The 121,896-nt window shown below is 47.0% G+C and overlaps 1 protein-coding gene across 3 annotated transcripts; it reads left to right on the forward strand.

The window, feature by feature from the left end:
- The first annotated feature begins 21,239 nt into the window (after positions 1-21,239).
- Positions 21,240-117,783, forward strand: CCDC134 (coiled-coil domain containing 134). 3 transcript variants are annotated; one of them, XM_029590270.1, is made up of 9 exons: positions 21,240-21,478; positions 28,252-28,371; positions 50,276-50,397; positions 52,061-52,145; positions 84,719-84,900; positions 90,910-90,981; positions 115,449-115,627; positions 115,843-115,925; positions 117,289-117,783. In XM_029590270.1, the coding sequence occupies exons 2-7, from the start codon at positions 28,269-28,271 to the stop codon at positions 115,572-115,574; spliced, it is 690 nt and encodes a 229-aa protein (XP_029446130.1). In that variant the 5' UTR covers positions 21,240-21,478; positions 28,252-28,268; the 3' UTR covers positions 115,575-115,627; positions 115,843-115,925; positions 117,289-117,783. The 3 variants fall into 3 exon arrangements, with proteins under 3 accessions (XP_029446130.1, XP_029446128.1, XP_029446129.1); XM_029590268.1 differs by having other exon boundaries at positions 115,843-117,783; XM_029590269.1 differs by lacking the exon at positions 115,843-115,925.
- The last annotated feature ends 4,113 nt before the right edge of the window (positions 117,784-121,896 follow it).

The raw sequence follows: 121,896 nt of genomic DNA on the forward strand, positions 1-121,896 counted from the left end.
ACTCCCTCGGACGACGTCTTTCCCGGGTTGGAGTGGCCTGCAGGTGGACAGGTGTCCTGCTCTCTTGAGCCGTCATGTCCTGGATTTTTCCTGCGCTGTCCCGTTCTCCTCGTGGTCTGTGACCAGCCTGCAAGGGCTGTGTAGGGCGTGCAGTGGGACAGGGTGGTCCGCGACTCAGTCCCACAGGTGGCCTGAGTAGGGCACCCTGAGAGACAGTGCCAATGTCCGCCTTCCCTGCTTCTCGTCTCGTCTGGATTCCAAGTTCTTTGTTGTGTCTGCACTTCAGCGTCATGTTTCTGATGTCGTTGCATCGACCCTGGTCCGGATGCCGTCGCATCGACCACTGGTCCGTGATGTCTTTGCATCAGCCCTGGTGTCAAGTCTTTGTCTACGATGCCGTTGCATCGATCCTGGTGTCACGTCGTCATAGTCCTGGTGTCATGTCTTCAAACCAAGTCTTCGTGCCATGTGATGCAGTTGCATCAATCTTCATAGTCTTGTCTTCGTGTCAAGGTCCGTCTGCCCTCAACCTCAGGCCAGGCCTGCTGCTCCATGCTGCTCGCAGCAGGTCCGAAAGGGCTCGAATGGTCGGAGGACCATTCAACTTCCAACATCCTCTGATGTTGGCCTTGGGAGCTTGCCGGCCTGGCAGAGGGTCAGACCATCAGCCATGCAGAGCCACCGTCAACCCTTGGCTCAGCCCCGAAGGTCTGGGTCGGGCTGAGGCCCATGGGCACACGAAAATCACCCCCGTTCTCAACAGAATGCAAGGCCTTCAAGGCCCGTAACACAACACTACTGACTAACAGACTGTATCGAAATCTGTTATGAAAAAGCAAAAGTTCCTCTCCAAGGGCGAGTAAAAGCACACGTAGTAACGGCTATGTCTACATCAGTAGTACACTATCGTTCAGTGCCCATTATTAACATATGTAAAGCTGCAACATGGAGTTCCCTTCACACCTTTGCAGCTCATTATTGCTTGGGCAAAGAAGAACGACAAGATTCGGCCTTTAGACAATCTGTCTTACAGAACTTGTTTCCAATATATTTCCAACTCCTTCTACATCCAACCTGCTGTGATTTTGGCTTCCTCATTTTTACAAACAATACTGCAATGTTGATTCACTACAAAATGACTCAGCCTATAGCTTGCTAATCACCCATATGTGAGGACTACCATCCTGCTTGTCCTGGGATAAAGCAAAATTGCTTACCTTGTAATAGGTGTTATCCCAGGACAGCAGGATGTAGTCCTCACAGAACCCACCCGCCACCCCGCGGAGTTGGGTCCGATACGTTTTATTATTTTCTTTATATTTTCGCTTACACATAATGCTACAAACGAGACTGAAGGGAGACCCCTGTGGATGCAGGGATCATAGCATGCTGGGCATGCTCAGTGCACTCAGTGTGCCAGTGTCAGTCAAAGCTTTTTAGAAACTTTGACAGAAAGTTTTCCGTGATAGGGCTCTATTACCGATATCACCCATATGTGAGGACTACATCCTGCTGTCCTGGGATAACACCTATTACAAGGTAAGCAATTTTGCTTTCTCTAAAATTCTCTGTAGGCATAAGGTAGATTCTCTGCCCAAGAATGAGATTCTTCTGATTCTCACAGGACAAGCAGGATGGTAGACCTCACATATGGGTGACATCACAGGATGGAGCCCAATCATGGAACACTTTTGTCAAAGTTTCTAGAACTTTGACTGGTACCTACTGGGCATGCCCAGCAATGCACTAACCCTGCATCCAGCAAGGGTCCCCCTTCAGTCTCTTTTCTTCCGCACAGCAGTAGCCACGTGGGTTAAGGAGCTCTCTTGAGATTCCTGACAGGAATTTTCCTCACGGAACTTCTTTAAAAATTTTCAAAAACTTCTACCCCACAGGGGTCCCCCTATCGATATCCATACTCCGCGGTCGAAAGGTAAGGCTTTACCCTCATTTGCAGTCGATTCCCGTTGAGTTTTCCCTTCGGGACCTACTGGCCATCGACCGCACCATGGCGAAATATTTGTTGAAGCCATGGCGTCGGGTTTTTGTCCGTGCCCCGGTTGTCCTCGGACAATGTCCATCACAGACCCGCGTAGAGTTTGTGTATTGTGCTTGGGATCTGACCATGATACCCTAACTTGCACAATATGTGCCCAAATGACGCCGAAGGGCCGTAAAGCCCGATTAGAGAAGATGGAGTTTCTTTTTCATTCAGAACTCCTGAGTCCATCGACCGCTTCGACTTCGTCTGAGCTGGTGCCATTGATCTCTTGCTAGCAGCGAGACACCGGTGCTGCCCGACCGACGTCGACTATTCCAAAGGTGTCGACTTCTTCCTCATCGCCTCAGGAGAAGGACCGAGGAGAACATCGTGAAAAGCATCGACACCGGCATCAGAAGGCTCAGTCCGCCGATTCAGGCAAGACCTCGGCATCAGCGTCGACAGAGCCACCGACAAAGAAATCTCATCCAGAGAAGGCCCTATCCTCCTCTGCGACCTGGTCACTGAAGCGTTCCCCACCTTCATCGATGCAGGGAGCCGTGACTCCACTTTCACCGGTGGACCCTCCAGCTAAGTCAGTGCTGCCGCCTACTCCAGTGCTGGGGTTCTACACCCCAGGCTTCCGCAAGGAATTGGATCGGATGATCTAAGAGGCCATTGGTAAAGCACTGCAGGGCTTCCAGCCTCCATCGACACCGATGCCAGTGCCCGCGCTGGTCACCGATCCGATTCCCATGGCGCTCGCACCACTACTGGGTAGACTGGATATGTTGTTCAGTGCCCTTCCACCGCTGGAACCGAGGACACCGGTATGTCCTCTTTGATGCCGATACCTGTGTCATCAGAAGACGAAGAAACACCGATACCCATACCGCCATCTGGAATTCTGCCACCGACTCATTCATCAATTTTGCCGGTTCCATCGGTGCCTCCATCAATGCCGTCAGTGCCACCTCTGGTGCCATCGATGCCTAGGCCTGGCTCTTCGGGATTAACGCCATTTCTTCTCTCTGAAGATACTCAGGGAGCTGGTGATCAACCTTAATGTCCTTGGACTGATGATTCTTCCCAGGATACAGATGTTCTGCCTTCAGAGCCCTCTCCTGAAGAGAGAAGGCGTTCTCCTCCAGAGGATATGTCCTTTATTAACTTCATTAAAGAAATGTCTGAGACAATTCCATTTCAGCTTCAGACAGAAGAGGATTCAAGGCACAAGATGCTGGAAGTACTCCAGTTTCTTGATGCTCCTAAGGAAATCATGTCAATTCCTATTCATGAAATCCTAATTGATCTGCTAAAGAGAAATTGGGAGCATATAGGTTCAGTACCACCTGTCAACCGTAAGACAGATGCCGCCTATCTTGTACAGTCAGCTCCTGGGTTTCCAAGATCACAACTGGATCATCACTCTGTGGTTGTGGAAACAGCCCAGAAAAAGGCACGACATTCCAAACCTCATTCCTCCATACCTCCAGGAAAGGAACAGAAATTCCTAGATGCTTTTGGCAGACGGGTCTTTCATGGCTCAGTGCTTACACCTTGCATTGCTTCCTACCAGTTATACATGACCCAGTATAACTGAAACCTTTTTAAGAAGATACAGGATTTCTTTGAATCTTTACTTGGTCAATTCCAGGATGAGCTTAATGCTCTAGCTCACAAAGACCTGGATGTGGGCAAGCATGAGGTCCGCGCTGCATACGACATATTTGATACTGCCTCTAGGGTGTCTGCAGCGGGGATTAGTGCAAGAACGTGGGCCTGGTTGAAATCCTCCGACCTCAGACCAGAGGTACAGGACAGGTTGGCTGACCTGCCCTGTGCTGGTGATAATCTTTTTGGAGACAAAATCCAGGAGACTGTGGCGCAGCTAAAGGACCACCATGAAATGCTATGTCAACTTTCTTCAGTGCCTGCTGATTTCTCGTCCACCTCCAAGAGGACATTCAGGGAAGACTCTAAGCGGCCAGCCTACAAACCAAGAAGGTATTATCCTCCGGCTTCCCGAGGTCACCCTTCCAAGCCTTATCAAAAAGGTCAGTCCAGGCAGTCCCGATCTCAGAAGACCCAACCTGCTCCTCAGCCGGGACCGTCGTCAGGGTTTTGACTCCTCCCTGGAGAGCATATGCCAACCTCCTCTTCCATCTGTACTGGTCGGCGGTCGATTGTGCCACTTCACCAACATTTGGCACACAACCACCATCAATCAGTGGGTACTTGCAGTAGTCACTCAGGGTTACCACCTCAACTTCCTGACTGTACCGGCGGACTCCCCACCTTGGCTGATGTGGGGATTGTCCGACCACTCTCTCTTTCTGGAACAGGAGGTTTCAACCCTTCAGTGCCAGGAAAAATAGTGGAAAGTGTTCTAAACATCAAAATCACAGAACATATAGAAAGACATGGTTTAATGGAACAAAGTCAGGTTGGCTTTACCCAGGGCAAGTCTTGCCTCACAAATCTGCTTCACTTTTTTGAAGGAGTTAATAAACATGTGGATAAAGGTGAACCGGTAGATATGGTATACTTGGATTTTCAGAAGGCATTTGACAAAGTTCCTCATGAGAGGCTTCTAGGAAAAGTAAAAAGTCATGGGATAGGTGGCGATGTCCTTTCATGGATTGCAAACTGGCTAAAAGACAGGAAACAGAGAGTAGGATTAAATGGACAATTTTCTCAGTGGAAGGGAGTGGAGAGTGGAATGCCTCAGGGATCTGTATTGGGACCCTTACTTTTCAATATATTTATAAATGATCTGGAAAGAAATACGACGCGTGAGATAATCAAATTTGCAGATGACACAAAATTGTTCAGAGTAGTTAAATCACAAGCAGATTGTGATAAATTGCAGGAAGACCTTGTGAGACTGGAAAATTGGGCATCTAAATGGCAGATGAAATTTAATGTGGATAAGTGCAAGGTGATGCATATAGGGAAAAATAACCCATGCTATAATTACATAATGTTGGGTTCCATATTAGGTGCTACAACCCAAGAAAGAGATCTAGGTGTCATAGTGGATAACACATTGAAATCGTTGGTTCAGTGTGCTGCGGCAGTCAAAAAAAGCAAACAGAATGTTGGGAATTATTAGAAAGGGAATGGTGAATAAAACGGAAAATGTCATAATGCCTCTGTATCGCTCCATGGTGAGACCGCACCTTGAATACTGTATACAATTCTGGTCGCCGCATCTCAAAAAAGATATAATTGCGATGGAGAAGGTACAGAGAAGGGCTACCAAAATGATAAGGGGAATGGAACAACTCCCCTATGAGGAAAGACTAAAGAGGTTAGGACTTTTCAGCTTGGAGAAGAGACGACTGAGGTGGGATATAATAGAGGTGTTTAAAATCATGAGAGGTCTAGAACGGGTAGAAGTGAATCGGTTATTTACTCTTTCGGATAGTAGAAAGACTAGGGGGCACTCCATGAAGTTAGCATGGGGCACATTTAAAACTAATTGGAGAAAGTTCTTTTTTACTCAATGCACAATTAAACTCTGGAATTTGTTGCCAGAGGATGTGGTTAGTACAGTTAGTATAGCTGTGTTTAAAAAAGGATTGGATAAGTTCTTGGAGGAGAAGTCCATTACCTGCTATTAAGTTCACCTAGAGAATAGCCACTGCCATTAGCAATGGTAACATGGAATAGACTTAGTTTTTGGGTACTTGCCAGGTTCTTGTGGCCTGGATTGGCCATTGTTGGAAGCAGGATGCTGGGCTTGATGGACCCTTGGTCTGACCCAGTATGGCATTTTCTTATGTTCTCCAGTCCCAGGCAATAGAACCAGTGCCCCTCTCCCAACAGGGGCAGGGGTTCTATTCCCGGTATTTCCTCATCCCAAAAAGTCAGGTGGAGTTTGTCCAATTCTGGACCTTCGCGCCCTAAACAAGTATCTACAAAGAGAAAAGTTCAAGATGGTAACCTTATGTTCTCTACTTCCTCTTCTACAAAAAGGAGATTGCCTGTGCTCTCTAGATCTCCAGGACGCATACACACACATCTCAATTATTCCATCTCATCACAAATTCCTGCAATTCCTGATCAGCCCTCGTCACTTCCAGTACCGTGTACTACCATTCGGCCTAGCGTCCGCTCCACGAGTATACACCAAGTGCCTCGTAGTAGTAGCAGCTTCTCTCAGGAGTCAGGGTGTCCATGTCTACCCTTATCTCGACGATTGGTTGATAAGCGCTCCGACTCAACCAGCCGCATTGGTGTCCTTGTGTCTCACTCTCCATACCCTGATCTCCCTAGGGTTTCTAATCAACTACCCCAAATCCAAGATAGTTCCATCCCAAACCCTATCTTTTATAGGGGCCGACCTAAACACCATACAGGCAAAAGCCTTCCTCCCTCAGGATTGGGCTTTCACCCTGGCCTCTCTGGCACATCATTTACAGACTCGAGTATCCTCAACTGTTCATCACTTCCTCATACTGCTGGGTCACATGGCGTCCACGGTGCATGTCACTCCGATGGCCCGCCTAGCCATGAGAGTCATGCAGGGGACCCTAAAATCCCAGTGGGTTCAGGCTTGTCAGCCAATGTCCAGCATTGTTCACATTACCACACAGCTCCGACTATCGCTGGCCTGGTGGATGCAACACTGCAGTCTACTTCAAGGCTTTCCATTTCAGGCTATAGAACCTCAAATTACCTTGACAACAGACACCTCCAACCTAGGGTGGGGTGCTCATGTTGGCAACCTACAGACTCAGGGAACCTGGTCTCCAGAGGAAGCCAAACATCAGATAAATTTCCTAGAGCTTCAGGCGATCAGATATGCCTTCAAGGTTTTTCAGGATTGCCTTTCAAACAAGGCCATCCTGATTCAAACCGACAATCAGGTGGCGATGAGGTACATCAGCAAGCAAGGGGGGAACAGGCTCCTACCTCCTGTGTCAGGAAGCTGCACAGATATGGGCGTGGGCCCATTCCCACTCGATGTACGTCACAGCCACTTACTTGCCGGGCGTGGACAATGTGTTGGGGTACAAGTTGAGCTGCACGTTTCTTCCGCACGAGTGGTCTCTCAACCCCCACGGTAGTGGACACAATATTCCAACGTTGGGGTTATCCTCACATAGACCTCTTTGGTTCAGTCTACAACCGCAAAGTAGAAAACCTTTGCTCTCTAACTCACAGCCACCACTCACAACCGAGGGATGCTTTCGCCCTCTAGTGGGCCAGCAGTCTCCTCTATGCATACCCTCCACTTCCACTCATATCGAAGACTCTCGTGAAGTTACGGAGGGACAAGGGCGTAATGATTCTGATAGCTCCTCACTGGCCACGCCAGGTGTAGTTCCCAATTCTCCATGACTTATCAGTACGCCGGCACATTCCTCTGGGGAAGGATCCGCTTCTGATACCTCAGAACAACGGATACCTGCACCACCCCAACCTCCAGGCCCTATCTCTGACTGCCTGGATGTTGACAGGTTAATACTTCAACCTCTTAACCTTTCAGAGTCGGTGTCCCGAGTCCTGGTAGCTTCACGGAAGCCTTCCACAAGAAAGTCTTATTGTTCTAAATGGAAGAGGTTTACAGTCTGGTGCACTTCCATGTCCTTAGACCCCTTCACTTGTTCCACGGCGAAGTTTCTGGACTATCTCTGGCACATGTCGGAGTCAGGCCTGAAGAAAAACTGATACTTCACGCATATCCAGCATAGCCCTCTGCTTCAACGGCAGGGGAGAAGAAAAACTGATACTTCATGCATATCCAGCATAGCTCTCTGCTTCAACGGCAGGGGAGAAGAAAAACTGATACTTCACGCATATCCAGCATAGCTCTCTGCTTCAACGGCAGGGGAGAAGAAAAACTGATACTTCACGTATATCCAGCATAGCTCCCTGCTTCAACGGCAAGGGAGAAGAAAAACTGATACTTCACGCATATCCAGCATAGCTCTCTGCTTCAACGGCAGGGGAGAAGAAAAAAGGATTCGCACTCACAAAGCGGGGAGTAGCTGGCTTGTTATGGCGGTTACTACCCCAAACCAAATAAGCCTGATACTTCACTTTCAATTCATATCCAGCATAGCTCTCTGCTTCAACGGCAGGGGAGAATAAAAACTGATACTTCACGCATATCCAGCATAGCTCCCTGCTTCAACGGCAGGGGAGAAGAAAAAAGGATTTGCACTCACAAAGCGGGGAGTAGCTGGCTTGTTACGGCGGTTACTACCCCAAACCAAATAAGCCTGATACTTCACTTTCAATTCATATCCAGCATAGCTCTCTGCTTCAACGGCAGGGGAGAAGAAAAACTGATACTTCACGCATATCCAGCACAGCTCTCTGCTTCAACGGCAGGGGAGAAGAAAAACTGATACTTCACGCATATCCAGCATAGCTCTCTGCTTCAACGGCAGAGGAGAAGAAAAACAACCAATAAGGGCTGAATAACATAGTCTGGGTAAAACAAATAAGCATGGGTGTAGCTTGCTTATTGCGGCGGTTACTACCCCTACTGCCCCTAACTAATCAGGCTTGATATTTCACTTGGATGCAGCTCCATCACTGCTCTCTACATTAATGGTGGGGGTGGAAGGGAAATAGAACCAAACAGCTAAGAGAAACAGATAAGTATGAGAAAAAAATGTGTGAAGCTTGCTGGGCAGACTGGATGGGCCGTTTGGTCTTCTTCTGCCGTCATTTCTATGTTTCTATGTTTCTATCAGGGTGCATGCCAGCGCGGTAGCTGCGTTTCATAAGGGTGTGGGGGATGTTCCTATTTCAACACAATCCTTAGTAACACGCTTTATGAGAGGTTTGCTCCACTTAAAACCTCCACTGTGCCCTCTGGCCCCTGCTTGGGACCTTAACGTGGTTTTGGGGCGGCTCATGAAACCTCCGTTTGAGCCTCTCCACTCCTGTGATCTCCGTTATCTCACATGGAAAGTAGTTTTCCTTCTCGCTATCACGTCCGCTCGCAAAGTTAGTGAATTGCAGGCATTAGTTACCTACCCGCCTTACACTAAAATTCTGCATGACAGGTTAGTGCTCCGCACTCATCCTAAATTTTTACAAAGGTATTGGAATTTCATATTAATCAATCCATTATCCTACCTACCTTTTTTCCCAAGCCCCATTCAAACCTAGGAGAACAGGCTCTGCATTCCTTGGACTGCAAACGTGCCCAGCCTTCTATCTAGACCGCAGGTCGGCCCACAGGAAATCCACTCAATTGTTTGTTTCTTTCGACACCATCAAATTGGGAAATCCTGTGGGAAAGCAGACCCTCTCCTCCTGGTTAGCGGACTGCATTTCTATTTGCTACCAGCAAGCAGGCATTCCGCTGCAAGACCTGTAAAAGCACACTCTGTCAGGGCCATGGCGACATCAGTAGCGCACCTCCGTTCTGTGCTGCTTGCTGATATTTGTAAGGCTGCTACCTGGAGTTCTCTCCATACCTTCGCAGCTCATTATTGCTTAGATAAGGCTGGCAGACAAGATTTCATCTTCGGCCAATCTGTTCTACTCAACTTGTTTTCAGTTTAACTACCCAACATCCTTCCACCAACCCATTCAGGGTTTCAGGATGCCCTCTTTACCAAATTCCACCCCTGTTGTTGTGCCTGTTGCACGTCTTTTGGGTGCATTTGGTGCATTGCTCGGGCATCCTCAGCTCGGTACTCACCCTTATGTGAGGACTACCATCCTGCTTGTCCCATGAGAAAGCAGAGTTGCTTACCTGTAACAGGTGTACTCACAGGACAGCAGGATGGTAGTCCTCACGAAACCTGCCCGTCACCCCGCAGAGTTGGGTTCTCTTAAGTTTTCTTATTTTATTTTTCGCAAGTACTTTTTACTATAAGACGAGACTGAAGGGGGACCCCTGCTGGATGCAGGGTTAGTGCATTGCTGGGCATGCCCAGTAGGTGCCAGTCAAAGTTCTAGAAACTTTGACAAAAGTGTTCCATGATTGGGCTCCATCCTGTGATGTCACCCATATGAGATTTTTTTTCTGGCAGTTCACACATAAGACCCTGCTGCCACTCATTGGGTGCAGAATCTTATTGACTGCAGATATACACTCACTGGAGCCTGCCCTGAAATGATTTCCAAAAAAAGGAAAAAACCTGGGATGGGTTTCTCCTCACTGGGAAGCTTAGCAAGATTTCTGCTCAGAGTACCTCCCAGTTATTCTAAGCATTCACTCCCTGTCCTGCAGCCCCAGGAACTCCGATCTTGATTCTGGACTCCTTTAACAGAGAAAGCCCATAAACTTCTCAGGTTCATGGTTTTATTCAGTCTACCAAGCCCTCCAGGCATCCTCCATTGGGGAGTGTCTGAACAACTCTGTACCTCTTGTAACATCATTGCAGTGTTCCTTTGGAGACACATCTCTTTCTAATAAGGGACATTTAGATTCCCTTATATTTAAAAGTTATTGTCTCTTGGGAGTAAACTTAATTTGCCCTATCCCTGATCTAGCTAGCTGTCAGTGATGCTATGCTGATAGTCCACACCATTGTGATTGGCTGGTTTTGATCCCTCTTCCCCCATGCCCCACTCCCTTTTGTTATGCTCAGGCTTGTGAACCCTTGGGCCGATGGGAGGATGGAATACTTTAGGAGGAAGATCCGAAGGTTCTCCCGTCAGGTGGCGAGGCAGGAGCAGAAGATGTGACCAGCTGACCCTCGGCACTGAAGACAGAGGCGACTGTGGAAGCAGACGAGGAGTTGAGACGTTTGAAGAGAAGTGTGTCTTCGCCACTGGAAGCCCGCGGTCCCCCCAGGAGGAGCCCGTAGGAACCCGGGCCGCTGGGACTTAGGTGGGCCCTTGGAGACAACGGTCAAGAAGAGTCTGAGGTCACAGCTGAAGCTAGTTAAAGGGATCAGGTCCCTTTAAATCTGTCAAGGAGGCGCGGCCTCACGCCAAAAGATGGTGGTGGCCATCTTGGATTTCCTCCACGGAGGAAATCGCTGCTGGACGTCGCGAGGGGGGAGCAGGGACGGCTCCCCCTGCGGCGAGCAGCACAGGGACCCGTGCCGGAGTGACGGGCCTCGAGTCGGGGCCTTCCCCCGGGACTCCCGCGGCAGTTCGCCGTCACGGGCAAGGTAGGGGACCGCGGTCGTGGCCTACCACGGCTGCGGAACACAACACCTTTTGCATCCCCTGCGTTGGATTGTACAGCAGAGTTACTATCAGCCATTGATACACAAGGCATTGCTTACAGCATGGCTTCCCAAACTTTCAGCCAAAGTGACCTGATTTTAGCACTTGAAAATTCACATGATCCCCAGATGATGACCAAAACAAATTAGTCAGGGCAGTCCTGATCCCTCCACTCTGACCCTCCTTGTACTCCAGTTGATCCCCTCTCTCAATATCTACCCTCTCCAGCAATCCTTTGTCTCAACCTCCCGCCTGTCCAGAGGAACACCCTCTCTTAACCTCCTCCCTTACAGCTGATCCCCTCTTATGTCTCCCAGCTCCTCTCACCTCTCCAGCCCTTTTTGCATTGCTGAAGCTGATCTCTTCTCACCCCAAACCCTTCTTATAAACCCCCAACTAACACTCTGTCATCCCTTCTCTCTCATCTCTTCCCCTCTAACCCTTTTCTTACATCTCCCAATCTTCTGTTATTCCTTCCTCTCATTCTCCACAGCCAATCCTCTCACCACCCCCACACTCCTTCGAGCTATTCCCCCTTCTGAAGCCCCCTGCCAGTTGATCCAACCCTTAAATTTCCCCTATATCTGATCTCTCCCTTCAAACAGTCCCTCCAAACATCCCCCTGGCTTGAGTCAGCGGCAGCACTTTTCTTTGGATGTCTGGCTAGTGGTGGATGATAAGGGGTAGGCTGATGACAGGGGCAGTATTTTTTTCTTGGGTGGGTTCAGTGATGGGTGAGAAGAGAGGAGCAGTGGCAATTTCCACCGACCCATGCACACTCGGCCTTCCCCTCCCTTCTTGACTGGTTTCAAGACTGAAGGTGATCCATAATAATGAAAGTCAGTACAGAACCTTTGGACCAGTGGAAGCACAAAGGCCCTGCAGCAGCCCCTGCCTGTTACTATGGAAACTCATGCGAGGGCAGGGACTGTGAGTGCGTGCTGGCTTACAGGCCCCACTCTGACTTCCACTACTTGCCGTAATTGCTGATCCCTGAAGAGCTTTGCCATGTGAGGCACTTGCAACCTCAGCTACAGGTTTTGTGATCCCATTTGGGGTCATGACCCACAGTTTGGGAAGCCCTGGCCTACAAAGAACGTTTGCTAGGCAATGGGATATCAAGGGTCTCAGCCTCACAGCTGCCACAAAAAGAACTTAGTTACCATGCATTAAATGATAATGGACATTTTATAAATGTGATTTAAAGTAGCTAGAATTACAGCTATTTTTTTAAGGTAAAGTAGCTGTGTCAAATTCACATTTATAAAATCTCCATTATATTAAAAAAAGTCCCCAAATCTAGATACAAATTCTCTAAATTGTAAGCTCTGTGGAGGAGGACCTTGCCTCTCTGTCAGGCCGATGCAATAAGGAGCATTCAGCAGCATGCACAATTTAACTCTCAGTTGTGCATGCATTTGTTATGTGCAGTGACGGACTCACAATGCCTGACCGGCCCGGGTATTCGCCGCCCAGGCCGGCCCAGGACACGTCACGTGGTCTGCCGAGCGCGGCTCTGTCACGGCCGCTCACGGCAGACCACGTGACTGGAGCAATCGGCCCACCGGGGGAGGCCCGATCCCCCGATAGGCCAATCCGCACTTGGTTATGTGCAAACTTTACTGCCAATACATCAAGGAGCTTTGTGACAAAAATTGTTTAAACGACAATGTGCCTTTAAGTTAGTGAACTTATATGGAAATCCATGCTAATAATGGCATTAGCTATTATTTCCCAGTGCAGCTAGGTGTGCTGGCTTACCTCATTTTTTCTTAGTGCTGGAAACTTTAATTCTAGTCCAAGGTGGAGTAAAGTTTCCAGGGCTAATATTAGTCTATGGCGGGATCTGTACTTGGTATTTTATGTGCAGAAAACATGCTTTGTGCACAAAAAGCATGTTTACCATGCAGAAAATATGACTTACACACATAAAAAATGCTTTCTGTGCTAAAAACATTTTTTGTGTGCATAACTCAGTTTATGCGAAGAAAACATGGTTTATGTGCACAGGGATGGTAACTTTAAAATGAGCGTGCAGTGCCCATATACACTGGAATTATAAATCATGTGCACAGTTGCACATGCATGATTTAAAATACGCCTACTGCGCATTTGCATGCTCCTAATTTTCAGTGGTTACTCGAGCAAACATATTTTGCGTATCTATCTTGGATAAGCAGATTTTAAAATATGCTCTCATGAAGGACAATTTTAGTTTTACAATTAGTCCACCAGTTTGCCCAGTCCGTCTTGAGAGCCTGCACTCTCACCAGTTGACTGAGAAGCCTCACCCAGTCATTTTGAACCTAAACAGAGAGCAGAAGTAAACATGAGTGGCTAACAGCCCACCGCGCGCGGCGGATGCCTGATTTAAAATATAGATTTACATGTGTAAATTTTGGCCTTGCCCTGGAACACCCCTGACATGCCGCAACTCTGCTCCCCCTTCCCCTTTTTTTTCACTTATGCACGCATGTAATTTGCGGCTTTTAAAATGCACATTGCTCACATACAGCCCATATATGTTGAGGTCCCAGTCGCGGCAGCCGCGACTAGGCCCTTACCTCCTTGGTCCCGGCTCGTCTCCAAGGGTCTGCGGCCTGTTTCGCGGCATCCCCGCGGGGGGGGACGCCGCCGAGAAGCCCTGCCTGGACGCCTTCTCCCCAGGCAAGCCGCACTTATGAAGGCCGTTTCCCGCCACTGAAGGCTCTGCCCTATCCGTGACATCAGACACCGCGGCCTATGTAAGGCCACCGCAGAGCCCAGGACTTTGCCTTGCAACGGGGTTCCTTGCGGTTCTCTGTTGCGCCTTGCCCCGGAGTGTGCTATTGCGTTAGCAACTCCGTGCCCAAGTCTTGCTTGCAGTAACCTGTTCTGCTTCGGCTCCTGTCAGGTTCCAGTAGCCAGTCCTGCTTCAGCTCCTGTCAGGTTCCAGTAGCCAGTCCTGCTTCAGCTCCAGTCTGGTTCCAGTAGCCATTCCTCTTCAGCTCCTGTCTGGTTCCAGTAGCCAGTCCTGCTTCAGTTCCTGCCTGACTCCTGATCCCTGCCTGCCTGCTCCAGCTTCCGTGATCTCCTAAGTCCCAGCGGCCGGGCTCCAACAGGCTCCTCCCGGGGGAGTACCGGCTTCCAGGGTGAAGCTCACGCCCAGCTCCTGCCTGGTATCCGCCTCCTGACCTGTCACTCACTAGAGACTATAGTACACCTCTCCCCAGTCTCTCACAGGTCGGCCCAAGGGTCCACTAAACAGCTCATTCACAACAGATTGCAAGGCCATGGACTCGGCCGAGGTACCAGCACCCCAGGATCTTCCTGGGTTGGCTCTGCAGCTACAACAGCAACAACAATACCTGGATGTCCTGGCTGGATCTGTTGGGCAACTGGCTGCCCGAATGGATGCCCACGATACTCGTTCTTCACCTGCTGCCGGTTCGAGACCCGAGGATGCAGCCTCACCCGTGACTCAGCTGCCGTCGCCTGCTCGCTACGCTGGAGATGCTAGGATCTGCTGTGGGTTCCTGAATCAGTGTTTCATGCGCTTTTCGCTATTGCCCTGGCAGTTTCCCACAGATTCCGTCAAAGTAGCGTACATTCTCTCCCTGCTCAATGAAAAGGCCCTGGTGTGGGCCTCCCCCTTTTGGGAGCGTAACGACTTCTCCTTGGACGACTTGCAGCAGTTTGTCACCAACTTTCGCCAAGTCTTTGACGAACCAGCCCGCCAGGCCTCAGCCACGTCAGAATTGCTACAGCTTCGCCAAGGATCCCGTTCCCTGGCGGACTATGCAATGGACTTTAGAACTCTCGCTCAGGAAGTAGGATGGCAGGACGATAGCCTTAAAGCCATCTTCTTGGAAGGGTTGTCAGGGCGCATCAAGGACGAGATTGCCGCCCGTGATCTCCCGGAAGATCTTAATGCCCTCATTGACATGACTGCCCGCATCGATCGCTGCCTGCAACAGCGAGCACGAGAGTTACGCACGACAAAGCACAGTCCTGCCCGCAGTTCCTCAATACCGCTGCCTTCACCCAGACCTGCCCGTCCTGATGTTTCTGCCTCTGAACCCATGCAGTTGGGACGTGCCCCGCTCTCCCCTGAGGAGAGACAATGCCGACGCTTGAGAGGCTTGTGCCTTTACTGTGGTCAGAAAGGCCACTTCTTGGCACACTGCCAGGAGCGTGCGGAAAACTCTAGAACCTAGGAGGTTGGGAGGAACTCCTCCTAGGTTGTGCCACAGCTCCTCAGAGTATGATACCCATCACCTTGGAATGTCCCGGAGGGTCTTTGGAAACCCTCGCCTTCCTGGATTCTGGAGCTGGAGATAATTTTATCCAGCAAGACTTGGTCTCTCAACTGCAGATTCCTACGCAGAAACGAGAGGTTCCGCTTCGAATTACCTCCATTCAGGGAACGCTCCTTCCAGGTCGCATATTGACTGCCACGGCTCCCATCACAGTCCGCACCGGGGCGATCCACTTGGAGGAGATAGCCTTCCTGATTCTCAAAAAGGCTGTCCACCCCGTGGTGCTGGGGCTGCCGTGGTTCCAGAAGCACTTGCCTGTGATCCAGTGGGATACTCTGCAAATCACTAAGTGGAGTCCCTATTGCCTCTCTCACTGTATGAAGGTTCCCAAGCCTCCAGCACTCCTGCTTTTGCACTCCGCCCTTGGTCCTCCAGCTCCATACGAGGACTGTGTGAACACGGGACCCTTGGACCGGCCTGCAGGAGACTAGGAAAGGACTACTCTGTCTTGACTGAACGGGCCGGGAGGCAGACTTCTGGCAGGCGGGTACAAGCGGTTTCACCCTGGAAGCTGGTACTCCCCCGGGAGAAGCCCTTGGGAGTCCAGCCGCTGGGACTTAGGAGATTCACCCTGGAAGTCGGAGCCCCTCCGGGAGGAGCCCGTAGGGGCCCGACTGCTGGGACTTAGGCGAGGCGGTCGATGGAGAGGGAGCAAGCGAGTATCTGGCTTGGCTGAGACAGGTGTGAACCCGGCGTGAGCTGTAGGCAGGCTGGAACCCGGCGTGGGCTGTCGGTAGGCTGGAACCCGGCTTGGGCTGTAGGCAGGCTGGCAAGCAGGAACCAGCAGGCAGGAACGGAGTAGCCAAGACGGTGGCTGACTCCGGGGCTCGAGGCAACGGGGGAACGAAGGAACCCTGTTGCAAGGCACTCATCGGGTGTCCGCGGTGGCCCTAAGTAGGCCGTGGTGTCTGACGTCAGACTCAGGGCGGAGCCACCCTCTGGCGGGAAACTGTCCAGAAAAGTGCGAGAGACTTGCGCGTGCTCACCTAGGGACAGGCCCGCAATGGTGTCTCCCCCGCGGGGACGCCCAGATCTTGATTCTGCTTCGTTCTCAGCCGACAGGAACCCTTGAGGTAAGGACCGGGACGTAAGCTTCACGGACCGGACCACAACAAGGACTTTACTGATGTCTTCTTGAAGACTAAAGCAGAAATCCTTCCGCAGCACTGCCCATATGACTGTGCTATTGACTTGCTGCCCGGAACTATGCCACCTTGGGGTAGGGTGTACCCCTTGTCCCTGCCCGAGACACGGGCCATGTCCGAATACATCACTGAGAATTTGGCGAAAGGATTCATTCGTCCGTCAGAGTCGCCCGCCGGGGCAGGATTCTTTTTCGTCAGCAAGAAAGATGGCTCCCTGAGGCCCTGTATCGACTACCGAGGGCTCAACGCGATTACGAAACGGGACCGCTACCCTCTCCCGTTGATCCCAGAGCTACTTGATCGGCTCCAAGATGCAAGAGTCTTTACTAAGTTGGATCTACACGGGGCCTACAACTTAGTTAGAATCCGTCCCGGAGACAAATGGAAGACCGCGTTTAATACCCAGGATGGGCATTACAAATACCTCGTAATGCCCTTTGGCCTTTGTAACGCCCCAGCGGTCTTCCAGTACTTGATGAACGAGGTGCTACAGGATTTACTCAACAGCTGTGTGATCGTCTACCTTGACGACGTCCTGATCTACTCCCGTGACCTGCCTACGCACCGCCAGCATGTTCTCCAGGTGCTCCAAATACTCAGAGAGCACAGCTTATGTGCTAAGCTTGAGAAATGCAGCTTTGAAAAAACTTCCTTGCCATTCCTGGGGTATATTGTTTCGGCTGACGGCTTCCAGATGGATCTGGAGAAAGTCGCTGCAATTAGGAACTGGCCGCGGCCGAGGGGCCTCAAGGCGTTACAACGTTTCCTCGGCTTTGCTAACTTTTACCGGCATTTCATCCCCAACTATTCCCGCATAGTGGCTCCTGTGACTGCGCTCACCCGGAAGGGAGCCAATGCGGTGGACTGGCCTGCCCAAGCCTGCCAAGCCTTCGAAGATCTGAAAAGATCCTTCCTACAAGACACATGCCTCCGCCATCCTGATCCCACTCGGCCGTTTGTGGTTGAGGTTGATGCCTGGAATGTAGCTGTTGGAGCAGTGTTGAGCCAGCACTCCGACACTGGACAGCTTCTCCCGTGTTCCTATTACTCAAGGAGGTTCTCCCCGGCTGAGAGTAATTACGGGGTCGGCGACAAAGAACTGCTCGCCGTGAAACTCGCCCTGGAAGAATGGAGGCAGTGGTTGGAGGGAGCCAATCACCCCTTCACCATTTACACGGATCACAAGAATCTCTCTTTCCTACGCCAGGCCCAGCGCCTGAACCCGAGACAAGCCCGGTGGTCTTTGTTCTTTGACCGGTTTGACTTCACTCTGCGATATCACCCTGGCTCAAAAAATGTGCGAGCAGACGCCCTGTCACGGTCCACCGAGGTTGAAGAGACCCCTGAGACGCCTCAGTACATCTTAGATCCCAGGAAGGTGTGTCTCGCCGCCACCTCCGTGTCTTCCGTAGAAAAGACCGTAGTCTCATGCCGCTCTCGAAGGGCGGTGCTGGCATGAGCTCACGAATCCCTCACTGGGGGGCTTGCGGGCTGTACCCGGACGCTAGACTTCCTCAACCGGTACTATTGGTGGCCTATGGTAAGACAAGATGTTCGTCTCTTTGTTGACTCCTGCCCCACCTGCGCATTGCAGAAACCACTTGGCGGGAAACTTAGAGGATTGTTACACCCTTTGCCTATCCCAGTGGAGCTCTGGATGCACATCTCCACTGACTTTGTGGTGGATCTCCCAGCATCAGATGGGAATACGGTCATCTGGGTTGTAGTGGACCGGTTCTCCAAAATGGCACATTTTGTTCCTCTGTCGAAATTGCCTTCAGCGCCCGGCTTGGCTAATTTGTTTGTTCAACATTTGTTCTGACTTCATGGTCTTCCCCAGGACATCGTATCAGACCGAGGACCACAATTCACCACGCGCTACTGGAAGGCGTTATGTAAATGCTTCAAGGTCCAGTTGAGTCTCTCTTCAGCCTTCCACCCTCAGATTAACGGGCAGACCAAACGTATGAACCGGACTCTGAAGACCTTCCTGCATTCCTTTGTAAACGAAAGACAATACGATTGGGCCAAACTACTCCATGGGTGGAATTTTCATACAATAATCATACACACTCCGCTACAGGAAGTTCTCCCTTCCTAGCTGTCTATGGGAAGCAACTTCGGCCGCTCTTGCCCTCGCCTGAACCCAGCACACTGCCAGCAGTGCAACTCTCTGCCCGCTAGCTACTTGCCCTCTGGACGTCTATCCAAAAGAAAATGCAAAGAGCAGCCCGTGCTGCCAAAAAATGGGCAGACAGCCACCGTTAGCCAGCACCAGTCTACCTCCCAGGGGACCGTGTTTGACTGAGTACAAAGAATCTACAACTTCGGATTCCTTCCCGCAGGCTTGCCCCCAGATTCTGCGGACCATTCTGCGTTGCCGAGCGCGTAGGAGCTGTTTCCTATCGCTTGCACTTACCCTCCTCTATGCATGTGCACAATGTCTTCCATGTGTCGCTTTTGAAGCCTCTCATCCTCTCCAGGTACCATCCCCGAGCTCCCGAATCTGCAGATCCTTCCGTGCCAGGAGATACCACCTACCAAGTTTGAGAGGTTCTAGATGTCAGATTTCATCAACGCCACTGGGAATACCTCATCGCCTGGGAGGGTTGTGGATCTCAGGACAACACATGGGAGCCAGCCTGCAACATCCTTGATAAGGACTTACTGAAAGCTTTCCATCAGGACCACCCAGGTAAACCTGGGCCTGCTAAGAGGGGGCGTAAGAGGGGAGGTACTGTTGCGGTCCCAGTCGTGGCAGCCGCGACTAGGCCCTTACCTCCTTGGTCCCGGCTCGTCTCCGAGGGTCTGCGGCCTGTTTCGCGGCATCCCTGCGGGGGGGAAGCCACCGAGAAACCCTGCCTGGACGCCTTCTCCCTAGGCGCGCGCATGCAAGCCGCGCTTATGAAGGCCATTTCCCGCCACTGAAGGCTCCGCCCTATCCGTGACGTCAGACGCCGCAGCCTATGTAAGGCCGCCGCGGAGCCCAGGACTTTTCCTTGCCACGGGGTTCCTTGCAGTTCTCTGTTGCAGAGTGTGCTATTGCATTAGCAACTCCATTCCTGCCTGAGACTTGTTTCACTCCGTGCCCATCTTGCTTCTGTCTGGCTTGCTTGCAGTAACCTGTTCTGCTTCAGCTCCTGTCAGGGTCCAGTAGCCAGTCCTGCTTCAGTTCCTGTCTGGTTCCAGTAGCCAGTCCTGCTTCAGCTCCTGTCCTGTTCCAGTAGCCAGTCCTGCTTCAGTTCCTGCCTGACTCCTGATCCCTGCCTGCCTGCTCCAGCTTCCATGATCTCCTAAGTCCCAGCGGCCGGGCTCCTACGAGCTCCTCCCGGGGGAGTACCGGCTTCCAGGGTGAAGCTCCTGCCCAGCTCCTGCCTGGTATCCGCCTCCCAACCTGTCACTCACTAGAGACTATAGTACACCTCTCCCCAGTCTCTCACAGGTCGGCCCAAGGGTCCACTAAACAGCTCATTCACAACAATATATTCCTGTATGGGTCTTTTAATTAAAGAAACACTTTTAGAATTCACACCAAAATATGCTTTCTGTTTCCAAAACATTTTTTGTGCACAAGCCTATTTTACATGTAGAAAACATGATTTGTGCACCTAAGCCATGTTTTCTGCACATAAAATATGAGTTATTCACATAAATCATATTCTGTTGTGTGCTAAGCCTTTTTCTTTGCACATATTTTCAGGTTTGTGCCCATTTCTTAACTCCCAATGCATTAGTATACCATTAGCTTACTGAATCGGGAGTTCAAAAAATCAGCTTGTGCATTAGAAATCTGAAAAGTTTTAAAGCTCAGCATTTTGCATCAGCCCCTCAGTAGCTGCTCCTTCTCCGCCTCCTGCAACTGCTTGGCTTATTTCTACGGAACCAGTCATCTATAGAAGGCGAGAAAGAAGCAGCAGCAGCTTAGAGGTGCTGCAGACAACTTAGACAATTTAGCAGCTTAGAGGTGCTGCACAGCCTCTCCAGCCTCCTGCAACCCAGTGACCTGTGCCCCCTACTCCCCTCCCCATTTGAGGAAGATTGGATCCGCTGGCCTTTAAGTCTTTATGGGTGGTACAACCTAAAGACAGTCTTGAAATTAACAGTCCAGATTTGGGGCTGTCTGTGAAGAGGTGGTGAGGGAGACTGAAACAGCGTTACAGAAATGGAGAGAACTGAGATGAAAAACAGATGTCTTCCAAATGTTTAGAAATATAATGATAGGAGATCCAGGGGAAAGGGTTAGAAGAAGATAGACAAGAGAAAAGCAGAGAAGAGAAAAATCAGTACAATTGGGGGAAATCTGTTCATAAAACTAAAAAAATGGTATATTTCATTTAGGTGTTAGAATACATGACTATTTAAATTTTTTTAAATCGTACAAATGAAGTGAGGTACGGCTCTGTTCTTTAGTGGCATTTGCATGTAGCGTCTGCAACTTAAATACACCAAATGCTATTTTTGCAAGTTTTTTTTTTTTTGTAAATTTGTACCTTGGCCTCCCTTAAGTCAGCATCATAAACTTGGAGCCTTTAAGTATAGAACCTCGCTTTTGGTACAGTTTTAATCATGCACTCCCCTCTCCCTTGCTACGAGAACAATTGGCGTAAATGATTAAACAAGGGGGGAAAAGTAGTATTTCATTTATACAGAAATATCACTTTATTTCTGGAATAAACAACTAAACAGCCTCAGCCCTTAGCATCTGAACTACAAAACAGAGCATGCTGGGAGTCTCTGGGACGACGTGATGACGCAAGGGAAGGGCTGCTGGGTGATCTTTGCGGTGCACTGACTTACAGACATCTACCAGAAAGCGAGCAGCATGACAACCCTGGGAGCGTGGCGTGTGTTGCAGTGCTAGAGAGCTGATTTTCCTATCCTTCATTGAGTTCTACGTGCAGGTAAAAGAACAAAACTTGTACTGGTTACATGTATGTCTTAACGGTCCTATCGTTCTGAAATAGGTACCTGTCAGAGTGAAAGCAGTTGCGGGCTGGATTGCTGCTGTCTGGCCGGCGTATTAGTAGTAGTTTGCTTGTGAGTGAAATGCAAAGCTTGCAGCGGTGATGGTCAGCTTTTAAATAAGGATGAAATATTTTATTGCACAGTAAGAAAATCCAAACGCAGTTAGTTAGATGCACTGGCAGGCTCAGAGGCTGAAATGAGAAGAAAAGTGTACAGCCTTTGCAAAAGACTGCAACGTGGTAACTAAAGCGAGGACTCCCAATGAGAAGAATGAGTGAGACTTTGTAGAATGTATGAGGTCAGGTCATTGACTTAAACAATGAAGTGAGATTTAATTGATTTGTGTGTGAGGTCAGTATTGATTTTTTTTTTCTATTTTCGTTTTCTGTTTGCATATGTATTTTTATACTTTGGTTTTTGTTTTTTGCTAAATAAAAGTCCAGAAGTCCTCCTTTTCATGGGTCAAAATGACATTTTAATCTGGAAGCCAATACTGAAGCGTTTTTTCTGTAACTTGCTGATCTACCCTGTTGATACCCCTTGGGGAGAAGTTTCAAAACTGGCTTCTTGATAGGTCTAGCAGGGGCTTAAGAGTATTACCCCAGAAGGATCAAAAAATTCCTGATGTGCACTAACCTCTAAGTTTCCAAGGAGTGTAACTGTTGATTGTTTTATTGAGAACAGCCCCATCCGTGTAATTGTTCTCTCTTCCATCAGGTGGAAATAGAGCAAAACACATGGAAAAGGCTCCTTTCTCTTGGATGAATATATTCACTTCCTCTCTCAAGTTTTTGCTCTGACTCCAGTGGGGTAGTGGAGGAGTTGTCAATGGAAACAATCCACCCCTTAAAGTTAGCAGCCATATTGATAAAAATACAGCTGTAACAGCAGACTGGGCATTTTTTTTCTTTCCTTCCCCACCGAGCTGGTCCAGATATGGCCTGGCTTCCACAGCAACACAGCAGCGGTCTTAAAGGGAGGCACATCTTCAAAGAACCAGTACCAACCAAAGCCAGTGCCAGGAGTACCCATAGTTGTGGTCAGCTGAACCCCTTATAAGCACGCTGTGCTATGGTCCCTGAACAGCAGTAACAGCAGCAGTAGAGTGACTATCATGGTACCAGAAGACAGGAACAGCACCACAGCAGAGAGACCGTCGTAGTAGTGGCAGGCCCCTGCCCTAGAGAGCCAAAGCAGTTTGACTACCCTGGAAGTGGATTACACTTAGGAAAAGCAGCATTGGCTACCACCACAGTAGTGACTGGCGTCTGCTGCTGAAAAGAATAGTGAGGTCAAAACCACAGCCATAGCCGCAGGCTTCCACAGTCCGTATCATTCATAGTAGAGCATGCAAGTTGAATCAGTTCTTTGACTTTTAATGTGACACAAGTTGTTGAGAAAACTAGTAATGACTTAACGGGACAAATGTTGAAAAGATCTTTCTTTATTTGATATTCAGCAGTCTATTAAGACTAAATTTAAGAAAGCAGATTCTAAAGAGAGAAACCTGGCAATTTTTGAGGTAAAAAGTTTAAGGAAGATCTAGAACTAGAGAGGGAAAACTCGGAAGCATAAAAGGAAAACTAAGCATTTTCAAAAATCAGATTCTGGTTTAAAGATCCATCCTTTCCAAAGTATTACAATGAGATCAATGAGTTGTGATTTTCAGAATATGAGAAGGTAGAGTATGGGTTGTGGGAGGAGCCAGATATTCCCCACCCCCCCTGCACACCAGGTAGTTCAGGGATGAGCAGATTGAGCCCCTCCCCCCCCCCCCATCCCATGTTTTCTTTTGCCCAGCAGTGTCATCCTGTTCCTTTGGGATTCCAGCTCATTTGTTGCACTACAAGACCATGAGCCTTCATTCATAACTACCTGTGGATTTTTTTCTATTTCTTTAAGCCCTATCTAGCCCAGCCATTGAAGCAATAGTTCTTGGCCAGGAGCTACAGGCCGTGGCTTTCTAAATCCAGCCAGTAGGTGTCACCATTGAGCAATGGCTGAGATTTTTCTTCCCTTTTCCCCTCCCCTTCCCCCTCCCCCATTGAAGGGGCTGGGCGTGCTGCCAACAAGGGGAGGTAGGGCTCAGTATGAGGTAGGGAATTGCAGCACCAGTCCTCATTTGATTAGATTCCTGAGAACAGTGGGTAAGATTAGGTAATTCTGGAAAGATCCATCCTAAAGAGGGATCTTTGAATGCCCTGATAAAGTCTTTCTTTAAGCCCTTCCAAGACCTATCACTTAAGTTTTTGTCTTTTTAGGGTTTTTTAATTTACATTTTTATTTTTTTACATTTTGATAGTTGTTTTGTCAGCCAGAAGAGTATGTGGATTTCAGGCACTGTCCTGTAGGGTGCCCTACTCGATGTTTCATCAGGCTAAGGTAATTCTGAGAACACTTTGTTCCAAAAGAGGCATTGTCATTTCATATGAATCAGGAGAGAGTTCTACTCTCTGTCTGGACCTTTTGTCACATTTGCAAACCACATTGCACACTGTAGATATTAAGGAGCTTCTTCATGAAAAAGCGATAATGCACCTTGTTACTAGGCCTTATTGCGGTTAATGGGGGGCTTGTTGACTAACAATGTGGGTTAATGTGCTTTAATGCCATTTTAGTAAATATACCCCTTACAAAGCTCTGCAGTTTTGGCAGGTTAGAAGAAACCCATTTCAAAAATCAGAGTGGGCATCCAGTTTCCAAGTCGAAGCTGTCAAAGGAAACCAGTGAAGGAGGCCTGTCCAGCAGCAGGTCTCGCCGCTCCAGGCTCTCTAAGGACCCATTCTGTAAGGGAGGGCAGAGAGTCCACTTTTTCACTGTATGTATTATATATAAAAAGAGAGGGAAAAAGGATATCCAATTCTACCAATATTTCTTACACAGCAAGCGACAATATCATAGGCACCTGCTCCAATAGTTCTAATCATCTGTCTCTCGCCACGCAATGGGCCGCAGGCAGTTTTCAGCCTTTAGAGCAATTCTCGTATAATCATTTGTCGTCACTTGCTTCAAATCACTTTATAAACTACTATCTATTTTATGAAAGTGCTAAAAATCATTTTCTTTTACTTTAACGCATCTTTTGTTGCAAAATTTCCAACAAAAATTCTAACTATTAAAATAGGAATACTTAGCCCGAATGTAGATCGCTTAGGCAACCGAACTGGATTTTTCAATATTACTCCCAACATGACTCATGTTTCAACTGAAAAACAGTCTTCTTCAGGGGAATTCTCTTATTTAATGTAGGCAAAATATTCTTAAATCCTAAAAAAAAAAAAGATATTAATAAAATTCAGCACACAGCATACACTGAGGATTAATTTGCAAAATAATTTTCATCCATACAACTTTCTAAACACACCCCGTTTCCACTCACCTCTATCATAGCAATCTCCAAACCACCCACGGATCATTTGTCTACTAGCTCCAACCTTCATTCTACAATGAATTCAAAAACTCAAAGAACGCAGTCCAGCAAACTCACCCGGACGACATTCACCGTCTCTTAAAAAGATTTAAACATGGCGTCTCAGCTGTCAACCCATACTCATCAATCCAGGTTTAAATTCCGTTCACAAAATTACGTCACCGGAAATAACGGAATCACTCCTTCTCTATAAACTACATAATCCATCATCCAACGCGATTATAGAACTCACAATTATCATTAGTACTCCTTATTAAGTTGACCAAGGTTCTGATTAGAAAACTATAATCGCGTTGGATGATGGGTTATGTAGTTTATAGAGAAGGAGTGATTCCGTTATTTCCGGTGACATAATTTTGTGAACGGAATTTAAACCTGGATTGATGAGTATGGGTTGACAGCTGAGACGCCGAGGCGCCATGTTTAAATCTTTTTAAGAGACGGTGAATGTCGTCCGGGTGAGTTTGCTGGACTGCGTTCTTTGAGTTTTTGAATTCATTGTAGAATGAAGGTTGGAGCTAGTAGACAAATGATCCGTGGGTGGTTTGGAGATTGCTATGATAGAGGTGAGTGGAAACGGGGTGTGTTTAGAAAGTTGTATGGATGAAAATTATTTTGCAAATTAATCCTCACTGTGTGCTGAATTTTATTAATATCTTTTTTTTTTTTTTTTTAGGATTTGAGAATATTTTGCCTACATTAAATAAGAGAATTCCCCTGAAGAAGACTGTTTTTCAGTTGAAACATGAGTCATGTTGGGAGTAACTTTGAAAAATCCAGTTCGGTTGTCTAAGCGATCTACATTCGGGCTAAGTATTCCTATTTTAATAGTTAGTATTTTTGTTGGAAATTTTGCAACAAAAGATGCGTTAAAGTAAAAGAAAATGATTTTTAGCACTTTCATAAAATAGATAGTAGTTTATAAAGTGATTTGAAGCAAGTGACGACAAATGATTATACGAGAATTGCTCTAAAGGCTGAAAACTGCCTGCGGCCCATTGCGTGGCGAGAGACAGCAGATTAGAACTATTGGAGCAGGTGCCTATGATATTGTCGCTTGCTTGGTAAGAAATATTGGTAGAATTGGATTATATCCTTTTTCCCTCTCTTTTTGTGATTGCGAGGTGATTGATACGAGAGGTGTTTGCTTCTGTTTGTGTGATAACGTATTATATATAAAACAGCAACATGGGCTTCTATGCACACATTTACGAGGCATTGTCATTTCAGATGTTCAAGCTTTGTGAGAATCAGCCTTAGGCAGTAGGGTCTTCTCTGCAGTAGTAAATAGAGGTTTTCCTCTCTGATGATGATGCTTCCCGAGTTACTGCTGTGACAGCTTCCATGGTCTGGTTTGGTCTGTTCTCCGTGAAGTGAGGGAGAAAAGAAATTCTTACCTACAAATGAGGTTTCTTAGTCCATCAGAATAGCCCCAATGTGGAAGGGAGAGAGTGAAAAGTTTTGGCGAGTTGTAAAATGTCATATCTTGTTTTCAATGTACATAGGAAGATGCCATACTGGGTCAGACCAAGGGTCCATCAAGCCCAGCATCCTGTTTCCAACAGTGGCCAGCCAGGCCACAAGTACCTGGCAATTACCCAAACATTAGATAGATCACAAGCTACTATTGCTTATTAATTACCATCATAGCAGTAAATGGATTTATCCTCTAGGAACTTATCCAAACCTTTTTTAAACCCAGTTACACTAACTGCTGTAACCACATCCTCTGGCAATGAATTCCAGATCTTAACTATGTACTGAGTGAAAAAGAATTTTCTTTAATTTGTTTTAAATGAGCTTCTTGCTAACTTCATGGAGTGCCTCCCTGGTCCTTCTATAATCTGAGAGAGTAAATAACTGATTTACATTAACTTGTTTAATTATTGTGTAGCAAAGAGAGCTTACTAAAGTTTTTTAGTTTGGAATGTGTTGGAACGGAGGCAGAGGTAGTGAGCACATGCATTATACAGATAGGAGGCCTCTGCCCAAGATTTGCTCTGTCTCAGCCTGATAGAAGGGGAGATAGCCTGTGGACTGAGTAATTCTGCAAAAACTTACTAGCAGGTAAAAAATTCCTTCCTCCTGTGAGGGATCTGTAATGCTATATGTTTATTTATTTATAACTTTTATATACCGACATTCAAATGAATATCACATCGGTTCACATACAACTGGGGAGTCAAAAACTAAAAGAGAGAAAGGAAGAGTAAAAAAGTTACAATTGACAGGGAATCGTAAGGAACTGGATGAGAGAGCGGAATGGTCTAAGGGGCCAAGACAAAGTGTTAGCAGGAAGTATACAGGAACAAAAAAAATTAAGACTTTGTTGCGATAGCAACTATATTACATAATATATTTACACAACTGTACGACAGTCAGTTATGTTTCTTTATTCAAACTTAATCTAGTGCCTATATAAAGATCTAGGTGCTTTTACAATAAAAACATCCATATAGTTCTACTCAATGAAGAGTGAGCCTTTCAGTGTAGAGCAGTGAGAGGAGTGCCTTCTCCTTCCTTGGGTGCAACAGAAGGGCTAGTAAAGCTCTAATTGGCTTTCTAAGGGTGGAAACTGGACCATCTGGTCCATTGTGTTCAGTTGTCAGGCCTCTTTCAGTACCATCTCGGAGGGAGTATGGATGGAGATGCAGAGGAAGCTAAAAATACCAAATCCTTGTGCAAATTCCAGCCAAGCCTTTTGTACTCGGGGGAAATTTATATTTCTTCTTAAATCTTCGGCCTGAGGCTGGCGTCCTTGGTGAGTAGAGTGTATGGGATTAGTGGGGGGAGGGGAGGGAGGAGCTGGCCCACTGTTTCGCACTCTGTATTGGGCGTGCTGATCCTGATTTGTGGCTCTGGCTCTTCCTTTTTGGACAGGTGCTGGAAATGTTATGTAAGAAGCATCCACACTTCCTGAGGGCTGAGCGCCAAGTACTGCTTTTAAAGCTGCAAGTGCTGAGTGATTGAAGAGCATCATCCTGCTTGTTCAGTCACATGAGCTAACTGTGATCTTGTTTATGACCACAAGGGTGCAGTGAGGGAGGCGGGCATCCTGAAAACCCTGACCAGCTGTCCTTCAGCTGCTCCCACATTTATATCTGTCTAGTAGTGTGAAGTAGCGAATAAGAGGAAACCATAGAAAGAGAAATGTCCAGTTAGGATGAGATGAGCACTGATAAGCTGTGAGATTCAATGTTAATTATTTATTTATTTTTAGTAGACTGCAGTTTGGGAGAAGGAATTGCTCTTCAGTCTCTGTATCTCTTTACCCTATAGGCATTCTGCTTCAAGGTATGGAGGCTCTTCAAATCTGCATCTCTCTCCTTATGCTATTCTTCACCTTAGGCAGCCCGTCGGACACTAAGAAACAGAAGCGAGACACCAGCTTTGAAATTTGTATCCTTTTACCCTGTCTGTTGGGTGACCAGAACCCTAGGCTGGGAAGTCCCAAAGTGTGAAAAGTCCCAGGTTTACCATGTGAATTTAATCCTGTGGGATTAGCAGTATTTGCTTCAACTCCAGCCTCACTGGCATGGTAGGAAGTAGCTGAGCTGTCACACCGCTGGGGAATGCCTGTGTGTTCTGTACAGCAAAATGAGGAGTTGCCATTTGGGGGAGACGGGGATGTGATATTTGTGACTTATTGAGATTGTTGTAGGGATGTTTAGCAGTCACTGGAGGTTAGAAATTTAGGACAAGATTACTGTATAACCATAAACCACAGCTACATGTGCTCAGGCAAGTTGTCTTTGAGATACCCAATGGCCAAGCAACAGATTCTGAGGTTTTTGTCACTTTCTAAAGGGGATGCAGCAGCTGTTATACTATTGTTGTGCATTTCCTGATAGGTATTTGGAGCACAGATACCTGCTCTGTTAGTTATTACTAGTGCCCCTTCTTTGATGCTTCTGTTTCTCCCAAACCAAAATATATTTATATGAGCACCTTCTTATTTTTTGGGTGGGATGGGGAAGGGGAGGGGTATACTTGTGACATATGTGCCATGAAACAGCGAAGATTGTAAAAGGTTTGACTCTTCCTATAACAACAACTACAAAAAGGTAAGGATTTTGTTGAGAAGGGTTGAACACTTCTATAACAGATGTAGTAAAAAGTTTGTATCGAACCACCAATTGAACAATCCATACTTTAGCCATATTCTTAGCCAGAATCCCAAGTGTAGAAAGGAATAGCCCCATAAAATTGCAAACATAGATAACAGGCCTTTTCTTCCTGCTAGACCAGTCTGAACTAGTGGGATTTCCATTCCACGGCTGCCAGAGACAGAGGACACTTTTTTTTCCCCCCCCTATGACATCATTGCTGGCTATAAGGGAGGTGTGGTCTTAACCAGTTGCTAGTAGTCTCTGTCTTCGGCAGTTGCAGACACGAGAAGTCTTACTATGAACAAAGAGAGATCTCCCAAAGCCAAGGTTAGGCCTTGACCTGGTTGAGCACCCTGTGCTTCTGAGACAACAGCCCCAAGTGGCTGCTTTTTTTTCCCAGTAGAGCATGCCTCCCATGGGGATCCTTATTGTAGGCATCCTCTGAGTTGATCTCAGTCGCCTAGGGGCCTAGCTGATAACCCTTAGAGGAAGGGTCCCAGGGGTTTGCACCCAGGGAACCAAATGTGTTACTGGCCTGGGAGGAGGGGGGGACCTCAAGTCTCCCTCTCTGTCTTCTTTATCTCTCTCACCCCCCACTCTATTCCCAGCTCCATAAAGTTTGTTTAAAAAAAAAAAGAGGAAGGAGAGCTAGGAGAGAAGTACTGCCAGATGTACAACATAGAAGTACTGCCAGACAGCAGGAATGAAGGCTGAAACAGAGGGCCTCCCTGTTGTCTCTGGTGGTGGTGAGTTATCTGTGGGTTCATCACAGGGGAGGAAAGAGCAAACTGCTGTGCTGTCACAGGCAGTGGTGTGGCTGCTTGAGCATGGCCTCAGGTGCCTCGTTTGTGGCACCAAATGGCTGCCCAGCATTGCAGGCTCCTTTTGCCTGTTGTACCCAGGGCTAGCTTTGTTGGACAGCACTGGTGTCTTTCTCCCCCCCCCCCCCCCTCCCAGGCAGAACCAGCAGGAGGCCCTGCAGTGCAGGCCCTGGAGGGGGCAGAAGCAGTTGCACAGCAGTTCCAAGAAGACGTAAGCCCTACTCTGCCTCATGTGGAAAAAAACCGGCTGTAAGGTCCCTCCCAATGGGGGCAGGGCCACCGGAACAGCACATGGAAGCTGGCCCAGGTGCTCAAGGATTTTGTCCAGATTTCATTTTGATTATGCATCAAGCTTTTTGTCATGCAGAACCAGAGTGCAGAGGGTCCCTCTTTTGCTTCAGGACCAATGCACCCAGAGGTCTGTAGGGAGCTGGGGGTTAAGTGACAGAGAATTGGCCCAAAGGTTTCAGGTTCCCTGTCCTTCTAGCCCACTCCTGAGTCCAGAAAAGATTCTGAGGTGGGAGAAGGGGGGGAATCCATCTCCAAAGAGCAGGAATCCACAGTTTATAAGACTGTTTTGGAAGAAGGACCTGCCAGCCCTCATTGTTGATGTCTTAAACACCCTCAGAATAGCAAGTGTTAAAAAAAAAAAAAAGAAAAAGACAGCCCTTCAGAGGGAGATGCTATTATTTTGGGTATTTGTAAGCCACAGAAGGCCTTCCCTCTTCAGGAACCCTGTAGGAACATGGTATTAACTAAGCAGACTATATATCATCTACTGCTGCGTGACAAAAACGTTCTGCTAAGAATCCCCAGGGTAGGTGCCCTAGTGTCAGCAGTGACTCGTAAGACCACCATTCCAGCGGAGAGCGGGATGGCCCTTAAAGACCCACAGGATGAGAAAATCAAAGCGATTCTGAAATGTCTTTACTACAAACTGCTATGGCAATACAAGCCTCCGAATGCAGAGGCTATGTGGCCAGAGCACTAGTAAGCTGCATCCAGCAGCTCACTGAAAATGCAGAAACGGCCCTGGTCTGGAATCGGGGGGGGGGGGGGGGGTATTTCTGTGGTCACCTTTTATGATTTGGTCAGCGGTAGCCTCGGGGGGGGGGGGGGGGGGTGTAGCAGTTAGGAGACTTCTTTGGCTTTGTAACTGGGTGGCAGACTCTGCATCTAAGACTCGACTCGGCAAACTCTCCTTTAGGGGAGGTCCTTCTCTTTGGGGAGGATTTAAAGACACCAGTTAAAAATTTAAGTTAGTCAAAACCCCAAGGGGGGTCCTGGAAGACCAAGCCTGCCCCAGGGTGCAAGGCAGGAAGTGTCAACAAGCCTGGGACTTTTGTAAGTTTAGGCCAGCTTAAGATTCTCTCTCCCCCCCCCCCCCCCCCCTCCCAGGCAGCCAGGTCCAAAGCTCACCCCTTTTGAGGGGGCTAAAAAAGCTAAATGGGATTCCGTAGTGGCGGCAGCAGCAGCCACCAGATGCCAGCCCCAGTGATGATCAAGGGGGGCCCCTCTGGCATTATTACCAGTTGGGGGCCCATCTTTTACAGTTTCACTAGGAATGGGCCGAAATCACAGACTAATGGGTGCTGGATATTGTACAGAGAGGTTACTGCCTATAACCAGCTATGCCAGTACTGGGTACTTTCATGATTTCCCCCCCCCCCCCCCAATACCTTCCTGTCCAAGAGAGACTATAAACACCATCCTGGCAAGGCTATAGAGCCTACAAGCCATAATCCCCTTGCCACCCGTCGAATGAGGTCAAAGGATTTATTCAATATATTTTATTTATTATTTATTTAACATTTATTGGTCGCCTTCCAGATCAAACCTTCCAAAGTGATTTACAACAGAATTAAAACAATCAAAAGACAATATTTTTTTAGTTCCAAAGGATGGTTCCTTTCGACCCATCCTGGACCTGAAAGGGCTCAACAAATGCCTGCATGTACCTCATTTTCAGATGGAAATGCTCCGGGCTGTCAATTTGGCAGTAAGGAAAGGAGAATTCCTCACCTTCTTAGATTTGGCAGAGGCATATTCCTGTATTCATATCTGGAAGGCCCATCGGAAGCTTCTCCAGTTGTGCATCCTAGGCAGACACTTTCAGGCTCTTCTCTGTGGGCTTGCGACCGTCTCAAGGAGATTCACCAAGGTAACGGTGGTGGTACTAGTGGCCCTATGCAACCAGAGGATAATGGTACACCCTTATTTGGATGATTGGCTCATCAGGGGTACAAGTAAGGGACAAAATACCAAATAATGGTGTACCAATATCACTTGAGATCTAATACATTTGGTATATTATTATTTCACATGATATTGGTACTCCTTTATTTGGTGTTTTGTATTTCATTGGAGGTGTACTCTGTAAACCTTAATGTTTTGAGTTCTGTACAATTAGAGGACTTCAGGTAGCTGGACATAGTTCGTTATGTCGAGGGGTAAAGCACATTCATCCACCATTTAGACCCCTTGTTCCTCAGTGGGATCTTAACTCAGTGTTGGAAGCCCTGGTGGGTCCTCCCTTCAAACTGATAAGACAGTCGTTCCTGAAGGATCTCTTTGCAAAGATGGCCTTTCAAGTAGAAATCCATATTTGGTGTTTTTAACAGACACAGTCACCTTCCAGCCATTCCCTTCATTTCTACCCAAGGTGATTTTTCCCTTTCACTGAATTCGGTCTATCTCTGTCCCAGCTGTCAGAGATGGCGAGGATTGGAAGGGTGGCATAAGGCACATACTCATAAGCTGCCACTGGAAAACTGATAGGTTGTTTGTCCTTTTGGAGGGCCTCCAGAAAGGGGAAGCAGTCTCTTTAGCAACTTGATCCAGATGGATTAAGGAAGCAGTCTCCTCTGCTTATATACTCAATGGTTCTCAAGTGCCTGCAGTGGGCAGGGAACATTCATCATGGGCAGAAGCATCCTCTGTCCTCCTGGATGGAATTTGCAGGGTGGCCACTTGGTCATCCTTCCATTCTTTTACAAGGCTTTACAGACCAGACATGACAGTGAAGGCAGAATTTGTCCTTTGGGTCAGGGATCCTCAAGGCAGCACTGTCTTCCTGCCAGATCTAGGTACTGCTCAGATACCCCCAATAGTTTTAGATTGGTCTAGTAGGATGAAAAAGAATGTAAAATGTAACCTTGCTGGTTAATTTCCTTTCCTTGAATCCTGGTAAGCCAGTCCAGAACCCACCTGGAACACAGAATCTGCCAGGAAGTGTCTGGCCCTCGAGGTGGGCTATTATTTTTCTTCCTTTTTCTTTCTTTTCTCTTCTCCTATTCCACATAGGAGAAGGGGATGGGGTTTCAAGCTCCTTCCATAGTACAAAAAAAAAATGGAAGGCAGATGTGCAGAGGGGAATTGGGGAAGGATACCCTTTTTAGTTTCTTGGTCACTTTTCTTAAAATTGGTGGTTGTCTCATTGCTCTGACAAAAGACTACTGGCAACTGCTTATAGCTGGCGATGATGTTAAAGTTAAAAAAAAAAAAAAAAAAAGTGTCTCTCTCCTCTCTGGCAGCTGTGGAATGGGAAATTTCACTAGTTCGGACTGGTCTAGCAGGACTAAAGGAAAGGGAAACAAACAAGTAAGACTAAATTTTTTTCAGTACTGGTCGCCAGTCATTGCTAACAACTCTTATGATTACCAAAATAGCAAAAGCAGCATACAAATTCTGCAGGAGTGGGAAAACAATCTTATCACACCCAGGGCCTTAGAACCCATAGTAAAAATCCATTGGGTATCTCTTTCAAACAGCAATTTAAAGGCCATACTGCATGGCCCAGATCTTGCTTTTCTTTTCAAGGGGGAGCAGATTATACACACATCTCTCTCATCTCTCTTCTCTGATTTTAAAAGAAAGGGCTAAACAAGATGCAGATATCATCCACATTGATAAAAATAGTTGTTTTTTTTTTAAAGTATTGCATATATTCCCTGCTCACTGGACTACATTTTCCAAAGCTTAATTAAGTGCTTAGCTTTCATAGCAAACCCTTCTAAACATGAACGCAGGTGCCTAAAACAGTGGTTTCCAACCCTCTCCTGGAGGCACATCTAACTAGTCGGGTTTTCAGGATATCCACAATGAATATGCATGAGAGAGATTTTCTTACATTGGAGACCCAGCATATACAACTCTTTCTCATGCATATTCATTATAGCAATCCTGAAAAGCTGACTGGTTAGGTGTGCCTCCTGGAGAGGATTGGGAAACAGTCTGTGGAATCATCATAAGGTGGTTTCTGTTCACCCAAGTTTGGGTGTGTGGCTGAGTAGTCATCGGAGGCGATTTGGTTGCAGACATGTACATTTCAAAATGTTTGATCTATAAATGTAATTCCATTTATGCATCTGATATGGCAGCATAGATTTTAGTGTGTAAATATGTGTTTTGACTGAGAAAGCCTTATTGCTTTTTAACAATTTCTAGTATCAATTTACACTGACGTACATAAAAACCTTGGTATTTGCCTGTGTAGGTGTTCAAAGATGTTTTTGAGTTCCTCACATGTTTTATTAATTCCCACGCAGTCTCTGCTCTTACTGTTTGGATATTATAAATATTTTGCATTTTCTTCCTTATATTCTTTTAGTAATAATCATATGCATTGATTCAGATCATCAGTTTTTCTTTGCCCTTTCTATATCTTTCACATTTTTTTAATGTTTTCTGTAATATTAGGATTAGTATGAAATAAAACCATTGTTTGAGCACTATAATTTACTGTATTTTATAAGGTAATATGAATTGCTGGTAGTGAACGTGTGTATAGTTTTTACTTATTAATTTCATAGTTGAATAAGTCTGTTTTTGTTACATTCCTAACTATGTTTCTGTATGGCTCCAAAAATTAGATGGCTGTTTGGAAGTTCATCTTTATAGACACTCAAGTTCATTCCACTGGACACCTAATACAGCACTGCAAATGCACATTTCATTTCCATTTTATTCACCTGAATGACATAATTTCAGCATCAAAATTAGATGCCCAGTGGCCTTGAAAAATGCACTTTAAATTGTATGTGTCTAACATGCTGCGCTTCACTTTTGAAATCAGGCATTCAACTCTTTGAAAATGTGGCCCAGTACTGTGATTTTCCTCAAGGGGGAAAGTGCCTCTCTGGCTCGGGTCACTGCTTTGTTGCATTGTTTTGCAGCCTTGAGATGCTCAGCTATAACTCCAAAATGTTGCTCATCTTTGCTGCACATCGGGATTTCCTCCCACAGTGGATTTCTGCACACCAGACGTGCGAGGCTACAGCCGTTTGCATAGAGTCTTAGCTGCCAAGCTTTTGGATGCAGATCAAGCTTCCTTAGATCACTCTTTATTTTGTCTGTTTCCTCAGGGGGTATCCGCTCAATTGTAAATCTTAGTCCCATCTGCAGAAGGACCTTACCTACCAACTCCTCTGCAATATCATTTACACAAATATTGAACATGATTGGGCCTAGGTCTCTTCTCTGAAGCACCCTCTCTCTCTTGGACTGAGCTCTATTTACTGCTGCTTTCTACCTCAGCCAGCCACCTTGGAACCCCCACCTGACCCGGGCTGCTCAGTTTGAGTTTCCCAGGCAGAAAACTCTCAAAAGATTTCATGAAATCCAAGTATAAGTGCATCAAAAGCTTGCCCCTGGTCTAATTCTTTGGACACCCGATCAAAGAAATTGATCAGATTTGTTTGAACTGATCTCCCTCCTTTGAATATCTAGCAGGCCTTAGTAAAGAATCAGGAGGGAGAAGACAGGTTAGTGTCTGCAGGGCCAAATGGCTGGATCAAATGAGGTTGTTATGTTTTGTTTTTTTTGTTTTTGGTTTTGTTAACTTTTTTTTTTTTAAATAAATGTGATTTATTTTTGTGACACTATCCTTTTTCCGAGCACTCCTTTTTCTTTTAAAAGCAAAAGGAGAAACTGCATAGGGAGTGATGAACGAAATAATAAACATCCCTCAAATTAGGACACATTTAGGAGGCAGCTGCCTTATGTTGCTGTTGCAAAGGGTAGTGTTTCCAAACTGATGTACTAAGGGAAGTATTGTGATTTGGTTTTTTTTGGGTATGTTGTGCATGTGAAAAAAAGTTGAGCGACTTTATCTGCTCTTTTTAATTAGTGACAAGAACCAAACAGCATTCCTGTTATTCGCTCTGCGTACCTGTGAAGCAGAAGGGGTGACATCACAAGATGTTAGGTCAGACAGTGTTATCAAGAAGGGTCACGATGGCCATGGTTTGTTTGCTAACCCTGTGAGCAAATATTGGCAGGAAAAAGACATTTGTGCCTCCCACATCCACTTGCAGTGATGAAACATCATTTAAACCTGAGAGCAAGAAAGTTTAAAAAAAAAAAAAAAAAGTCAGGGTGCTTTCTGCTTCTCTGTAGTGGAATTCACCAAGAACCTTCCATGGCGCAGGAATAACTTACTGAACTGAGGAATTACCACAGTTTTAAAAAAATACAGCTTGTTGAAATGCCATTGGACAAGCTTGGCCTAATTTAATACAATTTATTTCCATAGGCACAGAACGGGATAAGTCCTTTATAAAATAAAGCCCATTGTGATTGACAGAGGTCGCTGAATATTTAGTTACCTTTAATCTCTTGTTTTCCTGTTGGCATATTTACTCCAGTTTTTGTAGCCTGTAATACATATGGATGGTAATTGTGTAACATCACAGGTAAATTTTTTTTGTGGCAGCTTACACTGATTTTTTTTTTTTTTTTTCAAAGTGAATTTTATGCACAGAAACTCCCCCGCACAAAGTTTCAACTGCTTGCTGCAAAGCAGAATTTGGTGCATATGAATTTCTGTGCGTGCTTTTTAAAAATGACAAGTATGGGCGTTTCTCCAAACTCCACCTCAACTCTGCCCCCTCCCTCGCTGTGAACGCCTTTTTTTTTTTTTTATGTGCATAAAAGCATGTGTGAAATTGGGTTTTGCACACATTTCTGTGCACAAACGCCGGGAAATCTTACAACAGGCCAATGATGCTCATAAACCTCTGTCATGTGCGCACAGTGCCTTTGAAAATTCACCCCCAAGAGGGTAGGTAAGAAGACCTTTTCTGAAGTTGATGGAGCAAAGAGGTGAGCACTGCATCAGTAACATTTCCAGCCTGCATCAAAGTGGGCTGAGATTTCTCATGAACAGGAAGGGTTTTTAAGGAAAGGTCTTGGCAATTATGCATTCATTGAAGTACATGTGGGACCAGAAAAGGTTGGGAAATATTGAGAGAAGGAAATACAGTAGATTTCCTTATAAAAATGCAGAGGAGCAGCATTGGCATGTTGTCCACATAGATTAATACTAACTTAAAAAGCTTGTTTTCTTGTGCGCTTGAAATTCTGCCAGTGAGCATGAAAATCTGTTGCCGACTCAGTAATATAATTGTGTGGGTTGTGAAAGGTAATAACTACATTACTGTGCCATAAAACTAAAAATATTTTCCATCATTAGAACTTTATGTAACACTTTAATAGAATTTCGGCTAATATCAAAAGAGCAATTTTGTTCACTGTGATTGGTCATTATCAGCACAGCATTGATAACATGCATCTTCTTAAGCTATTTCATTCTCTAGAGACCATGAATGTGTGCCCTTTAAGTCCCCTCAGCCTTTTTAGGTAGGCAGCTCCTTTTGTAGCTATAAAGATGAATGCACGACAGCAGCCTCTGTTGCAATAAGTGTGACAGAAAATGGGCATGGTTATATCCAAATATTTGTTTTTCCCTGTGAGCTCTCTTGTCTTGCTGGATCCATAGTAGACTTCTTTTTTTGAAAGCCTTTGTGCAGCTTGTGTTTCTAGTGACTGCAATCCATCCAGAATTCAGTTGCATGACTTATCTTTCACCAAAGTCACTACTCCTATATAACCCCCTCTTTTCAAGTCATGGCATTGGCTCCCTATACGTTTCTGCATATGGTTTAAGCTCCTCTTTCTCACCTACAAGAGCCTTCACTCTGCAGCTCCTCACTACCTCTCCTCTCTTATCTCTAGCTACACCCCTCCTCATGCACTCCTCTCATCAGACCAGTCACTCCCTATCTGTGCCCTTCTCTCGCCAATTCCCAACTCTCTGCTTTCCACCTGGCTGCATCATAGGCTTGGCATAGACTGCCTGAGTTTGTGCGTCATGGCCCTTCTCTTGCCTTATTTAATCATGTCTAAAAACCCACCTTTCTGAGGTTGTGTTTAAATCTTAACCTCTGGTTGTCCCACTTACAGCCTCATTAATTTTTAACCCTTTTTCCTTTTATGTTTGTCTTGATTAGATTGTAAGCTGTACGGAGAAGGCAGCATCTCATGTTTTGTGCATCACTGTATGTGTCAAGCAGCGTTAGAGCAGCGCTAAGTGGTAGTAATATCCTGGGACTTATTAAAAATTACTTTTTTCATGTTATACTATGGAAAGATCTTTTTTAAGGGATCTGTGTATTAAGTCTGCAAGTTACCTGCCAGTTAACTTTGGTGGCATATCAGACTTCAAACCAATGATATGTAGAACATGGCAACGCTACAATGACCACGTGAGAGGTGGCGCAGCCAAGGATACAGAGTGATTCACCGAGTTAAGGGTGAATTTCCTACTCACCCTTGAATAAACATAAAATATCTCACTGATATTACAGGTGAATTTCACTTGTTTGATGGATAAAGATTAAGGCTAAAGATCTGTCCTTGAAATATGGCCAGAACATGGCTTTAAATCAAAACACCCTGTGGATAAGACCTCTCGGGTGAAATAATCTATGCCTGGATAGGACGACTGGGCAACTGAACTGACTTAAGATGTTATCAGCAGTTTGAAAAAAACATTGAGAACCTTCCCAAAATAAAATCCTCTAGCTCGGGTAAGTTAGTTCAAATGCATTTTTTTTTTAATTGTAATCCACTTTGAGGACAGTCTTGGTAAAAAATGAAATGGCAAATGTCTATAAATAAACAAAAAGTTGGATTGGTCAACTTGTTTCCTCGATCCAAGATCATACAGTTTGTCTAGATCAAGCAGAAAATTGGATCAGTGAGGTCTAGCAATCCATGACTGTAGTACAGTAAATTTAAAAAGAAAAAATGTAGTCTCTGGAAAGGAAATTGCACACTCTGGACAATCACCATGAGGGATCTTGAGAACCACAGCTGCTGCATTATTCTTTGGGCTCTGGGACTTCTGAAGGGTGCTGAGGGCTCTGAGCAATGAATTTTCTTTCATTCTGGATTCGTAGGCTGCTGGATATTGAGACCAAGAACTATGGCACTGAGCTTGAATGGGTGCAGAGTGCCCTTGACCCAGTGCTGGGCCTTGTGCAATAGTGGTTCCTCTGCACAGCTTTTCTGACAAAGCATTGACCCACATATGTGGTGGTCCTGCAGATGCATATAAGACTTTTTTTTGGACTTCCATAGGATTGGGGATCACCTCCATAGCTGGTCTTGTCATTTTATTCCATCCATTACTTTGTTACTGGAATGGGATATTCTTGTCCCCTAGTAAAAAAAAACAACAAAAAAACCCCCTAAAAAAAACAAACTAATTATGCACCTGATGTAGGCTGCCATGCTGAGTCACACCAAGGCTCATGGAGCCCAGCATCCTGTCTCTGACAGTTGCCAGTCCAGGTCACAAGTACCCAGCTGATCCCATAACATAGACCTATTTCTTGTAGTCACTCCTAGGGATCGCAGGAACTCTCTTTAGTCTACTTAGCTAATCAATCTAGATAAATGAGGCTTGACCAACGTGCGCAAATGCGCAGTAGAGAGCAGCTCTACTGCGCACGTTTGGCACAGAGAGCTCTGAGCGACGGGCTGACGTTTCGCCCCAAAGCAGAGAGATCGGAGCAGTGTCAGAGGGGAGGAGGAAAGGGCAGACGAGCCGCCGCTCCTAGAAACTGCTTCTCCCACATGTTAGCCTGAGCCTGTCCGTCCGCCGCCGGGGAAGGGAGGAGGGATGTTGGGACGGTCAGAGCAGAGCTAAATCTCGCCCATTTTAACCGGCACGCAAAGGGACAATAGCTGGCCCTGTAGAAGGGGGAAAAAGAGGGAGTGGAGGAGGGCTGAGAGAGAGGGAAGGGATTGTGGATGAGGTGAGAGGGGAAGGAAAGGGAAGATGAGATTGGAAGGAAAAGGGAAGAGGATATGAGTGAGTAAGTGGCAAGGGTAAGAAGTTGAGGAGAAGAGAGCAGCTCTGACCGACGTGCCGGTCTGACTGACGGAATCTCACCTGTTTGAATGGGCCTAATGGCTTGTAATATTATATGGACTTCTCCAAACCTTTTACATCCTGCTATTCTAGTCACCTTGACTATGTCAAGATTCAGCAGCTTGATTGTGAGCTGAGTGCAAAAGTACTTTCTTTGATTTGTTTTGAATCTTCTGGGTGTTAGTTTCATGGTATGCCCCCTTTTTTTTTTTTTTTTTTTAGTATTATTTGAAAGGGTAAAAACCATCCTTTATTTACCTCTTTTTTTCATCCCACTCCAGATTTTAATCACTTCTACCATGTCTCTTTTCTAAGCTGAAGAGTCCTAATCTGTTTAGCTCTCATCACAGGGGAGCTATTCAGTCCCCTTTATCATTTTTGTCACCCTCCTCTGCATTTTTCCTAGTTCCGCTATGTCTTTTTTGAGATGAGGTGACAAGAACTGCACACAGTACTCAAGGTGCGGTCATACCATGGATGCAGAAGCAATATGATATTTTCCATTTTATTCTCCTTTCCTTTTTGGATAGTTCCTAATGTTTTATTTGCCTTTTTGGCTACTGCTGCTGCACACTGAGCTAAGGATTTTAATGTATTGTCCATAAGGACTCCAAGGTCCTTTCCTGTGTGGTAACTTCCCAATACAGATCCCAGCATTGTGCACCTGTAATTGGAATTTTTTTTTCCCCTATGTGCATCACTTTGCACTTGTTCACATTAAATTTCATCTGCCATTCAGATACCTAGTCTCTTAGTCTCCCAAGGTCCTTCTGCAGTTCTTTGTAGTCTGTTCTAGTTTTTTAAAACTGAATAATTTTTGTCATTTGCAAATTTAGATCACAACACTTGTAGTTTAACATTCATAAATGATCTGGAAAAGTAAACGGCACAAGTCCTAATACTGATTCCTGTGGTATGCCACTAATTCAATTTCTCCATTTGGAAAACATCATTTACTCCTACTCTCTGTTTCCAGTCTTTTAACCAGTTACCAAGCCACAGTAAGACACTGCCTCCTATCCCATGACTCTTTAATTTTCTGAGGAGTATCTCATGGGAGACTATGTCAAATGCTTGTGAAAATCCAAATATGCTATAATCAACTGACTCACATTTATCTATATGTTTGTTTACATCTTCAAAAAAATCTAAAAGATTGGTAAGCCAAGACATGCCTTTGCTAAAAACCATGTTGGCTCTTCCCTTTTAAGCCATGTCTATCTACATGGCCAATGATTTTGTGTTTCAAAATAGCTTCTACCATTTTGTCTGACACCAGTGTCAGGCTCACCAGTCAGTATCACTTCGGAACCCTTTTCAAAAACCAGAGGATGACCAATGTGATGCCAGTTTTCAGGCTTTGTGGCTGTTTTAAAGAAGTAATAGATTTTGCAGTTTCATGCTTAAGTTCTTTCAGGACTTAGTGGTGGATGCTATCTGGTACTGGTGATTTGTTACGTTTTAGTTTGCTTGATATGTTACATCTTTAGTTTTTCAGAGGTTTGTGTTAATTGCTTAGAATGTTTTGGGTGTGGGTTATGTTCCCAACATCTTCCTCCTGTAAAGACCAAGACAAAGAATTCATTCAATTTTCCTGCTATTTCCTTATTCTCCCCGAACATCCCTTTTGCCCTTCAGTCATCTAGTGCAGTGGTTCTCAACCTTTTTTCTGTCGGGACACACCTGACAGATGGTTCTCACATGCGTGACACACTGACCCATGATCGTCATGGGGCTAGATGTAAAAGTACAGTTTGCATGCACGGGAACCCCCCCGACCCACAATAATGGATGTAAAGCAGAATTATGACATTCCCCATACAATTCACCCTACAAAAAAGATATTCTGGTTCTGGTGTCATCTCAGTAACAGCAACTCAAACTCCTTCTACTTCCAGGCTCAATAGCCCTACTTATGAAAAGACAGCAGTTTACCACCAATGCATATCCTCTTGAGAAAACACAACAAATAAGACTGATAAAACTCTTACATGCTAGTAAAATATCTCATCTCGGTAATAGACACAGAACCGACCTAACATACTCCCAGGATCTGTAGTAATGCACATAAACTAATCCGCACACAGTTACACCTGTATTATGGAATACACTCAAACAGGAGCAACCCTATCTATGAAATGACAACACTATAAATATTAAATCAGGCCCTAAAAACCAATACACCTCTTATTAGGTTATTAGGAAAACAGAGCTAGCAAGCAGCTATAGATCCCCACACAGAAATAATTGTAAAACTATACTAATAAGCAGAATAAATGTTTCTAAACAGCTATGAACAGAATAACATCCAACAATTAAAAACTCATAAAAACTATTAAAAATTCTCCAAACACCAATAAAATATTTTTAAAAAAGCAGACACATCACATAATAAATAATTAAAATGGCAGTCAATCAAGAAAAATAAACTTAAAAAGCCACTTTTACTTACCCCCCTCCAGCAGCTCTCCTACTCCTCTTCCATGCAGGCCGTAGCACACAGCAGAAGCAGCAGTAGAGGCTAAGATCTATACTCATGGTCCTCTTCCTTAGGGCCCATGTCTCTCACACACACACACCATACCAGTCATGCCCCCATGACCAGTTTCTGTCTCTCACACACCAATCATCTCCCAAACAGTCTTTGACACACACACCAGTCACCTTCCTGAACAGTTTCTCTCATGCCATACACACACACACAGGCTTCCCACTCCCGTGTTCTACTTACATATACGGGCTTCTCACTCTCATAATCACTTTCTCTGTCTCACACACACTCACCAGTCTCTCACTCCCATGCTTGTTCTCTCCACATGCACAGGCTTCTCATTCCCATAATCACTTTTTCTCACACACACACCAGTCACCTGATCTCTCTCATGCATACACACACAGGCTTCCCACTTCCATGTTCTGTCTTACATATACAGGCTTCTCCCTCCCATGCTGTGTCTCACACACACCCAGGTTCTCACTCCCATCTTCACTCTCTTCACATGCACAGGCTTCTCATTCCCATAATCACTTTCTCTCTGTTACACACACATGCATACACACACACACCAGTCTCTCTCTCATTTCCATGCTCGCTCTCCACTGCACAGGCTTCTCATTTCCTGAATCACATTCTTTCTCGCATATTCACACCCCCCAGTCTCTTTCTCTCATACACACCGTCATCTTACCAACCAGTCTCTCGCTCTCATGCATGCGCACACACACAGGCTTCCCACTCCCATGCTCTCTCTCTCACATAACCAAGCTTCTCCCTCCCATGCTGTGTCTCTCACACACCCAGATTTCTCACTCCCATGCTCACTCTCTTCACATGCACAGGCTTCTCATTCCCATAATCACTTTCTCTCTGTTACACACACACACCAGTCTCTCTCTCATTTCCATGCTCGCTCTCCACGTGCACAGGCTTCTCATTCCCTGAATCACATTCTTTCTCTTACATTCACACACACCAGTCTCTTTCTCTCTCACACACACAGCGTCACCTTACCAACCAGTCTCTCTCTCTCATGCATGCACACACACACAGACTTCCCACTCCAATGCTCTCTCACATAATCAGGCTTCTCACTCCCATGCTTTCTTTCACACACACATCGCCCCCCCCCCCCCCCCAAGCAGGCTTCTTATGCCCATGCTTTCTCACATACCCAGATTTCTCACTTCAATGCTTTTTCTCTCTCACACACACACATCAGTCACCTCCCTGACTGATGTCTCACACTCTCACATACACATCAGTCATCTCCTTGAGCAGTCACTTTCATTGTCTCTCACATATACACACACATCAGCTCTCTGACCAGTTTCTCTCACTCACACACATCTCTCAATCACACTGGCTGGCTGGCTGCTTCTTTCTCTCACTCACTTCCTCTTCCCCCCCCCCCCCCCCCCCCCCCCCCCCGAAGCACAAATGGTAGCTGCAGCTGCCTCCTCCTCCAGCCCCCGCAAGCCAAGAAAGAAGAATCCCATCGGCCGCGGGAGGCTCATGCTGCTGACTCCTTTCCCGATTACCGTCTGCTTCAATTGCTCGGGGGCCGATGCTGCAGCCGCCGCTGCTCATTTATCACGCGGCACGGCTCTTTCTTCTTCCCGCGCACCGCTCCGTGTATCACTTCCTGTTCCGGGTCACGGGGGGGTGGGGGAGCAGGTGCGGGAAGAAGAAAAGGCCCATCCACAAGTGCCACGGCTTTTTTTAGCACTGCTGCCGTTCCCACTGGGCTTGAACGTGTTGCTAGCCCAGCGGCAACGGCAGCAGGGAAGAAAGAGCAGCGGGAGAGACCCCGAGGACGCGACACAGCAGCCGGTGCTTGGCGACACACTAGGGTGTTGCGACACACCGGTTGAGAACCGCTGATCTAGTGGCCCAACTGACTTCCTCATAGGTTTTTTGCATCAAATGTGCTTGAAAAAATGTTATCATTAGTTTTTGCCTCTCTGGCAGTTTTCTTCTCAAATTTTTTCTTCCCTGTCTTACTACTGTCTTACATTTTACTTGACACTGCTTATGCTTTTGCCTATTTTATTTACATTTCACATGTTTCACAGTTCAAAGTAGATTACGTAAAAACATAAAACAACCAACCAAAATGAATGATAAAAACATAAAATAATCATGAAATAAAAAGATATATTAAACTAATGAACCAAATTAAAATAAGAAACTTGTTTTTGGTCGGCTTTCCATTTTTTTAAGAATGGCCTTTTTGGCTTTAACCTCTTCTTTCACCTCACTATTAAATCATGCTGGCAGTTGTTTTGGTCTTTCAACCTTTTTTTAATGCACGGGATACATTTTATCTGTTTCCAACATTAAATGTTTAGACCATGTTTATATGTTATGGAAAATCTTAACCTTTATAACTGCTCTCTTAGGGTTCCCCCCCCCCCCCCCCTAGCTTATTACCTGATTTTATCAGTCTCCCTTTTTAAACTTTATATGCTACTGCAGTAGTTTTATTTAATGTCTTCCCTCCAATGGTTGTCAGATTTGATTGCATTATGATTGCTATTGATTAGCAGCCCACCACTGTAATCCCTTGCACCAGGTCGTGCGTTCCACTGAGGATTAGATCTGACGTAGCTGCCTCTCTCATCAGTTCTAAGACTAGCTGCTCCATGAAACAATCATTTATGGCATCTAAAATCTTACCCTCTAGCATATCCTGATGAGACATTGATTCAGGTCAGTACTAGGGGAATTAAAATATTCCATTATTATTGTATTGCCAAATTTCTTTGCCTTTTAAATTTCTGCTAGCATTTCAGTCTTTTAACTTGGCCAGGCAGCCGGTAGAATACCTATCACACATGGAATTTCTATCCATAAGGATTCTGCAGTGCATTTTGCCTCCTGCAGTATTTTTATCCTGTTTGATTCTATGCTGTCTATGTATAGTACCACCCATCCACCAAGCTGATCGGCCCTATTGTGTTGATATAATTTATGCCCTTGTATCACAGTGTCCCGCCGGTAATCCTCCTTTTACCACCTCGACCTATAATGTCTATATCCTCGTATAATGCCATACATTCTAACTCGCCAGTCTTACTATTCAGATTTCTGCAATCACATACCAATATTTTAAAGTATGTGTTGATTTGTACTTTTATTTCTATTTGTATTCACAACCTGCTTATTAGCTAACCATTGCTTTTCACGAGAAAACCAGACTTCAGCTTTTGTTCTGGCGAAGGCATTTTCTCATACAGCAGTCATTAAAAGGTTAGCCTATTCAAGTAAATGATAGATTAATAAATACGAACAGTTAGGGGATGAATGTTGGACATGTTAATGTTTTTTTTTTACTTTTTCAAGCCTCTTCTGTACTGTTTTTTTGTTATGCTTATTTTTATTTTCTGTAAGTTTTTTTTATAGATTCCGGTTGCTGAACTGGCTAAGATTTTGTGATCACCATACCTTTTTGGTATGTGTTGGTGCATGTTTGTAAACAGATTTTAAAAGATTAATAAATGGTGCAGTCATAAAGCTGCTGCATTCTGCATATCTGGTTTCCCACTTGTTAAGCATCCTGAAGTGAAAGGGCTGTTTAGTGTAGGGAACTGATCCTTTATCTCTGACTTCCCTGTACCCAAGCATCTAGGCTTCCCATTCACTTCTCCTCCCCGAGACAAGATTTAGGCTCTCTGGGTCCCCATCTCAGTTCCCTGAAAAGTTCTATGTTATCTTCGCTGGCAGGATGGAGCCAGTTTCACTTCTGCTTGCAGAGGCACCAAAGTCAAAATGGCACTGACGCTCTGAGCCAAATGCCAGATCATTTGCAAATACCATACATTAATGCACTTAAGAGGTCTGTATTCAAATGGGTTTGTCTGGATAAGTTTTGAGTTAGCCAGATAAACCTTGAGTTCAAATATCTGACACCTTGACCTGGATAAAATGTATCCGGATAAATAGGCATTCTGAGAGAGTTCAAGGATGGAGTTTACTTAGCTGACTAATTTTATCCATTATTTGACTAAGACTGGATATGCCTCAGAGTAGGGTTCATGTTATCTGGGTACATGTCCCTGGATAATAATCTTAACCGGATATTTTCAAATAATATACAGCAGTGTTTCCCAATCAGGATGCCTTCAGACCTGATCAGGTGTGCCATGGAAAAGTCACCACTGCCTGATGCTCAGATCCAGGCCAGCACCTGGGCTCTACTCTCAGCACCTCCCAGGAAGAAGAGAGACCAGCGGTATCTCTTAAATAAGAAGTAGCTCCTTTCTGAGAAAATGTGTAATCGTGCATGCCTCGTCTTCCTAGCTACAGCCTGAGATCATGAGTGTGGTAATTAATGGGAAGGATGCAGGTTATGAAGAGCTGAGCCCTGCTTTGTGCAGCACATTCGCTGCACACTTCTCCTCATCTTCCCCATAAGAAATTGCCATGCTGGGACAGACCAAGGGTCCATCAAGCCCAGCATCCTGTTTCCAACAGAGGCCAAAAGCCAGGCCACAAGAACCTGGCAATTACCCAGACACTAAGAAGAACCCATGCTACTGATGCAATTTAATAGCAGTGGCTATTCCCTAAGTATAATTGATTAATAGCCATTAATGGACTGCTCCTCCAAGAACTTATCCAAACCTTTTTTGAACCCAGCTACACTAACTGCACTAACTACCTTCTCTGGCAACAAATTCCAGAGCTTTATTGTGCGTTGAGTGAAAAAGAATTTTCTCAGATTAGTCTTAAATGTGTTACTTGCTAACTTCATGGAATGCCCCCTAGTCCTTCTATTATTTGAAAGTGTAAATAACCGAGTCACATCTACTCATTCAAGACCTCTCATGATCTTAAAGACCTCTATCATATCCCCCCTTAGCCGTCTCTTCTCCAAGCTGAACAGCCATAACCTCTTCAGCCTTTCCTCATAGGGGAGCTGTTCCATCCCCTTTATCATTTTGGTTGCCCTTCTCTGTACCTTCTCCATCGCAACTATATCTTTTTTGAGATGCGGCGACCCTTCCTCAACATCTCCTTTGAGTCCTTCTAGACTCTCTTATCCCCCAGCTGAGAGAGGCAGGAGGAGAGTGCACTGAGCACTGGATGTGACTCACTGAGTACTGGGAACGGTGCAGTGGATGAAATCTGGCAGTCACAAATGGCAAATAAGATGATTAATAGAGCCACACCAAATTCTCCCTCCTTCAGCATTTATATATACAAGGAGATAGTCCATTCAGATAAGTTCATGGGTGTCTCTGCTCTTCTCTCCCTTTGTTTTAAATTTTTTGAAAGAGACTGGTGGGGCTTTCAATGTTTATCTAGCTCTTCTTTTGGCCAAACGAGTTCTCTCCATGTCTGCACTTCCTGATCTGTGAATGCTGACGTGGCACACATTTTTGTTAATATAGGTGTGTCTTGGGCTTGAAACGCAAAAAAAAAAGTGACGCTGTGTGGCGCCCCCCCCCCCCCCCCAATATTCCCATCTCATTTTAAAGCATTACATATATATAGAAACATAGAAATGACGGCAGAAGAAGACCAAATGGCCCATCCAGTCTGCCCAGCAAGTTTCGCACTTTTTTTTTTTCTCTTACTTATCTGTTTCTCTTGGCTCTTAGTAACTTTTTGGTTATATTTCCCTTCCACCCCCACCATTAATGTAGAGAACAGTGTTGGAACTGCTTCTAAGTGAAATATCTAGCTTAATTAGTTAGGGGTAGTAACTGCTGCAATAAGCAGCTATACCCATGCTTATTTGTTTGCCCAAACTATGTAATTCAGTCCTTGTTGGTTGTTGTCTGTATATAGATCCACTTTTCTTCATTCCCCCTGCCGTTGAAGCAGAGAGCTATGCTGGATATGCGTGAAGTATCGGTCTTTCTCCCCTGCCATTGAAGCAGATTAGACCTAATGTGGGCCCTAGCACCCTCCCCCCACCCCTTGAATTCCTAAATTAATCTGTGGCCTTGAAAACCTACCTTTCCACCCCCCTGCTAAGTGACCTGGAACACACCGCCGCCCCCTAAAACCCCTAAGCCGCTGGGAGCATGGGCTGGATTGTACTGTTCCGGGAAGCATCTAGCGTTGCTGTCAGATGCGCTCTGATAGCGAATCTGGTAGCTTAAATCTGACAGCAGTGCTGGATGCTGCCTGGCATGCAATGTTCTTACTATGCTCCCAGTGACCTGGGGGTTCTGGGGCATGGCTGACTCACGAATGGGAGGGTGGACTTTCAGAAGGGGCCAGGAGACCGTAGATTAATTCAGAATTGGGGGGGTGGGGAAGATTCTGAAGACAACAGGCCCGGAACATCCGAGATCGTTAGGGACGAAGGAGAAGGTGCTAGAGTCCATTAGTTCTAATCCTTCAGTAAAGTGGAGGATTAGACCTACAGCTCACCCAGTGTTGGGGTTTCTTATGGTTGCCACTTGTCCGGCTGTATTCAAATGATAAAGCTGGTTAAGGTTAAAGTGACTCCAGGGCACATACCTGGATCACTTTAAACAGAAAGGAAAGGTCCAAGAAACTAGAAGGGCTGAAAACAGCTACATCACAAAGAAAGCCGTTCTTTACAACAGTAATCAGCAACCGTTATGCTTTTAATTGTTGTATGACTTAAGTTTGTGTGTTTAATATTTTGTATTAACTATTATTCTGTTTGTAATCCGCCAGGAACAGGTCCTGGTAAGATAGCAGACTAAAATTTGAAATAAATAAGTGAATAACTAATGCTGCTAGTCCCAAGTGAGTTCTGTTCAATAATAAATGAAGGGAACTGCTGTCATAACAGGAGATGGGGGGTTCAGCTAGTAACGGCGCTGTCTTACCTCCGTACTCCTCAAATTTAATCATAGGTGCCCATAGATGTCATCTTATTTTTTTATATATTGTTTTCTGTTGATATGAAAATGAAAGTACTGGTGTAAAAAATAAATAAATAAAAAATCCCCAAATCACTTGTCTCCACTGGTATATAAGAATGTTACCTAAAATCATGGGAAATAGGATGCACTTTTAATTTGATTGTTTAATCATGCTATGCGGCTACAGCCTGGGTCGATGTCAAGTCACTGTTTAATGTTTGGCTCAGTATGGACCTCTTGTATTCGCTTTGGGTTTGTTTGGATGTGCTCTTTCTTTGTCTTTTTCAGTTTCTGATCTCTGTTTGGAAGATGCCTCTTCTTGCCTAAGTGACACACTTGGAGTGCTCTTGGTTTTGGTAAAGCCTGAACACATCTACTATGAAACAGCACAGATTTAGTGGCATGATAAGTGTTCCTGTTACTTGTAGTCATGAGACACAAACTCTAACAAAGTTGTGAAGATCTACTGATGCTTGCACTTCACATAGTAAATTTTTTTTATTTTGTTAACACCTAATCTCATGGTTTGTTGCTGTTGACATCTTCGATTATAAATGTGGTAAGTATGATGTGCCAGTTTTGTTTTTTGCTTTTTTTATTTTTTTTTTTCTGTGCTCCTTTTTCCTCTTGGCTTTGCCTATGTTTTTAGATATTGGCCAATTTTTAATGCCATCACCCAGGCTGCTCTCAGATTTCCTGCATCTGTCTTGCCCTGCATGAAAAGTAGCCAAGCTTTTATAGAATGGTTGATTGTGCATTGAATGGCTCTTGAGCCTTGGAGATGCTACTTGCCCTTGACATGACTACAGATAAAAAGCTGTTTGAAGTGAAACGCAAAGACCAGATCAGTGCCCTAAATAACCTGATTGAGCTGAATGATGTGAACCAGCAGTATAAAATCATCGACATCATGCTGAAAGGGCTCTTCAAGGTGAGATGAATCATCACCCATCGCCCTGTGTGCACATAGCTGTTAGCATAGGTAAATCTTATGGGTAATGGAAAGAAGTGACATGGACGCATTGGGACGGAGAGGGAGCACGCGTTATCCAGCATTGTCATATAGCCCTGAGTGCTGATGGATAGAAGTCACGCTTTGACTGGTGAGGCTGCCGTTTTTGATCAGACCCGTGATATGAACCTTCCTTGTTTTAGTAACATACGTTTTTTTTTTTTCTCTTTATTCTTCCCTACAAAGCTTATCACTTTTCTCCTTCTCTTGAGTTTCTCATCAGAAATCCATCTTGCTAGACCTCTAATTTCCCCTGTAATTTTTTTTTCTCCTTTTTTCCTTCCATGTAGAGGTCAAGTACTATGGGGAACTTCTAAGAGAGCAGAAAACATTTACAGAGCTAAAGTCAGTGCTGATCTTGGTCACTGGCACGTTTTACACAGTTTTAGCATTTGAGCACCATAGAGTCCATTAATACGTCTGAGTTTCTTTTAGGAAACTGGTAGATTTCTACCAAAATTGCCCAAAGGCTCCAGGAGAGTTTTGAAAGCCCTTTGAAGGCATGCTTTTAGATGTTAGTAGGCTCAAATATCTCATCTCCTTTCCTGACACTGAACTCTGTTGCTTGACTCAAAAGCAGGGTCCTGGTTGAAAGCACTGCTACACGACAGAATTTGAAAATCCGATGAGGTCTGGCAAAATAGCTTCATGGGTAGAACACACAACTTTAATAATATAAACATTTCAAGCCCAAGACCTACCTACTCCTTATGCTACACGACCATAAGCAAGTTGAATAACCTCTCTCTCTACTCAAAATTACAACTGTTTTTGATTCATTTTGGTTAGCACCATTCATGGTGACTGCCCTTCTTTAGGTAATGAATACCATTATTAAAATGATAGAAGAAAATCCATCAAAGCTATCGCCAACAGAATAGCATTAAAACTACCTCTGTCATACATTACCTGGACATAATAGAACTTGCTGGTGGTTTGATTTGCTTGGCCTTCAGCTTACTGCCTTCCTTGCAGTGGTCAGATATAGTTGCTTCCTACAGGGTTATAAATCCTTGAGTCTGATCTCACGAATTTCACATTGCAGAGGCCCTTTGCTGGGAGGCCTGTTGCCTGTTTCTCATGCATCCCTTTGTCATCTGGGTTCTGCAGCTGATAAGGAGGTAAAGACTTGTTTTTAAGCTTGTTAGAAGCCTCCACAGGATGATGGTTCATGACTTGGATTTTCAATAGTCTTTTTGAAAGGGGGCTGACAAGGAGGACTGATAATTTAAGATAAGCAGAACCAGAAAGACAGTTTGATCCATCTCTTTTTGCTGGTTTATAATGATCTTAACCCTCAAGCGCATTCACACTCACCCTTTTCATATCTCCTCACTCTATTTTCTTTCTTCCTGACCAACTGTGTAATTTCCTTTCAGCCCTCATCTCCTCTGTCGCTTGTCTCTGAATTTTCCTACCTTCCAGTTCTTTTCTAACGTTCCACCCACTCCTCCCCACCTCTCTCTTGAACTTTTCTGTTCTCTCCCACCCTTTTCCTTTATCCCACATTCCTCTCGGTCTCTTCTCCTTCTCGCTTTTCCTGCATTGAAGCTACCTGTCTGATTCCTGTGGTTGTTGTCAGGTACTGGAGGACTCTAGGACTGTGCTGATTGCTGCTGATGTCCAGCCTGATGGGCCGTTCCCTGAAGATGACAAAATAAAAGATGGTAAGGCAGCCTTGCTCTTGCCTGTCCTTCTCTGTGAAGTTAAATGATCTAGTCATGCTGTACCAGTTCACCACTCTTCCTGTCATGTGCATTTTCCATAAAGAGTTCATTTAACAATACTGCCTCATTAAGAACATAAGAAAATGCCATACTGGGTCAGACCAAGGGTCCATCAAGCCCAGCATCCTGTTTCCAACAGTGGCCAATCATTTGTTTTGGCTTCAGCAAAGCACACGCTTCTCCTCCCTCTGCTGCTGTTTTAATTCCCCTCTTTTTTTTTTTTTTTTTTTTTGCATTTTTATCATTGGATTTTTCTCTACTGACTGATTTGGTGAGGTAAACAAAATTGAAAGTCTAATGAGGCACAAGGCTTAAAATGTGGCTTTCTTATCCTGCTAGACCAGTCCAGACAGGTGGACTTTACTCCACTCCCCAGCTGATGGAATTAGATAAGAGGATATGCCTTTTTCTCACAGGACAAGCAGGATGGTAGTCCTCACAAATGGGTGACATCGAGGATGGAGCCCTGTACGGAAAACTTTTCTGTCAAAGTTTCAACAAGCTTTGACTGACACTGGCACACTGGGTGCACTGAGCATGCCCAGCCTGCAATTATCCCTGTGAGCCACAGGTGTCTCCCTCAGTCTTCTTTTTTCCGCTCTGCAGTCAGCATAGCGGTTGGAGCTCTGTGAGGATTTTTTAACTAATTACCTCATGGAAACACTTAACTTTTCACTTCAAAAAACACTTTTCCCTGCACAGGTCTCCCTCCGCGTACGTTTTTACGACGATCGGTGAGTACTAATTCTTATTTTTCGGTCGGTTTCTGTCACTATCTTAAGGCTGTTAACTGACTGAAGCCTTCCCTTCCCCCATTTTTCAGTTAGCTTTAAACAGCTTGCGAGTATCTCTGTGACACTCTGCTTGCTTATGCTAGTGGGGTAGGGATTTTTTCCTTAACTTTAGGACCTCTGTAGCTTCAAGTCCTTCGTTCCCTGGTACCCTCACGCAGTCGATACCCTATCGCTACACCGGGACCCTCCTAAACCGCCCTGGGCTTTTATATGTCATCAGCGCCCCTCCCCCCACGGTGCCCTGATGCCTTTATCCATGTTTTTTGCTTTTCAGTGCTACCAGGCTTTTTCCTCCTACGCACTGTTTTTTTTCCTTGGGCTTCCTCGGTGCCGTCCCTACCCGGATGCATGCCATTGACGCACACGCTGTTAGTCACTGCCATGCATACTCGGGTCGCCGCCACCGCTGCCCGAGACACTTTTTAACGATCCCAGGGTCACTTCATCGATGCCACCCCCCCTTTTGGGGATGCCATCGATGCCCCATCCTCCCCACCGATGTCCAGCCCTTTTCCATCGGTGGGCATCGGTGCCACATCGATTCGTCGGTGGGCATCGATGCCGGATGGTCCCCATCGGTGGACATCGGTGCCGGATGGTCCCCATCGATGGACATCGGTGCCGGATGGCTTGTCCGATGGCATTGGTGCCGGATGGCCGTCCGTCGATGGCATCGGTGCCGGGTCCTTTTGCATCGATGGACACCGATGCCCAGGTGTTTCATCCATGGGCATCTATGTTAGAATGCATCCATCGAGGGCAGTCGATGCCAGGCTGCTCCCATCTGTGAAATTCGATGCCCAGGTGGGTCCCATCGGTGGGTATCCATGCCGGCTCGATTCCGTGCATGGGCGTTGATGCCAATGCCAGCCTTATGGCTGGCATCGATGCCCATGCCGATTCCAGGACTGGCGTTGATGCCGGGATGGAATTCATCGACTGGGAGATCCATGCCATCGATTCCATACGTGTCCATATCGATGCCACCGACACACGTGTCTGGGGCACCAATGCCATGTACACTTGGAAATCTGAGTCTGTCCAAATCGATACCGTCAACGTCTGTGGCCCTATAGTTGATGCCCGTGGCCATGCCACAAACGGCATAAATGCCCGCCTCCATGCATCGATGCCCTCGACACCTCCGTTTTCCTTCGGTGTCCTTGACGCCCTATTGATTCGACTTCGACTCAGTCGATGCCGGTATCTTTTTCAATAACGGCAATGTTTTTCGATTATTCGATTCCACATCGTTTCAAAGATACCTATGCCACTGCTGTCAGTGCCCGTCACTGTCATCATTCTCCTGGCCAGTCATCGACGATTTTTCATACCCATTTTGATGATATCCTCGAAGCCCCTTAGGTTGCCTTCAATATCGTCAATACCGACATAGCACCGCCACATAATACCCTCGCCTCCTCACATTGCTCCACGCTTTGAGTTCTTTTTTAAGCCCCGTATTAGCTTAAGACACTCCATTGTGTCAGGAGCAGAGCAGGCGTGCTGACAGTTCGTCATCGATCGCCTTCCAGGACGACGAGGGCTTCCATCTCGGCGCTGGGGAAAGACCGGGCCGAGCACCGTGGCACCCATCATCGCCGACATCGTGATCGTCCGCCGCTGACACCATCCAGCACATCGGTGCCATCCTTCTCCAGGCTGGACAACGCTCGGGCAGAGCGACATCACCACTGCCATCAGCACTGTTCCTACAGTTTTGGCAGTCCTTGGTGATCCAGAACTTCCGGATCCAGGTCCGACAGCTTCTGCATTGGCGTCACGACACATCGAGCCGCTGTGACGAGGGAAGGGAACATGAGTTCCGTTAGGGCTCCTCTGTTCCTGGCGTGCCCCACCGTCAAGTGGTGTGGGACTATGGCCATCTGTTACACTTAGCAGTCTAAACGCCACTCACGCCTGGCCTGTCTCCTCTGTACCTGTGCCACCATACCGGGTTTCAGAGCGAGATGGACGTTTACGTCCCCGGCCTTACCCTCGAGGACTCCGGAGACCGTCGGGGTCAACAATCTTCACCGGCTCGTCTTGCGGCGATCCACGTCGGATGGTAAGTACCCGCTTCGGCGGCATTCCCATAGAGTTGTGTTCTCCCATTCGGACCGTGGTTCGAAAAGTTCTGGGTCATGTGCCTTTTAGAACTGTATTAGTGTCACATATCACTATGTTAGCTATGTTAGCCACAATATCAGGAGAACCCCTCTATCTTCTTGGGATTGCAGCAGGGCTTCTTCTCTTGTCAGTAACAAGTCCCTGTGCCGACCAATGCTCTGACTCTTGGTTCCCTCCCAACCAAGGTCCAGCTGCATTGGCTGATCTGCTAAACATGAGATTCAGCAACCATTGCCCCATGTACAAGTCCACCTTGAGGCCTGGCCACAGGTCTCAGTGTCTCCTTGTACAGCATACAGAAATGCGGGTACCACTTACCGCTCACACACCTGCAGGAGCCTACATGATATCCTCCATTGGGACACCTCCTGGTCTCCCATCTGGTCAGATATCAGAGCGGCCACCCCACCTTGTACCAAAGTCCCGGTACACTCCCCCAGGCGCTACGAAGTGCAGAGGGGAGAAGGGAGGGGGGTTGGGGAGTTTTAATTGCACTATTCTTTCTTCTAACAGAAAATAGTTACTCTCCGCACATCCTGGACCTAAGAAAATCCAACTTTCTTTAGACGTCACAGGTACAATGGTATCTTTGGTTACCATCACTCCATACTGCAGTAAGTACATTATTTTAATGTTTCTATGTGCTTTATGGTGAGTCAACATTACAACCCCAAGCTCTGCCGCCGGCACCAGCTTCGGTAAGTGAACTGTCTCTTGCATCACTGTTGGTGAATGCTGTTTTCTCTGCGGAGTGTAACATCATTCACTTTCCTTTCAGTACATGCAAGGAGCTCTCACTTTTTTCAGGACTCACTATACATTTACTAACTGGGATTACTGTCACTGCCATAAATCCCTTCTGTAACACTTCTGGACACCACAGTCTTAAGACCCTCTTGTCCAGCATGCGCACAGACATTCTGATACATTGTTATATGTCCCTGCGCATATTTTCCATAACCTCAACCTTTCAACTTTTCATGGTTGGGCTATGGGGTTTCTTCCCACTATGCATTTTTCTCATAATTCAAAACTGCTATGGGTTATATTCAGTGACATTCTATACTCAATGGACCTAAGTGGTTTCATTGCTTTCGTCCCTGATTCTTATCCCAGTTCGAACTAGGACCTAGTCTCCTTCGACTCATGCTCGCAATTCCTTAGGGTTATAAAGTTTCTCCTGAAAGCTGTCAACCCATTATGCATCTATTGCACTCCAGCATAGTTTCTCATAAACTTCCTGGACGTTGCACCCATGAGTTATGCCCTTATGCCTTCCAATACTGCTTTTGCAACAATTCTTTGTGCATACAGACAGACAGCATAGGGACAATGTGCTTTCCAACTCATAAGCACGCACAACCTCTTAGCTGCTCTGCTAGACAGCTGCGCAGCTCTACCCTTGGCCCTTGTTCACTTCATGCGTCCTTGGGCCACATATCTAAGAGATTTAATGAACGCTCTATCTGACCTTCTCCACGTAGGTTCTATCCTCTCGAATGGTCTCAATTACATGTGTACAGGGCAAATCTTTTAACGCTGAGTTTAACTAAACTTTCCTCTGCGTCTGCATCATTCCATACGATGCACAGGTTCTGCTCCCTACACATGTTTCCTATGCGTTCCCTTAGATGCCTTTTCTTCCATCAAAGGCCTCTTCAATATATCTCTTCTGCTGCCTCTCGTAGCCAGCATTCTTCTAATGTTGAACTGGGATGGGGTTCAGTATTCTTTTCCCCACTCCCTGACTGAGATCAGTATGCTTCCCATACTTCTCAATCCATCATATCAGTAACCTTTTATTCCCTCACCAGTCAGTCCCAAATCATAGACTTACTGATGTTCTTAGGTTCTGGTAGCGTCACAAAACCTTCTAAACATAAATCTTGCCGTTTAATATGGCAGGCTTTACCTCCTGACGCTAAAAAAAAAAAAAAAAAAAGAGGTATTACCCCTTTTACTTTTCCACCATTTTTTCTTACTCCCTCGGATTCTGTTCTCCAGACATCCTCCACATAGATACACCTTTCTCTTAGGAGGTGTATCGTTTTGGGAGTTGGGTTCCCGTTTTCGGTAATCCTCTCTGAGTCGGCTTACCATGGATTATCCACTGATCAAGCCGCCTCTATTTCTCTAATCACGGAATGAACATATATATTCTCCTTATAAGTCTCATACATTCTACGTTTGAGCCTTTCCATTCCTCTCTTCCACAGTTTGGCAAGGGAACTTCTTTCCCTCTTAATGTCATTCCTGCCAGCAGGGTCCGTGAGTTATGCACTCTTTCCATACTCACCTGACTCCGTTCCTCTGCCACTGAGTAGTTCTACGCATTCAACTTTCTATCCTTTTCAGGTAGATGTTGTATCTCCTTTCCTCAGGAAATACTCTATTCCCAGTACGTACCAGGATCAGTCCAGACAGCTGGGTTATGCCTCCCCTCCAGCAGATGGAGTCAGAGAGAAAACTGAAAGCACCCCCTAGATATACTGGTGTGCTACCTGCAATCCTTCAGTATATTCTCTGACTCCAGCAGATTGAGAGGCATAACCCTGCGGTCCTGGTCCGGTCCGTGTTACTCGGTACTGGGAAAGTAAAAAAAAAAAAAAAAAAAAAAACCAAAACAAAACAGTGAGGTAGGACAGGGGACTAGATCTGTCGATGCTTCCTTTTCTCTCCTCTGTCTAACTATCGGTCTGCGTTAGTGTCTGTTTGAGTGTCTTGCGCTGCGAGGCTAGCGGCAGAGTGAGGCAGGCTAGGAGGGTTTTACCCTCCTGTTCTTCCCGGGTTAGTGTGTCCACAGGCCGGGGGAGAGCTTACCGGTGGGCCGGTCACCCTCCCCCCCCAATTCCAGGTTACTTGGCCTGAAGGGGGTTTCAAAAAAAAAAAAAAAAAAAGTTTAATCCAGAGCCATTTAAGCCCTGTTGGGGACAGGCAGTGCGCTCCTTTTCTTTGACCCCGGCCTGCCAGTGCCTGTTTCGGACCCCGGAGGGGGTGGCTAGCTCACCCGGCGCGTGTTGGTTGTGGAGTTCTTCTCAGGGGGTCTTTTTGGCGCCATTTTTTTTTTTTTCCCGTTGCTGCTCCGCTTCCTGGCCTGATGCCGCGATCTTCGGTCTGCCTGACCTGTGGGGAGGCGGGGGCGCGACTCTCCCGCGGGGGTCTCTGCCCCCGATGTATTCCCGGGGGCGAGGGACCCTCGGGGGGGCCGAGCGCTGCCCGCAGCGGCTCTCCTCTGTCCTCTGCAGCCCGGCACGGCAGCATTTCAGGCAGCCGTTCTCCGGCCCCTCCTCCATCGGGGAGGAGTGCGGTGGCCATTTTGAACACGCGGCAGGCTGCATTTTCAGCGTCGGAGGAGGAAACCTCCCCTCCTCCCTCTCCCGAGCCACTGAGCCCGCGCTCCCAGCCCGATTTGGGGTCTCCTCGCGGCCCCCCCCCCCATCGGATGGCCTGAAGAAGAATTTAAAGAGGTCAATACCTTTTTCTTCGGATTTTGTGCTTTTAATGCACAAAGCCTTTTTGCAGGCAGAGTCCGGCTGGGAGGCAGAGGTTCCCGCTCCCCCGAAGGTCCCCAGGACCACTTCCTTGCCCCGAGGGAGCCCGCCGGGCGCGGGGTCCTCCGGGGTCCAGGGTTCCCGTCCGCGGGGGAGGGAAACTGAGGACCTGGGAGACACAGGAGCCGCTCCGGAGTCCCCGGGGGCTCCGGACTTGCTGGCGACGGATGATCAGGGGGCTGTACAAGGGGATGACCCCCAGGTGCTACGATTGTTTGGAAAGGAGGAATTAAGCTCCCTTATTCTCCACGTGTTACAGGAGCTAGAGTTAACGACTCCGCCTCAGGAGGCGGACACGTCTACAGGGGATATCGCGATGGCAGGGATTAGAGCTCCCCCGCAGACCTTTCCTTTTCACCACAAGGTCTTACAGATCGTTTCAAAGGAATGGGAGCTCCCAGAGGCTTCCCTGCGGGTGAATCGAGCCATGGAAAGGCTATATCCCTTACCTAAGGATTCATTGGAACTTCTGAAGACACCAGCGGTAGATTCGGCTGTCACGGCTGTGGTTAAGCATACGACTATCCCCGTGACTGGGGGTATAGCGTTGAAGGACCTCCAAGACCGCAAGCTTGAGGTTTTATTAAAGCGCATTTTTGACGTGGCGGCACTGGGGGTCCGAGCGGCGGCTTGCAGCAGCCTTGTGCAGAGGGCCAACCTCCGCTGGGTTCAGCAGCTGCTGACCATGCAGGAGCTCCCTCCGGGCGAGGCCGAGCAGGCGAATTGTGTTGAAGCGGCGGTCGCTTATACAGCGGATGCCTTGTATGACTTGTTGCGCACATCGGCTCGCATTATGTCCTCGGCGGACTCAGCCAGGAGGTTGCTCTGGCTCTGTCGTTGGTCGGCGGATGCCAACTCCAAGGCAAGGTTAGGTTCCTTCCCCTTTAAGGGCAAGTTGCTGTTTGGCGAGGAGCTGGACCAGCTCATTAAGGACCTGGGTGACAACAAGGTTTACAAGTTGCCTGAGGATAAGCCTCGGCAACCTCGGTCGTTTGGTAACGTTAGGGCTCGTTTTCGGGGGCAACGGCGTTTCCGTGGGGGAAGAGGGGGCTCCCTTCCCCAGCGGCAGCAGGCGACAAGATCCCAGGCCTGGTCTTCTTCTTCCTTTCGCGGCAGGAGGCCTATACGCGGGGGCTCTTCCCAAGGCTTTCCTGCCATCAAGCCCGCACCATGAAGGTGCGCGGGCCCACTCCTCCGTGCCCGTTATCGGAGGTCGGCTGTCCCGGTTCTGGTAGGAGTGGGCCAAAATTACTTCGGATCAATGGGTCCTCGACGTGGTTCGGTACGGCTACGAGTTGGATTTTGTACGTCCCCTCCGGGATCTCTTCCTGATATCGCCGTGCGGCCCAGTAGAAAAACAGGTAGCTATAGCCCAAATGGTCGCCCATCTACAGGCTCTGGGGGCGGTGGTTCCGGTTCCGCGGGACCAGCTCAGGACGGGTCGGTATTCCATATACTTCCTGGTGCCCAAGAAGGAGGGCACCTTCCGACCCATTCTGGATCTCAAAGGAGTAAACAAGGCGTTGCGTGTGCCCCGCTTCCGGATGGAGACCCTCCGGTCTGTTATTGCGGCCATCCACAAGGGAGAATTCTTGGCTTCTTTGGACCTGACAGAGGCCTATCTGCACATCGGAATAAGAGAACGGCATCAGAGGTACTTGAGGTTCATGGTGATGGGAGACCACTACCAGTTTTGCGCCCTCCCCTTCGGGTTGGCCACTGCGCCGAGGGTGTTCACCAAAGTCCTCGTGGTGGTAGCGGCTTCCCTCCGCCGGCAAGGCGTCCTTGTGCATCCCTATCTCGACGATTGGCTCATTCGAGCAAAGTCGCACGCGGCATGCAACCGGGCGGTCTCCTTAGTGGTGCACCAGCTGCAGAGTTTGGGTTGGGTAGTCAACTTCGCGAAGAGCAGACTCGAACCGACCCAACAGCTGGAGTTCCTGGGAGCTCGGTTCGACACCTTGGTGGGCAAGGTTTTTCTTCCGCAGCAACGCATGCTCAATCTCATGACTCAGGTACAGCGCCTGTTAGAGCTCGAGATTCCCACGGTTTGGGATTATTTACAAGTCATTGGTCATATGGTGTCTACTATGGAAATGGTACAATGGGCTTTTGCGCATATGCGTCCGTTACAAAGAGCACTTCTATCTCGCTGGGATCCCCGCTCGGAGGAGTACGGGATGGAATTGCCTTTGCTGGAGCCGGCTCGCTCCAGTCTCTCTTGGTGGTTGACCCCAGCCAATCTCCTACAGGGGGTGGACCTCGAACCCCCGTCTTGGTTGGTGGTGACGACGGATGCCAGCCTGTCGGGCTGGGGTGCGGTCTGCCAGTCCCGTGCAGTCCAGGGCAACTGGTCGGCACTCCAAGTGACTTGGTCCATCAACCGATTGGAGACCAGAGCGGTCCGCCTGGCCTTGCGTTGTCTCCTTCCACTGGTACGCGGACGAGCAGTAAGAGTTCTGTCGGACAATGCGACCACAGTGGCGTACATAAATCGACAAGGAGGCACAAAAAGCCAAGCGGTAGCGACCGAGGCTGCGCTGTTGATGTCCTGGGCGGAAAGGCACATACAGCGTCTCGCGGCCACCCACATTGCCGGCGTGGACAACGTTCAGGCGGATTACCTCAGCCGGCAGCACCTAGATCCAGGAGAATGGGAGATCTCGTCGGAGGCGATGGCTCTCATCGCGCGGCGTTGGGGGACTCCGCGCTTGGACCTCATGGCGACCCGTCAAAATGCAAAGGCGGTGCGCTTCTTCAGTCGGAGGAGAGAGCACGCGTCAGAAGGGGTGGACGCGCTAGCCCTTCCGTGGCCTCGTCACATTCTTCTTTATGTGTTCCCTCCGTGGCCTCTGGTAGGGAAAGTGCTAAGACGCATAGAGTCCCATCACGGTCCGGTGATTCTCGTGGCTCCGGAATGGCCGCGGCGCCCGTGGTTCGCGGATCTGGTCAACTTGGCAGTCGACGGCCCACTGCGTCTCGGTCATCTTCCCAATCTCCTTCGTCAGGGTCCAGTATTTTTCGATCTGGCGGATCGTTTTTGTCTGGCGGCTTGGCTTATGAGAGGAACCGGTTGAAGAAGAGAGGTTATTCAGACGCAGTAGTGTCTACTCTCCTTCGGGCGCGTTGTTCTTCCACTACGCTCGCTTACGCGAGGGTTTGGAAGGTTTTCCATGATTGGTGCGACAAGGCAGGTACTTCGGCCAGACGTTCGTCAGTGGCGGATATCCTTATGTTCTTACAGGATGGCTTGAAAAAGGGGTTGGCGTATAATTCGCTTCGGGTTCAGGTGGCGGCCTTGGGTTGCTTGAGGGGTAAGGTTAAAGGCTCTTCCCTTGCGAGTCATCCAGATGTGGCTCGTTTCTTGCGAGGGGTTAGAAACTTGCGTCCTCCCGTCAGGCTTCCCTGTCCGTCTTGGAACTTGAACTTGGTACTCCGTGGATTGTGTGCGGCTCCGTTTGAACCTCTTAAGGCGGCTTCTTTGAAGGATCTCACCCTCAAGACTGTTTTCCTTGTGGCCATTTCCTCGGCTCGTCGGTTGTCGGAGCTGCAGGCTCTCTCTTGCAGGGAACCGTTTTTGCACATTTCGGCGTCAGGAGTTTCCCTACGAACTGTCCCTTCCTTCCTACCTAAGGTGGTCTCCGCGTTTCATGTCAACCAAACGGTGGAGTTACCTTCCTTTTCGGACGAGGACCTACAGTCTTCTCAGGGTCGGGACTTGAGGCGTCTGGATGTCCGTCGGATTCTCTTACGCTATTTGGAGGTTACGAATGACTTTAGAAAGTCAGATCACCTTTTCGTGTTGTGGAATGGACCCAGGAAGGGTCTTCAAGCGTCCAAAGCTACGATTGCACGCTGGTTAAAGGGTGCTATTGCGTCCACGTATGTTGGATGTGGTAAGCCTGTTCCTGCTGGGCTTAAGGCTCATTCTCTGCGTGCTCAAGCAACTTCATGGGCAGAGAATCACTTGGTTTCTTGCCAAGAGATATGCAGGGCAGCCACATGGAAATCCTGGCATACTTTTTCCAGGCATTATCGTCTGGATGTCCGGGGACCTCCTGCAGAGTCCTTTGGGAGCAGTGTGATTCGAGCGGGACTCTCAGGGTCCCACCCCAGTTAAGGCGGCTCGGGTACATCCCAGCTGTCTGGACTGATCCTGGTACGTACTGGGAAAGGAAAATTAGGTTCTTACCTTTGCTAATTTTCATTCCAGTAGTACCATGGATCAGTCCAGACGCCCGCCCACGGTGTTCTGGGAGTCCGCTCGTATTCTCTGAGTTTTCCATTTCAGTGGTATTGTGACGGTTACCACATGTTTAAGGTTCCCTTTATAGTTATTCCAGTGTATCGTGTGTTACTGTACACTCTTGGTGTTCTATTTGTTGTGTCTGGTTTTATCTGTTCTCAAGGATGTTTCTACTTGATCTGGTCACCTAGTTAATAAGAAGTTAATACAAAGGAGTTTCTTGGGGGCAGTTTTGACTGTGCTCAATTCTTTATTTCTGCTTTGATATCACATATACTGAAGGATTGCAGGTAGCACACCAGTATATCTAGGGGGTGCTTTCAGTTTTCTCTCTGACTCCATCTGCTGGAGGGGAGGCATAAGCCAGCTGTCTGGACTGATCCATGGTACTACTGGAATGAAAATTAGCAAAGGTAAGAACCTAATTTTCCTTTAATTTTTCCTAACCTCTCTTTCCCTGTACGTACCAGGATCAGTCCAGACACCTGGGTTGTGACTCCGCACCAGCAGATGGAGACAGAGCAAGACTTGTCGGGCACCCTCACATATAGTAAGGCGCCACCCACAGCTCGTCAGTCTTTCTCTGTCTCCAGCAGATGGGGCAGGTTCACCCACAGGCTCTGAGGATCCCTGGGTAGTTGTTTAGCTAGTCAGGGTTGTTGGATTTGGTTTAATTTGGTTTAATCGTTTGGATTATTAAAAAGAAAAAAAAAAAAAAAAAAGGAGAGTTATAGAAAGGCTTCGCTTGTCCTGAAAGCCTCCCAGGGGGGTTGCGAGGTCCTGAGGGGACTACCCCTCCCTGGTCGAGGCCGCTGCTGAGGGTTGAGGACCCGGCCTGTCTCTGGCAGCAGCGCCGGGGGTGACACTGGGGAGCCCGGTTCACTCACCCCCGCTGGACCGGACACTTCAGGACCAAGGTCAGCGGACAGGTAGAGAAAAAAAAAAAAAAAAAAGTGACTTTGTTTTCTTTCTTGCCGTTTTTGCCGTCTGTGAGGTTGGCTTTGGTTTTGCAGTGGGAGCGTTCCGCGGCCGTTTTTGATTTTCTCTGGCCTCTTGGCGGCTGCGGCGGTCCGGGCCGGTGCGGTGCTTGCCGAGGGGCGTTTCGGGCCGCGCGCGGGGGGCTTTGTTTTTCTTGTTCTATCGGGCGGTGAAGGGCCGTCCGGCGGTCGGGGGGTTCGCGCTCGACCGCGATCGCCGCCGCGCGCTGCTCCTGAAGGAGAAGGCAGGGCCGACCTGTCCCCGCTCAGCGCGGGAACGGCGGCCATTTTAGGGTCCGTAAGGGAGGCCACGCGGCGGGGCGGTGGAAAATGGCGGCATGCCGCCGGCGTTGTCTCCCCAGCAGCGGGACCCCGGGGGGGATCCCCCGCGGGGGGGCTGCTCCTTCGGCGGTTCGGAGTCAGGAGGAGGCCTCCTCCGACTCTGAGGCCTCGTTTTCGTCGGCCCTCGCGGTGCCTTGAAGTAAATTAAAAAAAAAAAAAAAAAAAGAGATACATAAATAAATAGATTTATGCTCAAAACGGAAGGGATCGTCGGTCAAAGGGTCGGTCTGATCCCCAGAAGAAGCGAGCGGGGGAGGGTCCCCAGAGACCCGTGGACCCGCTTAGAGCGGCGCTCGAGCCGCGGGGGCCCCCGGGAGACCAACTTTGCATTGGCTTCATCCGGGGACGTAGACCCTGATTTAGGGGCCCCGCGGGACGACGGTGCGCATGCGGACGTGGATACGATCCACGCGGGGCACAGTAAGGGCACCCCTGCGGTGGAGGGTGCCGACCCCAAGGTGGTGCGCTTGTTCCGGAAGGAGGAGCTCGCACCGCTTATTCCGGCTATTCTCCTGTAGGTGGGTGTGCATGCTCCACCCATGGAGCCTACAAAGGATTTACCACGATAGACCCGGTGCTGTTGGGCCTGACGGGACCCACCCCGGAGTTGGGCTTCAAGGTTAGTAAAGCTGTGGATAGCTGTACCCGTTGCCGGAGGACGCGCTGGATTCCCCGCGTCTTCCACGAGTGGACGCAGCGGTTTTGGTGGTCACTAAACGGTCGACGATTCCGGTGACGGGGGCCTCGACGCTCAAGGATATCCAAGACAGAAAGCTGGAGACTCAGCTCAAGAAAGTCTTTGGAGTTTTGGCTCTGGGCGTACTGGCCTCTAATAGGCAAAGTCCAGGCGGCTATTGGTAGTATTTGCCCTGAGAGCCGGCTTGCGCTGGGCTCCGGTGCTCAGGCCAAGGCGAGCCTCTCGGGTGAGGAGGCGGCGCAAGCGGACAACTTGGTGGCGGTTATCGAGTACAGCGCGGAGGCGATGCACGACCTTCTGCGGCCTTCGGCTAGAGCCATGGTCTCGGCAATTTCGGCCCAATGTCTCCTGTGGCTCCGTATTTAGCGGTGGATGGATCTCCCAGGCACATCTAGGCTTGCTCTCTTTTAAGGGGCAGTTGTTACTTGGCAAGCAACTGGACGACCTGATGCAGTCCCTTGGAGAAAACCGGGCGTTCTAGTTGCCGGAGGACAGATACAGGGCCCAGACTTCGTTTTCCAATAGGTCCCGCGTTGGGGGGGCCCAGGAAGTCGCGGCCACAGAGGTCGTCGGGGGCCCCGTATAGATTTAGTTCCTCTCGAAGGTCGTCCTGGTCCCAGTCTTTTCGAGGAAGGACATTTGGACGGCAAGGCGGTTCCTCCTCAGGGACCGGTCCGAAGCCCGCCCAATGAAATGCGGAGGGCCCCTTCCCCGCAGCTGGCTCCATCGGTTACACCGGAGGTAGGAACCAGGTTGGCGCGGTTTTACGGGGAACGGGCCAGGATAATCATGGACCAGTGGGTCCTCAGCGTGATAAGACACGGTTACACGTTACATTTTGCTCGGGTTCCGGCGGATATAGTTCTGGTGTCCCCTTACAAGGGAGGCATCAAGCGTTGGCAGTCCGGGATACGCTGCGACGCCTAGAAGACCTGGGCGCGGTAGTTCCCGTGCCTCCGGGACAGCGTCATCTGGGCCGGTATCCCATTTACTTCATAGTGCCAAAGAAGGGGGGCACTTTCTGACCCATCCTGGACCTCAACGGAGTCAACAGATGACTCCGCGTCCCTCGATCCCAAATGGAGACGGTCCGCTCAGTCATAGCTTCGGTTCGACCAGGGGAATTCCTGGCATCGCTGGCTCTGACGGAGGCTTACCTCACATCGGGAATTCAGCCGTGCCTTCAACGCACGCCCGTCGCTGGATCTGACGGAGGCTTACCTCACATCGGGACTTCAGCTGTGCCTTCAACGCACGCCCCTACTTGGACGATTGGCTGGTTCGAGCCAAATCCGAAATGCAGTGCCGACAGGCAGTCGACAGAGTCCTGCAGCTCTTGCAGTCGCTCGGATGGGTGGTCTATCTTGCCAAAAGCCGGCTGGTCCCCACCCAAACCCTGGCTTACTTGGGAGCGCTGTTCGACACGACGCAAGGCAGGGTGTTTCTGTCCATGGAGCGGGTCTGCAGGCCGCAGGGTCAGGTGAGCCGGCCTGTCCCTCCGGATTCCGCAGGTGTGCGATTACCTGATGGTGTTGGGATCGATGGCGTCATTGGGGGCGCTAGTCCCTTGGGCGGGCGCTCATCTACGTCCATTGCAATCCGCATTGCTCTCCCGCTGGAGGCCGGTGTCCGAGGAGTTTTCTCTTCCCCTCCCGCTCACGGATCAGGCGAGGTCCAGTTTGCAGTGGTGGCTCAAAATCAACAATTTGACACGCGGAGTGTCTCTGCTCATGCCCGCCTGGACGGTAGTCGCCATGGATGCCAGCTTATCCGGCTGGGGGGCGGTCTTGCGGGGGCCGCTCGGTGCAGGGACAGTGGTCCAAGGCACAGTCACAGTGGTCCATCACTTGCTTGCAGACCAGACCGGTCACGTTGGGCGCTACAGTCGTTCCTCCCTTTGCTCCGGGGGACTTCGGTCAAAGTGTTGTCGGACAATGCGTCCACAGTGGCGTATATCAATCACCAGGGCGGTACGAAGAGCCGTGCGATGGCGGAGCAGGCGTGGCTGCTAATGCTCTGGGCGGAAAGAAATCTGATCAACATCACGGCGTCCCACATCGCAGGAGTGGACAATGTCCAAGCGGTTTTCCTCAGTTGGCCTCAGTTGGACCCGGGGAGTGGGAACTGCCGGAGATGGCTTACCACCTAAGTTGCTAAAGGTGGGGAACGCCACACATGGATTTGATGGCCACAGGTCAGAATGCCAAGGCTCCCCGATTCTTCAGTCGACGGTGAGAACGAGGAGCCGAAGGGGTAGATGCGCTGGTACTCCCTTGGCCCACGGACGTTCTCCTATATGTTCCCTTCCTGGCCTCTGATAGGCAAAGTCCTTCGTCGAATAGAATTGCATCCGGCGGAGGTGGTCATGGTCAGAGGGGTGCCGGAGTGGTCACGACGGCCATGGTTCGCGGACCTCTTGCTCTTAGCAATGTAGGCTCCTCTCCATTTTCGGGGGGACACGGGGTCCGGTATCTTTGGAGGACGTGGCTCACTTCTGTCTCGCGGCGTGGCTTTGAGAGAAAACGTTTAAAGACAAAGGGATAGTCGGATGCGGTGGTAGCTACCTTGCTGAGTTCTAGGCAGCGGTCTACGTTTTTTTGACTACGTCCGGGTCCGGACGGTGTTTGACGATTGGTGTAGATCGCGTGAAGTGAATCCGGGGTTACCATCCGTGCCGGATATCCGCGCTTTCTTCAGGCATGCAGCGCCCTCCGAGTACAGGTAGCGGCGCTTGGCTGTCTCAGAGGAAAGGTGCACGGTCGGTCGCTGGCTCATCATCCAGACGTGGCGCGTTTTCTTCGTGGAGCTACGCATTTGCGGCCTCAGTTGTGGCATCTTGTCCTTCCTGGACTCTTAATTTGGTGCTCTCTGCTCGGTGCCCGTCGCCTTTAGGAGGGCGACACTAACAGACCTTACCCTGCAGGTGGGTTTTGTTCTCGTAGCAATGGAGAGTTTCAGGTTACAGGCGTTACCTTGTCGAGAGCCGTTTGTGCGCTTCTCGGATTCTGGAGTCTCTCTAAAGACCGTTCCTTCGTTCCTTCCGAAGGTGGTGTCTGCTTGTCTTTGCACCAGACTGTTGAATGGCCTGCTTTCCTGAGGGCCCGCGGGCTGATCTGGACGCCAAGGTGTTGGTGAAACTTGATGTCCGCAGAGTTCTGCTCCGTTATCTGGAGGTATCGAATCCTTCCAGGTTTCGGACCAGCTTTTTGTTTGGTTTTTCGGGTCCAAAGCAGGGCGGCGCTGCTTCGCGAGTGTCCGTTTTCTCAAGGCAGGGCGACGCTGCTTCTCGAGTGTCTGTTTCTCAGTGGCTGAGGGCAGCCATTTCTCCTGCGTACCTATTGCAAGGTAAGCCTGTTCCGGTGAGCCTCCGCGCTCACTTGGTGCGAGCTCAGTCCACCTCGTGGGCGGAATCTTCGCACGTGTCGCCACTGGAGTTTCGCAGGGCGGCAATTTGGAAGTCGTGGCATATGTTTTGCTCCACACTATCGGCTGGATGTTCAGAACCTGGATTCAGGGGGTTTCGGGGGGAGAGTTCTGCGAGCGGGACTCTCTGGTTCCCTCCCTCGGTAGTTCAGCTCTGGTACATCCCAGGTGTCTGGACTGATCCTGGTACGTACAGGGAAAGGAAAATTAGTTTCTTACCTGATAATTTTCGTTCCTGTAGTACCAAGGATCAGTCCAGGCTCCCGCCCAAGTATTGTTTTCGGTTTAAGAAGAGTCCGCTCGGTGGGTTTCGATTGTTTTTCAGTATCTGTTGTTGGTCCTCTGGTTCTGGAAGTTCTGATCCAGCTGAGGGTTTTTGGTTGAATCGGCCCTAGTGTGGGGCGGTATAGTTAGTTAGTTTTGGTTTCATTGCAGTTTTGCTTTGACATTCGTACGACTGACGAGCTGTGGGTGGCGCCTTACTATATGTGAGGGTGCCCGACAAGTCTTGCTCTGTCTCCATCTGCTGGTGCGGAGTCACAACCCAGGTGTCTGGACTGATCCTTGGTACTACAGGAACGAAAATTATCAGGTAAGAAACTAATTTTCCTCTCTCGCCCTAGGGAGAGACTGGGTTTTCCACATTCCTGGACAGTAATGCTGCGCTTACATTCTATCTACATTGCACTGCATTCCATGTGAATTCCACTTGACTCTTTCCTTCATGCAAGGGTCAAGCTGCTACTTCCAGTGGCCACACAGACCTAATCCTTCTGATTAAGTGGTCTATATTTCCTTTCCTACCAACAAGCAGACATTTCACCTCAACACTGTGGGTATCGACATACTGTTGTGTCCGTCTTAGCCTTAACAGCTTCCCTTTGGTTACTGCTGCTTGTACTTTTTTATCAGGTTGCAGCCTGGAGTCCTCTCCATACCTTCGCAGCCTATTATTGCTTACATTTGACTAGCCGGCATGCTCCATGTTTGGCCAGTCAGCCTACTCTTACTTTTTTCAATTCACTACCCATCATCCTTCCACGAACCCATTATGGTGTTGCGGATGCCCTCCGTTCCCATTTCCACCTCAGTCGTTACGCCTTTGCGCATCTGCGGTGTATCTGGTGCATTCCCGGGCATCCTCAGCTCGGTACTCACCCATTTGTGAGGACTACCATCCTGCTTGTCCTGTGAGAAAGCAAATGTTGCTTACCTGATGTAACAGGTGTTCTCACAGGACAGCAGGATGTTAGTCCTCACGAAACCCGCCCGCCACCCCCCGCGGAGTTGGGTCTGTATACTTTTATTTTAGTTTCGCTTGCGCTTTTTAGCTATAAGACGAGACTGAGGGAGACACCTGTGGCTCACAGGGATAATTGCAGGCTGGGCATGCTCAGTGCACCCAGTGTGCCAGTGTCAGTCAAAGCTTGTTGAAACTTTGACAGAAAAGTTTTCCGTACAGGGCTCCATCCTCGATGTCACCCATTTGTGAGGACTAACATCCTGCTGTCCTGTGAGAACACCTGTTACATCAGGTAAGCAACATTTGCTTTCTCCATGACTTCAATATTCGAATAAAGGGAGGTGCAGCCAGGGCCCTTGCCAGAAGCCTCTCTCTCCAGTAGATGTTTGTGGGCACGTATGGATTGGTGCAGAAAGATTCCAGGCTCCCAGGGTCATAGAAACGAGGTGGCAGAAAAAGAGCCTATGGCTTATCTAGTCTGCTCATCTGCCCAACTAATTTAGCTTTACAGTTCCCATCACTCCCTCAGAGATCCCCTGTGTTAGTTTTTTATTAATTTCCAATTTTATCAAGAGAACTTTGTTCAAAAGAATATATCACAACAAATCAACACTAGTCCTCATAGGGGAAAGAGACATAAAATGGAACTTAAAATGGGAACCCCAGATAATTCATCTTGTCTATCCTCTTAAAGAGACGTTTAGAATTAATGCATTCCTATTTTGTAAGAAACCTAGCTATATTGGGGGCCAGTTTTTTTGGTTTTTTTTTTAAGTCACTATGTAAATGCACAGTAAAGTTAGGAGATCCCCTGTGTTTATCCCAGCCTTTCTTAAATTCAGATATTTTTGTTTCCACCATCTCCATTGGGAAGTTGTTCCATGCAGGCTGGTGACAGGGGCAACAGGTTTCAGTGGTTGAGGTGAGAAAGTGGCAGCAGTCTTCATTAGCTGGTGAACACTCAGCCCTCCCCTCCTATCAGGGCTGGTCTCAAGCCAGACGGCGATCTGCAAGCAGCAGCAATATTAATAATAAAAATCAGAAGGTGACCTGTCAGCCCAGTGAAAGATTGCAGGCTCTGCAGCAGGCCTGAAATGGCTTCTTGTTACCACAAAAACTCGTGTGTGGGCAGGGCCACTACAGTGCCTGTGAGTGCATACAGGCTCAGACTGGAAATCCAAAAATCTCAGCTATGGAGCGCAGGAGATTTTTTTTTTTTTAATCTGTTTTGAAATATTTATTGGTATTTTGGGAAATGTAGGGAAATATATAATATTTTAATTATTGGGTGGTAGATATTCAAGAACTATTTAGACAGATAACTGAAAGGTTATCAGTCTAAATGGCCAAACCGTGATTTTAAAAGTCAGCTGTCTGCCATGAATAAGGAGCTAATGCACCTGAAAGAGATATTATACAAGATTCAAATAACTTCCCCTTCCTTACAGCATCCAGAATCTCTCCCAACTATCACAGAGGATTCAGAAACCCAGTTATAAATGGTTTACAGTGGGCTCTAGTAGAACAAGACCTGACTCTGAGACATCCAGTTTCCCCAACTTTGAAACATCCTGAGTATCCACCCCCACTCTCACAGAGAAGTCACATTCAGAATCCCAGGAATAAATGGATTATAATGGGCTCTGATAGAATAAGACCTGTGATGAAGAGACATCCATTTTCCCTACTGTTACCCTTATATAATGCATTTCTGCAGTGGAAAATGAAGAAGCCCAAGTACCAGAATATGAAGTGATGTCTGAAAGGGAAGTAGTTGCCCAGTGTACCCAGAAATCTTGCAACATGATCAAATGTCATAAAAGAAAACTGCTTCTGCTGGGAGATTATCATCAGAGGAATCAATTTGGGAATTCATTTTGATCGGGACACAACAGTTAAATGCCTTCCTGGATCTTCAGCTAAGAGAAATGGTGCAAGCAGCTATAGAAGTGGTGCAAGCAGCTATAGAAGAAAGTAAGAACTCTGATATCAATGATGTCATCCATCTGAGGACCAATGACCTCACTAGAAATGGTGTGCATAAAGTTTTCAGAATCTAGGTGAAGAAATTAGTCACATGGCAAAGATTATTACCATTTTGGAAGTATTACCTGTTCATGGAAAGAGAAAGGAAAGGCTATGCCATATAGATAATTTCAATTCCTGGCTCAAAACCTGTTGTAAGGAAAGTAGTTTTAGATATATTGGAGGCTGGGGCCATATATGGAGCATTAAAAGGTTATATGGTAAGGCTGTCCTACATTTTGTCTGTGGCAAGAAAGAGGATGCCGAGTGACTGCCTGTGTATGGGGGTGAGGGTAAGAGCCTGTGGGAGTGAGTGGCTGGTTGAGAGCCTGTGTGTGTGGACGGACAGGTGGAGAAAGAAAGGGAATAAAGGAAAACAAAGCCTGGGACTAACCTATTACAAAAATAAAATAGACCAAGGTAAAAAAAAATTTGAACTTTTTAATGATTGGCATATGTTATCTTTGAGAGTGTACATTATATATTTTATTCTTTCTTCAATATTTCACTGTTCAGAGTCTAGTTTCTCGAGCTTTCCATTTTATTTTTGTCTACATGTTTGTTTCTAATTTGTGGTCCCTTATTCTGTATTAGGTAAGGGTCTTTCTGTGTTCTGCATGTGTAATTGAGATGCAGTATTTCTGCTGGCATGTAGTTTTTCAGTAGAACTTTGTTCTGTTAACCCCAGTAGGTGGTGTATTAGGATTCTAGTGTTGTGGAGCGCTAGGAGAGCGATCCCACTCCTGGGTGATGTGTGTCCTTGGGCCACGGCTCGACCCCAGAGGGCTCTGAAGAGGTGCCGCGGGAGGCGTGGCATGCCCGAGCATGGCTGGACGGGAGCAGGGCTGGAGTGACATGGAAGACAGGCCCTCCTCCGGATCTGCACGCTTCGAAAGACCCAACAACGCAATGTTGGTCTTGTGAACAGTCCTCCGACCGTTCCTAGCCCTTTCGGACCTGCCGCAGGGTACGGCACGAAGCAGCAGGCCGGATGGAGGCCAGGGCAGCGAAGACTGGAACATGGATTCAGACGAGACTCAGGAACGACGTAGACTCAGGCATAGACGTGGACTCAGGCATAGATGCAGGATCCTTAGACGTGGACTCAGGAATGAGGTGTAGGATGCATAGACGTGGACAGGCACAGGCGTGGACTCAGGACTGGATGCACAGAGGTGGAATCAGGAACGAGGGCTGAAGGAAGACATGGGCACCGTCCCTCAGGGCGCCCTACTCAGACCACCCGCGGGACTGAGTCGCAGACCACCCTGCCTCATGCGCGCCCTACTCAGCCCTGGAAGGCTGGTCGCGGACCACGCAGAGAGCGGGAGAGCACAGGAAAGAGGAAGCAGGTTCGCTGCACTCCTGGCAGCACAAGGCGAGGATACGCTGCACTCCTGGCAGCACAAGGCAGGTTAAAGCATCAGGATCAGGAACAAGGATTAAGACAGACCTCAGTGCTGGAACAAGGACATCTGGAACAGCAGGAACAACAGGACTGGAACACGGATACTGGAACAGGAGACACACCTCAGGGCTGGAACATGGACATCTGAAACAGCAGGAACATCAGGACTGGAACACAAGTACTGGATCAAAAGACAGACCTTGGGACTGGAACGGCAAGCAGACATCAGGACTGGACGAGGAGCTCCGACAGGTAACAAGAAACACAGGACCTTGCAGAAGTGCTGGAACACGGACGACTTCCTGGAGCGAAGGATCTCAGGAGTGACCAACTCCTTGCGAAGGCAAAGGCAGACTGAAAGCTGAGCCCTTTAGTAGGGCTGAGGTGGACAACGCCCAGGGAGGGGTCAGCAGGGGGCCACACCTGGCTGGCCCTAGAAGAGGAGCAGAGAGATGCGCGCTCGCGCCCTAGGAAGCTGGAGAGAAGAGCTGGAAGCTGGTGGCGTCCTCAGCCACATGGAGGGCCCAAGGAAGCCGTGGAGCAGCCCTGGACTGGAGCTGGGTGAAGGCAGGTCACTGGAGCAGCTCCCAGCTGCAAGGACTGAAGCAGGAAGAAGCAGAGAGAGGTAAGGCTGGCTGCAGGCACTGGCAGGGAGAACAGAGAGCTGCAAAGACTGAAGCAGGAAGCAGGAGAAGTAAGACTGCAGGCAGAGTAGAGAGTTGTAGCAGGCTGCAGGCACTGGCAGGGACGGCTTCCCAGCCAGGCAAGGACCCGGGCTGAAGCAGGCACTGGGAGGGACAGCCTCCCTGCTGGCTGAAAGGTCCCGGGATCGCAGCAGTACTTCGGGGGAAGGCAGAAACATGAGCAGAGGAGCCGACCGCATGGCAGCAGCTGCGGGAACGGCCCCAGCTGATTCAAGGAAAGAGAAGCCGCAGCGTCAGCAGCCCGACTGGCTGTGAAGGTAAGAGCCTGCCCACGCTCCTCGCGGGCAGGATCACATCATCTAGGTTTTGGTGTAATATTTGCATTGCTGCCATGTCATAGATAAGGCTGCTGCTGTTTGAGTTCTGAGAGGTTTGTGTTACTTCTCAAAGTGTCTTATAGTGAAGGGTTTGCAGATACTGAGCTGAGTGTGTGGAAGAGGAGGAGAATTGAGTGAATGTGCAGGAGAGTTGGGGAGTGAATGAGAGGAATGTGTGTGTGTGTTTGAGAATGAACATATGTGCTTGTGAAAGAATATGAGAATGAATATGCAAGTTTTTGTGTGTGTATGTGAGAGAGGTTGTGTGCATGCTGCTCCAATGTTCTGTCTAAGGATTGGGTTGCTGTGAGCATAAAATTGATAGGCTTTTTCCATCAAAGAAAGTAATGCTTACAGAATAATGAAACGAAATATTTTTGCACACAGCAACCCAATCCTTAGAGGAAACATTGCTCACTGGCCTTCTGACAACCTAAGGTGCAGACTTCCCTCCAGCAGGGGACCTCATCGAATTTCATCTCGAGCCTTGTCAAGCTTATCCTCACTGCTTGCATCAGCCTTGTGTATACACATTTGCCTCGTCATGTAGTCACTCTTAGCTCTCTGACCTGGCTACTGTTTTCTTACCTTATGCCTTGTGGCCTCCGGACCTTCTTGCTCCTTGTGTTTTGCTCTGTGATTTACCCTAAGTCTTACCATGCCTTGTGCAAGGTAAGACTTTTGTGGCCTTTGGTCCTCCAGCCTTGCTGTCTTCAGGCTTTTGTGTTCTCTGTTCTGTTACCCTTGTCTAAGTCCTGCCCTAGACTGCCTTGTTTAATCCTGTCCTTGTTTGTCTGGTCTTATCATGCCCTGCTTGTCTGTTCTAGTATCCACCCTCAGCTCCCAGTCTGTTCCAGTATCCTGTCCACAGAACCCTGTCCTGTCCAGGCCCTTACCATCTATTCCTTGTCCCAGTTCCTGTTTAGTGTCCAGTCCAGTACCCTGCCTTGCTTGTATCTCTCCCTGGCTGTGCTCACTACCTTGAATTGTCTCTGTCTATCACAGTCCCAGTCTTTGTTCCGTGTCCAGCTCCTGAACCAAGCTTGGCCTCGTCCAGCTCCTATAACAAGCTTTGCCCTGCCTGCATGTCATGCCCGAACTTCTACCCAGTGTCTGTGTCTAGCCTTGTTCTGTAGTACTGACTCACTATAATGTACTGCCGCTGCAGAGATCTACTGGCCTCCAGAACCCAAGGGCTCAACCTGCAGAAAGGTGGCTGGCTAGGCGGAAGACCATCCCTAGTTCTGCCCAGCATCCTGCCTTGCAGTCCTGTACCGCTCCTGGGGCAATGTACCCCCAGCAGAAAGACCCTGACAGTCAGAGAGAACAGAAAAGGAGTAGCTCTTTATGCCAAAAACAATATCCAAACAATTAAATTGCAAGGGACATGGGGTAGAGAAAGAAGCATTATGGACTGTCCTAAAAAAAAAGAAGATGGTGCTTCCATTTTTAATAATGTGATTTGTAGGCCTCTGACTCAGACAGAAGAACTGGACAGAGATCTGATTAAAGACATCCAAAAGTTGGGATAGAAGGGAAAAGTGTTGCTCGTTGGAAATGTTAATCTGCCTGTTGTGGATAGGAGTATCCCTTCTGTGGAATCTACAAGAAGAAGAAGAGAGATAGAGGATGCTCTTCAAGAGGTTCTGCTCAGACAGTTGGTAATGGAACCCTCGAGGGAGGGTGTGAGACTCGATCTAGTTTTCATTAATGGGGATAATTTCTCTAGTGTTCAGATAGGGGCTCATCTGAGCACCAGTGATCAGACAGTATGATTTGATAGTGCAAATGTGATACAGAGAAGTCTCACAAAGACCCAAGTTTTGAATTTCACAAATATAGATTTTGCCAAAAAAGGGATGTACCTGGAGGAAGGACTGGAAGAAAATGGGTAAGGTGGAACAACAGTGAGCCAAATTAAAAGGAGCTATTACAAAGGCAACACATCCATTTGTTAGAAAAAGGTAAGCGAGGGTAAGAGGAAAAAGAAATCGATCTAATTCTCAAAGGAAGTGGCTGAAAAAGAAAGGCATAAAGAACAGCATTCAAGTAGTATAAAGAATCACAATGAAAGGAACACGGGGAAGAATATCTGTAAAAACTGAGGGAGCTGAAGAAAGAAATCAGAAAAGCAAACGGTCAGGTGGAAGAAAGGATTACCAAAGAGGGTAAAGTGAGGTGATTAAAATATTTTTCAGATATCTATCAGAGAAAGAAGGAAGGCCTGAAGTGGTATAGTGAAATTGAAAGGTGACAAGGAGCAATATGTGAAGAGAGGCGAAGAAATGGTGGGAATATTAAACAAATCCTCCATTTACAGAAGAGAATGAATGGGAAAAACTAGGTAAACTGAAAGTGGACAAGGCCATGGGGCCAGATGAGCTACACCCCAGGATACTGAGGGAGCTCAGAGATGTGCTGCTGGATCCACTGAAAGATCTGTTCAGTAGATCGCTGGAAATGGGAGGGGTGCTGTGGGATTGAAAAAGAGCTCTTGTGGTCCCACTTCACAAAAATGGTAGCAGAGAGGAGACTGGAAACTACAGGCCAGTTTGCTTTATCTCAGTGTTGGGAAAATTAATGGAGACTGTGGAACCGAGCAGTGATTCCCACAGGCCCAGAGCAAACTAGTCTGATTCCAGCCTTTCTGAAAACAGTAGACTGCCTTCCCCGCAGAACTGTGTGCTTTTCTTTATTTACACTTCTGCTTTGTCTCGGCTCAATGTTTGGGCAGTTTTACATTACAGGAGCTGCCTTCCTCCTGAAGTCCTGGGTCTGGCCTGGTTATCCCCATCTGGGTCCCAGCTCTTATTCTCTAGTCTCTGGTTATGATCTCTGAGCCCCACCTGCTCCACAGGATCCCACCAATAGAGCATACTCTTCTTAAGAAATTTAAGTTGACCAGGCGTCTAACCTGGTCCTGCACAGGTAAATCTAGGGACACTGCCTCACATACCCCTCCCCTTAGCTGGGACCCCACGGGCTAAGCATCCCTTCTCCCTCGTGAATCCCATCCAGGAGAGTCCAAGACATCCCATTCTCCATCCTCCGGCTCCCACTAGCTATACTTGGGAATAAGGACCTAGTAATATGCTCACACCCATTCTTAGGGTTACCCTTGACAACGTTATGACCACCACTCAGTGTGCTGTTTGTGCAGTGCACATCCCCAGTCCTTTAAGTCCTTTATGGATCTGGTTTCAAATACCACCTTGATGGAGCTTTACGAACCAACTGGGGAACCACCAGTGCTGGTTTCTGTATAACCAGCTGCGCCCACTTCTGGTATCTGATAAAGAGCCCCTCCTTGGCTTCTCTGTATCCTCAGTTGCTGGTGTCTCCACAGTGCCATCCTCTGGGCTCTTCGTGGACTCTTCCTCCAGGTTCTCTGCAGTGCCTCCTTCTGGGCTCTCTGCAGTTTCCACCCATGTACACTCTGGCCACTCATCCACGCTGGTCGCTGGCCCCTCCGTAGCCTCACTCGCTGAGGTCTCTGTAATTCCAGCTTCTGGGCTCTTCATGACATGTAATTCCTTTCCGTGCCCTCTCTCTGGCTTCTCACAGGAGTTTTCTCTAGGCTCTCGGTAGTGTTTGGGCACTCTACAGGGTCTTCCTCGTGACCTCCTGTAGCGCTGACTTCCACCTTCTCAATACTGCTTCCTCCTGGGCAGACTCTGTTGCCCTCTCCAGGGCTCTCTATAACCCCTCTCTCAGGGTTCTTCACTGCCCCCTTCTCGGAGCTTCTCACAGGAGCAGTCTCTGGACTCCTAGTGGTGCTTTGGCACCCTAAAGAGTCTTCCTCTGGACCACCTGTAGCGCTAATCTCAAACTGTTGCCACAACACAGCTTGCCGGACCCCTCTGCCAGCCACTCATCTAGTTCCTCCATGAATTGTTGGTATTCCTAATCCAGTCAGTCTAAGCATTCACGCTCTTGCCTGGCCTTGTCTCTTGGGAGTGGATTCCCTCACTCGATTTCCCTGACTGGCCTTTCCAGCTGCCAAAACTCGAGCCTCAGGTCCTCCCTCTGACCTGGCTTCTGGGACTGGGGAACTCCCACTACACAAAAGTACATGCTGTTCTTTCCTTCCAGCCCTCTGGCTGCTCTACTCCAAGTTTTCTTGTGGCTGCACACCTTTTCCTACAGACTGGCTTACCTGCTGGAATAGAGCCCCACCCTGTTTCCATTCACTGTACTCGCAGCCCACTCTGGCAGCTTTTTTAGAGCCATACCCTGTTCAACACAGCCCTGCTTGCACCAGTGTTCCTTCCTCTCTTCTTTTTTTCAAGGCAAAAAAAGTTTAAAAAATAAATAAATAAAAAACCTGCATAAACAGCATTGACTGACTAAATCTCATTTAATTCCTTACCTACCTCCAGCCGGGCTTCTCCAGTTAGCTGGTACAAACCTAACGCTTCCTGGCTGTGTCTGCAACCAGGCCCACCCAGTTTCCTCGCTACATGAAACTTTTAAACTTTATTTTTTTCTTCAGTGCAGCTTCTGAGCCATACCCTTTCACAAGCTACCGTGCTTTGTGCACCCCTGCACGCTGTACTTTGTTTTAAAGCCACAGGTCCCCGGTGTTCTGCACTACATTTTAGAACCACAGGTCCTCTTCACAGCTCTTTCTGTACTCCAAATAGACACTTTCCTGGAGGCTGGGTGTTTGTTTATTTATTTATTTATTTATTTTTCTGTGCAAAGCACCCATACATGACACCATATGTGGGACCGAGCAGAGATTCCCACAGGCATGGAGACAAACTAGTCTGAGTCCAGCCTTTCTTAAAACAATATATTTTTATTACAGCTTCACACCTGTACAACAGTAGACTGTCTTCCCTGCAGAACAGTGTATTCTCTTTACTTACAGTTCTGTTTCGTCTTTAGCTCAGTGTTTTGGACAGTGTTTCGTTACAAGAGCTGCCTTCCTCCTGGAGACCGGGGCCAGGTCTGGTTATTTCCAATTGGATCCCAGTTCTTATTCCCCAATCTCTGGTTAATCCCTCTGAGCCTCACCTGCACTATAGGATCCTGCCCATAGATCATACTCCCCTTAAGGAATTTAAGGTGGACCAGGCTAGATCGGCCCTGCACAGGTAAATAGGGGGAACAATAAGGGCACTGCCTCACAGAGACTCTGAAGGAAAGGATAATGAAATATCTACAGTCGGGTGGGTTGCTAGACCCAAGGATTACTGGATTTGCCAGAGGAAGGTCTTATTGGGTGAAATCTCTTGATTTTTTTTTTTTTGATTGGCTGATTAGAGAATTGGATCAAGGAAGAGCGCTTGATGTGATCTACTTGGATTTCAGCAAGATTTGGTCCCTCATAAGAGGCTCGTGAATAAAATGAGAAACTTGGGAATGAGCGCCAAGGTGGAGTGATTACAAACAGGTTGAGAGAAGATAGCATGTAATGGTAAATGGAACCTACTCTGAAGAGAGAACTGAAGTGGAGTACCAGAGGGATTGATTTTGGGACTGCTTCTGTTCAATATCTTCGTAAGTGCATTGCAGAAGGGATAGAAGGTAAACTTTGTCTAGTTGCAGATGATGATAAGATCTGCGAAAGAATGGGCATGCCTGAAGCAGAAAAGAATGAAAAGTGATTTAAAAAAGCTTAAAGAGTATCAAAGATTTGGCAGCTGGGAATCAATGGCAAGAAGTGCAGAGTCGGTAGAAGCACTAGGCGAGCTAGGCCAGGCCTAGGGCGCAGACTATTAGGAGGTGCTGCTGCCGCTCGCGAGCCATTGAGGCAGGGTGAGGTGGCCACTTCAGGAGGCAGAATTTTGAAATGGCAAAAAGTGCCCCTTCAAAATTCTGCTCAGCCGCCTCCTCCCAACCCTCTCCAAGACTCACAAAAACCCCTGGTGGTCCCGGGGGGGGGGGGGGGGGCTGGGAGCAATTTGCTGCCACCAGCACCTTTTTAGTTAGTGGCAGCTGCCGACCCGGGAGCGGCAGATCGCTCCCGGGACCACCAGGGGTTTTCATGTGCTAGTAAATCTATAGTGCACAAAATCTGCAAACAACTTTTGAAACTTTAATAACTTTAGTGAATTTAATTGTCTGCATTTGGCACGCAGCTATATAAATAGAGAAGATAAAAAGGCTTACTGCCCTTTCAATGTGGCCGTATTTCAGACACCAGGTCCTTCCTCAGGGGATGTTCCAGTATTCTGACACCATTAATATCTTGTACCATGGTGTGGTATTAAGCAACAAACAGCTACAGTGTAAATGAAAAACGGCACGAGCAACTTCGAGTTTAAATACTAGGATCAAGATATTGATGGCATCAGAATATTGGAACATCCCCTGAGGCCATGTTGGGAGGGCAGTAAGCCCTTTTTTTTTTTGTCTTCTCTATTTATATAGCTGCGTGCCAAATATAGACAATTAAATTCACAGATTCCGTCACCATTCACTAAAGTTTTTTGCAGTTGATTTTGTGCATTCCAGATTTATTAGCACACAGTGGAAGGAGGTTGGAGGTTAATGATTAAACTTTGCACTCTTAGCACATTACCGTAGGGTAATGGCAGATAATATGAAACCAACAACCTCTAACAACATTATTCTAATATTATTTAAAGTGTTATAAAATGTGCTATTGGCAAAATATTAGAAGCGAACAAATACTGAAAGTATAAAAAAGAGCTTGAACACGTTAGTTGAAGACGTTTATAGGTGATTTCATAGTTGGACTTATAATTAAACTATCACCTATTGGTGGATTTTAGTATATTTAATGTAACTGCAACATCGCTATTCGCTTTGATGGGAGGGGAATTGGATTCAAACAACAACCAATGCAGGCCCTGATTTTTATGGTCTGTGGTAATTATGCACAGGACTGCTTCTACAGCCAAGTCCAAAAGTAAAGCACGTCAAGCAACATGGCCTGAATTTTCAAGTAGACTCCTCACCCAGTAAAAATGTTGTTAGTAATTTTTTATGGGCTTGACAGTTGCTTGATTTTGATCATAAATATTACTATCCTTATCATAAGGCTTGGGGATAACTTAATTGAGTGGCATTTACTACCCTTAGGGGAAACTTGAGGGTAACCTGCATGGTGCGGCAGATACTACCATAAGAAGCTTGCTGGGCAGACTATTATGGACCATTTGGTCCTTTTCTGCTGTCATTACTATGTTGGGCAGAGGTTGGGTTTAGGCCTTTTGTTGTACCATTTTCTAGGATCTCTCTGGCTGAGGCCTTGCCTTTTGAGATACCCTTGCTGTTTTATTTGGAGGATAATTTTCAAACAGTCTACATTAAAAAAAAAAAAAAAAAAAGTTGACACACATGTAAGTTACATCAGTTTTCAAAGTAGACTTAAACACATGAGTCTGCTTTGAAAATTATCCCATATCTACCCTGAACAAGTTAAACCTGCTGTAATGTGTGCAGAAATTGTTCTTGGAATTTTATATACTTTCTTTTTACGAATATAAATACAAACCCACCCCGACTTTGCTCAGGTAAACTTAAGCATGAACATGATGTACGTTCCTTGTTTACCCACATATTTGATGGGCATTTTTATAAAAGGCCACTTGTACTCAATGCACTGTTTTACCCCCAGAAGTCCCTTTTGAAAATTACCCTTCCAATGTCTATGAAGGCTTTGTTGTAATTTTTGTTTTGTTCCTTTATTATGTCGATAATGATTTGTTTTATCCCTGTTTAATATGCTATTATATTTATTGCATTGTGATATGTATTTGATGTGAAGTGCTTTGTTATATTTTATGTATTGTAAAATATGTCATGCTTTGAACATGTGTTGTAAAAACATGTAATCAGTGTTATGGCATCATTCAGTACTTTTGTAAAAAGTATGACTGTATTATCATTATTATATAGCTTATATTGACTTGAACCAAAATATCCAAATGACAGTGAGGGAACTTCTGCTTTCATGCACAGTACTGGTCTTCTTTGAGTACCATGTTCATAAACTGAAGGATATAGGCATGAGAGAAACTGGATGAAATTAAAAAGTCATGGGCTAGGGGTCAATGTTCTATAGTGGACTGGCAACTGGTTAAAGGACAAGAAACAGAGAGTAGGACTAAATGGTCCGTTTTCCTGCATGTGAGAAATAAACAGTGGAGTGTTTCAGGGATCTGTACTGAGAGCGATGTTTAACATATTCCTTAATGATTCGAAAAAAGGAGAAATGAATGAGATGATCAAATTTGCAGATGTCAGCTATCTAAAGTAGCTAAAACATGAGCAGACTGAGAAACTTCAAGAAGATCTAGATGGCAGATGAAATTTAATGTGAACAAGTTCAAAGTAATGCACATAGGGAAAGATGATATAAACTATATGAACACAATGCTGGCTTCAACATTAGGAGTTACTAGTCAGGAAAAGGGATAATACATTGAAAACCTCAGTTCAATGTGTAGGAGCATTAAAATGAGTGAGTAAATAAATAAAATGATAATTATTCAGAAAGAAATGGAAAATAAAACTGAGAATATCATATTGCTTCTATGATGTGACCACACCTCGAGTATTGTGTAGAGTTCTGGTTGCCTCATCTTATCAAGAATTTAGCAGAACTAGAAAAGGTATAAAGGTAACAAAAATGATAAACGGGATCGAATGGTTCCCTTACGAATAAAGACAAAACAGATTAGGGCTGTTCAGCTTGGAGAAAAAGACTTAAACGGGAAATGATAGAACTTTGTAAAAACTTTAAGTGATGTAGAACAAGTTTGTTTATTTTTTTAAACAGAAGTTAGTAGGGAATAATTATTTACCCTTTCAGTAATACTAGGACTAAGGGACACTGCATAAAACGTAACTGATAGTAGATTTAAAACAAATTGGAAAAAGTCTTTGGGGGTGTTTTTTTTTTCCGCTCCCAGCACAGTTTATCTTCTGGAAACAAAATTCCACAGCTTATGGCCAAGGGCAGTAGTAGAGCTAGATTTGGACACATTTTCTGGAGGACAGGTTCATTAACAACAATTAGCCAAGTAAATTTGGGAAATGCCATCTTATTGCTGGGGTGAACATTTAAGATCTGTTGAATATTTCTTCCAAGCACCCTGACTTGGCCATCATTGGAGTCTGATCCCAGCATTCTATGGACCTTTGCTCTGACCTAGTATAGAATTTCTTGTGCTCTGACAAGGTATCCTGGGGAGCTCTGGAGAGGAATTTGTAAATGGTAAAGAAGGGTAGGAAATTAATCACCTTCTCCCCCTACCCCCATTTTGAACCATGACATTTTGAATGCTATGAGGCAAAAAGGACAGTGACAAAGTGTGTGTGCCAGTGCCACAAGTGCAGTTTTTACTTAAAACTATGCTTATTTTACCTGAGCATCAGTCAATAGTTAAATCTCAAGTGGATTGTGATAAATTGCAGGAGGACCTTGCAAAACTGGGCTTCCAAATAGCAGATGAAATTTAATATGGACAAGTGCAAAGTGATGCATATAGGGAAAAATAACCCTGGCTGTAGTTACACAATGTTAGGTTCTATCTTAGGAGTTACCACCCAGGAAAGAGATCTAGGCATCATAGTGGATAATATATTGAAATCGTCGGCTCAGTGTACTGTGGCGATCAAAAAAGCGAACAGAATGCTAGGAATTATTAAGAAGGGAATGCAAAATGGAGCATGCCATGCCTCTGCATTGCTCCATGTGAGACTGCATTTGAATACTGTGTGCAATTCTGGTCGCTGCATCTCAACAAAGATATTTAGTTGCACTGGAGAAAATGCAGAGAAGGGCGACCTAAATAGGTGGCATAGAATGGTTGCTCTATGAGGAAAGGCCAAGGAAGTTAGGACTGTTCAGTTTGGAGAAGAGATGGCTGAGGGGGGGATATGATAAAGGTCTAGAACGAGTAGATGTGAATAGGTTATTTACTCTTTCGGATAATAGGACTAGGGGGGCCACTCCATGAAGTTAGAAAGTAACGCATTTAAACAAATTGGAAGAAAATTCTTTTTCACTCAGCACATAGTTAAGCTCTGGAATTCATTGCTAGAGGATGTGGTTAGTGCAGTTAGTGTAGCTGGGTTTAAAAAAGGTTTGGGTAGGTTCTTGAAGGAGAGTTGACTTAGGGACTAGCCACTGCTATTACTGGCATTAGTAGCATGGGATCTATTTAATGTTTGGGTACTTGCCAGGTTCTTATGGCCTGGATTGGCCACTGTTGGAAACAGGATGCTGGGCTTGATGGACCCTTGGTCTGACCCAGTATGGCAACTTCTTATGTTCTTATTTGTTCCCTATTTATCTTTTCCACCCTGAACTTAGTACTTATAATCTAAGCTAAAATTGTCACTATTCAAACAGCCTGTGGGGCTGAAAAAGTGATTCACAGTCCTTTGAAATGTTGAGACTAAGCATGGGAAACCAGAGTTCTCTGTCAGGGAAAATTGCAGAGGTGATGTATTAAGGCTTTGCTAGTGGGTGGGTGTTGCAGTACAGAGGCCCCTGCTGATAGAAAGATGGGTTCAGTGTGGGAGGAGGCTTTCTTCCCATTACACTTTAAGAAGAGGGGACCTTGACATCTCTTGTGATTGTCAGAGCAAGGTGGACTTGGAAGGGGAAAGAGAAGATTGGAAGGGTAGGAAAAGACATTATACCTGCTTCTCTAACCTCTTCCATTGTTTCAGCTTATTCACATACAGTGGAAAATTCTGCCTTTTTTGGGGATGTAGTGCTGCGTTTTCCCAAGATCGTCCATCACTATTTTGACCACAACTCTAATTGGAACAACCTGATCCGATGGGGAATTGGCTTCTGTAATCTGTCGGGCATTTTTGACGATGGCCCCCATTCTCAACTGCTCGGGCTGGTAAGATTGCATGAACAGTGATGGTTGCACGGTATATTCTAGGTTATATTTCTAGCATCACTGATGATGAATTTGCACCCTCCTGCCGCAGGGTTTGTGCTGTCTGCATTCCTGAGCTACTCAGATCAGTCCAGACCAGGGGGTTGTGCATTCCTACCAGCAGATGGAGTCAGATAACATAGAACTTTGGGCATTGCTACATAACGAGAGTGCCACCTGCAGCCCCTCAGTATTTCTGTGACTCCAGCAGATGTTACAGTTCCAAACCTGCAGTCTGTTAGTCAATTAAAAAAAAAAAAAAAAAAGGTTAGGGAAAGTTTTTTTTTTTTGTTTTTTTGTTTTGTTTTTTTTTCCCCTAGGATAGGCTAGTTTGTAGTTAGTTGTATAGCTTCCTGAGGTGATAGGCACCTTCGTGGGCCATCCCTCAGTTGAAGCCAGGCATTGGGGGAGTTGGATACCCCTGCCTGTCTCGCCTGCATTGCTGCCAGTGTCTTGACAGCCAGGGGCTCCTGGTTTCCTCGAGCACAGAGGAGGCTCCTCTCACTCCTTCCTCAGACTCCAACTCTCTCAGGTTAAAGTTTTCTTCAAAAAAAAAAAAATCAGAAACAAAGCAAGGAAGAAGCCTTTCAAGGTAGGAGGAGTTCATTTGGGGGACGGGCAGTGCAGTTTCGTCGGCAGGCCAGCTGGAGTGGTGAGATTAACCCCGCGGGTCCTCACGTCGGCCCGAGGCTCACCTGCCCCCCCCCCCCCCTCGGGTCGGCAGGGGGGGGCGGGGGGTAGGCCTTCGCGCGCATGTGAGGCCTCTATATTTTTGCGCCGGCAGCTCTCCTCACAGCAATTTTGCACCGGCAGGGAGTTTTTCTATTTTTAGCTCCAGCAGTCGCTCGAAGGTTTTCTGACTGGAATTTCTTTTTTCTCAGTGGCACCCCGGCCTAAATTGGGAACCTGCCACGCATGTGGGGCGACAGGGCAGGCCATAAATGCTGGTTCCCTGTATTCTGTCTATTCTTCAGGACAGGAGGGAACTTCCTCGGGGAGAGCAGCAAGCAGGCAAGGGCTCCGGGCCGTGGTCCTCCTCAGTAGGGAGGGTAACTCGCAGCGGCTGCCGAGGGGGGAGGAGGAGGCCCCTCCCACTCTTTCTCTGGTGGATCAAATTCCTGTGTTTGGGGATGACCCTGGGCCATCAGACCCTCCTGCGGGGGGTGATGTTGATTCAGGGAAGTTTTTCCTGAGTTTGTGCTCCTGCTGCATCGGGCGTTCCTGGCTAGGAAACATGAGATCCTGAAGAGAACAGTGCAGCCAGACCCTTTGGTGGAACCTCCACCAAAGCGGATACCCACGGGATCCCCGGACCGCCATCACCCTGCAGGGGCTCACCAAGGGGCTCAAGGTGTGGATAGGTTGCTGGCCCTACTCGGGGTTATCTCAGACCCTGAGGCGGATCAAGATCCGGGACTCACCCAGGATATGGATGATGTGATACAGGACGACTTGGACCAATATGACCTCCCACCCTCAGAAGGCGATGATCCCAGCATAGTGTTCTTGTTTAAGTGAGAGGAGCTCCGACCTCTCATTCCCCAGATCTTGGAGGTCCTGGGGATCAAAGTTGCACAGGAGGAATCAGACAGCGAAGGTGTCAACCCAGTCCTGGATGGGATTCAGGATCCAACGACTTCCTTCCCATTACCTAAGAAGGTCCGCAAGCTAGTGATCCAGGAGTGGGACTCGCCGGATGCGGGTTTAAAAGTGGGAAGAGCCATGGCGAAGCTTTACCCGCTATCGCAAGATGTTTGGGATCTTCTCAAGATACCGAAGGTGGACATGGCAGTGTCTGCCGTGACTAAGAAGACCACCATTCCTGTGGCCGGGGCCGCTGCGCTGAAGGGCATTCAGGACCGCGAACTGGAGATTCATCTGAAGCGAGTCTTCAAGGTCTCAGGGCGGCTATTTGCGCCAGCCTCATGCAGAGAGCCTGTCTTTGGGTTCAGGAGGCAGCCGCAACCCCTAGTCCCGATGACAGGGGGCCCTTGCAAGCTGCGCGTTTAGAGGCAGGAGTTGCCTATGTCGCGGACGCATTGAATGACTTGATTAGGACCGCGGCGTGTAGTATGGTGTCTGCGGTTACGGCTCGTACACTGTTCTGGTTGCGTAATTGGTCAGCAGACTTATCTTCCAAGTCTCAACTTTGATTCCTCCCCTTTAAGAGCAAGCTTCTCTTCGGGGAGGACCTCAACCAGTTGGTGAAATTGCTGGGGGAGTCCAAGGGCAACCGATTGCCAGAGGATAGGAAACCTTCGGGGAAGGTTTTTCCCCTGCAGGCTTGTTTTAGGGATTCTCGCAGATTTCGCCCTGGTAGGTCTTCAGCTCCTTCGGGGTCCAAGCCAGGCTCGGGACGTCAGCAATCCTTTCGAGGTGGACGGCGCCCAGGCAGAGAATCCATGGGCCAGGGTGCTAGTTGTGGAAACCTACCCAATGAAGCCAGGAGCACCCATTCCGTCGTAGAAGCTGTCTGAGGGAGATTGTCGAGCTTCTACTCGGCGTGGGAAAAGATTACCTCAGACCGATGGGTCTTGGAAGTGGTCCGGGACGGTTACACTCTCGAGTTTTGCGTCCAGTGTGGGAGGACTTTGTGGAGTCTCGCGTTATTTTGCAGGTCAAGCGCGAGACAGTACAGGGGACTCTACAACAGCTGATCGATTTCCAGGCCATTGTTCCAGTGCCTCTGGCGGAACAGGGCAAGGGACGGTATTCGGTCTACTTTGTGGTTCCCAAGAAAGAGGGCACTTTTTGTCCTATTCTGGATCTGCAGAAGGTGAACAGGTTTTTGCGAGTTCCCCATTTTTGCATGGAGACGTTGAGAACTGTGATGGCCGCGGTAAGCAGAGGAGAGTTTCTCGCGTCGTTAGACCTCACCGAGGCGTATCTCCACATCCCGATTCACCAGGCTCACCAGCGATTCCTCCGCTTCAAGGTGATGGACCAACTTTTCCAGTTTCAAGCTCTCCCTTTTGGCCTGGCGACGGCTCCACGTACTTTCACTAAGGTCATGGTGGTCATGGCGGCGTTTCTGCACAAGGAGGGCGTCCTTGTTCACCCGTAACTCGACGACTGGCTAGTCTGAGGACTGCGTAAGGTTGGTTCAGAGGGTGATGCTCACCTTGCAGTCACTCGGCTGGGTCATAAATGTCCAGAAAAGTCATTTGGAGCCCATGCAGTCGGTTGACTGGGAGCGCTCTTTGACACTTTCCAAGGCAAGGTTTCTCTGGCAGCGGACCATGCAACAAAGTTGCAGGATCAGGTTCAAGCCCTGCTTCAGAGGAAGAATCCGGTTTGGCATCATTTATAGGTTCTGGGATCCATGGCCTCCACCTTGGATTTGGTCCCGTGGGCATTCGCTTATTTGCGTCCGTTGCAGCGTGCGCTGTTATCATGGTGGAGTCAAGTGTCAGAACAGTTCCATATACCATTACCTTTCCTTACAGAGTCCAGAGTCAGTCTATCATGGTGGCTTTCATGCAGCAACCTGGAACAGGGAGTGGACTTAGACCTCCGAATTGGGTGGTTATCTCCATGGATGCCAGTCTATCTGGATGGGGTGCAGTCTGCCTCAACAAATCCGTCCAAGAGCTTTGGTCTCCAATGGAGAAATCCTGGTCCATCAACCAGCTCGAGACGAGGATGGCCCTACGAGCATTTCAAATCCGGCTGGCCCTACGAGCATTTCTTCCTCTGGTCAGGGACATAATGGTTCGAGTGTTCTCAGACAACGCGACGACGGTAGCTTACATCAACCAGCAAAGCAGGACACGGAGGCGAGGCTATTGTTTGCTTGGGCAGAGTGCCATCTCAAAGGAATCGCAGCGTGTCATGTTGCAGGCATGGAAAATGTATCAGCGGACTTCCTCAGCAGGCAACAGCTTGATCCAGTAGAGTGGGAGTTAGCTCCCAAAGCATGGAACCTCATTTGTGCCAGGTGGGGCGTGCCTCAGTTGGATCTGATGGTAACTTGAGCCAATGCGAAGACGGAGCGCTTCTTCAGCCGTCTTCGAGAAATAGGCTCGGATGAACTGGACGCTCTGGTATGTCCATGGCCCACGGGCATTCTTCTCTGCATCTAATCCTTCAGGGGCCCATATTTTCAGATCAGGAGGATCACTTCTCTCTCTCGCGGCCTGGCTTTGGAGAGGCGGCGATTGCAATTGAGGGGATATTCTGAGCAGGTCATTTCCACTCTTCTTCAGGCACGTCGGCCTTCTTCTATGGCCTATGTTAGGGTCTGGAAGTTATTTGAGGCATGGTGCCACCAGCGCTCCTTGGATCCTTTTGTCAATGGAGATTCCCCAGGTGTTGGACTTCCTGCAACAGGGGTTGGCCAAAGGTTTAGCTTTCAACTCTCTTAGGGTTCAGGTGGCTACCTTAGGTGCCTTAAGGGGTAGAGTTCACGGTCGATCGCTGGCAGTGCATCCAGATATTTCACGTTTCCTCAAAGGAGTAAAGCATTTACGTACGCCCGTTATGTCTGGACTGGAGTTTGAACCTGGTGCTTTGGGTGTTTTGCGGAGCCCCCTTTGAGCCTTTACGGAGGGCACCCATTAAGGATTTGACTTTGAAGACCGTTTTCCTCATAGCCATTTGTTCTATGTCCATTTTAGATTTACAGGCTTTGTTGTGTTGAGATCCTTTTCTTAGGATTTATGATGATAGTTTTGCTGCGCACGGTTCCTTCCTTCGTGCCCAAGGTGGTCTCTGCTTTTCATGTGAATCAGGCGGTGGATCTGCCAGGATTTCCGAACTGGTCCAGGGATTCTCCTCAGGAGAGGGAACTTGATCTTTTGGCTGTGCGTTGCGTTCTTTTGTGCTATTTGGAGGTTACTAATGACTTCCGGCGTTCGGACCATCTGTTTGTCTTGTTTGGGGGTCCTAAGAAGGGTGGCAAGGCTTCGAAGGCAACGATTTCGCGCTGGATTAAGGAGGCTATCGCTGCGGCTTATGTTGCCTGCGGGCGTCATGTGCCCGTGGGTCTGAGAGCTCATTCCACTAGAGCCCAGGCTTCCTCCTAAGCTGAGTGTCAGCTTCTTTCACCTCAGGAGATCTGCAGAGCGGCGGATTGGTCCTCCCTGCACACTTTCACCAAGCTTTATCGTTTGGATGTGAGGGCGCAAGATGAATCGTCCTTTGGGGAAGGTGTGCTGCGAGCGGGTCTTTCAGGTTCCCGTCCAGTGTAGAGTAGCTTGGGTACATCCCACTGGTCTGGACCGATCTGGGTATGTTCAGGAAAGGAAAATTTGGTTCTTACCTGCTAGTTTTCGTTCCTGTAATACCACAGATCAGTCCAGAGACCCGTTCCCCTTTTCAGATTCCAAAAGACTACCTTGAGAGGTGATAATTCCTGAAGAAACAATTTGGTCTTTTTGCAAATGCTCCAGAAGGGGCAATTTCCGAGGTGGTCTAGTAGGTTTTTTGTTTTATCTGTTCCGGGGGAGAGGTTGGCGGTTAACTTTTTGAGTTCCAACCCCCTTAACCATTTAAGTAAAGTTTGGTTGTTTAGGCTTGGGTACAGGTCAATACTGAGGGGCTGCAGGTGGCACTCTCATTATGTAGCTGTGCCCAAAGTTCTAATTGTACTCTGACTCCATCTGCTGGTAGGAATGCACAACCCACTGGTCTGGAATGATATGTGGTATTACAGGAACGAAAATTAGCAGGTGCGAACCAATTTTCCTTTATGCATTCCCCTATAGATCTTATTTCTAGTATCTGTGATTAATTAGATCTCATCTTTTGAATCTATTAATGATTATGCATCCCATTTAGGATCTGCCTCTGTAGCAGTTATAGAATTTGAAATGGACTGAAGTTGGTGTGGAGAAACCCAAGTAATTCTGGAGTCTAGATACTAAAACTGTAGTATACCAGCTGAGAGTGAGGCAGCAGTTTATCTCCAGTTATGTAGGTGGGACTGAGGAAGCCAGTGAGCCCTTTATAATGTTTCGCTTTGTCCTACAGATGGCACAGGAGCTCGGGATCAGTGAAAAGTCACCAGATTACAGGAATCCCTTTAAAACCGACCACTCTGAGGTAAGACGGCAAACTGAACGGGAACAGAATTTGGCAAGGTTTGTGCTAGGGCTGAATTTAACATTGGCACAGCCACAGGCAAGGAGGGAGTCAGGGTTTGTTATTTCCCCTTCCCCCGAGGCTATCAGAGACACAGAACACCCCCCATCCTGGCCAGATCCTTTCCTCTCCCCGAGTCCTGTTCTGCTGACCTCACAGCAGCAAAGTGACAAAATTCAGTGCAATACCTGCCAGCCCTCACACTCGGACAGGCCCTGCGGCGATCCCACCCTTCGCATGGGATTCCATGGTAATTGGAAGCCTGTGCAGAGAAAGGGGCTTGGCCAACACAGGATCTTTCAGTGTGGGAGGGCTTGCAGACCCGGCACTGAGTTTTGCCGGTGTTGCCACTGCTGTGGGATCAGCACCAGAGCAGTGACGGGCCTGGATAATGGCATGGCAACATTGGCACTCCAGAGCCTAGGAATATTTTGGTGCCTGAGGCAGTTGCCTATGCCTAAATATGGGTCTGGTTTGTGCTCCAAGATTTCAGTTCACATCATTTTATAAGGTTTTATATTGAGGTAATGACATTGGATCAGGGATTTTCTGGCAGTCAATTCCATTATGGGAGCAGTCCTTAACTAACCAGGGTATTAATAATTAATCTAATCTGGAAGGTTGTCGTTGGTATTATATGTCTCCCTATAGAGATTTTATATTGAAATAAAGCTAACCAAAATCATCATAACTCTTATGCTGACCAGTTTCTGGTTTTTAAGTTTCAGGGATGAATGACAATTTATTGTAAAATTTATGCTGTCCATAATCCCTCAGGAACTGGAGCATTATCAGTGAAAACTGCTGTAATTCCACACATGTGCTCCAATTCCAGAGGGATTATGGGCAAAGTGTGACTGCATAAAAGAAAGCTCTTGTTGTCTTAACTAACCCCTAGATTCATCAAAATGCTATCATTTCGCATGGATAACGGCTGTGATAAGAAAAAGGGGTGTGTTTATGGTCATTTTAGAATTACCACACCACGTGCTATGTTAGAGCTTCACATAGGTATTGTATTGTGTACTTAGATATGGTTTAAACATTTTATTAGAAATACCCATAAAATTTCTGCAGCCATGGAGATTACAAACACTTTGGGCATTGAAAGGGTTTAGTAAAATGGTTCTCTTCATGCTCTCTGGACTGTCTATGCTATATAAAATCTTGACAAATAGAACATACTGGGGTAGATTTTATAATTTTGCGTGAACAAAAGTACGCTGGATTTTATAAGATAAGCGCGTATCTTATAAAATCCGGGGTCGGCGCGCGCAAGGGGGTGCACATATGTGCAACCTGCACGCGCCGAGCCCAGCGCGCGCTGCCTGTTCCCTCTGAGGCCGCTCCGATTTCGGAGCGGCCTCGGAGGGAGCTTTCCTTCGCCCACCCCCCCCCGGCCCTATCTAAACCCCCCCCTTACCTTTGTTGGCAGATTTACGCCTGCTTTCAGCAGGCGTAAATCTGCGCGCCATCACCCAACCCGGGGGCTGGTCCGGAGGCCTCGACCATGCCCCCGGGCCGGCGCCACGCCCCCGGGCCCGCCCCCGAAACGCCGTGTCATTCACAGAACGCCCCTGACACGCCCCTTTTACAAAGCCCCGGGACTTATGCGCGTCCCGGGGCTCTGTGCGCGCCGGCGGCCTATGCAAAATAGGCGCGCCAGCGCGCAAATGCCCTGCGCGCATAAATCCGGCTGGATTTATGCGCGCAGGGCATTTAAAATCCGTCCAACTTTGAATATGTATTATAATTAAAAATTAAATTATGTTGCTATTGCCCTCTATAGCACTGCATGATTCTAGTCTTGTGTGGATGGCATTTCTTTAAAGAGGTACTTCAGCCTAGCTGACTCAAAAAAAAATCACAACTTGTCCGAAATATTACTTCCTCTCCCCCTCAACATTCCAAGATAAGTACAGTATTAAAATATAGGGCTTTTCACTCATAGTTTGTATGTTAAAAGCTGTTTCCTTTGAAATTCAGAACATAATGTGTCTTTAAAGAACATTTGAAAAGAAGCACAACCTAGCAATACTGCAGGCCATGTGATAGCCAGGTTTGTACCACAAGGTTCAACTCCCCAGAAAACAACCTGAATGGTAGTGACTGAGAGCTGACCAGCAAGGCCATGGTGACTTAGCTAGCTGGATGTTCAGGCAGCAGCTTCACTATTTAGGTTATTATAAAGCTCAGTGGTAAACCATGGGGTTGGGTGCTGGATTAAGTCTGGGATCTTGAATGCTTATGTACCCAGGTTGTTAGAGAACACAAACAGACTTGAATCAGGAGCAATGTCCTACAAGCAGGCAAGAGTCTACAGCTGGCAGATGGGCTGTATCCTTGCATTGTGGACAGGAATAATTGGCAGGCTGGATAGGCCACTTGGATTTTTCTGTCATCATCTACCATCCCCCTGTTTGCTTTCTCCATGGCCACGCTCCAACGCCCTGCAGGGTTTCTCAGGGAGCTACTTCATCCTGCTGCTGTTTACTGCTAGAACAAGCTCAGGGTTTGGAGGGCAACTGAAAGTTAAAAAAAAAAAAAAAAAATCAAAATTTTAGAAATATCTTTTTAAATGTAAATGTTCTTTTAGCCTTCTGGGAGTTTATGGCACTACACATTCAGCTAGGACTTCAGCCTAGTTGGTTTTGTTTTTTTGAGTTGGTCAAGCTGAAGTGCTTCTTTAAAAAGAAGCTGCATGGTTTTGTAATGTGTATTGCTTGAAAAGGAAACCTGTTTACCCAACTGATTCCAGGGTGTTTTTGTGAGTTCTTTGTTGGTAAAGCTTGACAGTTCAGTGTTTCACTGCCAAGACCTGATAAAACGCTAACCGTGCTGCTCAACACTACAGATTTTTCTGCCTTCATGGAAATGTCAGCGACGTTCAAGCATGTAATTGAAAATAAGATGGAAAATCTTAACAAAATTACACCTAATCTAATGCAGCACTGTAGATTAAGAAAACACTGGGTCTGTGAAACATACATTGCAGGGAATTCTATATAAATAAAAATAAAGGGGCACTTATACCTGCAACAGTATTAAAACATTTTTTTTTTTAGTTCTGTGCCATGGGTCTTGCAATTATATTCATGGCCCCTTATCTGTTAAGTCTGTGTGTGTGTTGGGGGCAGGGGACAGTTAAGAAAGGAGAAATTACCACTTACCTGATAATTTCCTTTCCTCTATTGAGGGCAGCAGTGGTGTAGCCAGAATTGATTTTTTGGGTGGGCTGTAGGCATGCAGGTCTGAGACCTGCTAGTTGTACTCTTGTTGATAAATAATGCCATAAACTGCACCCTACAATGGCTTTCTAAGTGTGCTCAGCCATTATGCATCATGCATGAAGCTTTAAAAATATTACCTTAATTATTTCAAGCACTTACCAGCATTAAAAATTCCTTATTAATCTGTATAAATTTTATATTTATTGCAATTTATAAATGCAAAAGAAAACAAATCAATCAATCATGTAGTAAAACAAAAATGAATGTATTCTTTCATGAATCCTCTTTGCAGAAAGCCAGAAATCATCATAACTACAATAAAATATCATTAATCATCAGAACAGGTACAGAGCAGAGCTAGGACAATTCACATTACAACTAACATGAAAAAAAATATTCAAATTCTGGTGTCACCTCAGCAAAAAATATCCATCCACTGCTATTTTGTGAAGGAACACAAACTCCTGCAAAGAGAGACATCTAGAACCTTGCCATACCATACAATGTCAGTACTGACTCTGGGGGCTCATATAAGAACAACCTTATGAAAAAGCAGCAATGCAAATACTACACCAGGCCTAGAACATTAATACATTGTCTACTGGGATAACAAAACAAGCTGGACTACTACAGAGAAACTACATGCAAGCAGAAATACTGCACTTCAGACAGACAGACACACCCTAATATAGAAATAAGAGACTACAAATTAGAAGCAGAAACATGTAGATAAAACTGAAATAGCCTGAGAAATTAGACTCTGAACAGTGGAATACTGTAGAAAGAGCAAAATACAAAAATATAAGAAATGCACATGCCCAACGATGGCATACTCTAATTGCTAAAATCAAAATTATTATTATTTTTTTCTTTGTTTGATCATTGTATATTTCTAAGCAGTTGGTCCTGATTTATTTTTCCCTTGTCGCTCATTTCCTAATTCCTTTTCAGTGTCTCACACACACACTTTCTCTCACACAGATAAACTCTCACTCTCATATACTCTCCCCCTCCCCACAAGCTGACATTCTCTACACGCACACACATTCAAGCTTCTGTTCTCACCTCTCTCTCTCTCTCTCTCTCATATCATCATGATCATCATGGTGAGATGAGCTTCACTGTGGCCCCAAGGGCCTCCTGCTAATTTCGGGCCATATGGCCCACTGATCTTCCTGCTGGGGGGGGGCGGAAGCTGTGTGAGGGCATGCACCGCTTCCTCTCCCTCCCTGCCCCCCAAGCAGGAAGATTGTTGGGCCGTATGGCAACATGAGAGGCTGCGGGCCGCTGGCTGGCTCTGCCGGTAGCCTGCGGCCTCTCCTGCTGCCACTGGCCCTCTGTCTCCCTGGGTGTATCATGCTCATACGTTCGCGCTGGGCCTGGCTTTGCAGCTCTGGCTCTCCTCTTCGCCGTCGCAAGGATGGGATCCTGTGACGGCATTGCTTTAACAGGCCTCTTCCAGTTGGGTGGTCCTGGGTCCAAATTGGGTGGACAACTGCCACGGGAGAGCAGGCCAGTCCCCACTAATGGGTTATGCACCTCTGCTAGCAGATGGAGATGGAGTAAGAAGCTGACGTCACAAATATATAGTCCCACCTCAAAATTGGCCCACCAGTATTCTCTGGAAAAGCCAAACTGTGGACAAATTGATTACACTAGGACAGGACTATTAATAATCAACCACTCATGCTTCCAACACATTGGGAACACTGCGCACAGACAAAAACAATGGTCATTCACTAAACTGAGGGGCTGGTTAAGACACTTACCAGTTCTCCAATGAAAATCACTGTATCGTCCGGACCTAGAGGGAGAATCAAAGGAAAAGAATCGGTAGCTGAGGGTGGGTCATGGACTGGCCTGCCTTCCTTAGAGGAAAGGAAATTATCAGGCAAGTAGTAATTTTTCCTTCTGCACGCAGGCAGGTCAATCCACACCAGTGGGATGTACCAGAGCTACTCCTGAACAGGGAGGGAAGCTGCCTGCGGTCCAGTCAATACTGCCCGCGCAAAAGTGGCAACCTAATGAGCCTAAACGTCCAAGTGGGAATGATTGAAAATGGTTTGTAAGGATGATCACATCGCTGCTCAGCAAATCTTGACAGGAGACAATAATTGAATCTCAAACCACAATCCCGCCTGAGCCCTTGTGGAATGCGATCTAACCTGCTTCTGCAAAGTAATCTCGGCATCCACATAAGCGGCCGTGATGACTTCCTTAATGGGCTATAGTTGCCCGAGTCGCTGGTTCACCCATTTACCTCCACCATGGAGCACAAACAGCCAATCAAACTTCTGGACAATCTTAGTAACCTCCAAGTACCTCTTCAGATGTTGCTCGACATCCAAAGCATGCAAAAGATGATACTCGCACTCATCTTGATCCCTGTCCAATGTGGGCAGGGAAATAGACTGATCAAATGAAACTCTGCATTCATTTTTGGCAAAAAGGGAAGGCATAGTTCAAAGCTGTACTGCCCCTGGAGTCACACACAGAAAAGACCCACGGCAAGAGAGCCTGTAATTCAGAAACCCGACGTGCGGAACAGATTATTTTTCTTGTAACAGTCATCAAGGTTTGCAGCCACAAAGAAAAGCCAGGCAGCGGCCGAAAGGTAGGACCCGCCAAGAAATTCAGGACCAGATTAAAGTCCCACAGATGCTGAACTCCCACAGATGCAAAGAAGGATGCAGATGCTTAACTCCTTTCAAGAATCTGGACATATCTGGAGGGGAAGACAAGGGGCTATCATTGACTCGCCCCCTATAACAAGTGAAAACTACCACTTGAACCTTCAAGGTGTTAAGGGCCAAGCCTTTACTTAGTCCTTCCTATAAAAATTCCATAATTAATGGAATTTCCGCTTTTGAGAGGCTGAGAATCTTGCTCCTCACACCAGGCCTCAAAAAATCTCCAAACTGTAACATAAGCAAGAGTCATAGAAAATGTTCTGGCCTGAAGCAAAGTGGAAATCACTGTAGCAGAATAACCACACTTCATCAACCAATCCCTCTCAAGGGCCAAACTGTAAGACAAAATCGACCAGGACCGTCACGTAGAATGGTTCCCTGCCACAATAGATCCTTCTGGAGCAGCAGTCTGAGGGGACTGCCCACCAGCAGTCTCTGCAGATTGGCGCAAAATGGACTCTGGGGCCAATCCAGAACCATCAAAAGTACGGTTTCGGCCTGTCTTGCAATCTTCCAAACAATCCTGCCTATCAGTGGCTAGGGCAGGAAGGCATATAATACCCTGCCCCGTGGCCACACCTGAATGAAAGCATCAATACCCAGTGTTTTCAGATCCCTTCTGCGACTGAAGAACAGAACCTTCGCATTGTCGGAAGTCGCCAGCAAATCTAGATATGGGTACCCCAGTGCTCCACTATGAGCTGAAAGGCTTCATCCACTAACTCCCATTCTCCTGGGTCCAAGTTCTTCCTGCTGAGAGTCGGCCCTTCCGTTGTTCTTTTCAGCAATGCGGAGACGGATATGTTTAGAAAAATTTGCTGTGCTCATATGATGAGCGTGTCTATCTCCTCTGACACTTGTTAGCTTCTGGTTCCGTCCTGATTGAATTAGGCCACTGTCTTCATGTTGTCCGACATTACCCTAACCACCTGAGCCTCTAGACGCTTGGTGAATCTCAAGCATGCCAGCTGAACTGCCTTTGTTTCCAATCAATTGATTCTCCATTGCTGTTTCTCAGCATTCCAGCAATTTTGTACTAGTAACTCCTGTCAGTGAGCCTCCCAACCCAGAAGACTCACATCTATCGTGAGCACTAAACAATCTGGTGTCTCCAAGGAAACTGTCTTCCTGAGATTATCTGCCTGTAATCACCACTGCAGTTGGTCACTCACCTCCAGTGGTAAGTGAAGCCTCACCATGTAGTTCTGCGATTGCAAACTCCACTGGGAAAACAACATGCATTGAAGAGGACACCTGTGTGATCTCACTCAGGGGGCAACCTCCAACGTAGCTGCCATCAATCCCAGGACCTGTAGATAAGACCACACCGTTCGGCGAATAGTCCTTGTCAGCATTTGAACTTGAAAAATCAACTTCTGAATGCGATTCTCTGTCCTGCTTCATATCGAAATGAACGCAGAGATACTCCAGCATCTCAGATGGCTATAAGCTGCTCTTAGCCAAGTTCACCACCCAACTGAGATCCTGCAGTAAGGAGACCACCTTGCGAGAAGCCAGATGACTCTCCTCCATGCTCTTCGCCTGAATCAACCAGTTGTCCAGATATGGGTGAACCAGGATGCCGTCTTTGTACAAGGATGTCACTATCACCACCATGACCCTGGAGGAGGTCCTGGGCAAAGTGGCCAGCCCAAAGGGCAGAGCCTGAAACTGATAATGAAGTCCCAGAATGGCAAACCGCAGGAACCATTGATATTCCCTGCGAATGGAAATATGTAGATATGTTTGCGTCAGATCCAGAGATGTAGATATTCTCCTGATGGTACTGCCATTATTACAGAGCGCAGAGGCTCCATTCGGAAATGAGTCACCCGCAAATACGATTGATTCCTTTAAGATCCAAGATAGGTTGAAAAGGCCCCTCTTGAGTATGAGAAACTAGATAGAATAGCAGCCCATATTTTCTTGTGATTTAGGAACAGGAATTACAGCCTTCAAGTCCAATAGCCTCATTAATGTAGTCTCCACTGCTACTCTATTCTGTAGGGAGTTGCATGGAGAGATCATAAAGACATCCAGAGGAATGCAAAGGAATTTTAGAGCTTAGCCATTCTAGGACCCATTGATCCAATGTGATCTTGTCCCACCTCTGATAAAAGTGAGATAGATGCCCACCTATCACCTGCACCAGCAGGTGAATCTGCATACCTTCATTGTGAAGATCGAGAGGTTCTGCTCCCAGAGCTTGCATCCTTCCGAGGCTTTCTGGGGTGAAAGGACTTCCCAAAGGTATAAGGTCTCTGAGTAGATGCCCTCCTATAAGGATTGAAAATGCTGTAGTCTCAAAATCAGCCACTTGCCCGAAAAGGAAGCAAAGCCAGCTTCTTATCCTCCAGCAAACGAGGGACCTGGGCTTCTCCCCATTTATTTGCCATCTTCTCCAACTCACTACCAAATAAAAGAGAACCCTTAAAGGGTAACATTGTGAGATTGAATTTAGCAATGGTGTCAGTCGTCCAATTTTGCAGCCACAGCTGACAGCTGCTATCATGGAAGCAACCCTCTGGCAGCCATGCGAACAAGTTCACAGCCAGCAACAGCTAAGAAGGTGGTTCTCAGTTCCATTACTGCTCAGCTATCCGACCCCACTCCTTCAGACTCCGGAGAGAGAGACAGACTAACTTGAGCCACCAGGGAACAACAAGAAGCAATTTGCAAATTCATCGTCATGACCTCAAAGACTTGCTTAAGGATAGCTTCAATTCTTTTTTTCTTGAGCATCCTTTAGAGCTGCCCCTCCTTCCACTGGAATGGTAGTCCGCTTAGTAACACACCAGAGCATCCAGGAAATGCAACTGCTTTCTTGCCTTTAGATCCAAGGGATTCAAACCCATCAAGATATGCTCCCCCTTTAAAGCTTGCCTCTGGCGCACTCTGTTCGAGGTCAATCAACTCTTGAATCACATTCAAGAGGGGAAAGAAACATGATGCTTTGCGTAGGGTGACCAATATGGGGTCCTTCTTCTGTGCACTTGAGTCACTTCCAGCAACCCCAAGCATCTTCAGAGTCTGAGATAAGACTCCGCAACTCATCTCTGTGAAAGAAATGGAGCAGAGTTCTATGTGGCTCTAAATTCAGGGGAATTTCCCTTTCTCAAGAGGGGAGAAACCCAAATAGTCAGTGTCATCTTGATCCACATTCTCCCGAATATCAGGGATAGCTGCCCCGTAAAATTTACATGCGATGGCGGGACAAGTAGGGACCCCGAGTATGCAACCTTGATTTAGGAGGCATTACAGTATCTGGGCACTCCTACAGAAAAGTCTGTAATCCCTGGAAGAACTCCACCCAGGAAAAAGAGGATGGGTCCATACCAGGCATCATAGGCCCAAATCTGACATCCTCTGAGCGAGTATCTCCTGAAGATGCCTCTGCCATTAGATCAAGTGAAGAAAAAAAACCCTGGTTCTGTGGCCTACAGCCCCACTCCCCTCTGACCGAGGGTAGGCTAGAATAAGCAAAATCAGTAGGAGGCAAATTACCTCTAGCATGCAGGCAGCACTGATACAGACTCGCAGAAAGCCTTGGCTGTATTACCCTTATATGGCAAACACCACAAATTGCTAAGCACTTAGACTTCTTTGACACTGGTGCTATGCCTGTTCTGGTTTGTTGCACACCCAAATTAAGAAGGCTGCAGAAGTACACAAACAAAGATAGGCTGCGACCTAGTGTATACAAGTAAGTGTGCATGTGCATGCTGACATCACTCACCACTATGCGATGAGAAGACGCGCAAAAGCACATGAAAAATGCCGCTGCGGCCTATCACATGGCCTGAAGAAACCAAGCCTGGAAGAGGGGCCTAGCCAAAAGCTACTCAACCTTCTGAGCCTGCACCACCTTCACATCTTGCTAAACTCCCCAGAGACGTGAGCGGGAAAATGCCGACCAGCAACACTGAGGGAGGAAGACCTGGTAAGGACAAGATAGGGAAAAGAAAACCTCCCTAGTCTTTCTTCATCTTCTTTTTGGTTTTTGGTTTTTGGTTTTTTTTTTACCTGAGTTACCCCTCCCTGGCTGAAAGCAGGAACGGGTCTCCGGTTATAGGGGGAAGAGAGTAAAAGCCTTCAACCGCTTTTATTTATTTATTTCTATGGCCACAACTGAAAAGGCACTCAGCTGAGGGATGGACTCACTGGTATCACCTCAGGAAGCAAATGATTTCTTCTAGAATTCCCCACTTTCTCTTTTTTTTTAACTACAAACAATCCCTAGTAGGGAGATGCATGCCTACCATCTGCTGGAGATGGAGAATACTTGCAGGCTGATGGGGCAAGTTTATATGTCCATGACTTCAGCTTTTACTCTTGTCTCCTTCTGCTGGTAGAGGTGGATAACTGGTGTGAATTGGCCTGCCTGAGTACAGAGGAAAGTTAAATATCTTTCCATCACAATCCAATGGGGTCAATTTTAAAAGCGTTGCTCACACAAAAATGGCCACGTACGTGAGTATGTGGGTCACACATGAACAATGCGGATGTTAAAAGCCGCAGTTTATGCACGTGCATGAAAATAAGGGGGTGGAAATGGGTGGGGAAAACTGTTACACATGTAACTCTGTATTTTAAAATCTGAGGCCGCAGCACGCAGTGGCTTGTCAGCCATGTAGCTTTACTGCTCAAGCTGATGAGGAGTAAGTCTGCAGATCTCACATTTTAGGACTTAAATGACAGGATGAGGGGTCCAGGCCAGCTGGAGGGCATGCAAGATGAAGAACCAGAAGGGTCTGGATGACCTCTGTATTGACTGGGCAAACTTGTACACTAATTGATAAAACTGGGAATGTTCCTCATGCATGCATATTTTAAAATCCACTTAAATACTTGTGTTAAAGCCAGCAAAATCCTATGGAAGATGTGCAAAGTAGGCTTGCTCGAGTAACCTCTTAAAATTAGTTATGAACCTCTGCCCGCGGGTCTCCCCGCGAGCAGGCTCTCACTTACCTCATGCTGCCTGCTTCCCCTACGCGGCATGGTCGCTGCCGTCGGGCCTGCCTGCGCGGCCGGAGCCGCGGACTTGTGTTTTCCCATGCGGCCCGGAGGCCGCCCCGGATATCCCTCTTCGCTGCGGCTGGAGCCGCGGACTTCCTTCCATCTTCGCGGCTGGAGCTGCCGGCGGTGTTAATGACATCTTCGCGGCCAGGAGGCCGCATCCCTGGGCTGGATTAGGGGCAGGAGCCGCCCCTGGGGTCTCCTGCAGCAGCTGGAGCCGCTGCCTACGTCGGTCCTGCGTCTCAGGCCAGCCCTGCCTCTTCCTGTGCGTCGGGGCAGGCCGCTGTCCACGGTCCTGCACAGCTCTCCTGCTGCTTCCCTTAGGCGCCGGCTCGCGTCTCTTCATGACATTTAAAGGGCCAGACACAGGAAGTGTGCTGGTCCCACCTAGGGAGTGGACTTCCTGTTCCAGCCCTATAAAGGGCTGCTCCGTCATTTCAGTCTTCACCTTGCATCGGAGTTACTTCACTCTGGAGGCTCCTGCCTGCCAGAGCTCTGTTAGGTCTTCTGTCTTCTTGTGGAGCTCCTCATCTCATCTCGTCTTCTCGTCATGCCATGTCTTCGTTGCCTGAGGTCCTCGTCCAGGTGTCCTGATGTCTCGTCATAGATCTTCTGCTTCCTGATGTTCCAGGTTCCTTGGTGTCCTGCTCCTGTGTCCCTGCGCTCCTGAGCTTCATGTCCTACCAGCCGTTGGTGGAGCTTCGGACGACATTGGCTCCATCGTTGGAGTTCTGCTTCGACTGGATCCTTTCCTGCGCTTGTCCCGTTCTCAGCGTGGTCCGTGACCAGCCTCCTCGGGCTGTGTAGGGCGCGCAGTGGGACAGGGTGGTCCGCGACCAGCCCATTGGGTCCGCCCATGAAGGTGGGCTGAGTAGGGCGTCCTGAGAGACAGTGCCAAAGTCTATCCTCCCAGCTTTTGCCTAGTTCCTCGTCTAGTCTGTGATGCCGTCGCATCAACCCAAGTCTGTCATGTCTTCGTGTCAAGGTCCGTCTGCCCTCAACCTCAGGACAGGCCTGCTGCTCCATGCCGCTCTAAGCAGCAGGTCCGAAAGGGCTCGGAATGGTCTGAGGACCATTCACATTCCAACATCATCATGTTGTTGGCCTTGGGAGCTTGCAGGCTTGGCAGAGTCATGCCGGAACATGCCGTCAACCCTCGGTTCGGTCTTGGACCCGTCTGGGGTCGGGCTGAGGCCCAAAGGCACACGAAAACATCCCTTCGTAACAGAATGCGAGGTCTTTCAAGGCTGCCCATGTAACAATTAGGAGCAGGCTTTCATGTGGTAGGTGTATTTTAAATCATACGTGCGCAAGCACGCGCACGATTTAAACTTCAAGCGTATCTCCACTCACACCGATGCCTGAAAATTTATTAAGAAACATTCAGCCCGAATATTTACACTTTTCCATAAAGTGGAAGCCTCTAAAGTCAGGGAGTGCAAGGCCACCTTTATTCTTCCAATCAGTCAAGACCTGAAAAGCAACTCTAGGCTTTTTATCATGCCATATAAACTCAGATACTAATTCTTTTAGCTTCTTTAAGAAACCAAACGGAATATAAATAGGTAACATTTCAAGCAAATATAAATTGAAGGAGTGTGTTCATTTTTATAGAAGAAATTCTGCCAAACCATGAGATAGGAGAACCCAAAATTTAAAATAATTCTTCACTTTACTGAGCAAGGGTAAATAATTCAACTCTAAAAGCTTCTCCAACTTACTCGTTATAATTACTCCTAAGTTGGGATTTTTTTAAATTGAATTACTCCACTGCTCTAGCCTCCTTTGTGTACCTAAGCAAACCCATATTCCAAGGATCTCTGTTTTAAACTTGTTTACCTTATATCCCATAACCCTATCAAACACTTTAATAGCATCTGATACTACTGTTAACATCTGGACAGGGTTTGTGACAAAGAAGCATATCATCTGCAAACAGTATTATCCGATTGTCATTGCTATCAGCTCCAATGATGCTCCAGAAATATGGATGTTGTCTAATCTAAGCAGCAAATGGTTCCATTGGAAGAGCAAATAGAAGACGTGAAAGAGGACACCCCTGTCTCGTTCCTCTAAATAATGGCAACCCCTTGGAAAGCATACTATACACCTTAATCTGGACCCTAGGCTTTTGGTAAAGACTTTAAACCTTTTTATAAAAAAAAAAATCCTTCCAACTACCAAGAGACAAATACAGATATGGCCACTCAACCCTATTGAGTGCTTTTTCAGCATTCAAAGATATTAGCAATGCGCCATCCCCCATACTCTTGACGTGATATATTAAATCAGAGTACACCTAACAATATCCGCTCCCAGCCTATCTTTTTTTAAAACCAATCTAATCTCTATAAATCAATGAGGGAAGCACCCATTCTATCTGTTGCGGAGGTGGACCCTTGGCCCGAGGTGGAGTTGATGCTACCTGTGGAGAAACCCTCATGTGTCCCCACCATTGGGAGGTGGAGCAGACCAGAACCAGCAACTGGAGCTTCGCCTATACTAGCCCTCGTTCCCTGCAGGTTGAGCCCTTGCATACCGGGGCTGGCTGGTCTTAGGCGGGCCTCCGCATGATTTATTCCGAGGAAGATGTATAGGATAGGGAGCCAGGAAGCAGCAGAGACACAGAGTCCGAAGGAGCTGAGTTCAAGATGGGGCCTGGATCCAGGAGCCCAGAAAGGCTGAGGCAGGTAGAGAACAGGAACAAGTTAAGTCTGGGCTTGCAAGTAGGCAGAGCCCTAAGAAAGGCCAAGTCCAAGTGATCGGCTGGAGGCAGAATCAGGGCAGGCAGCTGGAGACGAAGTCAGGTGCAGGCTGAAGTCAGGGCAGGCGGCTGGAGACGAGGTCAAGATACGAGCACGGGTCAAAGCCAGGAATCCGTCTAAAAGCATAGTAGGGAGAAGCAAGGGTCAAAGCCAGGAATCTGTCCAAGGTAATCAAGAGCAGGGAACAGGTACTGGAACTCAGGAACTGGAAACAGGAACACAGGACTGGAACGAACGACACAGGGGCAGGAACAGGAATGAAGAAGTAGCAACTAAGCACCCAACATGGAGACCTGTTGCCAAGGCAAAGACCAGATGACGGGCCCTGCTTAGCATCACAAGAAATCTCTCCAGATGTGGGTCCTAATATCTTTTATCAAGTTGAAATTTGTAGATATTTTCAACTTGTGTGCCAGCAATTTATCAGTCTGATTATTTTTTCATAAAACTGCTTAACCCTTCTAAGAGTCTTACCAACGTTTTGTGTAACAATACATTTGTATTACTTTTGTGGTAGATGTAATTTGTATTGTACCTGATTGATGATCTTAAAGTGGTCAAATAGATGGTTAAAGTGACAAAAGCCAGAAAGATGCTTGGCTGCAGAGGGAGAGGAATGATCAGCAGAAAAAGGAAGGTGATATTGCCCCTGTATAGGTCCCTGGTGAGATCTCATTTGGAATACTATGTGCAGTTCTGGAGATCGCACCTTCAAAAAAGGATATAAACTGGTTGGAGTTGGTCCAGAGGGTGGCTACTAAAATTATCAGTGATCTTTGTTGTGAATCATATGGGGATAGACTTAAAGATCTATAAATGTATACCCTAGAGGAAAGGCAAAATAGGGGAGCTGTGATAGTGATATTTAAATATCTCAAAGGTTTCCATGTACAGGAGGCTCTACAACAAGGGGTCATGGGATGAGAGTAAAATGGATTAGACTCCGGAATAATCCTAGGAAATATTTGTTTACAGAGAGAGTAGTGGATGCATAGAACATCCTCCCAAAGGAGTTGGTGGAGATAAAAATGGTATCTGAATTGAAGAAAGCATGGGAACAGTATAGGGGGATCTTAGGGAATGATGGGAATTGTAAGAGCTTATAAAGTGGTATACACAATAAACCCCCAGAATACCTTAAGGGACTGGATCCAGAGATCTAGTCCATTCCACCTTAAGCCCCAGACATGGAGTCCTGGTCTGAGAGAGGAGGCCCCTGATAAAGTGTATAATCTAGCTGGAAATAGGAGGAACTTTAGCAAAAGCCCAGATCGAGAGACTATAGGTTGTAATACTGCTTTGATGTTTATAAGCTGCGAAGATTTGCAGAGTTGTTTTTTGTGTTGTGAATTAATAAAAATTCATGAATATCTAGCCAGAGCATAGCCCGTGTCGGTTCTCTGGCCATTCTGATTACATGATGCTACAGGGGTACATAAATTGGATAGATGGGCAGACTGGATGGGTCATATGATTATTTATTTTTTCTGCCGTCATGTTTGTATGTATGTTTGTATGTAAAATAGCTCTTTTTTGCATAGCAACCTCTTTTAAATGTCTGGAACAGTATCTCTTATTCAACAACCCTGCTTTCTGCAATGCCATCCTAGCCTCTGTCTTCCAAATCCCTAAAAGAGCAGTTTCTAACAGCACTTGATGCTATCAACTTCCCTCTAATAATTGCCTTAGCAGTATCCCAGAGAATAGTTCCAGATACTTCACCATTATCATTTGTCTCTTAAACAAAAAAACTCCTCTGGCGTTAGCCACCAATGCACATACTTTCTCATCCTTCAATAAGTACTCATGCAGCTTCTACCCTCTGGAAGTTTGATTGCATATAACCAAAGTGCAATTCAACATAATAGGGACATGATCTGACCACTCAATGAATCCTATCACAAAATGAAGTGACCGCCTTTTCATCAATAAAGGCAAAACCAATTCTCAAATATGAGTTATGAAATCATTTTTGTTGGGGAAGAGGTATCTCCAAGGGTCAACTAACCCATTTTCAGTTATCAAGTGCTCAAACAGCTACATCTCAAGTCCTTAGAAATCTGACCAGTTTTGTCTGGTCCATGGGGGGAAACAGAATCAAAGTTAGGGCACAACTTCATAAACTTAACCTTTATGAAAATATATTGCCCCTTCGGATCCCTTCTAATCTTACTTACAATAAAAGGAACATTGGTTCTTACCTGCTAAGTTTTGTTCCTGGAGTACCACAGACCAGTCCAGATGCATGGATTTTTCTCCTCTACCAGCAGATGGCAATAGAGAAGAAAACCTTTTCTGACACTGCTACTTAAGTTAGCGTGCTACCTGCACTTCCTCAGTATGCACTGCAGCCAAGCAAAGATGAAATTTAAACCATAAATAACTCCCCCACCCAACATGAGCAGGGGAAAGGTTGGAACCCTACAACCTATAAGGGAAATTGAAGACTCTCAAACTTAAACTACTATTTCTTATCTACACACAGAATAGAGCTGTCTTTTCCAAGAGGGCAGGGCTCTGGACTGATCTGTGATACTCCAGGAACAAAAATTAGCAGGTAAGAACCAATTTTCCTTTCCTGTTCATACACCAGATCAGTCTAGATGCATGGGATGTACCCAAGCTCAAAGATCAGCTTTCAGCACATTCTCTCCAAAGTCAGCCGCTTCAGGTACCTGAACATTTAGTCTATAATGTTTTATGAAAATATATAGAGAAGACCAGGTTTCCACTTGATAGGTCTCCTGTGCCCTCGTAGAATGGGCCTGCAGACCCAAGGAGATGGGATGGCCCTTACAAATATAAGCTGACACGATGGCCTCCGTTAGTCATTGCGTAATGGTTGCTTTGGAAGCCTTATTCTCTTTGGTAGCACCACCAAATAGAATGAACAGGTGATCGGACCTTTGAAAACTATTGGTGATTTTCAAATACTGTAACAGTGCCTGATGCACATCCAACAAGTGAAGCTCCCTTACAAGCAGAGCAGAAGAGTCCAAATGTTGAAAAGCAGGAAGTTCCACCATTTGACTTAGGTGAAGAAAAAGGCACTGTAAGTAAGGAGACCCTGTCCTCCAAAATCTGAAGAAAGGGGTCTCTACAAGACAACACTTAAGTCTCTAAAATTCTCCTGGCTGAACAAATCGCCACTAAAAAGACCACCTTCAGAGTGAGATCCTTCAGCAATGTTTTTCTTAGTGGCTCAAACAGGGGATCACAGAAAACACGCAAAACCAAATTAAGGTTCCATGTAGGAAACACTCACCTCGCTGGAAACCACAAATGCTTCACTTCTGTCAGAAAACGGACTATACCCGAATGCAAAGTCAGGGACAACCCCTGAATTTTACTTCTAACAACCCAAGGCTGCCACCTGGACCTTTAAAGAATTGAATGCGAGCCCTTTCGCTAACCCGCTTTGTAAAAAAGCCAGAATACTAGAAACCGATATTTGAAGAGGAGAAATCCCCTCCACAAGACACCACTTTTCAAACACTCTGACATAAGCCAATTAAGTGGAAGGTCTCCTAGCCTACAGCAAGGTCATAATCACTTCTTCCAAATAACCTTTCAATCATAGAGCAATTGCTTTTAAAAACCAAGCCATGAGACAAAACAAGCTGCCTGATCCAAAATAAGTGGTCTTTGATGAAGCAGCCAAGGAAGATACCCAAGCAGAGGACCATCCATTGACAGATTGATCAAAGCCATGAACCATAGTTATGCGGCCATTCTGGAGCCACAAGGATTGCTTTCCCTGGGGGAGTTTCAATTCATTGTAACACCATTCCTACCAGGGGCCATGGAGGAAACATGTACAACAGAATCCCAGGCATCCACGGGAGAACCAGAGCGTTAAGGCCTTTCTGTGACTGAAAAAGTGGCACACTTTGGCATTCTGCTTCAATGCCATCAAATCCAGCTGAGGAACACCCCACCTGGAGCAAATGAGGGCCATTGCCTCATCCGCTAGCTTCCAATTCTCCGGGATCTATCACATGAAGGCTGAGAGTCTGCCTGAATGTTCTCCACCTCTGTTAAATGAGATGCTGCCAAGTGCTGCTCTGCCCAGCGAAAAAGCTCCTGGGCCTCCTGAGATATCACTAGGCTCCTGGTCTCTCCTTGATAGTTGCTATATGCCACCTTCATTGCATTGTCCAATAAGACACTCACCACAAGATTGCACAATTGCGGAAGAAAGAAAAGCAATACTTTGCAAACCATTCTCGTTTCCATATAATTAATAGACCATGAAACTTCCTCTGTTGACCATTGACCTTTGACCTTGTACCGTTTGCCCCTGACAGATGGCCCCCAGCCTTTCAGCCTGCCATTGGTGGTTACTACGACCCAATCCGAGATTTCCAATTTCATGCCCAGTTTCAAATTGGCCTGAAGAGAGATGTGGAGAGACTTGGATTCCCCTTGTAATGGTAGCTGAAGTTGGAATTCTGACTGGGGGTTCCAGTAGGACAGAAGCACTGTGTGAAGAGGTTGCAAATGCTCAAGGAACTAGATCGAGAATAGATGCCATAGAACCCAGGACCCAGGCTCTGGGTACTGTAAGACTCAACAACCTGCGCCCGCAACTGCAACACTCTCTCCTCTGAGAAACACCCTGCCTCGTTCTGTATTGAAGCGAACTCCCAGGTACTCCAGCAACTGGGTCAGAACCAAGTTGCTCTTTGCCAGATTTACTACCCAGCCCAGAGTCTGCAACATTTGCATGATTGGATGAACTGAGTGACGACAGAACACTTGACTTCGCCTGACTGAGCCAATCATCTAGATAGGAATGTACCAAAATGCCCCTCCGACGTGCTGCGGCCACTACCACCATCACCTCTGTGAACGTATGAGGTTCTATCACGCAATCAGATAAGAGTGTGCAAAATTGGAAATGCTCTCCTAGCGCCATGAAGTGAAGGAACTTCTGATGTTCCATCCATGTGGGATTATGTAGATATGCTTCTGTGAGGTTGAGAAAAGACAAGAACTCCCCTTTGCAGATGGCTGCAGTAACTGAGCGCAGGGTCTACATCCGTAAATGTGAGTCCCTGGGGCCGCATTCACCTTCTTGAGATCTAGAATGGATTGATAGGTACCTTCCTTCTTTGGAACCATGAAGTAGCTAGAATACCTTCCTTCACCCTGCTCTACTGGGAATACGAGGACTGACACATCCAGGTGCTGCAGCCCTTCTAGCGTGGTGCGAATCCTCTCTTGTTTGCTGCTGGAGGTGCAAGGGGAAACCATGTAAGCTTTGCGGACTGGACGAGCAAATTCTAAGGCATAGCCTCTTATGACTCTTAACACCCACAGGTCTGTTATCTTGGACCACTCTTCATAAAAGAGGGCCAACTTGCCCCCCCTCCCCCCAATAACTCATTGGGAAGAATGGACCAACCACATCTTATGGTGTGGATTTTCCTCCTCCAGCCCCCTGACCAGAGGTTTCCCGGGTGGGCCTAAACGATCAACGAAAGGAACTGTGTCTTTCCAAATCCCTGCCTGGGCAATATCTCCTTGCCTTTGTGTACCTCTACCTGTCTGGGAAGCTGCTCTTGTTCCCTTCTGGCTTATCCTTGGGCAACTTATGTCTCTTGGACTTGCCCAAGTGCTTCACCAGTTGCTTCAGGTCCTCACCAAACAAAAGAGATTGCCCAACTGTGAATTGGTCCAGACATCCGCTGCTCAATTATACAATCAGAAGAAGCGTCGGCTCGAAACTGCCGATGACATATTTCTGGCTGACATGTACAGCAGGCTATACAAGGCATCCGAATATAGGCTACTCCAGCCTCCAACTGCTCTGCCTGCTTAGCAGAAACATAAGGCCCTGCACCTGAAGTTGCTGTACCAAGTGCAATCAGGTGGTTACCATGAAGCTACCGTTCACAAGAGCCCGTTTGCCCATCGCCAAAACTCAAACATCTTGAGATTTAATTCTACTCCTGAACATTCTTCAGAGCCTCAGACCTCACCACCAGAATGGTAGTCTTTTTAGTCACCGCTGAAACAGAAGTATCCACCTTAGGAAGCTTCAGGAGCTCCAAAGTGTCATCTGGGTACTTGCCAGATACTTGTGACTTGGATTGGCCACTGTTGGAAACAGGATACTGGGCTTGAAGGACTCTTGGTCTGACCCAGTAAGGCATTTCTTATGTTCTTAAAGCTTTACCATCGCTCTACTAACATTCAGACCAGCCTCGGGAGTATTCCACACCCTGACAACCAGCTTCTTAACAGTCTGCTGGAAGGAAAAAGGCTTTGCCTTCCATGACAGAGTGTACCCCTCTCATGATCTGACTCTTCCTGCATCTCCTTAATCCCCAGCTCTTTCAAAACTTGGGAAAAATAATTCCTCCTTCCTGAAGAGCCTGACCACCCTGAGTTCATCCCCTTTCAGCACTAGTACTTCCCCCGGTCCCAAGGGATCATTGTCCATCTTATCATTCCCCGGAGGCTCCAGCAAGGGACCCCCGTTCCCCTCAAATCCATTTCAGTCCTCTGAAACCGCCTGCAGCACACTGCTTCCGTACTGGAGTACGCAGAGGTCCTTTAGGCACCTCCCCCCCTCCACCCAGATGATCACCTTTCTAGAGTTGTACTACAGAAGACTGAGCGGGAGCACTTCCCAGCAGCCCCCTTTCTTGCCAGAAAGGCCTTGTGCATTAAAAGCACAAACTCTGTTAAAAAGGCCTCTAAGTGAGAAGCACCCCCAGAGGAATCCTCGACTTCCTCTGCTTCCTCCCGGGCACTATCTAGGACTGGCATGTCAGGGGACAATGAAGGAGAAGTAGTCTCCTGCGACATAGCAATGGATTCCAAAAAGGCTGCCATTCTTGAGTTGCAGGGGACAGCTGCTTTACCTGACACAGCTGAGCGGGACCTCCTCCCCTCAAAAGCAGTGGTTGTAGCTCCTGAACTGCCTTCCCTGCCTGAATTTTACCTGCCACACAACCCCAAAGATGAAAGCTGCAATGTTTTGTCCCTACATGCATGGCAGCATTTCCTGCGCTCCGTGGATGCTGCCATTCTTGGGCTTGCCACTGCATGCGCGGTCACCAATAGGTCAATTTCCTACATAGCAGGAAGCAGTCCTATGGTGGATCCCAGCCACTCCCTGGCCATCCCTGCCAAAACTTCAGCTGCCTCACTCTGCCCCAAAATGGCTTCCTAAGCCAAGTAGGCCTGTCTCCTGGATGTCTTGGGTTTTTTTTTGGTTTTTTTTTAAAGAAACACTTTTCTAGCAACAAATCAATAAAAGCAATACTTTCCTGTCGCTATCTTCAGGAGCCACAGAAGAGGTGAGTGAGAGCTGTGTGTTGACAAAGAAGGGAGCCAGACCACTGGACATCAATTTTCCACAGACACCGGGCCGAGCCAAATTAGGGTCACCAACCCCCTTGCATGCCCTACTCTTCACGGAACCTAACATCCAAGGGAGCAAGAGTCCTAATTTAACATTTGTTTTCAATCAACTCTATCTGCTGGAGATAGAATAATCCTGAGGGACTGCAGGTAAGTAGCAGTGTCAGTGAAGCTCTTCTTCTGTCTCCAACTACTGGTAGGGATGCAAAACCCATGCATCTGGGGTATGAACAGGAAAGGGAAATTTCTTGCTAGCAATATATCCATTCCCCTCTTCTTAACATTAGCTGAAGCAAAATAAGAAGTAACAATATATATGCTTTTAAGACAAAATTCTCTTATTTTTAAAATGTCTCGCCTGCATAAAACATATACAAAAACTCTCAAGTGTTTCCCTGAAGAAAATACTTTTAGCAGATGAATTAAACCCCTTTATATTTTACGAGCAACAAGAACATTTCTGAAAGTTTCGATATAATTAAATTGTATAACCAGTCTCATCACCAGGAATGGCCTCATTAAAAGACTGAGTATAGAGTGAATAGCTTTAATTTAGATAAAATTTTAAAAAATCAAGAAAAAAAAAATCCTAAAAAAAATCACCCTCCACCAGGTGACTTTCATTGGCTCTTAGGGTGGACTAACTCTCCAGTCTTATGTACAGCTCCTGTGAACTTACAGATCATTAGTTTTTTTAATCCAGTATGTTGAGAAAGATTAGAGTAACATTTCCATATTTTTCCTTATCTTTCTTTTGGCACAACCGCTTTGTGCTGCTCATTTTTAGGCTTTAAGCTGTAATGGCCTCTCTGGGTTGGGCTAAGGTGCTATGAGCCTTCATAATGTGGCTTTTGGGAGGTTTCATTTTTGCTTTTTCTTTTAGACCCTGCCAGGCCTAGACGTTGCAGTAATGGAGCTCAGTTGAGAGAGACAAACCGCAGTTTCCGTGAGAGCCGAGTGCTCTCTGATGCCTGCTGGCCTAGGATTTCCTCCTGCACCGAGATCCCTGTCCCAGGTGCTTGGAGGAGCAGCAGCAGGAGGAAACCCCAGGTCTCTCTCCTGCATGGCAGCAAGCAGGGCTGCAGTTGGACTACTGGGCCAGCGCCCCACATTTTATTGATTTGTAAAAGCACCAGTCGCACTTCAGGTCATGCACTAAATCGGCAACAGTCAAAGAGAGGGTGAGAATGGAATTTCAGTGCACGCCCTGGGTGCTGATGCTGAGGCGCGAGTCCAGAGCCAGCGTTAGTGAGCACCGGGAAGAATTCTATGACTTTCTCTCTCGGTGCCTGCTGAGCAGCTGCTGTGCTGACTCCCTGGTTGCTAGGTAACAGAGAAGTACTGCTGGTTAGGTTGCAGGTCACCTGCGATGCCCTGGTGCCCCTTGTCAGAATAGGCACTCCCAAGAGCCATCTTATTTCATCCCATGCTGAACCTTCCCTTTTCACTGGAATGTGAAACAGGCTTGGAAAGGTGCACTTTTTGGGGTACAGTGGAGTTCCAGTTATGTGGGGTTTTTTTTTTGGGGGGGGGGGGGGGGGGTTGTGTGTGCCCACTTCCTTTTCTTTGACCTGGTCCGAAGAGCGTTGCATGCGCAGTTAAGTCAGCTTATCCCATGCGTGAGGCGGCAGAGTGACGAAATGGCATAGAAGGGACTGCCTGACCTGTAAAAAATAAATAAATACTGATGTTCCATGTGTTGCCTTTCAGTGCCTAGACTCAATACATTTAAATTCTAGCAATGGTAATATGATATGGTAACATCGTAGATGAGGGCATATTGCTAAAGCTACATCTTAGCTGCCAGCCACAAGCCATGGCTGTTTGTAAGATATCACTTCTTATCCAAGGCAGTTTTTTTTTTTTAAACTTACATTGCACACAACCTTCCCATGTAGCTAAGCAGTATGCAAAATCTCCTGTTTCGTTTTCACCCAACCGTTCTCTCCTTGAGTTTCCAACCACAAGGTCCCACAATAATCCAAACTGCCACCAACACCAGCTTGGTTGTTACCTGATTATCTGGCTACCCAGAGAATAACCCCGGCAGCCACCAATCCACCACCCTGAGCCAGAGCCAGTACTTAAGCCTGCCAGACACAACCCGGGTTGCAGGCCTGCCTGTGTTTCAGCTAGAACATATAATTATTTCTTTACTTGCAGCCCTCCAAGGCAGAGTCTTCCCCTATGTTGCAGTGATGTAGATCAGTGTTTCCCAACCTTTTCGAGCCCAAGGCACACCTACAGTAACTAAAATGCTGTGTGGCACACCAACCTCCATGGAGCAGGCAGGGTGGACATTGAGAGGACTTGTGTGGTGAAAAGAAGAGCTAAGAAAGCACTGAAAGTCCCACTGTTATCTTCCATATTTTAAAACAAAAGGGGAGATGAGGCAGAGACTAACATGAACCTATCATGATGGGGCAGCTTCCTCTATAATACTGCATGTAGTTGCCGGAGCTCCTCCACTCCTACTGTTCCCACCATTCAGAGTAAGTCACATCCAGTACTCAATGCATGCTCTCCTTATCTCACTCGGGCTAGGGATAAGGCAGACTGCAAGGTCTCAAAAGAAGGAAGATGAGGAAGTGCTTTGCAATCTGTGTGCTGCACAAAGTGGGACCCAGCTATTCATACCCTGCATACTGCTCACTAATTACCACAATACAGAGCTCCTGCTGTAGCTACAAAGAAGAGGCATGCATAATTGCACATGTTCTCAGAAAGGAGCTCCTACACGTTCAGCAGTCACCAGCAGTGGCCGTTGTTGCTGGGAGGTGCTGAGAGCAGAGCCCTGGTGTTGGCCTGGATCTGAGCATGAGGAAGTGGTGACTTTTCCTTGGCATACCAGTGAGCAAAGGCCCTCGGGTTGGGAAACACTGATGTACATCACTGCTCGTCCTTGTGCTGTAGCACTGATAAGAGCTTCCCACATCTGTAGGGCATTGGAGCTGCACAATCTTATCCAGCTATAAGATGTCAGCAGAAAAGTCTCCCTCTGCTCACTCTGTATTTCCAACATGCAGGAAACAGAGTGAGATCCTCTGATGCTGGAAAAAAGCAAGTGTCTTGCTTTTAATATTAAAAAAAAATAAAAATCTACTTGAGCCATATGTGTGTTTAATGGTAGAGCAGAGTGTTCTCTGAGCCTATAATTTTATATGCTGAAATGTTTCAGGAAAAATAGTCAGGAAGTAGAGAGTATGGCGATGGTATGGTTAAAGCTATCTTGCCATTATTGTTTCAGGGAGTCCATATAGGGCAATGTGATGCTGTCTGACCAGTCACCGTGCTTAATTACTTTTAACCGTTTCCTAATGAATATTCAATGAAGCTGTTGTGGTGCTTGCCAGTTTTTCCCCAATGCAGATGCCTTACAGAAAGCACTGAGGGAAGAAGAGAAGAGGCGGAAGAAGGAAGAGAAGAGGAAGGAGATTCGGAAGGGGCCCCGCATCACACGGTCGCGATCGGAGCTATAACGCTGGGCAGGTCTTGTCAGATGTACAGCCTGGCTGGAGGGAGGGGAGAGCAGGTCAGGAGGCAGTATCTCCTTGGGGGGGGGGGGGCTCAGAAGATAATGGAAGAGTACAAAGAGGGTATGGGCTTATGGTGGGGGTAGGGGAGAGGAGATTGTTTTCCATGATATCCTGAACAAATGAAATGCTGATTAATGTTCATATACAGATCAAAACCCTTTTTATGCTCTTTACTTATTATGAATTAAAATATTTGTTGTGTTGAACCCAGAAAAATCAGAATACTTTTGGGAGTAGATATCTTCTGTTGGACCAATATGAAGAGTCCTCTGAAGAAAGCAATGGAGTGAATGTGTAAGTGTCACGTAATGCAGTAGCGCTATCCTGAGCACCCACTCAGAGTTAACCCTGTGGACACTGGGAGGATCTTGCCAAGCACTGCCCAGGCCTGCTTGTACACGTGCCTCTATATTGGCAACCTCCTGCCCACCAGCTGGGTTTCCAATTTTCTCTGCAGTCTATTTTATGGTGGTTTTTAGGGACACTGGAAACCCACACGGTTCCTAGAAATGCACGTATAGATCAAATACAGAAAAAGCTAGGATCATTCAGTTGGCACAGATCTAACCAATTAAAAAGTTTATTAACAAATAGAAAGAACATTGAACAGAAAAAAACATTTACTTTGAAAACACCACCACGTAAAATAGCAAGGATTTATACATTTAATGCTAAGTAAAGCAGATTCACTGTACCTAGCAGGGCCTTGGGAGGTTTAGGAGAGGCTGTTCTCACAAAAATGTGTAGAGTTGAGATTGGGCCTTGGCACAGATCTGGTTCCTCTGTGTCCCAGCCAAGATTGAAAACTAGTGAACTCTGGACCAGACCCCACTAGCGCTGGCACTGTACAACCAATGAAAGCCTAAGGCACTGGTTTCCTGACTAATCACAATACTGAATGTTGCAACATCACACCTTCTTGTGGTGTTTGGGGGAGTATGCCTTCCAAGCCTTACTTTGTGGTATATGGCAGGTTTACCTGTTTAATCCTAGCTGACAGAAACTGTAAAGCGCAGCAGATGTTAGGCTGCCCCACCTATCTGTCAGTTTAAGGACTGTAAGGGTCAGAAGGTCTTACCTGGGAAAACAAAAAGGTTCCACTGCAAAATAAGAAGTCTCAGCAGGCACAAAGATTCTCATTTTGCCATGGTAAGTGTTTGTGTATCATTTCTTTGAGGGTAATTTTCAAACTCTGCAGGCCTGCAAGTTGATTTTCAAAGGGAAACTCCCCTCCGTTGCTCTTTGAAAATCCCACAATGGCCGATGTCCCAGGCTAAAGAATGCATGAGCACTTCAAAGTGCAATTCCTGCATGTACTTGAGGCTGCCCATCCTAAACATGGTCCCAAAGCCACCTCTTTTTCCTGCATAGATTGAGGGGGGGAGGGAGGAGGACAATTTCCAAAGGGTTTTTTCCTGGGGGTAAACACTCATTGATCCACAGAAATCCCTTTGAAAATTGCCCTATTAGATATTGACCCAGTGGAAGATAGATATCTCGACCTTCAAAGGATGCTGTAGTCCCATTGAAAATGTTTACAAACTGCACATTATTTTCCATTTGTAAAAAATCAGAAGAAGCACAGAATGTGGTCTGACTCCTTACCTGTGATGTTAGCAGCTTGGATGTTACATATTGTCCTTCCCCCTCGCAACAGAGAAGCGAAATGAAAGGCTTTGGTTGACGGAAGGATCTAGGTGACACTCCAGGATTGCCAGTGTGATGGCACAGACCAGCGTGGTTGACGAGCCAGTTACATCCCATTCCTGTGTTATTCCATCTCCATGCCATTCTGGAGTTTCTGGTGTGGTGTTTCCTGCCCTGACAGCAGAACTACGGAGCCCAGAATACTCTTGGATGGGATCAGACCTGCCTGCTCCTTGTGACCTTCAGCTGTTGCCATTAATGTGGAAGGAATTACAGAGGCACAGATTGATTTCTTTGATAACTGATTTATATTTTTGTGTTAGAAAAGCAAATCAGCAGGGAATAGCAGGTAATACTGCAGCCTGACTTGCTGCTTCCATGTCAGTGACTGTACTTAGGATGTTGTTACGCCTATTAAAATGTTTGCGCTACCTTTTTTTGTTTTGATGACAAGTGAACCAGTGACAATTTTTTTATTATATTAAATCTGAACTATTGCACTGCTGTCTCTAGAATATTTCTGTTCATTTTGGATGTGAGACTGGAAAGTATTGCTAAAGCAGACAGATCAAGCACCCCTGTATTAATGGCACAGACTGTGTTGCATATGGTTTTAAGTAGTTCTGCAATGGCGTCAGCCATGTGACATGTTCTTCTCTGTTTCACAACCACACAAGGGTAAGTGGAAGGAGAGATATTTGGAATGTGATAGTTCTTTTTGAAATGTCTAATATTTTGCTTGTGTGGGATTCCCCCCTCCCTTTATTTATTTATTTGTTTGTAAAGATTTGACTATTGTGTTTGGATGGTGCATTGTACTCCAATGCGCTTTGCTGGGCATAAAGAGTTGGGCATCATTTTCATGATTGGAATAGTCTGGCTGAGACCTCCCAAAGCGACTGGCAATTTATAGTCCTGCTTTCCATTTCTATTTAGGTTTATATCTTGCCTTCCTCTACAAAGGCCATAAAGTGGCTAACAGCAAAATACAGCACATCAATGGCCTATAACCTAAGTCACATTAAACTGTAAGCAGGAATAAAAAATACCATTATGCACAATAAAAATCATCTAATGCAATTCACTTCTCAAAGTCCCAAAATACAACAATTACTTATGTCCTAAATCACACAAAATTCTAAACATAAGATGACTAACATTGCATGCCATGCTTTCTTAGTTGCAAAGCAAGCCTACGACTTCTGCAGTGCTTTGGGCTGAGAGTTTTAAGAAAATAAAAGCAGGACTGCAGTCACTGCACCAGCTTGTCTTTTGTGGTCTGGCTGTTCAGCTGCCTTTAAAACAAATCTCTTTGGAAGGCAAAACATAATATCCATTCTCACCAGAAAGGAAAGACTAAGAAAATGGTTTCTCATCCTCTATTTAACCTGCATACCTAAGAGAAAAGCATGTTTTCCTGTTGTGTAGAGGTTTGGTTTCTGGTTATATACTTTCTGCGTGATATCTACTGGGTTTTTTTGTTTGTTTTTAGGTTTTTGATTCTCTGTTTCCTTATTGCCCTACCTTGGTTCCATGGCCTTTCCCCTCGAAACTGACAGATTTTGGAATTGTGAAACAGATGGTGTATGTGTACTGCACAGACCAGGCTATGGATGCTGATTAGCTCTTTGATCTGACACCAGCAAAGTTCCAGAGTCGATCCACATCAGGATATTCTAGTGCATGTGGTCAGATTGCTTAAGTCTCTGATTGCTGCAGACTGGCAGCAGGATACCATTTCCTTGCACTCTGGTGCAGAAATCTAATTTGATAAGCATTTTTTTTATTTCCATACTACAAATGGTTCTGAATTGGCTCAGAGTGTCACCTTCCTAGGAAATTTATATTACTGTATAAGGGGGAAGCATTTGGCCATCAGGTTCTTCAAAGTTTTTGTTCAAGAACATTGGTTGAGTCTCACAGTAAAACTTCTGTAGTGGTAATTCCCAGCTCACCTTCAGGCCTGGTTTATAGCTATTCACAATAAATATGCATGAGATAAATTTGCAGACATGTTGTATGACATCTAGGGCAATATGCATGTTTAGTTACCAAGGAATAGAGCCCTGCTTTGAGGGCCACAAGGATCAGAGTGAAGAACTTCAGGGGTTTCTGTCCTGGTATCAAAGCAAGGATCTGTTGATTTGAAGAGATGTTTGTAAAGATGCCTTGGTTTGGTGATCGGGACTGATTTAAATCAGAAGTGTATGCAGCGCTCTTGATCAACAATGGCCTTTTGACACAGACTGAAACATGGGGTCTGAGCCACAAGCTGAGGAAGATTCCTTCTTGGTTTTTCGACCAAGATTGAGAACCCATAGAATATGGGAAAAGATGGGGTGTTTAATACCCTGCCACCCAAAACTGACTGTCATAAGAATAATGTAATGACCACTGCCAACTGCGGGCTTTATGCCTCCTGCTAGAAAAAACAAAGTATGTACCCAGATCAGTCCAGACTCCTGCGTTTTGCCTCCCTGCCAGCAGATGGAGACAGAGAAAGTTTCACTGACAGTGTACCTAACCCAGTGTGCCACCTGCAGACCCTCAGTATTGCTCTGTGTCCAGCAGAAGATAGCTGGTGTAAAACCTGCAGTCTGGAGAGAGAGAAAAATAAAAAATATATATTAAAAAAACAAAATTTCTGGATCCTCCTGGGGGTTGTGAGATCCTGGTGGGGCCATCCCCCCCTGGTTTGAGGTGGATGAGCAGGGGGTTGGTGACCCTTCTGATAGCTCGGGCTGGTGATCTGTGGGATGGACATCTGGTGGTCCAGATCTCTCATCCCCCACGAGACAGCGGTGGAACCTGCTGGCAGTTCTGCACTGCAAGTCCAGTGGAGCAGGGAAGTAGCCCTTTAATACAGTTTGTACTGGGCTGGGTCACTAAAGTTTGGCAAAAGGAGACTGTTATAGCCAGTAATCTGGCTCTTTTCTGCTCTGCCACGCAGCCTGTACTCTTGGAACTGGAACCCCTGCACCAAAGGAAAGTATTTGTTTCTATGTATCTTTATTTGTTCTCGGAAAGTAAAACAAAAAAAAAGGACCTAGTTAAAGGAATCTGTGCAGCTTTGGGATTCCAGGGGGGGAAGCTACCTCAGCAGCTTAGGGAGCTCAGTGATAGGGTTTTCAGCAGCTTCTCTACTTTCGGAAGAGACTGGTTGTTGGCTCCGAGGCACTAAGGGACTGTTCCCCTGTTTGTTTTTGAGGTGCTAGTGGTGCCGCAGGTGCGGGGATGAACAGCGTGCACATGCGGAAAAAGTGGCATGGCTTTCAGGGGGTCTGCATTAAGCATTGGCTCACCGGTAGAATGAGCCTCGTGGGTGACTGAGTCTAGCATTGAGGTTTTCTCCGTCAGCATGGAAATGGCAGCCATTTTCGATTCCCTAGCAGCGTCGGTGGAAGAGGCAGGAGAATCTCTTCCTCAACTATTGCCAGCAATTCCCTGTCCTGCAGAGGTAGAGAGAGGTGCATGCACTGAGTCGTCGTCTCTGGTTCTGGTAGATGTCTTCTGTCGATTTTTAATTTGCTTATGTGTAAAGCTTGTTTAGTGGACAAACAACGGTGGATGCTGGCTCTCTGCCCCAGTTTCCATGGATTAACGGCTGGTCAAGAGGCCTGACCTGTTGAGAAGCTCTTCAGGCCTTCAATGATTTTTGGTGCCAGATGTTGAATGGATGCAGGCCTAAACATGCTGAAGGTGCAGGCAGGCTTTCCTTTAGTTGTGAGGTAGGCCATGGCTGCGTTATTTCCCCCCATATGTGCACATTCTTGCTGCATGGTGGTTGCATGCACAGGGACCTGTGCGCGTAAGACCATGACCTAGATTTGAGTGTGTACATCTGTGACCTAGACTTGAGCACGTATTTGCGCAGGTACTTGAGCGCGTATTTGCGTAAGTATTTGTGCACGTAAGGCCACAACCTAGACTGGAGCACATATTTGCATAGGTACTTGAGCGCATAAGACTGCGACATAAACTTGAGCGGAGGTACATGTGTGCATACAACCATGGCATATATAAGCGTGTATTTGTACGTGTACTTGTGCACGTACAACTGTAACCTAGTCTTGAGTGCATATTTGCATGCATCCTGGAGGGGTGTTGCACATATGCCTCGGTGGCATTGGTGTGCACGCAGGACACACCAGTGCCACCAGAGCAGATGTTCATGAGAGCTAGGTGCCAGGGATGAACAGGTACAAGCGCCTTGCTATCTGTGAGGCTTGCCGTCTGATGGCAATTCAGTCCTCGCTCTCTTTCCGTTTGTGTCTTTGTCATTTAAATGATCAAAGCGATTTGAATACCATAGCTTTTGCCCATGTTGAGATATTCCCTCGGCCTGTGGTATCTCTGAAGGGGAGTAGAGTGGGAAGCAAGGCAACAATCCGTTCTCCTCTCTTGTTCCCAAGGGCAGTAGCTTCCTCAAGAGAGAGAGGTTGGAGAGAGTAAGGTTTGGCCTATGGGCTCTGGTATAGATCCATCCTCCTTCTCCTGGGTGGAATGTTTCCAGGGTCTGCAGACCTTTCTGCAGGGGCACCCAGCTAGGGAAAAGCAACCTACCGTGTAGGTATCCCATGCTTGTTCCTCCCATTTGGCAAATGCCGCAGGGAGCCTG

Source organism: Rhinatrema bivittatum, chromosome 2, assembly GCF_901001135.1.
Source record: "Rhinatrema bivittatum chromosome 2, aRhiBiv1.1, whole genome shotgun sequence".
NCBI lineage: Eukaryota > Metazoa > Chordata > Amphibia > Gymnophiona > Rhinatrematidae > Rhinatrema > Rhinatrema bivittatum.

Excerpts from the sequence above, each read along its gene's own strand:
- CCDC134 (XM_029590268.1), top strand. The coding sequence starts at position 28,269 with ATGGAGGCTCTTCAAATCTGCATCTCTCTCCTTATGCTATTCTTCACC. Across the intron at positions 28,372-50,275 it reads AGACACCAGCTTTGAAATTT|ATAAAAAGCTGTTTGAAGTG; the intron begins GTATCCTTTTAC and ends ACATGACTACAG. Across the intron at positions 52,146-84,718 it reads AGATGACAAAATAAAAGATG|CTTATTCACATACAGTGGAA; the intron begins GTAAGGCAGCCT and ends CCATTGTTTCAG.